Source organism: Falco punctatus, assembly GCF_963210335.1.
Source record: "Falco punctatus genome assembly, chromosome: 15".
NCBI lineage: Eukaryota > Metazoa > Chordata > Aves > Falconiformes > Falconidae > Falco > Falco punctatus.
In genome coordinates this window covers 23,437,762-23,572,815 of record NC_137595.1, presented here as the reverse complement: position 1 = coordinate 23,572,815, position 135,054 = coordinate 23,437,762, and the positions used below count along the sequence as shown (strand labels likewise).

Genomic DNA, 135,054 nt, shown 5'->3' with positions numbered 1-135,054 from the left:
TCCCTGTGCTTTACTTGAGTTTCATGTGAATTTCTCCCACCCTTGTGAAAGGGAGAGAACAGGATATGGCCGCAGGCGGGTGGAAGTGACTGAAATGTAGATAAAACTTGTGGTTGCGTACAAATTCCACTCTTGCAGAGTGGACTGAGCGCTTGGGCTCTTCCACTTGAATTCTCTGATTTCAGCTTCTTCCCTCACTACACAGACTGAATCCCAACACATCTTAACGTTTTTATGCCTCTAAAGTGAGCGTGTAGACTGCGCTCAAGAAGATGAGGCCTTGTCGCTGGCTTTCAAAGTTGTGACCCCACTGTTCTGAAGGTGCAGGGAGATCATGAACTGGGAGGTGCACTGGCTTAGCATGTGTAAAAGAATCAGCGGCAGACCCAAGATCCCTGCTGGGACAGTGCACATCAGCACTGTGTTAACACCTGTGGGCTGAGCTCTGCAGCAGAGGAGAACTTCTTAGCTCCAGAAAGAGGCTTTGCATTAGAAAACAAGTGTTTCTGGAAAGGAAAGCTTTATAGCTCGGAGATGGCTGCTTTTTGATACCCTGTGTGTCAGGCACGTTTGCCTCAGGAAATAAGACCTTTTCTGTATATTCCCCTTTAGTGTGTGTCACAGGCTCCGCTGTAGTTCAGAGTAAGCAAAGGTGAGCATCAACTCCCGGCTGGACCTGCAGCCCTCAGCGACAGCTGTAGCCAGCGCCTCTCTGTGACATGCCCATCTAGAGCACTCGGTATCTTCCTCTGGTTGTTTTGCTGATAGAGCACAACTTAGTGTGAAAGGCTGAGACTTCACAGACAGATCTGCTACATGTTTATTAAGTTTCCCTTGCCTTGCAAGACAGCCCTGTTTGTAGGTAAGCACCAGAGTGGGAAATGTTGTGAGCTCAGAACAGCTGATGGCTGTTGGTGGATGACAGATTGTCCTCTAACCCAGGGGTCCTCAAACTTTTTAACCAGGGGGCCGGCGCACAGATGAAGTGGCAGGCAGTCATCTGCGGCTGCTTGGTTTCCCTGCCCCCAACCCTCGAGGGGGGGGCGGGGCAGGGGGGTTCTGTAAATGCCAGGGCCTGGACTGAGGAACCTGGGGGGCTGTATCCGGCCCGCGGGCTGTAGTTTGAGGACCCCTGCTCTAGAACCTTGCTTTTGGACAGGAGGTCCTTTGGGTAATGTTGCAAGCCGGGATTGAGTACAAAATAAAACGAGGGACAGGGAGAGCCAGAGAAGCAGAACATCAGGTGGGGCAGGCAAATCAAAACTATTTCCATTGCCTTTCTGAGACATCGGGATCCCTTTTATATTTGCAGGTGCAAATGGTCCGTCTAGTTGGGATGATGTTGCTCATATTTGCTAAGAAGGATCAGCTGAGCAATATTAGAGATATCATGATGGAGTCTGTGGGCACAGGAATCATGGGAAAGATGGTGAGTTACCAAAGCCAATTTGTTGCTTCCATGTATCCATGCAAGGAGCAGCACAGTCTGGTTTTATTTACCTGTCTGCTGTCCCTGTCTTTTCCTGGGTGCCTCGCCTGCTGCCTTCACTAACGACCACCAATACCTGCTCTCCCCAGGGCAACAAGGGTGGTGTGGCAGTGAGGTTCGTGTTCCACAACACAACCTTCTGCATTGTCAATTCCCACCTCGCTGCTCATGTGGAGGACTTTGAGCGGCGAAATCAGGATTATAAGGATATCTGTGCTCGGATGGGTTTTGTAACCCCTGATGATAGTCTACCTCAGCTCAACATCATGAAACACGAGTAAGTTTATTTTGATGTTTTCCCTTTTGAAGTGGTAGTGAGTAATCCAAAGTGAGTCAGAATCACAGCAATGGGAGATTTCATGCAGATAAGTTTTCTGGCTTAAAAATATAACTGAAAGTGCCAAGGCCTTTCGTGTGCTAGAGCTCCTGCATTCAAACTACGTGGTCACCTCACTGCAGTGACTTGTGCAATTTGTCTGTAATGACCCTTTCCTTGCGTGTTGTGTTTAATACTTCCATTTCAGCAGGCACCATTCCTGAGTCGATGGCTGAATGTTACAGGGCGTGAAGAAACTGGGGGGGGGGGGGGGGGGGGTTTGTGATGGGGAAACAGGAGTATGAGTAGAAGAGAAGGGATAGTAGGTGAGCAGAGGCTATGCTGTTTAGGCTTTTTTGAATAACAAATGCTTGCAATTGCTGTTTCATTTTCTAATTCGTTGGATGATATACAGGCAATACTTTATTTATTTTTTTAATGAGGTGACAGTGGTGCTGAATAATCCAAATCAAACATGTACAACCAACCATATGAATTGTTTTCTTAAACAGATACAAATGATTAATGCTTTTGTAGTTAATATTTAACCCATTTAAAAACTGAAAGTAGAATGCAGAGTGGATTGGAACAGAAAAAACTTCAAATATTAGATTATCCTTGATAATCCACTAATGGAAATTTTGAGGTTTGACTATAAACAGGAAGAGCTTTTATACTAGAAGAGGGGGTTAGATCTTAATCTTTAAATGAAACCTTTATAGAGTAATGAGTGAATACCACAAGTGTTTCTTTAGCTGCTGGTAATAAGAAGGCTGTAGGTCTGTTTGAAGACCCAGAGAGGAACAGAGTAAGAGCAGGTGCTGATGAGTGAGATAGGACAGTAACTAACATTCTGGAGGTCATAAACTCAACAGGAACCTAACTCTACTTTTGCCAATTCTGCATCAGTCAGTCTTTGCTGGGTAGATAATACAGTAGTAGCCTGATCTGATTGAAAGAAAAGCAGTGGAAAACAAACCGGTAAAACCATGGTATCACACGAGGTCTGAGTACGCAGATAAATGCACATCAGCCTGCCTAACTGGCCAACAAGCAGGCTCTGCTTAGCAGGCTCTGCCACTGCCCTCTCCTGTGTATGCAAGAAGAGCCTGAATACTAAATGGATTTTGTGTAGGTTATGAAAGGTTATGAAGCTTGGTGAGATCCACTGGTTTCACTTCATTAGAGAGTTGGTGGTATTCTCAGGCTTTTTTCAGAATGAGCCAAACTCACATGTCTCCCGTTAAACTAAGTCTTCAACCCCACACAGGATGCCAAAGGAGATGGACTTAGTGCTGTAGTTACTGCTGCCACTAGGAGTTTCTGCTATCACACTCCCATCTTTCATGTTTCCTTTTGTCTTCCATGTGTCTTCCATTAAGGTCTCAGCCTTAATCACCAGCGACCAACCATCTATCCTCCTATGCCCCTTCTTCCCTGTGTCGCCTGCAATACTAACTACTGGCTCTCCTTTTCCGCATTTGTCTTTGTTTTCAGTGTTGTCATCTGGCTAGGAGACCTGAACTACAGGCTTTGTCTCCTTGATGCCAGTGAAGTGAAAAGTCTTATCAGTAAGAATGAGCTTCAGAAACTGCTGACATACGACCAGGTCAGTGAACTCTCCTGACATTTGCTTTGTACTTGTGAGGTCATCTTGGTTTAAGGTGTGCCTGTGCTTGGGAGGAGCTGGCAGACACCCAGCGATAAGTGTCTGTAGACATAGATGCTAGACCCTAGACAGCTCTGGGTGTCCTGGTGACATCAGCCCCCTAAACAAAAACAGATTGTACATTATACCGGGGTTAACTGGGTGACCCTGGCAATTACCATAGAGGTGTCTTTGCATCTCGTTGGCAGAGTTCTTTCTTACATACAAACTACAAGCTAGAATATAGGAATTTGTAACACCAACAAAAGCTGCGGTAATCAGTGTTCTGGAAGAGGTATTGACAAGACCAGCACTCGTAGCCAAGGCTCTCTGCTCAGCCAGTTTGACCTAAATTCTGTGCTCTAGTCTTCCCCGCTCAGCATTTCTTTGCAACACACTGAAAACTGAGACAGCACCAGATGTGCCTTTAAGATGAAGGGTTGTACCTGTGAAATATGAACAGAAATAGCATAATATCATCTCTGACACACAATTTAACAGTAAATCTGATTGATTCTGTTCTGTAGCTCATTTCTGTTGTACTGTGAAGCTTCATGCAGAAAAAACTATAGCTTAGATTTTTGTGAGGAAAACAATTAGGAAATTCTTCAGAAGAGGAAATGAGAAAAAGAAAGTAGTATCATGTTGTCAGCAGAGCAGCACTCCTGGAGGCCTTTGCTAAAATGATTGGCAGTGAAATATTAATGATGGTGATACTTAAGCCTGAAAACTAATGAAGGCATTTGGCACAAGCGGAGCAATTAATATTTCCCTTAACTATTGTTTTATGCTGTCTGTATGGTCTGGTAAGCAGTGCTGTGTCAATTTGTATTCAGTCTGTTTAGAAAACGTTGCACTGATGTGTTGAATTTTTACTTTTGTTAAAGCTATAAGGTCTGAGAGGCAATCTGGGGGATGCCTGGTGAATCCCATGGCCACAGGTTGCAATTCCTCTGCCTGCAGATCTGCTCTCTGACACTCTGTGTGTGAGGGGGTTTGGGGTGGTTTGTATTGTTTGGTTGGGTTTTTTTTTTTTAAGTGTTCTTTTTCTGGTTTAGCTGAATATTCAGCGCACTCAGAAGAAGGCATTTGCAGATTTCACCGAGGGAGAGATTAAATTCATCCCCACTTATAAATATGACTCTAAAACAGATCGCTGGGACTCCAGGTAAATCAGCTGCCAATGGACATGTTTACCTGTGACATAAAAAAGAATTTTCTTACAGAACTTGATTTCCTGCTTCCTAGAGCTGGAAATACGTCTGTTATGGTGATGGCCGGAGTGCACAGACACGTTTGTACTCCTTTGTTTTCCCTGTTTTCTGAAATAAGCAGACTCTCTATATGTTGACCAGGCACATGCCTTAAACTTTGGTTGCTGCTGATTTCAATAGATGAAGGTGGGTAAAGCCTGAACTCGCAAGTGGCCCTGCACCAGAGGGTTTTTTTCTGCTACCAGGGACAGACAAACAGTATAAAAAGAATTGGAGAGATAAGGAAATGCTCCCTCTGAGTCATCCTGTCCCCTGACATGCACACCCACAGGGGTGGCTACGCTGCGATAGCAGCAGTGGTTCCTGCTTGCTGATCTCTGCTTGGTGCTTCCCACAGACTTTTATGCATCTGCTGCAGAAGCTTGCTCTAAACAGAGAAACTCCCAAGAAGGAGTTTGAAACCACATAGCAGTTGGATTTTACTGTCTCTGTGGTTAGAATCAGCACAGTCGTTAATCTGGAGAAGGATAACCCAGGGTTCAGACTTCATAACATAATAGTAATAGCTGAGTAGACTTTCTGTAGTGGAAACAGTAAGCGATGGATCAGATAGTAGTGGGCAGAAAGATCTCGCAGCAAAAGAAACTGGTGCAGCTTGGGTCCCAGTACACATGGCTTTCAGCTGTGCAACGAGTCTTGTTTGAGGTTATTTTGTTTCCTGATGCTGGAAAAGACGGGAATTTTGTATAGGACAAGGCAAAGAGAGCAGAAGAAATGACGTAGTATTCAAGTTGAGGGAAGTGATAGGAATTCATCCCATCACTGCTGATGCAGTCACCAGTGGTGGGGGTGGAGGGAGCTGCCTGGCCAGGAAGAGGAACAGCTTGGATGTTTTACTGGGATTGTTGGATCTCCCTGGTAACCTGTTTTTCTTTGTAGTGGAAAGTGTCGTGTGCCAGCATGGTGTGATCGAATCCTTTGGAGAGGAGGGAACATAAATCAGCTCCGATATTGCAGTCATATGGACCTGAAGACTAGTGACCACAAGCCAGTCAGCGCACTTTTCCGCATCGGGGTAACTTTTTTTATATGCTAGAGTAAGATCACATTATTGTCATGCATTCCTTCGGGAGATGGATTATATAGTCAAGGCACTCCTGCTAGTGCTGCTGCAAGAGGGCAGAGTAAATAAAAATGTCTCCACTGTGTAGGTGTGCTGCTGTTTGGCAGCGGTGCCAGCCTCTGCTCAGCAAACAACTTGGCAGCTGTGGTCTTTACAGCAACAACTGTACAACAACTACACAGCACCTTAGCTGTGTAGCACCGGGACAGTAATGCTCACTCGTTTGCTCGATTGCTGGATGCTGGATGCACCCAAGCAGGTGCGGTCATGTAGTAAATAGAAGGGCATTCCCATTGACCACCTTAATGCTGCTGCTTAGCTTTTCAGGGTATAACCCCCAATGTCTAGTACTAGAACAGATGAGCTACTGTTTTCTCTTCACTCAGCAGAAACCTGTAAATAATTGTGCTTGCTGTTGCAGCGTTGCTTCTGATGTGTTAAGAGAGCAAGACATGGGTTCACATCTGAACTTCTTTGGTGGTGAATGGCTGTCAGCAGGTTTTAGTTTCCTAGCTTACTGTATAGAGACAGTCCGTGTCCATTTTTGCTACCTCCTGCTCCCTAGGTAGCTCAAGTCTCCTTAAAGGAGAGCCTTTCTCCTCCTGCTCCAGCAAATCGTGAATAATGCTGCGAGATGCCAATGCTGTTCCACAGAAATCACACCCAGTAATCTCCCAGTTGTGTGCGATCAGTGGCCAGAAAGACCCTTTTTGTCTAACATTTGTAGGGGTAAAACATGTGTAAAGTTGCATATGCAGCTTGGAGCAGATTCTCTTTGCCTTTCAGCTGCACATAGCAAGTGCTTGGAGAAATATTTAACTTCTGCGGTTTACTCATGATCAACAGAGTTCCTGTGAAGCTGGTCAGAAACTTTGCTGACTGTTTTCTTACCTTCCACAGGTAAAGGTTGTGGATGAGCAGAGGTATCGAAAGTTGTTTGAAGACATCGTTCGTATAATGGACAGAATGGAGAATGACTTTCTTCCTTCGCTGGAGCTAAGCAGGAGAGAAGTGAGGATGAAACCTGAATTGCTGTGCGCTTCCCAAGCCCAGCAGCATTAGAAGTGCTAGAACTACTTTTAAAGACTTTGGTTCAGTAAACTGGATTATAGGAAATTGAACTGTATCCATTATCTTATGATCAGGAATTGGATTAGAAGGGACATCTTGTCCTGGCTTCTTGGCAGGTCTTGTGTTAGGCGTTCTGCGTTCTGTGGGCACTTCTCAGTCATGGGCACTGCAGAGTCCGAGTACTAGCTGTGTCCCCCATCTTGGCCACTAACATGATTTGTGTTTTCTCTTTGCTCTGCAGTTTGAGTTTGAGAATGTGAAGTTCCGTCAGCTGCAGAAGCAGAAGTTCCAGATTACCAATAATGGGCAGGTCACCTGTCACTTCTCCTTCATCCCAAAGCTCAATGATAGCCACTACTGTAAGCCATGGCTTCGGGCCGAGCCTTGTGAAGGTTACTTGGAGCCAGGTGAGTTTTACCATAGTTTCTACAGCGGTAGTTCCTACCCCATCTCCACTCAGCCTTTCCTGTGTCTCGCCTTTCTCACCATCATGCTTGTCTGTCTTCTCAGTTTTGTGGCCTTTGTCACTGCCACTGTATGTTTGTCCTTGTCATACCTGTTGGAGAGTGTCTGTGTGTTCTTGAGAGCTCCTGTTTGTTGCAGATGAGAGCACAGACATCTCCCTGGATGTGTATGTCAGTAAGGACTCGGTAACCCTTCTGAACTCTGGTGAGGATAAAATCGAGGATATTCTTGTGCTTCACTTGGACCGAGGGAAGGACTATTTCCTTACCATCAGTGGGACCTACCTGCCCAGCTGCTTTGGCACCTCTCTGGAGGCCTTATGCCGAATGAGGCGACCGATCCGAGAAGTTCCAGTCACCAAACTCATTGACCTGGTGAGTGACAGCGTTCTGGAGCAGCTCTCTTAACAGGGAGAGAGCATATTCCCTTCTGTTTACTCTTAAAAGCAGGAGTAAAAGCAAGCCTTCAGCTGTGCTGGCTTTGAGCTGATTGACTTTTTCCAGAGCTTGAGGTGCTCTTATTTTTTCCTTCCACCACAACCAATGGCTTTTGACAGCCTGTACTTCATCCTCTGTTTCTGAGCAGGTTCTAAATATTGTTTGGTGGGACAAAAAGGTGATCCCAGCACCTTGTGTTTTGTTACTCTTGTGCTGGTGCTGGCAGGCTCAGCTGGGTGGCACTGGTGTGTCACAAGAGGAATGATTGAAATGCTTTCCTCGAGGTGCCTAAGCTTCTGCAGTGACAAGGACACCAGGATCTTTTTCCTTCTGGACACTTGTGGCATTTGTGCTTCTCCAGGGAAGGAACAAGCAGTAGCAGGAGGACCGAAGAAAGAACTTCAATGCTGTTAGGTGTACTGATGAGTACAGCTCAGCAAACGGCCAGTCTTGCAGCCTCTCTGGCCAGTTCCTCTCACACTGACGCAGTGAGCAATTTCTTCTGGCCTTGCTTCAGTGAGGTTCTGGAGGTTTAGTCTATTTACCTGTTCTGGTTTAGCTAGAAAAGCCATTTCTTTTTTTGTTCACTTGAAAGATTAGCCCAGTTCTTTTAGTCTCTCTGACATGTGATACCTTTCCTCTCTTCTCATATCTTGCAGTCTCATCCTAACATGCTTTTTTTTTTTTGTCCAGTGAGCTGCTGTTTTTTCACATCTGTAGATTTGACAGATTCCACTCCCATCTGCTTCCACTTCTTTGTCTTCCCTTTAGCAGTTGCACCACGCCTCTTGCTGCCTCTTCCAGTTCCCACCTTTTGTTTTGTCTACTTTTCTCACAGGCCCAACATTCAGAAAGGCCACTTTTATACCAGAAATTTGATTTTGTAATCATAAGATCAGGCTAAGCAGAATCCAGGTGGCAAGATACATGTTTGCCTCTTCAATTCAAGCAGCTAATCCAGGCCTCTGGCTCCTCGTACTTTTAAGGATTCAACTGAAAGTCAGCCTTGTTCTAGAAGTGTGTCGAACTTGGTCTGGAGCATTATGTCGGTCTTTGTGGTTTTTCCACCTGTGTTTTCCTGCTCAGTGCTCAGCACTGACTTCCTGCTTGATAGATAGGAACTTTTGTGCCTAGACTCTTAGCTTCTGCCCTCACAGACACACGCTATTATTTACTTTTCTAAGTGTACTTTGAGGCTTCTTCTGCTTCCTTTACCTGTGGGTTTCCTTCTTCTGTTATTCAGCGAAACGTATAGAAGCGCAGGAAGCAAAACAATTGGAGGAGTGCACCCTGTCCCAGTATCTGCAGCAAAGGAACAGTCTCATGTGTCGGTGAGGTCAGTGTGACAGCAGTACTTCAATGGGAACGTGTTACCAGAACTCAAGGAATCCAATGTGTTTAACGGCCCAAAGCAAAATTCAGTCACTTAGATTATAAAGCTATTTGAGGTCTTTTAGTTTTGATCATACCTGTGAGTTGAGAAATTCTTGGGAGGCAGGACAAGCTGAGTGCTTCCTGCAAGGGAGAGTGGTGCACATGGTGCCCTCTCTGCAGCCCAGAAGTGTTCTGGTCCAGTGACATGGCTTTAGCTGATGTTTAGACTGTGTGCAAGGAAGGCGCTATGTTTGTGTATTAAAAAACGTTTTCCCTCCTGCACTTATGCAGTGTTAGGGCTTGTCATTCACTTCATCAAGGATTTTTTTCAGCCTGGCTAGACTGTATCTGTGTTCAGCAGAGTGGGGTCTGGAAAATGCAGGTCGGTAAGGGTCTGAGAGGCCATTTGATGCAGGATAGCAAAGTGTAGGTGGGAGCTTCTTTGGAAATGGCTCTCCTAGTTCTCCTGGGAGAAGCTGCTGACACTTGAGCATCTCACCTTCGGGATTTCAGTATCAGTGTCTCATCCTGGTTTTTCTTGGAATCCTACTGTGGGCTTTAAAAAGCCTCTTGAAGAATCTCTGTCAGGAGCAGGTTAGTCTCATGGAGCTAATTGTGCCCAACGCTACAGGAAGAGAGGTGAACAGCAGGGCAAGCAGTCAGGTAGGTGGTAGTGAGACTGTTGAGATGACTCACCCAGTTATGAAACGAGCCTCTCTCCTGTGCAGCATGGCTATCTGGCATCCCAAACCTGTGACTGTGGTCCCTCCCCCTATGCCTTGGAAGAAGAACCTGCGCCATCTCATGTTTGAAGCAAGCTGTTCTCTGCAAAAGGCTGGTCTGTTGTGGCTGTGTTAAAACTCGGTGAGCCTCCAAAGGAAGCAGGCGCTGCAGAAGCCACAGGGGAGCCTGAGATGCTGCTCCCTCCCAGGCCTGCCCTGCGCAGTGGCAGCTGCAGCTATGTTTCCAGCTCAGTTCTTGAATGCTCCCACCCTTTAAAGGTCGATCTGCCAAAACTCAGCTTGAGCAACCTGCTTCTGTTTCCTCCTGCGGACTCCACTAAGCACTGTCTTGTGCTGCCAGCCTGTGCTGCGCTGAAAAACGGATGCTGTGGTTCAGGATCGCCTGAGGGACTGGACACGCAGCCTGGAGGGGGCTTTGGTATGCTCCTCCTTGCAGTGTGTTAATGCTATTAGGTTGAGACAGACGAGCAGCCTGGGGTTTTGAGCACAAACACTCATTTCCCTGACTATACACAAAGCTGCTTAGGGGGCCTGTTAGCTCCACAGCTGCCACACTCAGAAATACGGATTTAGCCTAGTGAATGTTTTATCTCTGCCCTGGTCACAAGGGAAGATGGCTGAAATAATACAGGGATATTTATTTCTGACCAGAAGGATTCAAGAAGGGAAAATTCTTCCTGGCAGACACCTCTGCCTATGGCCTAACTGTCTGCTGGATAGTGAACAGTGGTGCTGCAAGGCCCATTTGAGGAGTTTGCAGAAATCCTGACAAGGTTGTGCATCATGTGAGCAGGATTTTTGCTAATTGGCAGGCAAATCTCTCACCACAGGTTTAACTTTGGCCATGTCAGCAAAATGTGTGAGGGACCTAGCATTCAGTGGGTTCTTGTAATGCAAATTAGGTTTCTGCCTAATCTGAGAGTGCATTCTCTCTCTTAACGATACTTTTCCCTCTTCTCTCTTTCCCACTGCTCTCAGGGAGAAGACAGCTTCTTAGAAAAGGTAATGCAAGCAATTGCTGGGGAAGTCTGTTTCTTAGTGACTTGTGTGTAAAGAATGAGTTTTCCCCTTGTTTTCTGCTGAAGAGGGAAGGGGAGGTGGGTGCAGAGGGAGCGCTTGTTCCAGCAAAGCCTCTTAGCACAGCTGTGGGCTGGATGAGAACATGTAGGAGCACAAAAGTGACCCTGTAGCCAAGATGGGGCCAGCCCAACCGAGCTGCTTAAAGCTTACCAAATTCGCTTTGGGGAAAAAATACTCTCCCTGATCCTGGCAGCAATGATAGATATTTCCAGAAAAGATTGGCAGCCTTGAACGTATCTGAATTAGCTTTAACCATGCACATAAGGTGGGATTCACCATAGCACCCCATTCAGACACGTGGGGAGAAGGCTGAATTAGAAAACTGAAGTCTTGTGCTCTTTCCATGTTGTTATGTCCTGATGGAGGCTGAGGGAGGGCCACATAGAGGAGACAGACGTTTCTCCACTTCCTTGAGCAGCAGAGTTTGGGCTGCCGGCTCATGCAGCCACTGATGCCTGAGCAGGATTGCTGCTTTCCTTTGCATTTGTGCTCCGCACTGGGGGCCAAGCAAGTCATTGAAAGGGCAAGTGGGAGACGCTGGGGTGCGTGCGTGTGTGTGGCAGCATTTTTCCTGCTCTCCCTGCGCTTGGCTCAGACATCTGTTAACGCGTTTGAGTGGACTCTGTTCAGGCTTCCTGGGCTGGGTGACTTGTCCCCCTCCAGGCTGTCAGTGCAGGGTGAAACAGGAGAGGGAATGGATGTCCGCTCTCCAAGAGGAGCTTGAACTCGGATGCTGAACCAGATAAAGCTCTCTAGCCGAGGACAAGGGAGGAGTTTGGTGCTTGCCTTCTGGGAACATCCTTTTGCAGAGCATCTACCTCCCCGCAGAGGATGCAGACTTGCCTTCCCTTCCTGGCACATGGCAGGAGAGGGCGCTCGGGGCCCGGCCAATGCACAAGGAAAACCGAAGGCCCAGCGCCGCAGCCGCCGGCTCCTCATCCTCCTCCTCTGCCCTGAGGAGCCGGGACCCTCTTCCTCTGCTCTAAGCAGTCGGGCTCCCCTGCCTTGGGGGTCTCCCCAGCTCTCCAAGTTACGCCAAGGGCAGCCTGGCAGAGTGAAGCGCTGCTCTGGTGCTCAGCCCTGGTGCCGCGATGCCCTGGGGTGGGGAGTTTCTGTTGAAGAGCCCTTCCGCAGCTTTTATTTCGACCCTCTTAGAGGAAAGCCTTAACAGGCTTGGCTAACATGCTGCTTCCGAATCTTGCCTGTGTGCTTGGAGATGAGTAAGGCAGATGTGTAGCTGTGACCTAGCATCTGCTGGCTGGGTAAAATCTAGTAGTGTGTGGGGCAAAGCTGTGCTGTGTGGCAGACGTGGCTATTGCCTGTGCTGGCGGGGCTTGTGCCAACCTCAGGTGTCTGGGTGCGCAGCGGGATGCCGACCCCAGCCCTGGCTAGCTGTGAGTGATTCTGTGTGCTGCAGAGGGACAGCAATCGCAGTTGTTGTGTAAGCTGACAGCTGAAACGAAGTCCTTTACGCTTGGCTCGTGGTGCTCCTCTGCTGGTGTCCTCGGGTTTTGTTCCTGTTTATGCTGGTCTCTTCTGGGTACTTCTGCTGGATATGCTTCAGGAGAGCTGTGCATGGCTTCTTCCTTGGGAGCGCACAGGGTCATGAGCGATCATAAAATAAGAGTAAAATCAAGGAAAAAACATCAATCCCATTAAAGATTGGTGTGATGGAGATTTCTAAGCAGTTGAGCTCATCAGCTGCTTTGCACGAGTAAGTGGGAAAACTTGACCGTCTTCTGCAGTGTCATGGTGGAGCAGGCAGGTTGTTCTGTGGGGCAGTGGAAGGGAGTGGAGCTGGGACCTACAGAACGATGGCTCGCTGCTGTAAAAGCAAGTAAGGGCCAGAGGAGTCCTGGGTCCTGCTCCTTCCCCTCTCCAAGCTTTCTTTACCAACGCCCTTCCAGAGGGACTGAGGTTTCCCTGAAACCCCCTGTGCTCTTTGCCACCAGGAGAAATCCATTCTACAGATGGGCTCCCTGGACAGCGAGGACACAAGTGAGATGCCACTGCAGATCCCGAAGGAGATCTGGCTCTTGGTGGACCACTTGTTCAAGCATGCCTGCCACCAGGTGAGGGAGAGAGGGCCTGCGCCATGCCGGGGGGCTCTCGAGGGCTTGGTAACCCAATTCATCACTCACACTTGGAGATCAACTCCAGTTTGGTATTTACAGGGCAGGGGTTATCCCCTGTGCTTGAGACACTGGGCTGGGGGTACCAGCTTTCACCCCACTGTCACTATGTGCCTCAGCCTCTGTGAGGAAGATGACTTTGTCCATCCCTGTACTGGTTTTGGCAGGAGGACCTGTTCCAGACTCCGGGCATGCAAGAAGAGTTGGAACAGATTATTGACTGCCTGGACACCAATATCCCTGAGACAATCCGTATCCTTTCTGTGCCTGACTTTCCCAGGAGCCTGCTGGTTCTCAGCTCTGCAAGGAGAGCTCTGTGACCTCAAGGTGGCAGGGTCCCTACAGGGGGATTGCCTCCCCTCTGTCCCCCCGGAGACAACCTCTTGAAGCTTGACCTATGTTGGCTAAAGCAGCCAGGGGGCTGGGGCTCTGGAAGCCTCTTTGAGGCTGTGCCAAGCACAAGAGCTGGTGAGGCTGAGTGCTGAGGGGCATGATCTGGAGAAAGGGCTAATGGAGCTGAGGATTTCTGTGGGGCTAGAGCAGGGGTCCTCAAACTACGGCCTGTGGGCTGGATACAGCCTCCCAGGGTCCTCAATGCGGCCCCCGGTATTTACAGACAACCCCCCCCACCCCACCCCAGCAGTGGTTGGCGGGGGGGGAAACCAAGCAGCTGCAGATGACTGCCTGCCACTTCATCCGCGCACCGGCCCCCTGGTTCAAAAGTTTGAGGGCCCCTGGGTTAGAGCGTGGGCAAACATAGTGGAGGGTGGATGGGACAGGATTTTCCATGGATGGGGGACAATGGAGGAAGAGGAGGAGGGCTTTGATGTCAGGGAGCAGTTAAGCAAACAGGGAATTTCCAAGACCTGCAAGGAGGAAGCAGAGACTAGGCAGCTGGGAAGGAGGAGAGGTAGGTAGTAGTCTGGAGAGGGAGGTGGTCCATCTGCTCAGCATGTCCCTTGATTCCTACCGGTCCAGCGGGCAGTAACCACTCCGTGGCTGAAGCACTTCTCATCTTCCTGGAGGCTCTGCCAGAGCCAGTGATCTGCTACGAGCTGTACCAGCGGTGCCTTGACTGGTCATACAACAGCCGGCTATGCCGACAGGTGCGGCGCTGCCTCTGTGCTTGTCCGCTTGCTGCGGGGTCAGGGCAGCTCTCCCTGCGGTGAGCTCTGCCTTGGTCCTGCGGCTTGCTGAGTCCTGCTCCCTTCCCGTGAGCTGGTGAGGAGGCTTTGGGATCAGGCACTCGGAGGTTCTTTGCAGTGGGCAGGACGACCTGGGTACTGTGGCAGTGCTTTCCTGTCCTGAGGTTGGCACGGCATCGTCTCCTGGCTGTCGTGGTGGAGCACACAGGGAATAGCAGCCCTGGGGAGTGGAAGAGCCTCCGCAGGTCTTGGGGGCTTAAGCACTTGCCCAGAGCTGCAGTTCCTGTGCTTCCCATAAGGGCAATGAGCGGCTCTTAAAAATAGCCGGTGGGGCAGCAAGCAAGGCCAAGCATGTCCTTGGGCAGAGGAGGAAGTTTGGGGGCACGTTTTCAGTACTTGCATCAGAAACCTCTTGTCTTGGTCTCTTTGCTGCTGCTGTGCAGTTCATGGGGGTGAGAGCTGGGATCTGACTGGAGATGAGCGGGAAGCAGCCCCAGGGCAGCGGTAGTTACCAGGAGCCAAAGCCCATGAGTGCCATCGGTACTAGGCTACATAGGCTACAGCTGGTGGCTCATTGCTTGCTTTCTGGGTCTGTGGCTCATGCCAGTAGTGATGCAGTGGCTCAAGGTAGTGGAAGGGGGAAGGCTGCCCATCTGGAGTCCAGACTGCCACGGTGTGTCCAGGCTGCAGCGATGTGAGCTGGGAGAGCTTCCTGTTTCCTTTGCAGGTGATTTTTCAGCTGCCTCGTTGCCATCGTAGCGTGTTTCGGTACCTAATGTCATTCCTCCGAGAGCTGCTCAGATACTCTGAAGACAACAACGTCAGCGTCGCCATGATCGGTAAGTGTGTCATTTCTCTGCTGTGCTCCTGCTGCGCTCACTGAAACGTAATGCCTTCCTGGTCCCTTTCAAGGCCTCCATTCCTGACCAGTAACTTAATTTTTGTACCTCTGCAGCCGCCTTGTTCTCCAGCCTCCTCCTGCGCCCTCCACCCAATCTGGTGGCAAAGCAGACTCAGCAGGACCGCCAGCGTGCCATCAACTTCCTCTATAGCTTCCTGCTTGCCGGGGATGAGGAGTGACTCCTGCCTGTGTGCCAAAGCGGAGGCCTGTGCTGCCAGCCTTGCGCGGAGGCCAGGCCTCTGACAGCTCCAGAGGGTAAAAGGCTCTAAGCTACTCCAAGTGCTGTGTTTACAGTTGGAAGGGATGTGTTCCCCTCTCCTTCCCAACGCTGTACCCTACGCTGCAGAGGACCTGCACACTCATTGCACTGCCATCTTTGACAGGAGCCTCCTGCTTTCTCCTTGGGAGCTGGGTGGATCTGTTGATACCCAAGCACTGTGCCAGCAGCTTGATGTTCCCATGGCAGTGTCACCAGTTCCCCAAGTCATGCTTCTCCTTTGCACCCCCATCTGCCTGGAGTCACTGTGGGGAAGGGTGGAGACTGTCAGTGCTCTTGAAGGCCATGGCATGGCTGGCTGGCACTCAGCCCGTAGGCTGCGTCCCTGCAGGTGCAAAGTATGCGTGCTGGTGTGTGCTGACTGTACTGGTGAGAGCCCCGTGCTCTGCCCTGGGCTGGCGTTGGGCACCTTCAGCCATGCAGCAGACCTGGCCAACCCCTCACTGTGCTACGAAAGCGGGACCATGGCTGACCCAGGAAAGTTACCTGGACATTTGGCCTCTTCCCTTCAGCAGGGTATTGCCCTCTCCCCTCCCTCACGGGGTGCAGTGTCCGGCACGCAGCTCTCTCCCAGCGCTCCCAGCCTTCTGCCACTGCCACCTTGGCCTTGCTCTCCTCTCTCCCTTCCCCTGTGCCCCAGCTTCCTTCTGGGACACAGGATCTTGGGTGGCTTGGAGGGGCCTGGGTTAGGCAGTGAGCTTCTCCAGGGCTGTCCCTGGGCAAGGCATGGAGCAGGACACAGCCCCTGTCCCTCCCAGCCCTGCGTGCAGAGCCACAGGGGTAGGACTTGGGGTGGGGAACCGGGGTGGTGGTGGATACTGGCCTCCCCCTCGTCCAGAGGGTACAGGCTGGAGGCAGAAGGGGAGGGGGGAAAGGAGCCAGAAATCCACCTCGAGGTCCAGAGGAGCAGCTGGGGGCTATGCGTGGGTGCTGTAGTGCCAGGGTCACAGACAGCTGGGAAGGGGACACCCTGGGGCCTGGCAACTTGTGGGTGCAAGAGGGAGGCCTGTCCCAGTGAAACACTAAGCAGAGTCCTGCCTGCTTGGGCCGGGGACTGCGTGGCCTCGGCTGAGGGGGGCTGCTGCCGGAGGGGAGGGCTGCAGATCCCAGAGCCCCCGCCACTGCTGTTGCTCAGCCCACAGCTGTCCGTCTGGCTGTGTGGTCCCCATGCACTGGCTGAGCTGCTGGGGGCACCCCTACCTTGTGGCTCTTTTTCTTGTCTTTAAAATTTTTAAATTACATAATTTATTGGGAAACCGTTTGTTCCAAATAAAACTCCGTTGTGCAAGGTTTTTGCAGGGCTGCACTGGGTGCTCGCACCGAGCCTGCCATCCCTCACGTAGCTCTGCGCTGTGCGGCCTGGGGGTGGCTGCTGCCGGGCCACAGCATCCCATGACGCAGAGCTGCAGCTCGGCTCCGCCGCCCTCCCTGCCCAGGGCTCCGGGGCTCTCTGAGGGGCTGGAGCCTTCCAAAGGCAGCCAGCTCCTTCCTCAGGCTCTCCCACCGCCCCCTGGCAGAGTGCTGGGCAGAGTTGGGGGATGGCAGCAAAGGTTCCCGTTCCCCAAGTTCCTGCTGGTTCAGCTCCAGCTCCTGGGCAGCAGCTCGCAGGCTCCTGGCACGCAGGCAGCGTGCGGCCGCACGCCAGTTGCCTTTTTGGCAGAGTGGCCTGGCACACGCCGCAGCGGGGATGGTGCAGCCAGCACGCAGCGGGCCTGGGGAGGGTGGGCGCAGCAAGGCGCTGCTGCCGGCGTGTGGCACAGGGCTTTTGCAGGTCTGAGCAGGGATGCCCATGGAGTGCAGGTCCCTCTGGCCCCACTGGCTTGGCAACTGGAGCAACCGTGGAGAAAGCCAGCGCGTCCTGCTGCAGGAAACGGCTGCCGGTGTCATCTCCATCTGCTTCCTGCCGGCTCCTTGAGAGCAGGGCTGTGCCTGGGCAGCTGCTCCTCACACTGTCACAGAGGGGACCAGCGCAAGGTGCCGGCATTGTTCCCGCGGCCACCACATTCCTGCCACTGCCGGCGGAAATGCCAGAGCGAGTGCGAAGCCCTGCTGCTCCCCAGGGATGGGGTTGAAGCCTGGGCCTGCCCATCCTCCAGGCCTGACCAGGGCACAGGGGTCCTCGGGTGGCCTCAGAGGCTGTTGGCGCACTGCTCTGCACTCCGTATTGAGGTGGGGGTCTCACGCTCTCACCTGCGAGCCCAGCATGGGCATTAGGGGACTGATGGATGCTGACGGTGCCCAGATGGCAGGACCAACATAGCTGGTAGCATGCCAGCAGCATGTGCTCACTACCAGCAGCTGGGATTAGCCCACGATGTTGGCACAGCCAGTGTCCCACATCCACCCAGGATCTCCATCACCAGCCGCAGGTGGGGCAGTGAGCCCTGCCTGTCCCCCTGGCTGCAGCCAGAGATCCCCAAGGACTGGAGGCCTCCAGCGATTGCTCAGCCCACTCCCATCCCAGGGCACCCAGGATCCGTGATTGCCCACTCAGAGAGCCAGGACCCAGCAGAGCACCCTGTCCTTGCCATACTGGGACCAGCACCCGCACACCCACCCAGGGACAGCTGCCTGGGGTGGGGGGCTGCCTGTACACACTCACCATGTGCATTTGACTCTGGAGACCTTGCAGCCCTCGGGCTTCACACCCCCCAGCAGCACTCACAGCAGCCACCATTGCTGGAGATGCAGCTCCAGCAGTGCCTCTCCCTGCCTGCCCACCCCTGCCCACTCTGCCCATGCCCCTGGCACTGCCGTACTGCCCCACCGGCCCCGCTGCCAAAGCTCCCCACCACAGTGCAGGGGCTCTGGCACTGCAGGCAGTGTGCAAAGGAGCTGCCACAGCACGCAGTGCACGGGGAACGTGGCTGAGCCCAGCAGCCTCCCACCTGCCTGCGGGCAGCCAGCCAGGCCAGGAAAAGCCAGAGATTCCTTAGGTCTCCTGGCCCAGGAGCCTTTTCCTCCTACACCGGCTGGCCACAGCCCAACCGCGGGGTCCTCCCTGGCCTCCTCCTTCCAGGCTGGTGCAGGAGGGCTGGGGTCAAAGCTCAGCTGTGCATCCCCTGGCCGTGGCCCAAGCCCCCGCGCTCAGGGCTGGGTGATGCTTGGCAGGGCTGTGGGACACCACTGTCTACCCTGGCACGGGCCACGGCAATATGCTCTGGGGGCGGCTGCCAGGCCACCCCTAGCTGCCTGTCCTGCCTGCGCCCAGGCCAGCAGGCACTGGCCCTGCGGGTGTTCGTGGGCAGGGTGCTGGCTGCCTGCAGCCGGTGGCGGGGCGAACGGTGCTGAAGGGTGGTTTGAGATGCAAGGGGAGGGCCCTCCCCATTCAAAACAAGTAGCAGCGGCACTGTAGGGCAGCAATGGAGGAACGGTAGTCCCACCACCACCACCACCACCACCTGGGCCACGGTGGGCGTGGGCAGGCGGCATGGCGGGAGCGCGCTGGCGTGTGGCCGGGGAGCACATCCCTCCCCAGTCCCAGAGGATGAGCTAATGTAGGCCAGCTGGGCCCAGCCCCGCAGCTGCAGCCTTTCCGCTTCTCCATGGCCCCGTTAACCCCCTCCCCACCGGTGCTGCCACCCCCCTGCCCATGCCCCAGCAGCTGCCATACTCCCCTACCCACAGCCCCGCCATGATGCTGCAGCTGAGCTGCCCTCCACCCGGGATGCTGCTCATGGGAGGTCTCCTGCAAACAGTGTGGGGTCTGGGGGCCCTGCACAGGCACTGCCTCGCATAGGGGTCCCGGCTGGGGGTGTCCTGTCCCAGGAGGGGTGCCATCCCTTTGCAGGGCTCAGCCCCCACCCACCTGCCTGGTCCTACAGGGACCCTGTCTGCTGAGCCCTGACCCCTGCATGGGTCCTGCTCAGGCACAGCCCTGTGGGCATGGGGACACCAGGGAGGGGGATGCTAGGGACAGAAATGCCAGGTCCCAGGCACCCACGGCTGCTCCTGTGTGTGGGGCTGTGCAGACCGCTGCCCAGGGCCAGTGGGATCAGACTGCGGGGAAAAGGGGAGATCTGGCAGCTGCTGGGGCTGCCTGAAGCCAGCAGAGTCAAACGGAAGCAGTGAGAGAGCGGTGTCCCGCACTGGGCTGCCATCTGGCTGCCCTGGGGTGGCTGCCCGCCCTTCACCTGGGCTGGAGCACCCCAGCGAGGCACTCGGCAACTGGCAGAGACAGCTCCTGCAGCTGCCACTCTGTCCCTGCCTGTCCCACTGGCCTCCTCTCCTGCCGCGGCCAGGCCAGGGCCAAACCCTCCTCCCAGCCCCTCGCTGCCAGACATGGGTGCTGCACCCTCAGCTTCACCTAGCGCCTGTGGGTGCTGGTAACCACGGCAACAGCAGCATCGCTGGAGCAGGGCAGAAGCACCAAGCACATCAGCACCTCCCTGCAGAAACCACTTTACAAAAGCCGTTATCCCAGCAAAGGTTTTGGCTAACGAGCTGCTGGAGATCCCCACCCCAGCACTGTCGATATCTGGGGGCCAGTGAGCAGGATGAGCCAGGGCCATGTCCCCATCTCCAGGCACGAAGCATCCCTGCATGGCCCCACGGCAGCAGAGCCTGTCCCACCACCATGCTCCTAACGCAGTTGTTACCACTCAGCCCCTCGTCACACAGCTGATTCCCACTGCAGAGGGGAATTCAGGTGAGCAGAAAAATAAACTCCAGAAGGGGCTAAAGGCAAGGGGGTTCAGGGCAACATTTGTAGCCAGGGTCTTTCCTCCACAGCCTGAGGGTTCCCCAGCCCCTCACCCTGACTGGGACCAGCATCCCCAACTCCATCATCCAGCCCCTCTGCAAGCTTGGGGCATACTGGCCTCCTGGTTTACTGCCCTCCTCCCCAATTTTACAAACCAGTCAGTGCTGCAGCTTGGTTTTCCTCTTTGCTGGGTAGCTCCTCTGCCAGCACTGGGCTGGGGAAGGGGCTGCCTGGGCCCCCAGCAGGCAGCTCCAGCAGGGAGCAGAGGGCCCCTGGGAGCCCTCTGCACAGGCAGGTGAGCAGTCCCTACCCGCACCTCCAAAAATAAGGGTTTACTGGCATCATAACTCTTTATTATAAAGATGTATTTACACAGAATAAATCTTCACAGACATGAGAGACATGGTCAACAGGACCCAGCGGCACTCAGAGCAAGAGCCCCCCCCCTTTGGCATACATCAGTGTTTGACACAGAGACCCCAGTGCCCCCTCCCATTCTCCTGCTGTCGCCTGGCGTGGAGCAGGCAGAGGGACCCACAGCTCCAATGCTATGTCCTGGGTGGGTACCCCACATTATCAGGGGTCCCCAGGAGGTGGGTCTGCCGGTGGGAAGGCTCCCCACAACTTGTCAGGGAGGGCAGCTCACGCAGGGTGTGGGATTAGCATCATGGGAATAAACACCCCCCCCTCCGTACAGGCTGTGTGCTCACCCCAGCATGCAGCCAACTGGCAGGGATGGGGCAGAAGCCCCAGGGGAGCTCACAGACCCCTGAAGAGAAGCTCCTCTGCCTTACAAAGTGCTTTGCACAAATCCCACAGGTCCCAGCAAGCCAATGCCCAGGGAAGCCCCGCACCCACCGGGACAGGGGCATCGCAGCAGCACTCAGCCTCACCGCAACCTACACAGGTGACCCACTCCCAGCCAGCCCCAGGAGGTGGTGAGGGGAGGCAGGAGGCACCCACGGTGCCAGACATGGTGCCGGGACCACCAGGGATGGCTGCAGGGAAGAGGCGACGCCAGCTGAAGGCTCACAGCTAGAACCCCATGCTCGGGGTCAGGATTCGAGTGGAGCAGGCTAGGACACAGAGTGGGTGATGGCAGCCTTGACCCTGGAAGGCTGGTGGCAACCCTGCAACAAGAGCAAACGCGGGTAGGTGTGAGCGCTGGCAACATCACACTGTGTCCCCTTTTCGCCCCCATGCCCCGCTGCTCCTCACCTGCCTCAGAAGGGCATGGGGCCCTTGTGGGAAAGCCGGGGCCGGGGCCGCCGGTACCTCCGCCAGCCGCCCGGCCGGTGCCCAGCCCCACGCCGCGCACCCCGCGGCTGCACCAGGGTTTGGATGAGGCCATTCTCCGCATCCTTCCCATTCGGCACCTGGCCCAGTGGCCCTGGGGACAGCAGGAAGAGTGTTAGCAGGTCCCCCCGCTGCACGTGGGCCTGGGCTGGGGTACTGCAGGGGCCCAAGGCAGGCAGGCTGGGCAGCGCCACCCGTTTCCTGAATTGCCCGTGGCAGGAGCCATTCGCCCGCCGAGTGCTTCCTGCAGCCAGGCCACCTGCGTGGAGCACAGACACCTCGTGCGGCCACCATCACCGGCCTCATCGAGGGGCTCAGAGCAGCCTGGCCTCCCGCTTTGGCCCCCAGCCCTCCCCAAAGCCATCCTCCCATGCCAGTCTCCCTGTGAGCGATGGGTAGGGGCCACCGGGACCCTGGTCCCTCTGCCTGCAGCCTGCTCCCCCTGGCACAGATGCTCTGGTGCCATCGCTGCCGGTCCGTGCGCCGGTGGCCGGCTAAGCCGGGGCTGGGGTGGCAGCCGGTGCAGGGGCCGGGACCCGCCGCGGGCTGCACGGCAGAGCCGTGGCTCCCACCGCCCGCACCCCGGCGGTGCCCCGCGCTGTCACCCGCGGCGCCAGGCGTGTCGCGCCCTGGCAGCCGGTGGCAGGGACGGCTCGGCCGCCTGTTGTTCTGCCCGGGTGCACGGGGAGGGGGGGGGGGGGCGTGTTGGCACCATGAAAAGCGCTTTGTCCTCCCCAGCCGGGCGGCAGCGGCTCCCGGCCGGCACGGGCGGGGGGTGCCGGTGTCCCACCCCACCCCGGTCCCGCTCTGCCCACGGTCATGGTCCTCTCCATCCTCCCCGCTGCCAGCCCGGGCACCGGGCGCTGCCGGGCCGGGGGAAGGGGAAGGAAGAGCAGAGGGTCCCCAGCGCGGCGCGGAGGCGCGGCCGCGCCCCCGGCCCGGGGGTCCCGGCACTCACCCGCAGCGGCCAGGGCGAGCCAGAGCAGCAGCAGCGCCAGGAGCCAGCGCGGCGCGGCCATGCTGGGGGGCGGCGGGAGCGGCGGCCCCGCTGCGGGGGAGCCGCATTTGTAGGCGGTGAGAGCCCGGCCCGGCCCCGACGCCCGCCCGGTCATGTGGCCGCCGGGCTCCCGGGGGGGTCCGCCCCCGCCCGCCCCAGCGTCCGGGACACCCCCCGGCCCGACCGCCCCCCCGGGAATCCCACACACACCGCGCCGCAGCCCGGCCCCAGCCCCGGGGCTCGGGGACCACCCCCCAGCCTGGCCCTGGGAGCCTGTGTCTCCCGTCGTCCCCGTCCGCCCCCCCGCCCCACGCCAGCCTGGATCTGGGACACGCTCCCAGGCTGGTCCAGGACCCCACCTCTGATCCTTGCCCAGGACCTCCACCAAGCCTGGCCCAGAACCCCCCACCTAGGCTGGTTCTGGGACCCCTGCATGCAGCCTGGCCCCAGGACCCGCACACACATCCAGGCTCAACACCCCCCTCCCAACCTAATCCTGGGACCCTCCACCCTGCCTGCCCGAGACCCCCCTTTTCAGATTACCCCCCTTCCCCTGGCACCCAGCCTGTCCTGGCACCCCCATCCACCCACCACCCCTGACAGCCCACCTCCTCCCCAGCCAAGCAGGGCCTGCAGAGGAGTCTACCTGCAGCTCCCCCCAACCCTGCTGCCCCACAGGTCATCCAGCCACTGCCTGGGGGGCACAAAGCCCCCTCTGCCGGGGGGCACAGTGAGGGTGCCACTGCCTGTGAGGGGATGGGGAACAGACCACCGCTGCGAGACAGGCACCGCAGTCCCCAGCTCCGCACTGCATGGGAGCTAAAGCACCCCGAGTCCCACCCCATGCAAGAGGTGTGGGCTGTGGGTGCCAGTCCAGCATGGCCTGGATGCTGGCTGAGCACTGACGGAGCCCCTCATTGACCCAGGTGTCTGGTACAGCTGCTGGCACGGTGTTGTGGCAGGTGACAAAAGCAGAGCTGAAGTCTCCCACAGCCTAGGGACCGCTTGCTGGCAGCCAGGTTCTTCCAGGGAGGCCACAGGAACCACATGCTGTGCCAGAACATCACCCTTCAGCCCCTGCAGCTTTCTGGGGGTGAGGGCTGCTGGGACGCCCCCACGCTGCCCCTCAGGGATGTTGGGACAGAAGATGGCAGCTGGGGACGGGGCCGTTGGGGCACACTGTGAAACCACATGCACTGAGGACTAATGCGGTGACAGCCACAGCATGCCAAGGACACAAGCAGGGCGCTGAGAGACAGCAATAAGAAGGTGACACCTCCAGGTCCGGGCACAGGGGTCTCCTGAGCAGGTAGTGAAGGGTGGGGGGTAGGTGTGTATTGGGTTTGCTTGGCAAGGTTTTGGTAGTGGGGGGACTAAAGGGGTGGCTTCTGTGTGAAGCTGCTAGAAGCTTCCCCAATATCTGATGGAGCCAGCACCAGCCGGCTCCACACTGGACATGGATGCTCCTGCTGCTGGCCGACGCCAAGCCCATCAGCGATGGTGGTAGGGCCTCTGGGATAACATATGTAAGAAGGGGAAAAAACGTGCAGCACAGCAGCCAGAGAGAGGAGTGAGGCCATGCAAGAGCAGCAGCACTGCAAGCACCGGGGTCAGGGCAGAAGGAGGCAGGAGGGGCTTCAGGCACAGGGCAAGAGACCCCCCCGGCAGCCTGTGGGAAGCCCACGGCGGGGCAGGCTGTGCCCCCCAGCCCATGGAGCCCACAGGGCAACAGACCCCCACCCACAGCCCAGGGAGGGCCCCACGCTGGGGCAGGGGGCTGTGTCCCGTGGGCGGTGGCGCTGGGACAGCTCCTGGCAGGGCCAGTGGCCCCATGGGCAGAGGAGCCCCGGCTGGGGCAGGGCAGGGGCAGGGCTGGGGACCTCGCGGGGACCTCCCTGGGGCCAGCTGGGCCTGGGGGGCTGCACCAGTGGCAGAGACCCACGTTGGGGCAGGGGGGGAGAACTGCAGCCCGTGAGAAGGACTCACGCTGGAGGAAGTCATGGAGGGCTGTCTGCTGTGGGAAGGACCCACACTGGATCCAGGGAAGAGAGTGAGGAGGAAGGAGCAGCAGTGACAACGTGATGGACTGGCCACAGCCCCTGTTCTCTGTCCCCCTGTGCTGCTGGCAGGGGCAAAGCAGAGAAATCGGGAGTGAAGCTGAGCCTGGGAAGAAGGGAGGTGTGGAGGGATGATGTTTTACACTTTAGTTTTTATCTTTCATTATCCTGTTCTGATTTGATTAGTAATAAATTAATGTTTTCCCCAAGTCCAGCCTGTTTGCTGGGACGGTTCCTGCTGGGTGATTTCCCCATCCTTATCTCAAGCCAAGAGCCTTTCATTACATTTTCTCTCCCCTGCCCAGCTGAGGAGGGCAGTGACAGAGCAGCTGGGTGGGCACAGAGCATCCAGCCAGGGTCACCCCAGCACAAGGTGTCACCCCTGCAAAAAGTGGGTGACAAGGGCAACCACACCCTGGGATGGGGTGAGTGTCGGTGGCCCTGCCTTACCAGCACCCTACAGTGGGTACAGCAGGGGCTGGACAGGAGGGGCTGGACAAGGTGATTGTGTGTTGGGCTGTGAGGACAGGCTGGGGGGAGCTGTAAGAGGGGCTACAGAGGGTGTGTGGGGACCATGTTGCAACCCTACACATGCCCGTGGGACACCCTCCGCGTCTGTTCCAGCCCTGCTGGCTGTGCCCCCCTGCACTGCCACAGCTCTGGGCAGGCTCGCCTGCAGCCTCGTGCTGCCAGTGCCATGTGGGGTCACCGCTCCCCACCAGCATTTTGCACCCCCAAAATGAGGTGCTCCTTCAGTGTGTGTGGGGGGTGCCCAGCTCGTGCAATCCAGGAGCTGTAGCCCCATCCCAGTGGACCAGCTGCCAGGCTGTGGGGCACCCCACAGCCCACCTCCCTGGGCACACATCACCTTCTGGGCTTCAGGGCAGGCAGAGGCAGGCCGGCCCTGCCTTCACAGGGATTGTGGCAGCAGCATCCCCGTGCCACCTCTCGCTTCCGCATTCCTGCAGCCGTGCACACCCTCCCTCCCCGACCCGCGTCCTGTTTGCCGGGCGCGTCACCCCGGCCTGAGTCACCCCACGGCCTCTGCAGGTGACGGAAGGCCAACAATAGCCCACAAAGGGAGGATGTCCCCCCAAAGCCTTCCTCCGGCTCGTCTTCGAGGAAACCTCCCGCGGGAGGGAAGGGCCCCACCGGACGCACAGAGGCCGATGAGCTTCGTCCTGTTGACACTGGCTTGTTCGGAGTGGCATGAGGCCCTGGGGATGGTCGCAGGGATGGTCAGTGATGTCCTGCCATGCTGGGTGAGGAGGAGGAGGGATGTGCAGCCACAGGAGATGGGACAGGCCAGCCTCATCCCCGCCCCTTGGATGTGGAGTAGGGGGCTGGCATCGGGGATGGTACCACAGAGTTGAGCTCAGAGGCTGGTGATAAGGGGGTGGGGGTGACACTCTTGCCACTGTGGGGACCCTATGGCATGTGGCTGAGAGGTCAGGGGTAGCCAGCAGGGGACAGGGGACCCTGGGCATGCCATGGGTGCAGCCCCCACTCTGGCAATGGGCAGGGACCAGGCACAGAAGACGGAAGCATTATTAGCACATTTTACTAACTAGCAGGATGGCAGCAAACTGCTGCCTGAGTGTCACCACAGCAACTGCATCACACATCCTCGAGAAACTTTTGTTACCATAACAATTACAGGCAGCTTTGGTGTCACCCCGTGTCCCCCTCCCTCCTGTCCCTGTGCTGCCCGTGCTGGGGCTGCTGGGGCAGGAGATCCCCCACTGCCTCGCTCCTAGGGTCCTCCGAGCCGGGGGGTGGAGTGTGATGCCAGACACAGGCAGCCTGAGAGCATTCGTGACATGAGCGTGCCAGGTCTCAGCCCGCCCCACAGGCAGGGACAGGCTGGCAGCAGGACCACCAGGCTTCGCTGCTACCGGCCCCTGCGCTGCACCGGAGCTGTGGCAGGACTGGGCAGGTGGGCAGGGGACAGGGCAGAGGGACATGGGGACAGGGGTCTGTGCAGCTCCACAGCGCAGTCCGGGTGCCATCTCGTGGTGAGCAGGATCCTGGCGACACAGCTGGACAGTCGCTGCGGTGACAGCCGGAGAGTCACCGCATGGGTTAAAATGGGTTAAAAACTGGCTGTCCAACAGGCGACAAATGCCCTAGGGAAGGGACGGCAACCGGAGCGGGTTCACGGCCCCCACCCGGCGCGGCGGGATCAGGCCCCCCCGGCCGTGCCCTTGCTGGGGCAGCGGAGAGCTCGCCTGAGCTGGTGCCGGGACCCCGGGAGGAGGCTCCGGCCAGGCAGAGGGGCTGGGTGGGAGGGAAGGGGCAGCACAAGGGCGGCAGCCATCCTGCAGAGCCTAGGACCAGCCAGGCAGGGCTTCCTCCCTGCCCATCACGCTGTTGCAGCAATTTGCTGCCCAGAATTCCTGAAAGAGTTCACGTATTTTTCAAGGAGGTTTGTCCGTAAAACATCTATTTGTTCATTTGCCGCAGGACTACCAGATCTCTCGCAACTTGCATCCTGCTGTGCAAACCACCAAGCACAAGGTCCTGCCGTGATGGCGGTGACATCTTTCCACCCTTCTCCCAGGATCTGCTCTCAGCATGTCTCCATCCCTGCCCCACACCTCCCCTGCTCCCATCTCTCTTTTACCCTCCTCCAAACACGTGCCTGTGCCATGCCCCTCAGACAGAGCCCCAGGGCCGCCTGGCACTCAGCTGGCTGTGACAGTGATGCTGGGCCTGCCCTTGTGGTGCAGCAGGTCCATGAGACATCCCAGCCAGTTAAAAGGAGCTTCGTGATCTGCAATGAGCAATGGTCCAGCAGGGACCCCTCCTGGTACCCCTGTCCTCGGTGGGGATGCGCATCCTCCCCTGAAGATCCATGTCTGACCCATGGATGGACACCTCTGCTGCCTGCCAACAGCGGTCCTTCAGCCAGCCTTTCTCTTCAATAAGCACAGAGAAGTCATTAATGAGCAAAGAGGAAATACGGATGCAGTAAAAGTGACAGGCCTTGGGGTTAAGGCTCCTCATGACTAACATAATGAGTTTTTTAGCAAGGCAGGTGCCGTGGCGGTCCAGAGCTCACGGGCTTAGGCTCAGCAGGACAAAGGGCAGATCCCAGCGGGCTCCTCCCACAGAGCGCAGGTCCCAGCGCAGCCCTCGGAGGTGGCCGCTGGTCCCCGGGCCCAGTGCCCAGGGTGCGGGCAGGGGCTGGTACCTGGCCCGCACAGCATAGCTCAGTCTGTTCACCACCATCACGGTTCCCTCCCTCCACACGCTACCACCAAACGTGTTTCTGATCATGTAAGGCTGCTCGATGCTAAAATATTGCCTCAATATTGCCGCTGTCTCCCTTGCCAGCGTTGCCAACCCGGCTCACCAATACACTCCAAATTTATTTTTCCTATCATGCCATTACCAGGACAACGGGCTCTCGCTAGCGCTGAAGTTCCCTTTTGGTGTTGCAGCCCCTTTTTGCCTGCTTTGAACCCCAGGCAGCTGGAACGTGCCAGGCTGAGCTGGCGTGGCCCCACCTCTGCTCTGGGAGGATCTTTGGACTTCGTGCTGACTTTGCTGTTTGCTTTGATTTAGCAGCAGGATTTGCATAGGACAACAACCCCCCTCCCCATCTGCTCCAGGCCTTGACCTTCCCATCCAGTATCCCTCTGCCCCAGGGGCAAAGGCACAGGAGGAGGGACCTGTCACCCAAGGCACTGGGGAAACATTCCCTCCACTCCCTGTCCTGCTGGGCACCTCTGGGGGCAGCCATGCACCCCCCACAGTGGATCGCAGCCTGGGTGCTCCTGCTCCACGGTATGTTGGAGGGGCTGGACTGGGAGGTAGGGTGGGCTCTTCAGGGAATGACACATCCTGGGAACTCCCAGGAACCAGTTTGGTCCCAGCACAGAGGATGCAGGGGTGTTCTGCAGCAGTCCAAACCACTGCCTTGGGTGAATCAAGGGTGTGTTTGCCCTTAGGTAGCCAGGGCTGTGCTGCTGCTCCAGCCTCGATACCCTACGGCAGGGGGGCAGGCTATGGAGAGGGGCTAAGCCTGCCTGCCTGACCCCAGGGATGACCTCTGGGGAGGTGATGGGTAAGGAGCAGCTCCTGGGGTCAGAGAGACCAGGCACCCAAGGCCACACCATGCTAAGGGTGGCCCATTCCCCCATTGCACCATGGACCAGAGCTTGGTGCCCTTGGCCCAAGACAAGGAACCAGCTCCCAGCCCACCGACTGCAGCGGCAATGGTGATGGAGATCTTGGGGAAAGGCAGTGCCGGTGACGGCACCAGGTGCAGTGCAGTGCTGGGGAGAGGCCAGCCTCTGCCGGGGCTGCCAGCCAGCTCTTCCGTGGACCCAGCACTGGGGATGCGCAGGGCTGGCTCCTGCCAGCTGCCTCCCAGCTCCCAGACAGTGGGCACCAGCTGCACCTTGTGATGATTCCCCCGCCTGGCTGGGCTGGTCCCCAGGCATGCCGCAGGCACTGGCGTTTACTTCCTCTTGAGCTGGATGATGGCGTTGGTCTTTGCCCACTATTCCTGGGGCTAGAAACACTGTTTTTTGTAAAAAGCCCTAAAGCTGGTCTGGCTCGGTATTTGGGACTGGGGATGAGGGCCACAGCTGCCCTGGTGCTGGCTCTGGGCTGGAGCAAGGGGCCAGTGGGACCTCAGGCTGCAGCCTGAGGCTCCAGAGTGTCCCTGCACCCCCAGGCTGTGCCACAGGCTGGCCCCTGCAGGGCGCCTCCGCCAGGACCAGCGTCCGGGACTGCTCCGTGGACCCACCGGTGAGCCCCACTTGCCCTCCCAGTTCCTGGGACATCCCACACGGGATCAGCCCCCCAGCTCCACTGCTCACATCTTCCCTCATGCCACCAGTACCTGCCCCCTACGGCCACCAACACAACCGCGCGGCTTGCTGCTCTGCGGGGCACCATGCGAGCCCACAGCGTCCACGCCTACATCGTGCCCTCCACGGATGCCCACATGGTAAGGCAGCAGCCTGCCCGCACCCCTGAGACTGGTTCTCCCACCGGTGCCTGTGACCGCCTCTCGCGGCTCTGCTCCCGTCTCCAGAGTGAGTACATCGCTGAACGGGATTCCAGGCTGGGCTGGCTGACTGGCTTCACCGGCTCTGCAGGTGAGAGCATCCTCACCACCCCGCGGTCTCTGCTCCAGCGGGGACGGGGCAGCACCTGGCTGCCTCCTGGTCCTTATCCTTGGGGATCCGCAGGGCAGGGCATGGTGCCACTCCACATGGGAGGTTGGGCTGGCGATCCCTGAGGGTCAGCTGCCTGGAGTAGGGGGAGAGGTGGTGTCTGAGCCCCCACTCCTGTCACAGGCACTGTCGTGGTGACGCAGGACAAGGCTGCCCTGTGGACCGACAGCCGCTACTGGACCCAGGCAGAGCGGCAGCTGGACTGCAACTGGGAGCTGCAGTGGACACGTCAGTGAGGGGCAGGCCGGGGGACTTCTGTGTGCCCCCATGCCCAGGACCTTCCCAGCCCCAGCCATGGCCTCATCTGGGCTCACCGTGGGCCAGGAGATGGTTTGTCCTCTTGGTGCCACCCAGCTCTCTCCCACAGCCTGGATCGAGTCCATTGGGCTGTGGATCCTGGAGGCAGTCCCTGCTGAGGGGAACATCAGCTTGGACCCCTTCCTCTTCTCCATCGGTAGCCTTGGCCATCACATAGAGGGTGACCCTGCCTGACATGAGGGCAGCTCCCAGGTGTGGATTTACCAGGTGTCTCCAACTGCGGGCTGCTTCCCCCCACTCAGACACCTGGAACAGCTACAGCCAGGCTCTGCGTGGCTCTGGCAGGACCCTGCTCCCCATTGAGACCAACCTTGTGGATCAAGTGTGGGGTGACCAGAGACCCCCTCCAGCCTCTGGTGAGATCTACAGCCTCCCAGCAGCATTCACAGGTATGACCACCATCCTCCCCAAGGCTGTTGGGAGGATGCTTGCCAGTGGCAGACCCCAACCCAGGGGTCCATGGTGGTCCCTGAGCTGAGCTGGCTTCCTGCTCCCCTCCCAGGGAGCAGCTGGCAGGAGAAGGTGGCTGGGATTCGGCAGCAGATGAAGCAGCACATTCGACGTCCCACAGCTGTGCTGCTGTCAGGGTTGGAGGAGACAGCCTGTGAGTAGCTGTGGTGCCACGGTAGGTGCTGTGGTGGGTGTCACGGTGGGTGTTGTGGTGAGTGTCCTGGGATCCAAACCCTGGGGGTGGGAGGGGAGCTGGTGGGCACAAGCTTGGAGGTCTTGTTCCTGACAGGGCTCTTCAACCTCCGTGGAGACGACATCCCCTACAACCCTGTCTTCTATTCCTACACCCTGCTGACCAACTCTAGCATAAGGTGGGAGACATCTTCCTGCAGGCACAGGGCATGAATGGGGCTCAGCACCCACCCAGCTTCCCTTCCAGGGCCAGCACCCACAGGACCCTCCCCTCAGCCCAGTGGTCCTTTCCTCAGAGCCCACTATGTCCTGCAGTGCCCAATTCCACTGACTGTCCCCTCCAAGCCCCACATCTTTCCCATGTCTAGCCTGCACAGCACAGCCTGGGGTGCAGCTCCCCCACTCGCGGTCCACCCCAGGGTGTAGCACCCTCCTTCTCAGCCCACTTCGTGGTGCAGCACCTTCCCTTCCAGTACAGCCTGAAGCTGACCCCTGTTCCCAGCCCAGCATCCCCTCTGGACTCCCCAGCCCCCTCCCCTTCGCCGGCACACTCTGCATGGCCAGGCTCAGGGAGGGGGGACCAAAGGCAGCAGGCCAACCCCACGGCACTGCCTGCACCATCCTGCATCCTTCCACAGCCTGTTCGTGGACAAGAGGCGGCTGGCGGCAGCAGCACGGCAGTCCCTGCAGGCCAGCTGCCCCGGGCCTCTGTGCGTGGAGCTGTGGGAATACGGGCAGGCACGTGCCCAGCTCCAATACTATGCCCAGGGCAACGTCACCATCTGGTTGGGCACCGAGTACACCACCTATGGCCTCTACAGCATCATACCCCAGGTGGGGCACCACCGCGTGCTGGCACCAACACCCATGCCACTGAGCCCTGCCATGGGCAACATGGGTCCCGCCGGGCTTGGGGATGGCCCCGTGACACCAAGCTGTGGTGGTGTGGGATGTGCCGTCGCCACCCTTGAGGCATGATGGGTGGATGGCCATGCCCAGCCATGCCACCCCCAGACTGCCCTTGCAGGAGAAGCTGCTGGAGGACAGCTACTCCCCCGTCATGCTGGCCAAGGCTGTGAAAAATGCCAAGGAGCAGGAGCTGCTGCGGGCTGCTCACGTAAGGGTTGTCCCCATCCCTGCAGCCCTGAGCAGAAGTGGGGGGCAACCGGGAGAAAAGGGTGCTGGTGCCCTCCTCCTCTGATGCCTCTGGGCCACCCCCAGGTTAGGGATGCAGTGGCTGTCATCCAGTACCTGCTGTGGCTGGAGAAGATGGTCCCGCAGGGACAGGTGGACGAGTTTTCGGGGGCACAGTATATCGACGCACTCCGCCAGTCAGTGCTGCCACCACAACCCCCCCCCACCCGGTGTAGGGCAGATGGGGACTCCCAGCATCTCCCTCCCTGCTGTCTTCTAGGGCCCAGGAGCACAGCCACGGACCCAGCTTCCAGTCCATCTCAGCCAGTGGGCTCAACGCGGCACTGGCCCATTACAGGTACGGGTCAGCCCCAGTCAGAGCCGGGGCAGCCAGGGCCAGCAGCAGCAGTGGGGAGGCTGGGAGCAGGCTCTGACCCCCCCTCTCCCCACAGCCCCTCCAACCAGAGCAGTCGGAAGCTGTCTGTGGGTGAGATGTACCTTTCGGACACTGGAGGGCAATATCTGTGCGTAACCCCTTAATGTGGACCCTCAGCACTGCACAGTGCCCCCATCACCTCCCACGCCTCCAGCACTGGGCATTGGCAGGGAGCCCCAAAGCCAGTGCCAGGGCTGCATCACCCCCATTCATCCCCCCCCTCCCCCCCCTTTGCAGGGATGGGACGACAGACATCACACGGACAGTGCACTGGGGTGTGCCAACCCCACTCCAGAAGGTACCAGCCCCTCCATGCCAGCCAGCACCCCGCTGCAGCACTCAGCACCAAGGTCACTGCCAGGGCTGGATGTGCTGGGGCAGGCATCCAGCTACCACCACGCTCAGCCCCCTTCTACCATGCCCCTCCTAGGAAGCCTACACCCGCGTGCTGATGGGCAACATCGACCTGTCCCGCCTCATCTTCCCACCCAACACAGCAGGTGGGTGCTGAGCCAGGCATCAGGCAGCCCGGAGACCCCTGGGCATGGGGAGGAGGAATGCAGAGGGGGCCCTCACTGGCTTGCTGGCCCCCATCCCACCTCATCATTCCCCAGGGAGAGTGGTGGAGTCCTTTGCCCGCCGAGCACTCTGGGATGTGGGACTCAACTACGGCCACGGGACCGGCCATGGCATCGGCAACTTCCTCTCAGTCCATGAGTGTAGGTGCTGTGGCACTGTCACTGGTGCTGGGGACATGGGCTGAGCTGTGGGGCACAAAGATGAAGACAGGGGCTCATCCAGGACTTCTCATAGCCCAGCTGAGCCTCTCGCTGCGGGTGGGTGTCCCCTACCTGCAGGGTGCTGTGGTCCTTGCAAGGATAGCCCCATGGTCCTTGCCAGGGTAGCCCTGCAGTCCTGGCCAAGGTGGCTGCATGTTCCTTGACAGGGTGGCCACATGGTCCTTGCTGGGATGGCCCCACAGTCCTTGCCAAGGGTAGCTCCATGGTCCCTGCCAGGGTGGGCCTGCAGTCCTTGCCAAGGTGGTAGTCCCATGGCCCTTGTCAAGGTGGTCCCACGGTCCTTGCTGGGATGATATGATCTAATGGTCCCTGCACAAGTGGCCACCTGTCCTTGTTGTGGTGGCCACGTGGTTCTCGCCAGTGTGACACCTTCATCCTTGTTAGGGTGTCCCTGCAGCACGTGCTGTTCCCAGAAGCTGTAACACACACCATGTCCCCTGCAGGGCCTGTGGGCTTCCAGTCCAACAACGTGCCACTGACGGCCGGCATGTTCACCTCCATCGGTACGCACACTCACCGCTCGGGCTCTCTGGGGTGTCCCTGTGGTGCAGAGCCTGGCTGAGGAGGAGGTGTTCAGCTCTCAGCCCCACTCAGCGGCCGGATCTGGCCCCTCCAGGGTGGGATGGGCTGGGAGAGTTGCTGGGGCTTGGGACTCACTGAGCACCTTCCCGGCCCCCAGAGCCTGGGTACTACCGGGACGGCGAGTTCGGGATCCGCATCGAGGACGTTGCTCTCGTGGTGGAGGCACAGACTGAGGTAGCACAATGGGGCTGGGGTGGCACCACGCTGAAGGAGGCTGCATCGAGCCAGGGGTGGAGGCACCCCCTGGGTGCAGGTGCGGGGACCCAAGGCCACCTCTCTGTGGCAGCACCAGACTGGGGAGAAGCCCTTCCTGACCTTTGAGGTGGTGTCCCTGGTGCCCTACGACCGAAACCTCATTGACCTCAGCCTTCTGTCGCCGGAGCAGGTATGGGGTGCTGGGGGCAGGGAGGCAGAGCAGGGACATGGGGCCAGCACATGGGGCTGGAGTGTGAGGAGAGCAAAGGGGCTGGGAGGGGGATGTAGTGGGAAACCAGGACCATGGCACGAGGTCAGGGTGGGTAAACAGGGCCAGGGCAGGGAGGGACGTGTGGATGGAGAGGGGTGATGGGGTCTGGAGACAGGGTCCAGCGATTAGGGTGTGGGGTAGCTGGATGGGTAGCACCAAAGGGGGGGGGAGGGGGGGGCAGGCAGCCCCTCCATAGCCCCCCCCGGTGCCTGGCTGCAGATCCGGTACCTGAACGCCTACTATGAGACCATCCGGGCGCGCGTGGGGCCAGAGCTGCTGCGGCAGCAGCTGGAGGAGGCGTACGGCTGGCTGCAGAGGAGCACAGAGCCCTTCCCACTGGGCAGTGCCGCCACCACCGTCGCTGCTGCCACCACCACCCTGGGCATGCTGCCCCTCGCCTCCCTCCTCTCTGTGCTGCTCACCAGGCTGCAGGCCTGACCCTGCATCAACCAGCCCGGTGCCAGCCCTCTCCCTGCTGTGGCCGTTTGTTCTTCCTGCCGCTCAGTTCCTTTTTTTTTTGTTTTCTATTCGCTCATTTGATTAAACATGAGCAATGCTGGCAGGTGCCTGCATACTGCTGTGCCCTGCTGCAGCAGCCCAGTGTGCTCCCAGCCTGCCCACCACCTCACTCACTGGTGTGGGGCTGGGGTCCGGCCCCACATGGCCCCCAGCCCCACATGTAGGACCCTGCTCATGCCATCTGGCCTGCCCTGGGGGACCAAGGAGGTAGATTCAGGGCAGATTTTAATCACTGGGTCAAGAGATGGAAGAACTGGAGCAAGAGGGTGCAGGACAGCTGGCCCAGCCGTGGCGATCGCCACTGCCCTGCAGGTCTCAGCAGCAGTGTGCAGATGAGCACATCCCACCTGGGCTCAGTGCCCAGCCCGCCAGGAGGACCTGCAGATGTAGGGGACAAGTGGGACATCCCTGACCAAGCACAACGTGGAGTGCTTGGCCATCGTGTGCTGGCAGGGAGAATGAGCAGGCACAGAGAGGGGCACAATGGAGAAGTTGGAGACCTTCATCCTTTGTATGGGTAGGGGGGTGTGGTGCGGTGCCCACCAGCAGCATCACCAAGGGGTGGCAGGGTGCAGGCAGACACCCCTGCCCTGGGGGCCCTGGGCAGGGTAGCAACTTCGTGAAGGGTTTCCTTCCTCCTGCCCCAGCCCGCACACCCGTCAGCCACTCTGAGCAGCGCGGCTGCAAGCACCCCTCATGTGACCGCCAGCTTCCTGTGCGCTCCCTGGCCTTGGTGCCGGTGCTTTAGTACGTGCCGTGCCAGGCGCTGCCCCAGCATTGTACCCTTGCCGCTGGGCCCCAGCACCATGCTGCGCCGCAAGCCCTCCAACGCCAGTGAGAAGGAGCCAGGACACAAGAAGGTGAGTGCGGGCAGCGCCCAACCGCCCTTGGCACCCACCGTGTCTCCAGCAAGCCCAGCACCGGCTGAGCCTGGGCTGCTCGTGGGATGCTGAGCAGGGAGCACTGGTGTCAGTGGGCTGGGGAAGCCGTGGGACAGAGCCCCGTGGGGCCTGGGGGCAGCGCTGCCAGCACTCGGTCCCTGCCGCCACCAGCCACTACGGCCTCACTGGTGCGTGGTCCTGGCTTTGTCCCATGCCCCGCTCCCACCCTGGCTTGCAGCTCGGTGGGATGGTTGGCCAGGATGTGCAGACCCCTGGGGTAAGCATGGGTGCAAGCTGGGGTGCTGGTGGGACCCGTGGGGCTCTGCCAGGGGGGCAGTGGCTCCCCCTTTCCGTGGGCTCCCCACAGCGTGGGCGGCCGCCTGCCGTTTCCTGCCATGGTGGTGGGGCGGCCGGCTGCGGTGCTGAGCGCGCAGCTCCCAGCCCGACCCACAGAGCAAGGTGTCTGTGGTTGGGGCAGCGTGAGGCTGCGTTCGGTCACATGTGTTGGCCTCTTCCTCTGGCAGCACTGCACCAGGCGCTGGAGCCACCAGCAGTACCAGCTACCAGCACCTCCTGAGAGCCCTCAGCACAGCAGGGCTATATGCTGCCTGCCCAGAGGGCTGGAGCCACCCATGGGGGCCATGACCAGCCCCTCAGTTCCTGTCGGGTCTTGCACCAGCAAGCACTTCAGCTCTTGCCAGGACCCAGTGGGCTTTGCAGCCATGTGTCACCAAGGGGAGCAGGGGGACAGCTCCTGGTGCCGAGGCGCTGCCCACAGTGGGCAGACATCCCGGCAGAGATGCACCACGGCGGCTCCTCCCTGCTGGGAAGCTCCCAGGGGAAACGTGAGCAAAGCCCCAACTCCCTGTGCTGGGGGTGGCCCAGCGAGCCTGGCAGGCCCCAGCGGACATCCCCTGCCCTTGCCCAGCCACAGCCACGGCTCTCACTTCCCTCTTGCTGCCATGCTCCTGGGGGGGCCATCCACCCCAGCTCCACAGTCCCCCGCTGCCAGGCTTCCCACAGCTGCTGTTGCACCCCCAGCTCCTCCAGCCCCAGGGCAGCAGCTGTTGCCACAGCTTTCCTGGCTGCGGGTGGGCACAGAGCACAAAGTTGTTTTGCCTGAAGGGTGCAGGGAGAGAGACCTGAGGGGTTCAAGCCACCTGGGTCTAGTGGGTTCAGGGGTGCTGGCATGGGAGCAGGGCAAACCACCAGCATTTCCTCCCCATGGGTGCACCAGCTGAGCTGGTCCTAAGTTAAGCCACAGCAGAGATGGAGCCAGGCCTCCCTCATCGAAGCCAGCCCTCTACAAGAAAATGGCAAAAATAAGTAATAGAGGATGCTCAGTTGAGTTGAGGAAAAGGAGAAGGAGGAGGGGAAGGTGCAGGGCCATGTCTGAGCAGGACCAGGCTGTGCAGGGGCTGAGAAGGGCCTTGGCTGTTTCCGATGCAAGCAGGAGTCCAGGGCAGGCAGAGTGACTTGAGAAAGGAAATTGCTGCATTTGCAGTCACGGAAAGAGCGAGTGCTGCAGCGTGTGCTCCGAGTGTGCTGGCAGCCAAGCCTGCCCAGCCCTGCCATGCTAGCTGGCTCCCACGGTAGCACTGGTGCTGGGCATCCAGGGATGAAGGAGACCTGGGACCATGTGCTCGTACAGGGAACCTGGCTAGCCAGCACTAAGGATGCTTCTGGATGCCTTCCCACATGGAACTGACACCTGAGGACAGGGAGAAGGGGGAAGGAGAGCCAGGGAGGCAGGCAGGGGGCACAGGGAAGCCTGGAAGAGGCAGTGGTGGAGGGCTGCACCAGGACTGAGATTCAAAACCTGCTTCAGTGGCTTTGGTGCAAAGGCGGGACTGAGCTTCCTGGTGACGCTGGCAGGGGAGGTGCTCTCTGGGCTGTGGGATGATGCTTGCAGGCAGAAAACATGGGCAACTTTCAGGCCTGGAGCTCAATGTGAGGGCAGCAGCATGGGCATGGCAGCACTCATGCTCTCAGCCACTGAAAACAGCCTTTAGTTGTCAGACACTCGCAGAGGAGGAGGGACTGACCCAGGGTACAGCCACTGCAGGAGCCGGACTGAGTTCAAGGCAGGTCCCACTGCTCCCATTCACAGGAACCCTGGCTCAGGGGGCTGGGCTGGTACAGCATGCCCACGTTTGGGTGCTGAGCAGAGTGGCTGTGTTGTAGAGCCCATGTATTTCCCCAGCAAGCGCCCAGCCCACATGCTACGACAGCAGCATGGTGCAGACCTGGGCTGCTCTCAGCTTGGCAGCACCAGGCTCAGCGCCGGAGCACCCGCAGCGAGCGCTGGAGCAGAAGCTCTCGGTGCTGCTCAGCCCGCAGCAGCACCAAGCGGCACCACACAGCCCCTGCCCCTGGAACACTGCGCCCAGCAGCTGTGCACGCACCGAGAGCAACGCCAGGTCTCTGGACCCCAGGTCCTGGGGGGCTCACATCACATGGAGGTTCTTTAAGGGGTGCGGGGGGGGGGGGGGGGGGGGGGGCAGGAAGGGGGAGGCTGTGTAGCCAAAACACTCTTCAAGCACCGGCATTGCTCTGGGCAAGCCAAAGCAGCCCGAGGGGCATGGCTGCCAGAGGGGAGGGTGGGAGCTGGGGCGCAGGGAGAAGCCCTCACACATTTCTGTTCCCCCCAGCTCTCCCTCCAGCGCTCCAGCAGCTTCAAGGACTTTGCCAAGTCCAAAGTCAGCTCCCCTGTGCCGAGTGAGAAGGAGTTCAGCTTGGATGAGAATGTGAGTGCCTGGATCCCTGCAGACCACCTCCTGCCACGTCCTGCTCCCTTGGGACCACATCCCCACTGGGGACAGCCCTTTTCAGAGCCTGTTTCCCCAAACTCCTGGTCCTACTGGCGGCCCATGTGCAATGGAGCAGCCCCAGGGGTTCCAGCACCGGCAGGACTCAGGGTCTCGCCCCTCAAGGAGTCTTGCACCCCTGTGTGACCCAGCTGAGGTTTGCCTGGGGGCGGTGGGGAGCGTGGGGTCTGCCTTCACTCTCCATCCCTCTGCCAGATCCCCGAGGATGAGTCCAGCAGTGCCAGCCCTGACGATACTGCACGAAGCAGTGGGATGAGGTTGGGCAAGAAGTGGCGGGCCGTCATCTCCCGCACCATGAACCGGAAGATGGGCAGGATGGTGGTGAAAGCACTAGCAGAGGGGAAGGTGAGCAGGGGGCCCAAGCACGTGGGGGGCAGCTCTCCCTCCCTTGGCCTGACCCTGTCCCCCCTGGCAGGGAGACGTGGAGGAGGAGGGGTCCCTGTGCCCCCTGTCCCCAGCCAGCAGCACAGAGGAGACGAGCCACGAAAAGGTGCCCCCATCTTACCTGGAGATGGAGGAAGATGGGCACCCATCTATCGGCCGTCAGCTGTCCAGCGGTGAGCCTGGCCCCAGCAGGGTGCTGGCCCCTCACCTCCCAGCAGGTCACATCCTGACCTCCCTCCCCTCCGCAGGCAGTGAACTTTCCAGCCCCGGCCCCTCGGGCAGCAACCGGGACAGCTTGCAGCTGGAGGAGAGCAGCCCAGCCTACACTGGCCCCTTCTGCGGCCGTGCCCGTGTCCACACTGACTTCACACCCAGCCCTTACGACAAGGACTCACTGAAGCTGCGGGTGAGCCACACCACAGCCAGCCCAGGGCTGTGGAGAGCTGGGGCAAAGGGCAGGTCTGGGGAGGGAGAGTGGCTGGGGACCCCCCTGAAAGGGGATGCTCCCCAGCTGTCCCCAAGCCTGTGCCCACCTTTGTCCCTATCTCCCTTGTCCAGAAAGGGGACATCATTAGCATCATCGAGAAGCCGCCCATGGGCACCTGGATGGGGCTGCTCAACAACAGGGTGGGCTCCTTCAAGTTCATCTATGTGGATGTCATCCCTGAGGAGACAGCTCCTGCCCGCAAGAGCCGTGGCCCCAGCAAGAGCAAGCGCCTCAAGCCCAAGACCCTCCACGAGCTGCTGGAGCGCATCAACCTGCAGGTAAGGGCCAGGGGCCCATGGGGGGTCAGCGGCACCCAGTATGAGCCCAGGATGCCCGCAGCAGGACCACCCTCTCCTCTGCTCCCCAGCAGTCCTTCACCAGCCACCAGCCCCGTGGCTCCCTCCACCTCATGCCCAAGCACCACTGGGGCACAAAGGGGACACAATGGGGCTTTTCTGGGTGACGCCTGGGCAACTGCCTGCCGTGGACCTGCGCCACGCGGCTTGCACCAAGGGCCAGGCAGAGAGCTGGGGGAAGCTGTGCTGCACTCTGCTCAGCCCCCCGCTGCCCTCCCACCCCAGGAGCACACCTCCACCCTGCTGCTGAACGGCTACCAGACGCTGGAGGACTTCAAGGAGCTGCGGGAGACCCACCTCAACGAGCTGAACATCACGGACCCCCAGCACCGTGCCAAGCTGCTCACGGCTGCCGAGCTCCTCCTGGATTATGACAGTAAGAGTCAGGGGAGGTGGAGGGGAAACACTGCGTGCTGCCCACGGCCCCCACGCCAGGCAGCCTCCCTGCCCACTAACGCCACGTCCTGCCTCTCCCAGCAGCGAGCGAGCCAGAGGAAGGCGACAGCTCCGAAGCCCAGCCTTTGCCCTCAGAGCTCAAAGGGGACATTCCCCGGGACTCGGGCTGCTTCGAGGGATCAGAGACCCTAGACAGCAGCCGGGAAGATGCTGACTTGGGTGGTCCTGAGGGGCAGCTGCGGGCTCTCTCCCTGGCAGAGTCCTCCTGAGCCTGCCCTGCCTGCTGGCACTGCCTCGCAGATGGGCACAGCCCACAGCCGCTTCCCGGACTGGAGGGGACGGCTGCTCACAGGGGAAGCAGGTGAGCACCAGCAGCAGGACCCCACGGCCCTGGCATGGGACCTGGTGCTGCGTGGCTGCGGGCAGCTCAGCCACTGGCCCTCTGGGGCTACCCCCAGGACATTTTGCACTGTACTGCGCTGCGCTGCTGCCCCTACACGGGTGCTCCAGGCACCCTGGGGAACAGTGTTCCCTGCCAAGATGCTGCAGGCCTGGATTGCCTCTCCTGGGCTTGCCCCACTTCATCCACAGCTTTTAGAGCTCTTCCCAGAGCCCTTGCTAGCTGGGTTGCACACACAGGAGACTGCAAGGACGGGGAGGTCCATGGCAGGCAGGGACAGGAGGTCCAGTGCTGAGCAGCTGGGTGCGAGAGCACAGAGGTCCCACTGAGCCTGACTCCTTGCTGGCAAGGAGGACACCCACACTGCCTTCCTCCAGCATCTTCCTCACACAGCCAGGGCAGGCAGGGAAAGGTTTGCTGGAGAGTCTGCATTGTCTGTGTTGGTGGGGTGCGTAGGTGGGTGGGTGGGCAAAGGTTCAGCCAAGGTGAAAGTTGAGGTGAGCCCCCACTCTCAGCTCAAGGGGAGCCCCAAAGGCTGCCCGCAGCTTGCCACCGAGCCCGGTCCAGCAGGGCTATGAAAGGGAGCTGGAGCAACCACCCTGCTGCCCCACAGGTGGCTGGGGGAGGCTGTCACCCCGGACAGCCCCCACCATACTGCCAGATCCTCCCAGCCAGGGCCCCACAGCCTCTCTGCACGGGCAGGAGCTGAGGCAGGGGCACGCATCCACATGGGAGCATGGGGCAGCCTGCTCCCTGGCTTGGGGTACCTACTCCAGCTCCCTTCAGCCCAGCTCTTGCTGCTCACCACCACCTCCAGCTCCTGCACTGCAGCATTGGCCTTTGGGCACCCAGTTTGTTCCTTTGCGCTCAATCTCAATAAAAACATGCGAGTCCGTTTCACTTCGGCCTTCAGCCTGCTTCCTACCAGCCAGGAAGGCTTGGGGAGGGAGCTGGGGAAGGGAGCAGGGTCTGCAGGTAACCACACGTCTCCCAGGATGCTCCCCAGCTGCACCCACTGGGATGCATCTTGGCTCAGCTCAGGCTGCACAATCTGCACGCAAAGACACCCCCCCCCTTCAGCTGCTGTGGGGGGACAGGAGGACGCAATTAAGACAGCACAGATAAGACACGCTAGAAGCATGAGACGTAGAGGCTGGAAAGCCACGGGGAAAGGGAAAGAGGCAGCTGGCTTAGGGAGGCACAGAGAGAGGCAGAGGCTACAGGCTCAGCCATTTTTCAAACCAATTAAGTTTCCTTCATTGTTTTAAAATTAAAAAAGGAAAAAATAAAAGAAACGCCAACCCTCGCCCTACCCCGACTTCCTTCACGGAGACCTTGAACAGAGCAGACAGGAACCACAGGTGTGGGCAGCATCTGCGACGGCCCCAGCAGGCAGCACTCAACACACCGCATTAGAAAATAGATTAGTAAAACAAAAAAATACACTTTTTCACAACGAGTTTGAGATTTGGTCAGTAGCGTGTTGGAGTGGGTGTGAGAGGAGGGGCAGCTCCCACCACCAGCGGGGTGTGCATGGGGCCAGGCACAGCAGCCCAGGCCTGGTCTTGGGGGACCCCCTCCACCCCAGGGTGGGACAGGCCCAGCCTGGCTGCAGGGTGGCAGCGGCTGCAGGCCGGGCAGCTCTGGCCCCACGGGCAGTGGCAGGCCAGGGCTCCTTCCCCAGTATGCACCAGTGGGGAGCAGCTGAAGGCAGCTGCAGGGCAACCGTGAACCGGCGGCTGGAGGCCAGGGCAGCAGCTCTGCCCTCTCACCTAGGAGAGGAGACCCCGGCACCACAGGAGAGAGGGCAGCGCCGGTTGCCACATTAATACCGGTTCACCCGCTGCCAGGCACAGCCCAGGTCGACACTGTAAGGGGCCAGGGAACAGGAGCAAGTTGGGAGGCACACATCAGGCCCTGGAGGGACAACACTCCCCGCTGCGCTCTGCTCCATGGCACTGTTGAAAGCAGGATGGCATATGAGGCCAGGGAAGGAGCAGCAGCAACTTCATGCTGCCAGGCAGGAGCATCACGGAGAAACAAGCAGGACATTCTCCACCTGCCACTCGCTCACCTCATGTCTGCAGAGAGGCACAGGACCCAGCACTCATGGTACAGGATCAACAGCTGCCAGGACACAAAACAGCCTTCCCTCCATCACCGGCCTCTGCAGGGACCCGCAGACACAAGGCTCTTCTCAGCCTGGCTGCCAGATGCAGGACAGGGAGCGTCACAGCGGAAGAGGAGCCCTGCCACAGCACAGAGGTCTCCCACCACTGCCCAGCCCTGGCCTCTCCTCCCTCCTCTGCCAAGGCGATGCAGATGGCCAACACCAGACAGCCAGTCCCCGAACAGCTGCAAAACCCAGGGAAGATTCAGGCTCTGAAAGCCAGTCGAGGATGGCTGAGAAATGCAGGGTAAGGCAGGGAGGACACAGGAACATGATGACATGACACAGAATCGGGGCAGAGGTTCTGCAGAGCAGCAGCTGAGTGGCATGCCACAGCCTGGCAGGCAAGGGGAGGGCACGCCTGTGCTTGGCGCAGGCACCCATGAGCAAATGCAGCCCTGGCACTAGCTAGAAAGCCAACAGCACAGGCAGGCCCTCCCCTCTGCAGCTTGATACACCCCTTGCACAACTGCTCTGCAGCCAGCACGGGGTGGAGACAAGCAGCAGGAAGATGGGCTGCCCTGCTCCCCCCCTCAAGCCCCTGGGTCAGGCATGAGCCCCGGGAAAGGATGGGAAGGAGTGCCCCCCGCCACAACTGCTCTCGTGCAGGCCAAGTCACATGAAAAGAAGGAACATGGGAAGGAAGCTACTTTAAAAACCACTGCCAGCAGAACACACCTTCCCGGTTGTTTTGGCCCTTTTGGCACCGAAATGTCTCCCGACAACCCCTGCCACGTTAACCAATAAAACAATGCCACAGATTAGAGGAAGGAGGGAGGAGGGGAGAGAGGACACTACTGCCATAAATTGGCTTTCCTCTTCCCATCAGGATTCCTCAGCAGTAGAGAGCAGGCCGACCCTAACATCGCTCCTGAGCTGCTTGACCACAAGTCATCTTGTCAGAATTGGGGCCAGATGGAGGACAGCCCCAGCCACAGAGCCAGTACTTGGCATCCAGGACAACCTGCAGAGCAAGAGGTCCTGCCTCGGCCCACAGGCAGACCAGCCTCAGTAGTGGCGAGTGCCCCTGGGTGACCAAGGAGGGCCACTCACCCTCATTATCCTTTGACACCATGCAAGGCCAGTGCCAGCCTGCACTGCCTGTGCATCAAGGCGAATAATGACTAAAGCAAAATGGCCATGAGGAATCGTTTGCCTGCCATCCAGCCCATCTCCTCCTCTCCTCTATCACTTCCAGCTTTGATTAGACAAAACGAAAGTTCTCCCTTTCAAGCAGATGCTAGTGCTCTGCTTGCCCAGCATTCTGGGATGGGACCGGGAGCTCCCCAGATGTTAGCTGCTTCTGCTCCGGCATCTCAGCGTTGCTCAGGGATGGTGCAGGGACCTGAAGAAAGAAGACAGCAGTGACTTGCATGAATACACCCCAGTACAGAGCATGTTTGAGCACACAGACACTTGGCCCTGCTGCCCTGGTCCTGTCTTCAGCTCCACCAGACAGAGGTCTCAGCTGCGCTTGGGAGAAACCAGGGGCCACCAAACAGGCAAAACAGCAGCTCCATTAAGATCGGGAGCACTGGACTCTGGAGGCCTCCTGTCCAACCACATCCTTAATGCAGGGCTAATTTCAAAGGCAGAGTAGGCTGCTCAGGGCCATATCCAGTGGGCAATAGCTTTCTCCAGCAATGGAGATTCTACATCTGCAAGGGCCCTTCCCAGGGACAATCCTTTAGCTTGCACTCAGTGCCAAAACAAGATGCCTGCAATCTCCCACCCCTCCTCGACCCCTCCTAGCTTCCATAGGTGCCAGCTCCCGGGACTAAGATCTCCAAAAGCACAACCAGCTGTGACTTCCTTTGAGGAAATCAAAGGAAATCAAGAGATGCTCATTTCCAGGGCCAGAGCAGAATGAGCTTTTTATCAGCAGCCTCTCAACAAGGCCCCCCAAGCGTTGTTTTGTTCATGCTAAGTCACAGTATCAGCTTTCTCTCTGCTGACCCAAAGCACCAGCAACTCCAAGCAGATGCCGCCCACTCACCCCCCACATGGAGGGAATCACTCACAGCACTCAAGTGAGGAAGGCTGCCGTCCTTCTGTGGAGCTCTGCTCTCCTCTGCCTGCCCACCAGAGTCCTGAGCAGCAGTGGGCTCTTGAGTGCTGGGCCCCCGTGGGCATGACTCCTCCTGAGCTGTGCTCTCTTCTTGCTGCAAGATGCCCCGTCTGTCCAAGACACTACAAGAACAGAATCACACCATCAGAGACCCACACCTCCCCTGAAGCTAGTGAACTTTTCCTGGCAGGAAAAGTGCTGGTGGAAAACAAACGTCAGGTCAAGAGGTTCCACTCCAAAACAGGCTGTGCACAGCCAAACCTAGTTTACAGCGTCTACATTCCTCCTGTGAAAACCAAGCCCCTTGGAAAGCAGTTCAGAGCGTGGGATCCCACCAAAACGAGTGCCCTGGAAAGCACCTTCGCTCCATATATTGCCCCAGGTAAGGGGAGCCACTCCCCCACTGGCTTCCCAAGGACATGGTGATCAGCAGCACGTCACAAGCTAGAACCACTGAAGACAGGCAAGGAAGGCAACACAAGGCCTTCCACCCCAGAGCATCCAGCCCAACTGACCTCTGGAAGCCTCACACACACAGAGCGCTGGCAGAAAAGCAGCCAGGCCTTGTACCCAAGCAAGGGGAGCTACACACAGTCCTACACCAGGCTCTGGGGGAAAAAGTGGCAGGGTGGCCCCTTGAGAGCTTACCTGGGGGGCAGAGGCCCACAGAGCACCTCACAGCAGTTCTTCACTATGTTGCCATGGCTGTAGGGATTCTGCACGCGGTTCTTCCCAGTCCAGGACCCCTTAATCTGCAACAGTCAGGGCACAAGCTCAGGTCTGCTTCACCAATCACCAGCCCCAGCCCACAGAGCCCTGCCTTCAGGCCACAGGCCACGTCAGCAAGGTGGACACAACCGTGACATGCTGAGGAAGTGACGAAAAATGGAGATGGCTCAGAGGAACAAGAAGAGTCTACTTACATCTTCATTGGTTGTCTGATTCAGTGCCACCAGGAAGGTGTGGAACCCAGTCAACCCCACCACTGACCACAGGGTGAAGAAACAGATGAGCACTTCCAGTACAGTAAGGACAGTTAAGGACTGGGAACAGCCTGGCAACAGTCCCAGCCCAGCTGTGTCACTACCCCCAGGCACACTATCCTAACTCCTTTTCTTTTCCTAGACATGGTTTTCCATTTTACCTTCCTCCCCAAAGCCACAAAATCACTCCCCACCTTGTAGTCACAGGGGAAAACACCATGGAAGACTCCATGGAGAACCCTGAGCATCAAGACTCCAGTCCCCCCAGAATGCAGCTCAAACTTACACCCAGCTTTGGAGAAGCCAACCCCTCTGCATTGTGGAAGGATATGTCCCTGGGGTTTCCTTCAACGTGTTCAGAAACCCAATCTTCAAAGATTCTGGCAATACAAAGAGAGAGGTATTTTTTTTCTCTGGAACATCACACTAAATCCTGCTCCCTTTCCCATTCCATCACCTCTGGTTTGCAACACCATCTGTATCCCCCCCTCCAGCTCCTTAGCCAGCCCAGTCATCCCTCTCTCCAGAGCCAGACTCACTCAGTGCTACGTAGACTATGTTGAAGGTGAAGATGTAGATGGTGAGGAGTGAGAGCGAGAGGATAAAGAGGTAGAAATAGCGGTAGTTCCTCTTCCCCACGCAGTTGCCCACCCAGGGACAGTGATGGTCGAAGCGCTCTGTGAAAGGAAAAATGGAGATCAGCACTGCTCTAGTGCAGTCCTGCCTGCCTCCAGATGCTTTACTGCCGTGCCCTGAATTGAAATATTCCCAAGGCTGACAAGGACTCCCCGGGCCATCAAGTCCAACCCCTCTGCTAACTCAGGGCCCTGTATCACGGCCCCCTTCCAGAAGGGGAGGCCATGTAAGAAAGTGCAAAATCATTTTACTAATGAGTCGGTTTGCACATTCAGATAGAGTTTAAGAGCTTTTAGTAAAGCAGCACACAGGTTAGATGACAGCCTGGGCTCAGAAGTTCTTATCTAACCCATGTGCCCTTTACTCCTGTTGGAATAATTAGAAGAGGGTCCAAGGAACTGTATAAACACTCAAAGGACTGGGAACCTGCAGAGGAAAAAAGGGATCCAAAAGAATGGGATTTCTTCCTTGAGAAGGGATGCTGAACATGCGCCAATCATGATACGCAAAAGAGTTAAGTCTGCGATGCAGCAAGGGGAACAAAAAACAAGGGCACTCAACATAATGGCAGAATCCCTGTGCTGATGCAAGTTGCAGCTTTCATGCAAGACACAGCTCTCCACTGGAACCCTCTAGCCCAGCAAGGCCAGCAGCTCAGTGAAACTCAGAAATGGACTGCACATTTACAAGGACAAGTTACACTTACGTTACACTAGTTATTGCCAAAGAAGTACTGGCTAAGATGAACCATCTGGCTTTAGGTTCCAAGCAAATCTCAAGCTCCTTGAGCTTCAGATGAAGCAGACTGTCCCTGTCTGTTCACACACCACCATTCTGGACTCGCTCAGCACACACAGTGTGAAACCCAATACAGAGCGAGATGGGGTGCAGGTCTCCACCTGCCCTCTCCCAAAGGCTCTCATTTAACATCCAGGTGCTGGAGCAGGCACAAGCTCTTCTACTCACCCACACAGTTGTCACAGATGCTGCAATGAGAGGCACGGGGCGGACGGAAGATCTTACATGTGTAGCAATACTTCAGCTTCACTATCTGGTTGTTGATTTGAAAGTTTTTAATCCGTGGGGGTGGGCGCTGACCCTGCGGCACGGTACCGTTGGTGGCCTCTGAGTAAGAGAATCAAGGAGAGATTGGACCTGGTGCTACAACACAACAGGCCCAGAATGACAGCTCGCCTCCCTGCTTTTCCTGCTAGTGGGATCAGAGTCTGCTGGGTCCGGAGCCAGCGGCTGCAGCTCTGCTCACACAGTCCAGAGCCAACCTGAAGGCTTGGAGGCAAGAAAAGGGATGCCAGAGCTTTCATGGGCATATGGACAGGGGCTGTGGAGGGGGCATCACCCACATCCACCAAACTTCCTCTCTACCTGAAGGATCAAGGTGCCCACACCAAGCTTCCTGCACCCCTTCCCAAAAGCAAACCAAGTTTGTATGTACATGGCTACAAGACAGAAAACAGCATGTGAAAAGGTTCCCAGAAAGGGAATTCGGTACATCACACCAACTTTTTGAGACTCAGCCAAGCAGAAATAGCCAGCAGGTGGTAAGATGCCCCATTTGGGGCAATCCTCACTTTTGGAGGGCCAGCCGGGAAGAAAGGCTCTGCAGTAAGAGTAGCCTATAGATATGCCAGAAATGCAAAGGCTTTTCCAGCCAACTTGGCTGGCTCCGCACTCACCAATCTCCATCTCTATGAAGGCTGCCTCATCAGGCAGGGCTCTCGGGATCACCCCAGGATCACTGAAGCTCGTCCGCAGGAGCGTAGCCATGGCAAATAGGAAGAGAACTGCTGCAAACACGGGGATGGCTGGGGACAGCTGGACTGCCAGGTACCGACACCTGCAGAGAGATGTCAGGAGGCGATGAATCAGACCGCTGCACAGTCTGCCTGAGCCAGGGCCCGAAAGCCTGGCAAGATGTCAGAGTCCAGACTTTTCTGAACGCTGGTTACAGCTGGAGAAGAGAAGCTGTTCAGCACTTCCTTCTGACCCCACCACCACAGGGAAACACCCCTGGGGCAGCTCTAATGACCAGCCACAATCAAAACGTTCCCCCATGTTTTTAACCAGCCAGGCACAGAATACTTTCCAGCACTTTGTTTTGTTTCCAGCTCCCATTGCTCTGAGTCACGGGCAACGCCAGAAACACAACCAGCCAACGAGAGGGATCTTGCCTAGAGGACACCTGCTGCAGCCAGCTGCCAAGGGATGGACAGCACCTCTTGGAGAAGCACACAAAGCCTAGTCTGAAAGCCCACCAGCACATTGGAATGGTGGGAATCTCTAGCTGTCCCCTAAAAAGGCAGCAGCTTCCAGTACCACAGAAATTACTTTCCAGGGATTAACCATGTCCTGTGCTTCTCAGGAATGGATCCAAGACAACCCCAGCTCGAGAGACGAAACACAGCACAAGGTTTGTTTGCTTTATAAATACAGAAAGGTCCGATAAGGAATTATGTTGCTAATCCCGTTGACCGAGGTAGTGCAAAGGGAGCAAGGAGATTAATCTTGCCTGTGCCCCATGTCACTTCTAGACACCCACAAACATGTCTCCATGGGCAGTGCAAGCTGTGCAGAAGGCCTGTACAGAAGTCAAGGTTTAGAGATGTACTGGTCTTAAAGAAAACACATTTTTAGCCCGATTCCTTCAGAAAACCCCATTTATGGCAGCGTGAAATTTCTATGGAGTTTTTCCCTAAGGTTTGATGGAAACCCCACCCAATTCTCAACACTTGTGCAAAATCTCACCTCTCATTGCACGCCTTGTTTCCCCAGGTTCCTCTCAATGAAGCTGGGTACCCAGGCTTTCTGGTAAGCCCTGACTTCACGGGGTTGGATCCAACCCGGACTCCTGCTTTCCACAGTCGCTCTCCAAGAAAGTATAAGGCTACTGTGATGAAAGGCACGGGATTATCCTCCCCAGTGGATCTGTCATCCTAAGCAAGGTGACTTCCATGACATCCATAGCATTAACAATTTAATTCTGGATAGCTTTCCCACCCATAGCTTCTCCAAACACAATAAAGTTTCTAGCTCCGGCTGGTTGGTTTGCAGCACCAAATTCTGCAAGCCCACCATCCACTGCAGGAAGGCTCGCCAGGCTTCAATTTGCCATTGCTTGACTCCAGTGACTGACCTCTGTGTGCAACGAGGTACAGAAAGGGCTGTATACTGAAACTACGGTACGCTTTGGCCACAGCCACAACACAAAAACCTCTACAGCGATGCACAGGGCATGTCCCTAAACCAATGTTGTTAAACACTACAAACTCTGCAGTTACTCAAAATGACACAATCCTTAAGAGTTCTCCATGTGCAGAGTCCTGCCTACATTTGAAGTGCCAGGTCAAGCAGCCAGAGGGCTGAGTTTATCGTCTTTAGGCAGCCCAAGATAACTTTGCTTTCCCTTTGCAAGGGCAAAGTCTAGAAAGAGAGCTGCAAGTCATTTGGCAATTAAAGAGAAACCTTGGATCCCATTTTAGGAAGGAACACAGGTTCATTCTTCTAAAAGCTGGACATGGTCTGCCTCAAAGGGCTGCAGCTTGACCCTTGTCCAGCTGACATGACAGCTTTTCAACTGTTACAACAACACAAACATATTACGGGCTTAAAATATGCATTTGTGAACCACGTTAAATCTGAGCCGAACCCGTGCCAGAGCTTCCAGCCTCAGATATACACTAACACCTTTTAAGTTTTGTCAGTGTACTGTCAGCAAAGAGATTTATTGCCCGCAAGCACATGATCCGTGCCAGGTGTACTCTTCCAGGCACAGACCTGAAAGCTTTACACAGCGACACTCAAGAATAAATGGGATCAGACCCTGCAGCAACCAGTGCGGTCCCCATTCCATCTGCATTTGAGCCGGAGCATGGGATGTGACTCACTCCCTGCTGACCATTTCCTACGCATCTTTGTGCTGTGGCAAGGAAAGCAGCACCATTCAGCCAGTATCCAGCCCTTCCATCCAGCTCCCAGCGAGGCACAGGCACAGGGCAGGTTAGGTCCCCAATTCAGGGTGGGAGAGAAGCAATCCCCAGTAGCCTGCCTGTCTGCCCAGAGGTGTGCAGCCAGGGAGGACAGGGACAAAGCCCCTGAAAACACCAGATGCCTGCTCTCCTGTCTGCTGGGGAAAAGATACCTGGAAAGTCACACAATGAAGGATTAACACTAGCTCCTTCAGCTGCCATTCACCGAAGCGCACGAGATGTCTGCTCAACAAAGCCATTGTCCTGTTGCCATCTTCCCTCCAGCACAAAGCAAACACCCAGGCACTGTGCCAGCTGCCCAACCCCATTGCTCAGACGTGCTCTGGCACAGCAGGTGCTCAGCAGGGCCCTCCTGCTTCCCCAGGTAGCGGGGCTGGTGGTGCTTCTGCATCCCCTCCCCTAGGCACAAACGCAGCCTGGAGGCAAGGTCAGAGAGGCCTGAGTGAGACAAACCCCCACCGCACTGAAACTGTATCCTGAGACCCAACACTGAGCCTGCTGCATGTCTCCCATCCCTCCCTGTGCTGACAGGGCCTTGCTTTTAAGAAGGTGTCTTTCAGGGAATAACCCCAGACCATCTGCCATGGCAGAAAGAGCCAAGCTCCGTCCAGAACGGCTGAGCAACAGGTAAGACCACCATGCAACGTTTTGACTTGGTACTCACTAGCACCGGGGATTCTTCAGTCTATGCCTAGACTACAGCACCATCATGCTCAGCAATTCATTCACACTGCTAAGTAACAGACATTTTAAAGATCTTTTGTTTGGGAAAGCTGAGAGTCAACAGAGACATACTGGCATGTAAGGATATTGCTTCTCCTCCACTCCCCGTGCAATATCTGTGTTCTTGAGCATTTTGTCATCTAATAGCAGACAATAACCGCACTATCACAACCCATCATCATGGGCGGGCGGGCTGTGGGGTGAGAAAGGCTTAAACAAAGAGTTTGTTAGAATAGCGGGGGTAGGGGGGTGGGGGGGGCAGGCAGCAAGAATCAGAAGCTGGGAGGTGCCACAAGTTTACAGTGCAACGGCTGCTTGACCGATTATTTTGCGACTGCTTGGGAAGGTCTGTTGTAAGCAGCACATTCAGCAAAACTCTGGAGGAAGGGGAAAACAAACAGGCCAGCCACGATGGAAGTGGACTTCAGCCATGGCCATTGGGCAGCACATCTCATGGTTGGGTCCCTCCAGGGTTCAGCGCAAGCTCTGTTGTATAATTTATTTACATCTCACTTGCAAAACACCTATTTAACTTTCCTAAACTAATGCATAACCACACTGTGTACTTGTCCTGAATGCTAGCGAAGCAAAGTCGTATCTTTACCAAACATTTGACCCTCACCAGAGCACTTACAGTCGTCTGCATTTCCCAGACCTGGGATTTTTTGCAGAGGCTGATGTACCTGCAGGAAGCATGGAAACTGCTGCTCTGAAAACCTGGGTAACCGCTGCACTGCAGTGCTAGAAGTTCAGTGCCCTTTCCTAAGCAGGACTCGGGCAGAACTGAAGCCGTCTACAGAAACTCTCCCTGTCTGTCAACAGTGACACAGAAAATGCTCGCTAGAGACCCACTTCAAATGCGGTTCCACCGTGAGCACATGCCACGTGCTTCCAACCCAACTGATGCAACAACCGACTTTAAGCAGGAAACAGAAACCTTATGCCAATGTTACTGCTCTTTTCCCAGCTACACTCACATCTCCACACAGGCAGGAGAGCACCCCAAGACCTGTGTGGGAACGGTGGTGCTATAGAGGATGTGCACACAGCAGGGAGACCAAGGTTGTCTTCCGAAAAGGAGCCCACGTACAAGAAAAAGGGCATGCAATTAACAAACCCGGGAGCAGCTGCTTCACGCAGAAACACGTCTTCATGAGCAAAACTAGCTGAACTCTGGATACCAACAAGTTTACCTCTACCGAGAGAACCTGTAACTACTAAAAAGCACCAATCAACTTGTGTTTAAGTTTTGACAATGCTTGACATGGACCTAAGCAGAGGTAAAAGCCGTCTCAGGAGCATGTCTTTATCAGTGCCAAACCTTGGATCCTTGGGATTTGGAAAAAACAACATTTAAAAGTTAAGTCACATGAAGTGTCACCATGGGTTTTTTCAACTCATCAGAAAACAAAAAAATTTTAATCTCTACATAGTTAAAGAAAAAAAAAAGTAAAGAAAGTGATAAAGTTGCTTGGTTATTGGAAAAGCAAACAGCAGCTCTTTTCCGCACTCAGGAGCCTGGCATCGCTGGCACTATCTTGCCTGTAACACTTACAAACATCAACTGTTCGTGCTGAAAAACTGAAGACAATAGAAACCCCGTTCTCTTGCACACGCTTTGGAGAGCTAAATGGAGAACTCTCACTTCAGGAGGGCCATTACAGACACGCTGGCAAACTGCAGAGGAAACTACCAGCAGCCAGAGAGAAGACACTACATCCCATCATCTTAATTCTCAAATGGATTTTACAAGTGCTTTACCTGGGCTTCTCCTTGTGCTCAAATACCACAAGCAGAGTTGGACAACTAACCGCCCTATCACAAAAGCTGATGTTCTCATTAAGTGCCTGAAATAATGCCAAGAGGATATTAAACAGAATTTTATGTGACGCGTTACAGTCATAGAGTAGACCCAATTAAATATAGATCTCGGACCCTGCAGGGACCCACCACAGCCCTTAAGCAGCAGGAGCTGCTCTCTGCCAAGGTGGTGGCGAGAGAGGTGCCCTTGGGCAGAGGACTCCAGTCACTGCAGAGCACTTCCCCAGGAGCCAGCACAGCTCTACGGCCCTCTGCTTTATCTGGGAGGGAGGAGCCAGATCCCCAGGTAGAGCATTGATAACTTAGTCAGCCCTCTAGGTCCTGTTCGCTCAGCGATGGAAAGACTTACCCAATTCCAGACCACAGCTCTACAGCCTAGAGGATAAAAACATATAAATTCCCATGCATGGGGGCTGAGATGGCCTCAGACCATTCCACTAGAGGCACAGCAGATAAGCTAATGGCACTGGAGCTACTTGAAGGAAAAATAAAAACGCAAAAACAAAATAAAAAACCCCACCAGCAGCAGCCCAAACAGAGAGGCTGTCATTTCATGGCTGGGGACAACTCTTTCAGGGAGGAACGCAGCAGCTTATCTCATGACATGCGATGCCAGTCACCAACAGCTCTCCAGCAACAGCGTTTGTAATCAGAGCCCAGCCAGAGCAGCCTGGAGGGCGAGGATCAAACCCGCACTGGCTCAGATCGAGTAGCAAGACATTTTCTGGCTTCAGGCATCCCCAAGCCTTGTTTAGACAAGGTGTGACTGCGCAAGTGATTCAGCTGAATGAAATAAGCATTCACAACACAGGCAACCCTACAGCGAGTGTATAAGAATTAAAAGGACTCCTCTACCCACCACAGTCTGCTTCACTCCAAAACCAGATCCTAACAACCCAAGTTGTTCCTCTGTAGCACAGACTTTAAGGGGGAAACCATGAATTTCCACACAAACACCAAAGAATCTGCCAAAAGCCAAAAGAAATGGGTAACACAGCAAAAAGATCAAGGCTGAGACCCTTATGCAAAAGCACCCTAACACATGCAGAAGGCATACAGGGTAAGCAGGGCTCTTGAGCAGCCAAGCTGCTCATCTTCTCAGCTCGGTCGCTGAAACAGAGACGTTGCAGAGTGTTTCTGGCTGGGAAGGCAACATTTCATCCCCATCCCAAATGCAAAAATCCTCAAACAAATCAAAACAAAACCATCTCATTCAAACAGAAAGCATTAAGGTCCACACACTGAGACAATCTAATAGATACTTTGAATTTTCCCAAACTTTTCCCCATCTCCCCAGTTGAAACTACTCAGCCATTTTAACTAAAAATTCAAGAGATGATTCCTCTCCCAGCAAAACTTCCCCTGGGTCAGCAGCCCCTGCAAAGACCACCCTCCAGCTCCACGTAGAATGCACGTCTCTGAGCAAGCAAGGACATGAGCGACCCCTCTGCCTCCCAGAGCATGGGAAGAGGCTTCTCCAGGAATTTCCAGTCACGTACCTGCTGCACCCATGGCCAAACTAACCATCACACTGCCAGCTCCTCCAGCAGCTAGGACTGGAAAGGCAGCCTGGGTTCGCTCTGTCCTGCACAACCACGGCAGGCAGCTGGCAAAGGCAAACGTGGTAGAGCGGGATGTGGCTTCGCTCTTCTGTTAAGGACAGGCTCCGCAGGGAGCAAGAGCAATTATCCCTCACAATAAGTGTTTCTGGAGCAGTAACACTTACTAGCTCTTCCTGCAAGGCAGGAAGTCTTAACCCCATTTTTCAGATGGGAAAAAAAAAAACCCAAAACAAACAAACAACAAGACAAACAGTGGTGTCATTTCATACCTTTGAATTTGAATTCAGACTGAGTCAGGGATAATTTGGGCTTTCCACACTCAGGAACCCCAACACCCTGCATTACAGTTGTACAGCACCTGCCTCCAAAGCTACAGGACAAACCAGCCTCATACCTGACCAAGGCCTGACGTTAGCCACTCCATTGTTGCTGTTGGGATGTGGCAAGCCTCAGCAGAGTGTTCCAGAAAGCCCTTTCCAAGGCTGCCAGCGGCATCCACTAAACAAGAGGAGCTAGGGAGAGCAATGCCAGGCCGGGGGAAGTTGAGACAAGTTCCCTTGTCCAGGGAAGATGTCTAGGAGGCCAGCATCTGGGCTGAGTGCTTTACGTTATCTGGAGGAATAGCCAAGGCTTAACGAGGGAGCAGTTTCTTCCACTTGCTTTCCTGGCTTAAAGAGCTTTTGCATTACCCAACACCATTTAGAGTCCCTGCCTCCCTAAGAAACATGCTGAAGGAGACAGAGGAAGGAAAGTTTCACAGTTGTTTAGCTGATCCAAGCTTATCTTCAAACCAGGCAAGAGGGGCATTCTGCCCCCTCCCCACAACATCAGTACTTAGGTAAACACAGGCGCTTTTTTTTTCTTTTTGTTTGGTTTGTGGGGGTTTTTTTGGGGTTTTTTTTGTAGGATTAATCTAAGGCCAGATCAGTTCCCCAGCCCCTCACATGGGCAAGTGGTGGGGAAGGGGCAGGTCCTGCTCTTTTAGCAGTGTCCAAGACTTTGGCTGCAGGTCTTCAGGCTGCTGAGCTGATCTAAAAGGGCAGCCGGATCCTCTCCAAACACGAGGACTCCAGCTGGCAGGAGGGTCTGCTGTAGTGCAGCATTCTGCAACACCCAGCTAGCAGGCAGCTGCAGGGCAAGTTGGATCAGTGCTAAACCCCAGTGCCACCAAGCTCACTCCTTTTTTGTTAATTCTCCGGTTGGGTCACCTCCCTCATTGGCCTCAGCTGGGGGCTGCATGCACACCCAGCCGGTAGGGACACAGGCTCAGGCCACGCTGGCCTGGGCTGCTGCAGCAGCAGCGCCCTTGCACCCCGGCTACCCCTTGGCGACAAGCACATGCCCGAACCCCCGTCCCCTCTAGCTGTGTTCAGTGCAAGGGGATGCAAGTCCCAAACACAGGGAAGCCGAACCGGTCAGGACGAAGCGCTAGCCTCACCCCATGGGCAGAGCTGGGGGAAAGCTCCAGTGGGGCCCATCCTCCCCAAGAAGCTCCAGGGTCAATCTGTTGAGGGCAAAGAGGCAGATCCTGCCACAGCCAGCCGCAGCGTGCTGGGCTCCCCCCTCTCTCCCAAGGCCACCGGGCAGGCGAGCCCTGGGCAAGCTCAGTCCCTGGGCTGTGGGGTCACCGGGCCGCCGCGGGCAACTCACTCAAAGGCAAAGAAGAGGGCGCAGGTGCCGAGGATGAGGAAAAGCGTCAGGTAGAAGATGCCCTTCTGCCGGGCCATCATGATGCGGCCGTCGCAGCAGAAGGTGTTCCTGCCCGGCAGCTTCTCCCATTTCCGAACCACCTTCTTCCTCGCCACCATCACCGACATGGCGGGGCCGTCACTGGGGCGACAGCGGCCGCCACACGTCCAGGCGCTGCTGCTCCGCCACCCGCGCCCCTGGCATCATCGGGGGCCTCGCTGGGCTCGGCTGGTCTGGGGGCTGCGGGGAGAGGGAAAGCGCCTCAGCACCGGGGCGGCGGCCCGGGGCGGCGGGGGGCTCAGCGGCTGGGGGCGGCGGCCGCCGCCAAAGAAACCCCCGCGCCCCGGGAGGGGTGTCGCCATGGAAACCCACCGGGGAGGGGGGTGGGCAGGGCGCGGCCCGGGGGACCCAGGTGGGGGGGGAGCGACGGGGCGGGGCAGGGTAGCCCCCGCCCCGCCGGGCCGGGCCCCAGGCCCGGGAGGGGAAGGGAAGGGAGGGGAAGAGAAGGGAGGGGGCCCGCGCCGCCGCCGCTCACCCTGTGCCGGTGCGGGCAGCACCGGGCGGGCCGGGCCGGGCCGGGCGGGCCGCTCCGCTCCCTCAGCGCCGCGGGAGGGGCCGCCACGCCCCGCGCCGCCGCGGAGGCGGGGCCTTGCCGGCCATTGGCCCCGCCGCGCCCTCCGCCCCGCCCCGCCGCTCCCCGCCTTCTCATTGGCCGCGTGCGACGTCACTCTGCGGCTGCTCCCCCCGCCCCGGTGCGGACACGGGGAGGCGGGGCGAGGGCGGGGCCCTGCACGTGGCCGGGGGCGGGGCAGCCTCTGGGCGGTGGGCGGGGCCGGGGGAACCCCTCCTCCCCCGGTTTAGCCCGGCCCTGCTCCGGGGGTTCCTGCCAGACCCTGCCGGTGCTACCCTACCCAGACTCCACCCCGCCCCAGCGGCCCGGCCGCCGCCTCCCCGCTCCGCTCCCCTTTTTCCGTTATCTCGTAGCGGGCGCCCGCGACGCCACTTTCCCTCCGTCGAGCCCCAGTACGGCGGGGAGCGCCCCGGGTGCCCCGGGCCGGTCCCGCCGACGGGCTGTCCCCCTGTTCCAGCTGCCAGCCCTACGCCCGCATTTCGGGGCCGCGCACCCGTTGTCGCACCGTTTCCCAGGCCCGGACCCGGGGGTTCGGCGCAAGGAACCCCCACGGTGTCCCGCCCCACGCACACGCGGCGCTGTCCGTGGGTACGTGGCTGCCGGCGCTTCAAATGCGGAGGGAAAGCGGAACTTTTGCAGCGGTTGTTGCTATGGAGACTGAGGAAGATGGGGCACAGCCCGTCGCCTCCCTCCACAAACCGCCCCCTGCCCTGCAGCCCCTATTTTGCGCCCAACCCGGGCGCAGGCAGGGATGGAGGAGGAGGAGGACGGATGCGCAGGGGCCCGGCCGCCGGAGCAGCTCTGCGGGGCGCTGGCCTGCAGGTGACCCGGTGACACTCGCGCTCCCTGCCAGCGACCTGCTCCTCTGCCCCGGCCCCCACCGTGCCGCTGGCGGCCACCGGGCGCTGACACCCCTTCGCGCCCAGAACGGCTTCCACCGGCGAGGCATCAGGGCCCGGGAAACGCGCCAGCCTCGGGGGACGGGTCGCGCCGAGGAGGCTTCGGCTGCACGGGGTGCTGGGCGTCCCGGCGGCGCGGGTGGGAGGGCGGCCGGGGCCCGGGGAAGGCCAGACCCTCCCCCGCCGTCGCCGGTCGCTCGGTCGCGCCGGCCTTCAGGCGCGGGGGGGGGCTGCGGGCGGCCTCCGGGTCCGCGGCCCGATGGGAAGGACGCCCTGGGCAGCGCCTGCGGCCAGGCGGAGGCCGGTCCGCCCCGGGGTCCCCAACCGCGGTCGGGCCGCTGCCCCCACCCACCAGGCCCCGCTGCCACGGTAACCGTGACGTCAGGCAGGGCGGGCGGAAGCGCGGCGGGTGGTGGCAGCGCCGTGCTTTGCGGCAGGTCGCAGCGCGGTGCTTTCCGGCTCGCCCGGCGTGCGGCGCGATGGCGGAGGAGGACTGGCTGGGAGTGGAGGCGGCCCCGAGCGCTAGCGAAGGCGAGGATGAGGTGAGCGGGGCCGGGCTCGGCTCCCCAGGCAGCTGCCGCCGCTGTTGCATGCGGAGCTCCGGGCGCTCCCCCGCCCCGTGCGTCCCGGGGCGGCTGCGGGCATGGCCGGGGACGCCGAGGCCTGGGCGGGAGCAGGCTGGTACCCGGGGCGAGGCCGGGCGGTGGTGGGGCACCGGGCAGCAGGCGCCGCTGCCGGTAGCGCTGGCCGGGGCTGCCTCTGCGGCCGTGCTCCGCGGCTGCTTTGCTGGGCCTCTGCCGGGGCAAGGCCGGGCTCGATAACCGGGGTTGCTGTGTGCCAGGGGCAGGAGGACGGCGAGCGGCGGCACCGGCAGCTCCTGGAAGCGGTCAGTTCCCTCTCCGGACGGAAGCGGTGAGTGCAGGGTGTTTGAGGAGGTCCTGTGGCTCGGCCCTGCGGCTCTTGCAGCAGCCACACTGCAGTTCCTCCCCGTTGCCCCTGCGGGGCTGCGCAGGAGCGCTTTGGAAAAAGGGGCAGGTGGGAGGGCACTCGGTTCCCTGGGCTCAGCTCTTCTGCCTGTGCCGCAGCTGCAGGTGGGAGGAGAAGCACATGGTGGGGACGCGAGGAGACTTTTGGTTTATTTTCTTTCTTTTCATAGGCGGAAGCTGGCAGAGCGTACAGAGGCAAGCGTGCAGGTGTCAGAGTTCAACGTCAGCTGCAAAGGTAATATCCCTGGGAAGCTGGGCAGAGCTTCTGCTGTCAGACTGAGGCCACACAGCCCACCCAGAGCTAACAGCTTGAGATTTGCTGTGTCTGCCCTGGACCTCTGGGCTGAGCGCAGCTTCAGCCCCTTGGCGATGCCACACCTGTGTTAACACGTGGGACCTTGTGTAGGTGCTGGGGAGAAGCTGGTTCTGTCTGAGCTCCTGCAGACTATCCGTCCTAAATCCGCCCTGAGCAGCGTGAAGAACGAACTGACCAGAGTGAAGCAGAAAAAGGCAGTGGAGCTGCCACTCAGCAAAGAGGAGGCAAAGCGGGTGAGTGGGCCTGTGCAGGCAGCAGAGAGAAGTTCTGACCTTACAGGGCAGCACAGCTGAATTCCTGAGTGCCCCTCTACTCCTCTCTGATGCTGAAAGGCTTTCCTTGCTCTTTAAGTCAGCTTTTCTCTACTCACCCTTTTCCCTTCTCACCCGTGCCTACAGGTCGTGAGGGAAGCTGCCTACATCAGGACCTCTAAAGACGTGGGCAAATGGCAGCAGGTGGTTTTACAGAACCGACGGGCGGAGCAGCTGGTTTTCCCTTTGAAGCAGGAGATAGCTACAGTTGTACCCCTGGAGCAAGCGGTTTCAGCTTGGAAGGTGGGTGCTGTTGTGTGTCATGCAGCTCCCTGGATTTGGCTGGGGCAACTCAACATCTCCTGACTACACCGAGAGGGATGAGGTAGGCATGAGGAAAGCCCAGCCTGTAGCTGAGGCTCTAGGCAGGTGCGTGCTGAGCTTGGGAAGATTAAAAGGGAAGTCTTCAGTGTTCCTCCCTTGTAGCAGATGTGTAAATGCTGTCTGGGAGAAGCCAGGTAAGGCATGAGCAGAAGGCTTAGAGCCTGCTGTCTCCTACCTTCTTTTTAGACTCTCGGCCCTAGATACACAGGCTGAGTCTGCAGTTTCTCAGTCCTTGGGCTGAGCCAGGTGCCTGCTAGTAGCCCTCAGCCACTTGTGCTGAGGCCGAGGGGGGATTTGGTTTCCCAAAGCCTGCGCATTTGTAAATCTTCATTATGAAAGAAGGATGCTTTTGGTATTGAATGTGAGTTCCCCTGGGGGTTGTGGTGCTGGCAGGAGAGTCACTGTCATCCCTTTGAGTTCTCCCAGTTGTCTAGATGCTCAGGTGAGAGACAGCCCCTGCCAAGCCCCCAACATTCACAGCACTCGCTTTGATCTCCCCAAAGATCCCTTTCTGTTTTGGTGGGGCATGGGTGTCGTGTAACCTGGACCTACTGCTGCATGCTTCTTGTCAGTGCTATGCGGCCAGCACTGCCTGTCAACTGCAAGCCTATTTATCTCCCCTGGGAGGAATTCTGTCTGCCCTAACCTGGTGCAATGGCTGGGAGGGTGCTTCAGCAGGCCCACAGTGAGCCTCAGGCTGTTGCGTGGGATCTGTGAGCAGAATTGTGGCCCCAGCCCCCAGGAGGAGGGGGGCACACTTCTCCAGGCCCTCCCATGGAGCTGCTATGGGACACTTGGAGGGATGGGGACATCTGGAGAAGCATTGGCTCTCACAGTTCTCATCGTGCTCTTGCTGTGTTGGTTCTGTCCCAACAGGCCCGAACTCCCCTGGAGCAGGAGATCTTTGGACTGCTCCACAAGACGCAGCAGCCCATCACAGACCCACTCCTGACACCAGAGGAGACAGCCTCGCTGCAGGCAATGAGCTTGGAGGAGGTGAGCGCTCCCCCAGCCCCTGCCATGCCCTGGCTCTGGAGGCCTCTTCCTTGGTGTTTGCCCTCACTCTGAGTTCCCTGGCAGGCCCGGCAGCGGCGGGCTGAGCTGCAGAAGGCTCGGGTCATACAGTCCTACTATGAGGCTAAGGCTCGTCGAGAGAAGAAAATCAAGAGCAAGAAGTAAGGTTCTGTCATTGCTGGGCTTGGTGTGATGGAAGAGAGCTGGGTCTTGCCACTGGAGCTGGCCCTGCCCAGTGCGTGGGTATGGCCAAAACATGGAGGAAGACAGAGCCAGTCCTCTCCTTTCTGGGATCTGCAACGTATCAGGCAGCTTCCTGCCCAAAACAGTGCTGTGTTCCCAAAGGCCTCCCCAGAACCGTGAAGCCTTGCTCACCAGCTCTCCACCCTTGTGTTGCAGGTACCATCGTGTGCTGAAAAAAAGCAAGAGACGCAAGGCCTTGAAGGAGTTTGAGCTGCTGCATAAGTTGGACCCCGAGGCTGCCTTGGCAAAGCTGGAGGAGCTGGAGCAGCTCAGGATGCAGGTGCTGCTTTTGCACTTCTCCCACACCCCTTGGGAAGTTCCTGCCTGTGAAGGTGCTCTTTCTGATGCTTCTCTCTTCCTCCCAGGAACGCATGAGTCTTAAGCACCAGAACAAGGGAAAATGGGCCCGCTCCAGGGCCATTATGGCTAAGTATGACCTGGAGGTGAGATCACAGAAGAGTTTGGGTTGGGAGGGACCTTCAAAGACCATCCCATTTAACCCCCCTGCCATGGGCAGGGGCACTTCCTGCAAAACAAGGTTGCTCAGAGCTGTTTTCAGCCTGGCCTTGAACACTCCCATGGATGGGACATCCACAGCTTCTCTGGGCAACCTCTGTCAGTGCCTCACCACTCTCATCATGAAATATCTCTTCCTCATGTCCAAGCTAAATTGCCCTTCTTCAGTTTAAAGCAGTTGCCCCTTGTCCTGTCACTACAGACCGTAGTATAAAGTCTCTCTCCATCTTTCTTATAAGCGCCTTTTATATATTGAAAGACCCAATAAGGTCCCCAATGCTGGTTGGAGAAGGGGGAGACGGGGAGGGGGGGGGGGGGGGGGGGCAAGGAAGGTGGGCATGTTGTTTCTGGGCTGCGTTAGAAACATCTTGATCCCCTCCCAGGCCCGCAAGGCCATGCAGGAACAACTTGCCAAGAACAAGGAGTTGATGCAGAAGGTGCGAGTGGAGCTGCCTGAGGAGGAACCGGGTGATGTTCCTGAGGAGGACCTCACATCAGTGGCTGTCCCCACCATCCCTGCGGGTGCCAGCAGAACTAATCCCTGGATGCTGGGCAAGCCCAGTGGCCCAGCCGAGGAGCCCGAGGTACAGGAGGGTCTTGAAGACTTTGCGGTGCCTGGTGCTGCGGAGAGCAAGGGGGAGATGGAGGAGGAGGAGGATGAGGAGGTGTCAGAGGAGGAAGCTCTGTTACAAGACTTTGCGCAGAAACGGCACGTGCGGCAGCAGCAGGCAGGGAGCCCTGAGGGACAAGGTGAGGAGCTCACACCCTGCAAGTGCAGTTTGGTGTGCTGCAGGGTTGGGCAGGGGAGAGGGGGTCGTGGGACTGTTTTCTGCCGTGTTTCACACAGTTGTCCTGCTCCCTCCCTGCTTGTGGGTGACTTTCTCACCTGATGCCTCAATGCGCAGGTGCTGATGAGACTGATGCGGTTTCTGAACTGCTGAGGGACAGCCCTGTCCACCCTGTCTGTGCGGAGGAGCAGACAAGCGTCAGGATCGAGCAGCCTTCCCAGGCCCCGGCAGAGATCCTGCTGTTGGAGCAGCTGGGCCGGGTGCAGACGATGGAGGACGCTGAGGCTCTGGCCTCAGAGGAGCATGTGGAAGAGCTGGAGAAGCTGGGGGCTGCAGGAGCAGAGAAACAAGTGCAGCAGGAGGAGGAAGGCAGAGCTGAGGAGAGACGTGTCAAGAAACCACCAGCCAAGAAGAAGATCATTAGCCTGCAGGCTGTGCTGGCTGGGAAGTCCCAGGAGGTTCAGTGCCCCAGCCTGCCTGTGGTCATGGAGGAGGAGGTGATCAGGATGGGCCTACCCCCCTTGGTCCCTGGGCAGGGCTGGCTGCAGGGGACTGATTCGTCTCTCCACAGGAGGGTGGCATCGACCAAAGAGGGGTGATCACAGAGGCCTTTGCTGGGGATGACGTGGTCGCTGACTTCCGCCAGGAGAAGCGCAAGGCAGAGCAGGCTGCGAAGCCGCAGCCAGTGAACCTGGTGCTGCCGGGCTGGGGTGAGTGGGGAGGCACAGGACTGAAGCCCAGCACCAAGAAAAGAAAACGGTAAGTATGGAAGAGCTGCAGCAACATGCTTCAGCCCAGCACTGGGATCTGACATCTCACTTGCCTGGCAGATTCCTGCTCAAGCCGCCCCCAGCCCCTCCCAGGAAGGACCAGCACTTGCCCCATGTCATCATGAGCGAGCGGCGCAACATCCATGTGGCAGCACATCAGGTGGGTGATCCCCAGCCTCCGCAAGTGGTAGCAGCAAGTACTCCAGCACCCAGGCCCGCCCAGAACCTTCCTGTGACCCGTTCCCAAAACCTCCTGAATCCCTGCCGGTAATCCCTGCTCCACAGGGAGTTACCCCACTGCACTGTTTCCCTGCAGGTCAGTGAGCTGCCCTTCCCCTTTGAGAGGCACCAGCAGTTTGAGCAGAGCATCCGGACGCCTGTGGGCCCCACGTGGAACACGCAGCGTGCCTTCCAGAAGCTAACTACCCCCCGTGTCATTACCCGAGCGGGCCACGTCATCCAGCCCATCTCCGCTGAGGATGTCCCTGACATGGCCACCGAAGCTGGCAGTGGAGCCAAGCCAGTGCTAGAAATCGCGCCCAAGCAGCCAGAGCAGCCCTTTCGCCACCCGCGCAGGAGAGCACAGTAGCTCCATGCCCATGTGTGCTTGGACTGGAGCAGGCGGAGGAACCAGGGGAGGCTCCTTGTTCTGTCTGGTGCCTTCTACCCGTTCCCCCCACCCCAATAAAATCTCCTGGGCTGCCTTGTCTGAGCGGTGTGCGTGGCTGCCCTAGCAGTGCCCGGGGACAGGACAGCTGGTGCCCTCCTGCCTGTCCTTGGGGCCCCATGCAGCGCAGGGTGCTTTGGCCGGGTGTAACAAACAGCTCCTGGGCCAGGCCCGGGAGGTACGGCTCAGGCTTGCAACTGTGACAAGGGGATGGAGCAGCCGCCAGTGCTCAGTCGGGGCTGGTTTTTCACCTGGCCTGTGGTTTTGTCTTTCATACCCCCATTTTTTTAATATATAAATGGGGGTTTATTATTACTATTTTTTTTCTTTTTAATCATGGCTGAAGGGGCTTTTTCACAGCCCTGCTGCACAGAACAACTCCTTGGGCCTGCCGCAGTTTCAGGGTAACTTCTGCCCAGCTCTAACCAACCCAATTCCCTGGAAAACAGGTCCGTGAGGGGGTGCAGCTGTGCTGCAAACGCTGGGAGCTGGCTCTGCCCCCCCGGCGCAGCCACCCAGCCTACTGCTGCTGGGCTCGGTGTCCTGCCCACTACACCTCTCAGAGGGTGACAGCAGGGTGCTGGTGTGTCCAGCACTAACGGAGGGGTGTGCCAGAGCCTTGTGATGAAACCGGAGCTGGCAGGGATCCCTCCAGGTCTCTCCTCCCTTGTCCCACACATGGTGTGCTCATGCCAGCTGCAGAAACGCTCCCCAGCCAGAGCGAAGGAGCGCAGGCCCAGGGAGCTGCTGCTGTTCCTGGGAAACACGTGCCCTATGCCAGGGACGCGTCCTACCCTGCTGGCACCACAGCCTGCCCAGGAGAGCGGCCAGGCAGTGTCCTCGGGCAGCAGCTGGTCCCTCGGAGCCAGGGCAGGGCTGCCACAGTCACCCTGCTCCCCTACAGCCAGGTCATACCAGGGAAAGGGGGGGTTTGCAGTGGGGGTGCGGCACAGGCACCCACGGGGTTGGGAGCGGGTGTGCAGCCGCTCCCCAACTCCCACCCCAAGGCCACGCAGGGCTGTTCCGTGCTGGGTGTTGGCACTCTTGGGTGGAGGGGAGGTGGGGGCTGCCTGCACTGCTGCCCGCCAGGGACCAGATTGGGTGCGCTGGCCCAGCCGGCACCCTGGGGCAGGAAGATAGTGCTCACCTGTGGCCAGGCCACGGTTGTGTGTTATGAATTTACCCCAGGGTGGGGGAATAAAAAAAAAAAAAAGGAGAGGAAGCGGAGAGCCCCTCGCTGGCCTGGTGGCCCCAGCTCAGAGCCCAGCTTCCCTCTGCCCTGCCTGCCCCAAAAGGGGTGGGAAACCTTCACCACCACAGCCCCAGGGGATGGCGGGGAGGGGTGGGGGGTGGGGTGGGTGGCCGTGTAGGGGGTATTTCTTGTTTGTTTTAGTCAAAGCTGAAGTGTCCTGGAGCCAGGGGAAGGCAGAGCCCAGTGTGGGGTGCGTGCAGCCCTCTGCCTGCACCTCCACCTGCCCACAGGCAGCCCTGGGCTCACTGTAGCCCCACTTTGCTGGGGCTAGCTGCATCCCCACAGTGCCCCTGGCACCGACCTTCACGGGGACCCCTCGTTATGTGCCCTGACCCAGGGTGGTGCCCGGCTTGTCCCAGTACCCGGGCCACCTCACCTCCTCCAGCTCCCAGCCTTGGGATTCTCGTAAGAGTACCTGGGCTGGGAAGGGTCTTGGGAGGCCTCAAGGCTCAACGCCAGTGAGTGCGGAGCTGGCCTTGGGCTCGGAGCGGGGTCTTCAGAGTAGTGTCCTGCCATTTGGCTGTCTGCAAGGAGGGGAACCCCAAGCACCCCTCTGGTCTCTGTCCTCATATTGAACCCACCCTGTGGCAAAGAAGGACTGTCCTGCTGTACTCTGCACGGTGTCCCCTGCACCCCTGAGGAGTGGCTTACAGCCCAGTGGGGTCTGGCCCTGCCTTAAGCTGGGCACCTTAAGTTGGTACCTTCCTCAGCTGCCCCAGAGCGGGAGTGATGCTCCCCACTGGGCCTGGGGCGATGATAGCACCAGGGCAGCCCCCTCCTGGGGTGCAGATCCTGCAGAGGACCAAGGCCACTAGGTCTGAAACCAGCTCAGGCTTCAGTGGAGCAGATGAGTTTACTGTCACAAGCTGGGACCACCTGAAGCAGCAAGAGGGACCTGCTGACACATGGCCCCTCGATCCGGAGGCTGCCTCACACTGAACTTTGGCTGGTGAGTCCTGTGGCGTGAGCATGGCTGTTGCTCTGCCAGCGTTGAGAGGGGACAGCTTCAAGCCATGGATCTGGATGTGCCTCATCTTGCGCAGAAGGGCAACACTGGGCTGGACTGGGCTTGAACTGGGGCTTCCAGTATACAGAGGTGCTTCAAAAATAAATGTGGAAAGCATCAGCGTGAGCTGCTGGGAATGAGTTAGAGGAGGCACCTAGATAGAGTTGGGTCACTGGCACTGCCGTGCTGGCCCCTCTGGGCTGCTGGGCCAGCTTGTCTGTCCCAGCACAGGCTCCTCCAAAGCTGCAGCACTCCTGCATCAAGGGCAACAGTTGTCCCTCTGACTTCCCTGCAGAAATAAATTTCCTCAGTGCAGGAAAGCCAGCACTTGGGTGGTTTTTTTTTTAATTAAAAACCAATTCTAGGTCTGCAGACTGCTGCAGGAAAGGGGGATGTTGGGGATGCCGGGGATGCCCGCCGGCAGCGGGGAGAAGGGGGAGAGAGGAGCCGTGGCTGGGGGAGCCTATTGTAGGGGGAGTGTTGCTTGCTGGGTGGGAGCGGGCAGGGGCCTGGCATGAAGCGGGGCTAATGCAGGCTGGGGGGCGGCTCCCCCCGGGGACTTTCCCGGCCTGATCCTCGCCCTTCCCGCGGCACGCTGCAGCCTGGCTCCCCTCCCGGGGCGGCGGCGGGGCCGTCCTCCGGCTGCCACACGAGGTGTCAGTCGGTGGGTACCAGCAGCCCCAGTGCCGGGAGACACCCCCCCAGCCCGGGCCGCCCCCTCGGCCGCGCAGCAGCCCACAGGCAGCGGGGGGTGGGGCGCACGCCTTCCCGCGGCCGTGCGAGCGCCGTGTCCCTCGGGAGAGCTGCGGGCGGCCGCAGCTGGCCCTCGCTGCCCTACTTTCCGGGCTGCGCCGGGCCGGGGCTGCGGCCGCTCCCGGGGCCGGCGGGAGCGGGGGCTCGTCCCGGCCGGGCCCGCGCCGCCCCGGGAGCGGGCAGGGGACGGGCAGCGTGCGGCGGGGCTCTGTCTCTCCCATCGCGGCGTGCCCGAGCTCGGCGCCGTGCCAAGGAGGCGGCACGGCCACCGCCGGTGTGTGTGTGTGTGTGTCCCCGTAGGGACCCGGCCGGGGGGCGAGCCCGAGCCCATGGGCCGCTCTGGCTGCCCGGGAGCTGCTGCTGTGGCCGGGCTCCTGCACCCGCTATCCCGGGAGACCAGCAGGAGCTGAATGAAAGCTAAAAGACACATTTAAAATCAACAAATAAAAGGCTTTTGGTAGCTCGTTTTTTGTTGTTGTTTTGTGATGTCTTCGGTTTTTTTAAATACAGGCTATAAATAACCTGCAAAATATTTTGTCTGGGCTATTTCTGAGGGTGAAATCTCGGCCCTCTGGCTTCCCATGCTGTGGGACATGAGTGCAAGCACTGGGTCCATCATGGTCCCATCCCAGCTGTTGAGGAGGGTCCTGCACCCTTGCTTACAGGGATTAGGGTATTTCCACGTCCCTGAATGCCTCCAGCCCCCATGGCATAGGAAATGGTCTTCCCTAGAATGGGTCTGATGGAGCCGCAGGGTAGGAGAGGGGGTAAGCCCCCCCCAAAAAAAAACCGACAGAGGCAGGAGTCTCTGCTTGGCATGGTGAGGAGAGAACGGGGCAAGGGAGGCAGATTTTATGTCGGTATTACAGGTGCAGGAGTTGCTCCCCCTATTTTCCCTGTCCTTCCTGCCCCCATGCCGGGACCAGGGGTGGCCTGTGCACCACCCCCTGCTCCCCCAGGCTTCCTTCAGCCTCGGAGGGGGGTCTGGCTCTCCTCCATCACCTCACAGTCATGGGCACCCTGGGCACCCCCAGTCCTCCTGCGGTGGGCACCCGGTGCCCGGCCAGCACATCCCGGCCTGCACAGCCACCACAGCCGCGTTTCCGTGGAGATGGCATCTCCCGAGCCCGCACAGCCTGAGCGGGAGGGTTTCCATGGAGATGCTGTATCCAGCACGGCACAACCTGAGCCAGAGATTTCCGACGAGATGCTGTAGCCGGGACCCTTGCACCCGCAGCAGCGGCAGCTCCCTGGGCACCCAGCCACTCCTCAGCCCGAGCCCGGTGATGTGCACTGGGACATGGGCAGTCACCACCTTCAAAGAGTTGCTGGGGCTGGAGCAGTCACCGGCCTTATCACCCATCCAGGGTGGGGGCCCTGTCACTTGGGTCGTGCTGTAATGTCACATTCTGGGTTTCCCGGAGGTAACGGGTCCCTGTCTGTCCCCAGCTGGCTGGGGAGGAGATGGGAAAAGCCCCCATAAACCCCCGATGGCTTTGTCCCAGCTGGCACCCTGCAAGTCCCACAGTGATAATGCTGGGCACATCGGGGGGCCAGGGAAGGATGCTGGGGCTGCCGGGCAGGGTGTGGGGCACTGCGCTGGACTCCCACACCTGGGGAAACAGGGGAGCCAAGCCCCGAGCCAGCAGCGGCCCGGAGCTGGGGGTTGCCGGGCAGGGCTCCAGCAGAGCCGCGGCACCAAAAACCTCCTGGGAGGGAAATGAGGATCGCCGAAGGGGCAGGCTGGAGGCAAAGCTCGGGCGGGCGGGGGGGGGGGCGGGGCGGGGGGCGAGGGGAGGTTGTTCAGACAGATGTCCTCACGGCAGGCGGCGGCACGGTACGTGTACCCTGGCCGGTGCTACAAAAGCAGCCTTCGTTTAAACGCAGCTACCGCAGAGGTCACAGTCATGCGTTTTGCACAGAGTGAAACCCTGGTAAAAGGCGAGCCCCAGCCGCAAAGACAAGAAGCAAGAAGCGCGGAAGCGCCGCTGGGACACACGCGTGTCTGCCGGACACGCGGGGCCGCCCCCGCCCGCCTCAGCCCCTCTGCGCTCCCCGCTCCGCCGCCTCCACGTCCTGCCGGACCTTTCCCGGCTGCCTGCCCCCTGCCCGACCTTCCCCGGCTGCCCGCACCCTGCCCGCCCCCTGCTCGAACTTCCCCCGCTGCCCGCCCTTCCCCCGCTGCCCGCTCCCTGCCCGCTCCCTGCCCGCGCCCTGCCCGCACCGAGGACGGCCCCGAGCCTCCGCCGTGGTTCCCTGCTGGCAGGAGCGGCCGCGGCCGGGTCCCCCCGCGTCCCCGTGCGGAGCGTGGCAGCCCCCATCCCCGCGGCGGACAGCTGCAGGCGGCAGCCGGGGAGGCGATCCCCGGGGCTGCTGGCACTGCGCTCGGCGCCTCGGGCACGGCGTGTGTTGCGGCCAGCGGCCGGCTCTTTGTCTCTGGTTATGATGAGGAGCCCTCGGCAGCTCCCGAAGCCGGACCTGGGGGGCTCGGGGCTGGAGGACGGAGAGTACAGGAGCCGGGGTGCGGTGCTGCAGCCCCGGGGCCGCAGGGCCGCAGGCCCAGCTCTGCCCGCAGAGAGCTGCCCTCCTCCTGCTGCACGGTCCTCGGGAAGGGGCTGGAGCAGAGCCGGGGCTCCCTGCGGACGCCAATCCCACTCCATTGGGCTCCTTGCCTGTTTTCTGGGGCTCCCCAGGCACCCTCAGCTCTGCTCACCCACTGTGTCCTCCCCTTCATCACTTCCCCCTGCCTGCTCTTGCCCAAGCTGCCAGCTCTTCCCTTGTCTCCCAGGCACAGCACGGTTCCTCCCCGCCTCATTCCTGGAGCCCCAAACTCTCACCCGCCAGCATCCTCTCAGCCCAGGACTTCTCCTGGGGATGCTGTGGAGGAGGGCAGCAGAGGCAGCGCTGCCCCACTCACTGGAGGCAATGCCTCATTTCCCCATGCTTTTCCAGCCAGCACGGAGGCCAGCCCATGGAGCACGTGGGGAGGAAGAGGCCAGCCCCGAGCATCTTGTGGTGCCCGTGGAAGGTCCAAGGTGAAGCAACACAGAGTCTCAAACCATGAAACCCCCTCCCCAATGCAGAAGCAGCATTGCTTTGGCCCCAGTGGCTGGGTTCAAAATGTCAGCATCCGAGCTCATAAGAGATGCAGTTTCTCACGCCAGAGGTGGGACTCCATCACACGTCCCTCTGTAGTCCCTGCTGCAAGCCCCTTCGGGGAGCTGGGGGAAGAGAGGCCGCACAGCACAGCGGCAGGCAGCAGCCTGGCCCGTCACTTCCCCCACAGTGCTTGCAGCCTTCCTGCCTGCTCTGCCATGTCCTCTAGGCATGAGCAGGCAGGAGTAGAAGGCAGCGCTCTGATGAAATTGTCATCTTTTAGCTGCACCTTCAAACACACTGCAAAAGTGTTTGTTATTGAGTGGGGATGGTTGTGGAAAGCAGGAGGACAAGGTCTGTGGTTAGAGCTGATGCCTCTCATTGGTGTTACTACACCAGTAAAACCCAAGTGAGCTGCCTGCTCACTGCAGATGGAGCAGCACAGAGGCTCCTTCTTTGGAGCAGAAGGAAAAGCTCCAGGAAACCCAAAGAGAGACCACCAGAGCCCGGGGCGATGGGCTGCCCTGACAGGAAACCCCCTCCCTGGCCACATGGCTGGTTCCTCAGCCACAGCTCCATCTTCCCAGTGATGCCCAAGCTTTGAGGCTGGGATGTCCAGTGCAGTACCAGCCTGGTGACAAGACGCTCATGGGATATACAGCTGGGCATGGCATCACAGCAAGCAGGAGGTATCACCCCCATCATCCTCCTCATGGCGCTGGGAGCTGCAAGCCATCCTGGCCCACAGCAGCTGCCACCACCCTTGCAGGAGAAGACTCTGTGATGCCCCACTGAACTGGAGCCATTCGTTTGCATCTCCTGGCCTGCCAGCCCAGCTGGAGAGGCAGAGAGCTGCTCAGGGACAGGCAGAGAGACCAAAATAGTCCTGAAAAGGGTTTGAGGTCTCCCCACCCATGGCCTGGCAGTGAGTGGAGTGTGCCATGTGCCAGTGGCGTTGCTGCAGCCGGTGCATGGCTGGGTGCATTTGCCAATGTGTTTCTGTTTCTAGCTTGGTGGAAGAGGGAGTAGTGTGGATCCTGCCCAAAAACCAGAGTGAAGGGGTGAAATATATAGAGAAGAAAAAAAAAATGAAACAGTAATAACAAAAGCAGCAGCAACATTGGCTGCAGGCCAGGTCAGCGCCGAGCATTTGAGCCCCCACAGTTCCAGGGACTGCAGTGAGCAGAGGATGCACAGCCCCTTAGGTCCAGAGATCACTCCAAGCTCTTGGAGACCACTTGGGTCCCACTGGACCTGTGGAGCGCAGCAGAAGTCCTGCTGCCCAGGCAGGCAGTGCGGAGGAATTGCCGAGGCATGGCAGCAGCCCAGGGCTGCCTGCCACTTCCCGCGTTGCCCGTGGCCCAGTGGGCTCGTGGGAGTTGTGTCCCTGAGATGGGGGCGAGCTAAAAAGAGCCTCCAGCTCCACCCGCAGCAGGCAGCCTGGCTTCCTTCTGTTGAGAAATTACTGGCGAGTGCTCCCAATCGTATTTTTGCAGTGTGTATCGACAGATGATTCATGTTGGCCTTTCTGCAAGTTAGTCCATGACCAGTGTCCGATTAACCACGCTCCCCAGTGAGGGATGCTCCTGATTCCCCAGACTTTTCCGTTTCCTTGGAACACTACCATGAGAGCCACGGAATTTTTCAGCACCACCTTTTAAGGCCCCTGGGTGCAAATTATCCCATCCTGAGGATGTCAAAGTGTTAGTAGTTTCTAATTAAACCAGGGAGGAACAGAACGGTGTTAGAGTATGCAATGGTGGGATGCGGAGCCCTCCCGGCTGGCTCCACGTGTCCCTGAGTGCAATTCCCACAGGGATGGGGTGAGGTCAGCTGCAGGATAAGGCCATTACTCGAACTGTCTGTTTTTAGTTGCACTGGGATGCAGATAAGGTAGGTCCTTGTAAATCCATAGCCGGTTGCATGCCTGTTGCAGGATGTGCCTGCCCGGCTCCCTAACCACCTGCCCAGCCTCCAAAATGCCTGTTTGAGCATCTTCTCTGCCCACAGCCTGGCTGGAGGCAACAGGTAGGAGAAGGCATGGATACCACAGAGGAGAAACTGAGTAATTCCCCTCTGCAGGAAGAGTTTGCTCCCTCCTGGCCTTCCTCGGCTTAGCCCTTGCTTTCTGCTTTCCCCTGGTGCTGCTGGTCCCTCACGTTCCCCCTGCTACCCCTTGCAGTGCTGCCTGCAGTTACCAAACCTCGCCCCAACCCACATGCCCTGTATGCTCAGCACCGTCCTGCCCACGGACCTGTGGCCCGAACCGCTCCCAGAGCACGCCTGCATCCCCACAGGGGCAACATGCATCGTCTCCTGCCTGAGGCTGTTGTGGCCTTTCCAGCAAAAAAAAGAAGAAGAGCTCGATCCCTTTCTGTAAGATATTTTTCCCTCCCTGAGGCAGAGGAAAGGCTTGGTGCTGAGGCTGTGGAGGATGCTCCCGGCAGCAGCAGGTGCCACCCCAGATGTGCCAGTTGGGGGGACACCGCAGCCGCCTGCGGGATAAGCCCACCTCTTGGGAAGCCCACATCACACGGGCCGAGCTGGGAAGAGATTTTGCCATCCAACAGGCCAGGTCCTGGGCAGAAGAACGGCGCTGGAGCAGAGCGGCAGGTCCCAAATGCACTCCCCGGGGCAGCACCACACCGCAGGGGCTCAGAGCAGCACGGACCCCACGGCGGCAGGGAGGGGACCCCGCCAGCCCCTCTGGCACCCACGAGGGGCCCAGGGAGCCGCGGTGCAGGCGCAGCACCGTCCCCCTCCAGACCCACCCTGACGCCGTCCCGCGGCGCTCCTGCGTCCCCTGCCCCGGGGCCGCCCCCCCCACCCCGGGGCGGTGACACCGCGACCCTTCTACCCCGCTGTCCGCTCGCTCCCGGCAGGACGGGCCCCGCCTTCCCCCTGTGCGCCCGCGGGACCAGTCCGTGCTGCACGTCCCTCCGCAGAGCCCCGCGCCGTGGACGCGGGGGGCCGCAGGGAGCCCTGCCCTCCCCCCTGCCCGCCCGCGGCAACGGCGGGGCATGGCGGTGCGCGGAGGCCGGGGAGGGAGCCGGGCCGGAGGCGTCGGATGGGGCGGCGGGGCCGGAGCGGGGGGAAGGCCGGGCCGCGGGGCCGGGGGCGAGGCCGGGCGCAGGCAGCGCAGCCCGTGTCAGGCGGCGGGGCAGAGGCGAGCGCGGCGGGGCGGTGCCTGCGCAGGGCCCGGGCAGCCGGGACACGGCCCAGGGCGGCGTGGCGGGGCCGGGCAGCGAGTGCCCACCCAGCGGGGCCGTGCCGGGGCGCTGCGGGGCCGCCGGTCCCCGAGGCCCGTGCGGGGGCCGGGGGGCGGCGCGGCCGCGGGCCGGGCGAGGCTGTCAGTTACCGGTGCGGTGCGGGCCCGGCGAGGCGGCCGGGCCGGAGCAGGCCGGGGGCGCGCCCGAGGTCGCTCCGCTCCGGGCACCGCGGCGGGGGGCGGGGGGGTGGGTATGCGGCGGCCGCCGGGCCTGCGGGCCCCGGTGCTGCGGGCGAGGGCCGGTGAGAAACTTCCAGCCGCCGCGCCGTGCCGCGCCGTTCAGTGCCCCGCATGGCGCGGGGGAGGCGCCTCGACCCCCGCCCGGGGCCGCGCCAGCCCCGCAGCGCTGCCCGCCCGGCGAGGCACCGGGCCCGGGGCGGGGACGGGGGGAGCACCCAGCGCAATCGCCGCTGGCGCGGGGGTCCCGCGCCCACCTCGGCCGGGCAGGCGGCTCCGCGGCCGCTCTGCCGGGCCGGACCGGCGGGGCTGCGCCCGGGGACACCCCCCGCGGCGGGCACCGGGGACTGCGGGCGCCGCGCTTGCTGCCTGCGCTGCCCGTCCAGCGCTGCCCGCTGCCGGGCTCCCAGCCGCTGCCCGGGCGTGGAGAGAGCGCCCGCCCTCGCCGCCTCCTCCACCTCCATCCTCCTCCCCGCGGTGCGGAGCGAGCGCCGCTCCCCGGTGCGGGCTCCGGTGCCCCGGCGCGGGGTCGGGCGTGTGTGTGCGTATGTGTGTGTGTGCGTGGGGCTCCCACCGCGCCGCGCCGGGCCGTCCGCGGAGCGCGGAGCGTTGCGGCCCCTCCCCGGGCGGGAGCGGCCTCCTCCCGCGCCCCCTCCCGCGGGCTGTGCCGGGCGCGGAGCCCCCTCCCTCCCCGCCCGTTCCCTCTCCGGACTCGGCTGGCTCCGCACAGCCCCCCCGCGCGGGCAGGGCTGGCCGCACGGCACGCCGGGAGCCGCAGTCCTCGGGGCGGCGCGGCGGCCGGTCGGCCGGCGGCTACCGGACTACAGCTCCCGTCAGCCCCCGCGGCGGCGGCTCGCTCTCGCCCTCACACTCCGGCTGCCGCTGCCAGTGTCTCCGCCGCCGCCGCCGAACCGCCGCTCGCAGCGCCCAGTGTCCGACCCACCGCCTCGGGCAGGGGCCCGCCTCGGCCCGCCGCCCCCCGCTGCCCGCCCGGCTCGGGAAGCAGGTGCGTGCCCGCCTCCAGCCGCCCCGCCGCCCCGCGCCGGACGCCCGGCCCCCGCTGCCCGGGCACCCCGGGCCCGCGCGGCCCCGCACCCACCGCCGGGGGGGGGGAAGGCGGACGGCAGCGGGCGTCCCGAGCCCCCCGCCCGGCCGGACCGGGTCGCCATGGAAACGGTCCCGGGACACCACCGGGGGTGGCGGCGGGGGGGGCTGGTGGTGGCGCCGGGTGGGGAGGGGGGCGGGCGGTGGCGGCGGCGGCGGCGGCGGCGGCGGCGGTGGGTGGGCGGGTGGGCAGCGTCCTGCGGCGGGACAGCGGGCGGGGACGGCGGGCACTGACAGCGCCGGTCCGGGGGCAACGGACGGGCGGCGGGCTCCGCTCCCTGCCCCGCGACGGCGCGGCGTGCCTCTGCCCTGCCTCGCGCGGCGGCTCCGGCACCGGCACCGGCGGCACCTGCCGCTCCCGCGGCGGCGCGGGGGGTCCCGGGGCGGCGGGGCGGGGCGGCCGCCAGCGGCGGGACGGCGGCGCCGGGCGCTCGCGGAGTTTGGCGGCGTGGCCCGAGCCTGCCCCGGCAACCGCCGTGCTCGGGGCCGGCCGCGTCGGTAGCGGCTTCGGGGGCCGGGCGGGCGGGCGCCGGGCGATGGCGGAAGAGCCCTCCCCGGGGACAGAGCGGCCGCCGCCGTCGCAACCTCCATGATCGGGGCTGCCCCGGTGCGGCGGCGCGGGGGCCCGGCCGCGGCCGCCGGGGCTGCGGGATGAGTGGCGGCAGCTCCGCGCGCCGCTGGGGAGCGGCCCCGGGGGCAACTGTTGAACCGGGGCGGGCACCGTGGCCGGGGGCTGCGGGAGTCGGTGCGGGGAGCAGCGCCGCGGGGCCTGGCCGTCGGCGGAGTTTGGGGGGGGGTGTGTGCGGGGCGGAGCCGCCGTGTACCGGGCTGGGGCGAGGGGGGGTCCCTGTGCGCCTCGCGGGGCGCCGGTGGCGGCGTGGGGCCGTGGGCCGTGCCGCGGCCTCCCGGGGCTCAGGGAGTGGGACGTGCCGCGGCAGGGAAGCCCCCCTGGCCGTCCCAGCCCCGGGGGCGTCAGGGTGCGTTCGGGCCTGACCGGTGCCACTCCTGCGCCGCCGCCGTCCCCCGAGCCGGTGCGACGGGAGCGGCCGGGCCCCCCGCCTGTGCCCAAGGTGAGGGTCGGGCAGCGGCAGGACCGGGCGGGAGGAGGAGGTGCTTCCTGCCGCCCTCACCGGAGAGGAAACCAAAACTCCTTCGGTGGAGTGTCGGTACTCGGGAGGCTTATTGCTGGCGTCTCGGTGAGCGGCATCGGTACCTCCATCCGAGCATGGGTGAAGCCGGTTCAGGAGGGCACCGTCGAGAAGGTCTTTCAGGCTGAAATAAAGATGAGGCAAGTTTCTCCTCTCAGAGCATCTGCTCTCCAGCACCCTCATGCTTGCCTGCCACCACCGGAGTTGGGGGGGATCCTTGTGAGCGAGGGGCCGACACGTCCTGTGCCCTTCGCAGCATGCCCACCTCTTTCTTTCGCCATGTCTTTTTTTCGCCTTCCCTTCCCCACCCTCCCTTTTTCATCATCCTCGTCAGCCTTTGGGTTTAGCCAGTCCCAGTGCCAGCGCAGTGCTGGAGGCTGCATGGTGCCCATCGAGGGCACCAGCTCTGTCACTGTCACCTGTGTCTGGAGATGCCTTTCTGGGGGGGTGTCGGAGACCCAGTGCTGGTGCAGCTTGGCCTTCAGAACAAAACCGCCCTTGGGACCTCTGGGCTCTGGCATGCCAGCTTGTCTCGTGGGGACAGGAGGCTGTATTTTGTGACAGCAGGAAATACTGCTCTGGATGCAGTATTTCGGATGGTCTGCACCTTGTCAGATACTACGTTTTTTAACGCTAGCCTCCTCAGTGTCTCTTTTATTCCAGTTCTTAAAAATTTGTGAGACTGGGCTTTCATGGGGACAGCCTTGCTGTCTCGAGTGAGCAAGTGTTTAGTGACACCCATTGCACCACATCTGGGACTTATTATGAACGGACTACTGAACATGCAGCAAACTTTTATTTATTTTTTTCAAATGGGGATGGATTTTTTCTTTTTTATTTCCAATTCATCGTGCCAAGTATCTATAATTACTTGCGGTGTTACTGTGTCTTTAAATCAGCTTAAGCAAATGCATGTAGGCAAAGCCTGGCTCAGCTCCGCATCAGTCGGGGCTGCTGTACAGCCAGTGGGAAACCAAAACCGAGCTTGGGGCTGCCGCGCGGGCCACAGGCCGGACCCTGCGTCTGGCACTGTCTCCCACCACAACGGGCAGTGAAGGTGGCATGTCCTGTCCGTGCTGCGTTTTGTTCCACCCCAGTTGGTGGAGGTCAATTCTGCTACGGTTTCTGACCTCTGCATGAGTGGTAACGTAATATAAGATAAACTGTTTCCTTTTTTTCGGTTTTCTTTTTAAAATTTTTCCCTTGCTATGTATCACACCTGTAGTGAGTCCTGCGAGAGGACTGTCAGGATTTTTTTGATTTGATTGTGTAATTTATTTTTTTTTTTTTTTCAAGCAGTTGGCTTTAAAGGGTTTTCTGAAGCAATGCTCAGAGTTAAGGCATCTCAGGCACCTCTCAGGATTGGTGCTCACTCTGTACCTCTGTACCTCAAATGGATGCCCAATAATCACATAAAAAAACAAATATAATTTCTTGCCTGTGTTACTAATGGCAACAAAGATTGCCAAAGTGAACAAACTATTGCAAGTGAAGGAGACCATTCCCCTCGATGCAGACCGTTTCCTTCTGGCCCATTTGAGCCTCTCTGAATTGCTGCAGGGGCATGTGCTGCCTTATTCCACTTCTTTTACTCCCATCAAAGTAGCCGTCTCGTGGGCAATGCACTCTTGAGTGGCAAGTCCTGCTTGAGTTTCCAGCAGCCTGCCTAGTTTTGTATTTGGTAGCCATCTGGGGGAAGGAAACCCTGCCTGCGAGGTTTCGGTCCTCTCTGGGAATGAACCTTACAAAGGTGTCTTGTGCGGGTGTGTTTCCAGGGTCAAAGTGCGTCCCTCCCGGCCTTCTGCAGTGCCCCCTGGGCAAAGGAGCCGTACAGCACCTCGGAGAGGTGAGCTGCCGCATCCTCCCGATCTCTTGCTGCAGAGGGATGTGTTGGGCTTTCCTCTTTTTGATACCGTAGGGCTGGAAAGTCTTCCTTTCCTTCTCTGTGCCACTGGCCCACTTAATGCAGCAGCCGAGAGCGCTGCTGGCGCGAAAGGAGGCACCGCTGACGGGCAGCGTTTTACTGTGTCTGTAAAGGTCCTGCAGCCCAGCCGAGCGCATTGCTTTATTTGTCAAGCTGCACTGAGTTCCTACCGATGTGATCCACTATGAGATCTCTGGAGCTGGCTCTTGGCCTCGTGAGGCTTGCGCCATGGCTGCTGCTCATGCAGCAGGGAAAGGCGAAGCTGCTGTTCGTCCTGGGGAGCTTGTGCCGTCGTCTGAACCCTGGCTGCTTGGCAATGGTGCATATTGCCACTTGTCAGGCCCTTGCTGGAACGCTGTCGTGCGGTGCTCTCCAACCTGTGTTGGGGAATAATGTGCCTGCCCATAGCCCAGATGCAGGGAAGCCTTGCACTGGGGGATTTTGGGAGTCTGGCTGCTGGCGTTTTGGTAACTGTCATCTTGTGCCTGCGTAGTCAGCGTGCAGCTGAGACAGTGGTGATCTGTTGGCATGTAGCTCACGTGTTGGTGCTGGGATGGGGGAGAGGAAAGGTAAGTGTCTTGAAATCCAAGTCATTTTAGTATTTGGAAATTCACAGAGCAGGAAAATGCATGAAAAACTTCTTGTGGGGGGGGGTCAGGGAAGCACAGTCCTAAAGTGGAATGTGTTTGCACTGTGGAGAAGTGGGTTGGTATAAGCTGTACCTGTGAGGAACGTGGGAAAGCCTCCCTTTCTGTACCCCTGGGTCTTGGTCCACCCAAATTGCCATAGAGTTGAATGACTAGAAGATCATGGCTCTGGTTGACCTGACCAAAGCAGTACAAAAGTGAGTTAGATTAGGTGGCAATGTAGATGTGACATCTGTTTGGGCAAATGCCAATGGTACAAAACGCTCCAGTAAAAAAACAAACTGCTATCCATGGCTGGAAGTTAGGTGTCGGCTCAGAGAAGTTGCTGTATGTATTTGCCAACATAAGCGCTTGAGAAGCTGAGTGTTGAGTCAGGTCAGAGAACGGATCTGGCTGAGTTGTCACTGTTATTTGCAAGGTAGGGAGGAGACTGGATTTCAGTGGGGTAGCTTGCAAATCTGTTGTGCAAATCCTGTACCCCTCTTCCCCATTAACACTGGGGTGGGAGGTGTGTGAGGTGCAGTGTTGCAGTGGAAAACTTGATTAGGAAGCCTTACCTTGGGCAACTCAAGTTAGCATCCCTGAGAGCTAGGGAGCAGGCAGGATTTTAAGAGGGGTCATCTTGGAGATTATGTGGGCTTAATTATCTTCAGCTATGAGGGAGCTGGTAGGTGAAGGCAACAGCAGCCTGTCCTGCCACCCTCAGCTTGACCTGTGTTGAAATGACAGTTGTCTCGGTGCTGTTGTGATTTTAGTGCAAGGAAGATTTGTCTAGAGATAATTATTAGAAAATACCCATTCCCGAAGAACTTAATCTCAGGAAACTTGTTTCCATCAGCTGGACAGTGGTATTACATAACAGAGAGTAATTTCTTGACTTAATCCAAGGGAACTTCCACCTGTAGCTGAGCCATCACTAACCTGAGTAAAAGCATGCTTTTACTACAAGGAAAACATCTTCTGCTTTGCTTTTTCTGGAGCCTGGAAGAGAGACTGGTTTGCAGAGTAGCATCCTCTCCTTTTGCAAAATGATGAGAGGTTTTGCCTTAATGAACAAAAAATACCCCCGTTCTTTTAATTCACCACGTTAGTTTGATTAAAAGCCTCTCCAAGGGCTTGTTGTTGGTGGTGAATGTGTTCGGCACCTTGTTCACAATTCTTAGAGCACATTTTGTTTTGAGAGGTGAAGGAGCTTTAATACCACATGACGAGACTCTCCACACAAAGTGTTGTGTTTATGTTCTTATTTCATTCTAAACTAGTTTTCTTTGGCATTACTTAGAATTGGCTGGGCACCTATTTAGCTAAATCAAAATAAGACTGTGGTTTCATATATACTTCCTTTGGCAGACGTGGTGATTAAGCAGATTCTGTGCCAGTCTGTGCCCTCTCTCCTTCTTGGTGAACCTGACCGAGGAGCTAGTATGGGTTAAAACCAGTCCAGCCACAGGGGAAAAGGGGCGGGGGGAAGAAAAGGTTTTAAACAGAGATCAACTCCCTGATCAAGTTTACCAGGACCCTGCACATTTTCAGTGACATGATTGAAGTGGCGAAGGGAAAGAAGGGCTTCAAAAATTTCTTCAACAGCTTCTTCTACTCGAAGGCAGGCATGTGAAGCCATGCCCTAGTTGTGTTCTCCAAGGGGTTCCTGCTAGTTTAATTACATCTGATTAAAGTCATTTTAAGCTGCACCAAGTGAAGACAAAAATTTTGCTCGGTTTCCTTGTGTCGACTCGACTAAAAGTGTGTTTGACCCAGGAAGGCTGCAGTTGCTCTTTCTGGTTTGGCATTGCATCGGGAAGCTGCTCATCCTTGCATTTCTCAATAAACTTCCTGGGCTGCCTTCTTAAGGGTGCTGCTCTTTTGCTGTTCGTGCTGGTTTGCACTGGAGACCACGTCTGTTGTTTTGCCCCCAGTTTATTCCTTCTCTGAGTTAAAATATTGATGCTTTTTCTCTTCTGTTCTTCTTCATTCCCTGTGAAATGCCTGTCTTTGGCACGTGTCCCACATGGTCTGTGGAGGATAGAGGCCAAGAATTCATGAAACAGTGTCTATCTCTGTTACTATGTCCTGCTGGCTGTCTTCTCGTGGCCGTTGTGCCTCCTCTGTTGACCGGTTCTCACTCAAGTACTCAAAATGTGCTGTTTCTCCCAGCTCCTTGTACCACGCCACTATCATTTTTCCCTTGCCAAGCCCGTTCTCGGGTCATGCCTGATCTGTGCTTAGTTGAGGCTTCAGCTCATCTCCAACTCCTTCCTGTTCTACATCGTGCAGCCGTGTGCATCCCCTTCCCCCATTGCACAGAAGGTCCCTTTTGATATCTTCTGAAGCATCTGTCCTGCCACTGTGCTCAGGGGCAGAACTTTTCTCTTTCCCTTCTTTCAGTTTAGCCTAAGATGGTGAAATCCCCGCAGATTGTTTGTTCCCCTATTTCCTTTATGTTGCATTTCTCTCCAAGCATCGAAAGACTCCTCCCCTTCCTGCTCCAAGCCACCTCTCATTCTCTTTGGGTATGACCCTGCTCTCTGTCTTAGCGTCTGCCTGAGTCTCCCTCCATTATACAGTATTTCTTCCATCTTAAGGTATGTATCTTTTAGCAGGTTTCCCCCTCTTCTCGTAACCTCTGATTTCCCTAGTTTGTTTGCTCACTTGTGCCCTCATATGTGCAGATGGGTCAGTTGCTTCTTTTTCGCAAACAAGTTACCTTGCCCCGATTTCTCCTGGGTGCCTGACCCTTCTTTCCTGTCTGGAGGATCCTCACTGGCATGTTTGGGCTGGGGTGAGGATATCTGGCAGCAGCTGTGTTCAGAGGTGTCATTCAGTTCCACATCTTGATCCCTTGAGCTGCTGGCTGGTAGATCCCTGCGTGGCTCGTTTCAGCATAAACGGATGGTGCAAGCTGCTTCTTGTCCTGTTCAGTCCTTCTGTCACCAGGAGGTTTTTCAGGGAAAAGACAACCGAGGGAGATTTGGGATCATGTGTCACTTTCAGCTTCTTCCCACTCTCACCCGCTGCACCAAGAGCATTGCTGTGGCTCTATGCCTGCTTTACCTTCGTGTGTTTAGTATTTCTCTGAAGCGAGAACCTCTTTGACAGCATCTCTCTCTGCCTTTTGGCATCAGTCCTACTTGGTTCGACCAAGTCCACTTGTTAGCACAGTAGAGCCACTCTTCCTTCGTTGCTTTTTCCCTGATACGACTTGAGCAGCAAAGCTGCCTTAATGCTTGAACACCCAGTGCTGCACGATTGGCTGCAACGTTCTCCCTCAAAAGCTCCTCCAGCGGACAGTGAATCTTGGATGCTCGTGGATCTCTGGATTTCCTCATGTTTTCCACCCGTAATCCCACTGAATACCAGCACCTTCCTGACAGAGGGAGGGGATAATCACTTGATGGCACTGTCTGCGGCCCTGTTGGCAAACCTCTGCTCCCCTGCAGGGCACCCCAGCTGCCTTCTTGTTTGAGGCTTTCCCCCTTGAACCCGCTGTGTGCCAGTTTATGAAAGTTATATGAAGCTATGGGGATGCCAGCATTGTAACAGACCATCATGAAGAAGCTTGGTCTTGCGGCTCACTACCGGGGTCTGGAGGCTCCTCTGGAAGGGGGAGAAGAAGAGTGGAGGACTCTTTTGAGGGGTGCATATGTGTGCAAAGGCACCTGTGTGAAACTCTCAGGGTAGCTAGAGGTTTTTGGCAATAACATTGTTTAATATGAGGATGAACGTACCATGGATTCTGTCCCAAGGCGCTACTGGTGTCTTCTAGCCATCTTCCAGGCACAGGTGTAGCATTTTGGGTATTGTACCAAACCTGCCTGACAGCGAAGCTGTGGATGGCTCTTTTTCAAGCAAGGTTGAATGCGAGCATCCCAGGGAGAGTTACTAATCCTCTGTTTTTCTTTTGTAGGCAGAGTGGCCCCGTGAGCCCCAGCAAGTCTCGGTTGGTGACGAGCAGCTGTCATGATCTCTACAGCACCTCTTTACAGTGGGGTGCACAACTGGACCAGCACAGACCGGATTCGCATGTGTGGCCTCAACGAGGAGAGGTGAGGTGCGTGGGCGGCATGGTAGGGGAAGGAGGAAGAGAGTGGAGAAAGTGCGTTAGGGATCGGGAAAGGCTCCGGGAAGGGAGCTGGTGCTGGCTTAACCTGTTCTTACTATGGTGTAAAATGGACTGAGGTGCAAAAGAGCTGCAGGGAGGGGATGGGTGTGTGGTTAAACAGTGGCATTCTGTGCTGGTCCCCACATCCCGTGCTCCAACAAGGAAGGCCCACAAGCAGAGCATGCTGGAGTTCTCTGCAGAGGAACTGCTGGCTGCGTGTAGCTGTAGTGCATCCATGACGTTGGTGGGTGACAAGGCTGAGTTGTCTGCATGTGCTCTTGGCTTCAGCAGACGTGTGCTCTTAACTGCCAGAGAGGGGAAGAGCTTGACCCGCTGCGAGCCAAGCAGCTAAGACCTGTCGGCGGTGACCCAGGAGGGTTAGTACAGACCAAATGATTAGAAGGGAGAGTTGTGACATGCCACCAAATAGGAGATTAGGGAGGATTAGTGGCTGGGAGGCAGAATCGATCAAGACGAGTTCTTGGGCTGCCCCGTGGCTTTGCATCACCTTTTTATTCCACAGCTCTTGGGGGAGTTCTCAAAACTGATCAGTTTGTGGCTTCCTTGAGGCTACTACGTGCGTTCATTGCATTTGCCAGAGCCAGAAAAGTTTGACGGGCTTGAAGGCAGCACGTACCTGTCGTTCCTCACTGTGGGTGTTGAGGCTTTTGGCGGCGAGTCCTCCGAGGGCCGGTCAGAAGAGCGGTGGGACAGGGAAGAGTTCAGACTGTTGCTTGAGGCAGACATGCGGGCAGAGATCATCTTCAGCCCTCAGCAGCCGCTTGGCCTGCTGTGTGTCCCTCAGATAAGAGCTGGGGATGGCGTTGCCCTCTGCCTCTCCTAAACCACTTGGAGCTACTCCTAGTTGACAGCAAACATCAAAGCTCGGGGTGCGAGTGAGACGGGCACAGCGGGCCGGCTGCAGCCGAGCGCTGTCCCTTGGCTGCCTGCCCCGCTTGGGGCCAGGTGGGAGGCAGCTGGCACCGGCTGGCCGTGCTGTCCCCGTGCCCTGCAGCCGGGTGTGGTGGGCTCCCCACGCCGCGGCACGGGCCGGCCTGTGGAGGAGCCGCGGTCGGCGGCATTCGGGGCCGGAGGCGGGGCAGGCCGCAGCACCGGGGCCGGGGCTGCCGTCGGGGCCGTCCCGGCAGCTGGCAGGGCCTGGGCCCGGCACGGGGCAGAGCCGGCCCCGCCGCCCTGGCAAGTAGCCGGTGGCGGGAGGAGGCGGTGCCGGTGGCGGGGAAGGGCCGGGCCCCGCTGTCCAGCTCCCGGCCGCTCGCCCGCCGTGCCGCGGGCAGCCGGCTGCGCTCGGGCGCCCCCTGGCGTCTCACCGCCGCGTCGCCCGCCTGTGTGTGGCGGGCCCCGGCCCCGCTCCGCCCGCCCGCCCGCCCGCCCGCCTGAGGGCTCCTCGGGGACCGGGCTGCGGCGGCGGGCTGGCTCCGGGACCCCCGCTCCCCGCCCCGCAAAGGTCCCTCTCGCTCCGGCGGGGCCGGGTCTGCCCTAGCGCGGGGCTGGGCCCCGGGGCCTGGCCACGTCCGGGCCCCCTTGTGCGGCAGCCCGAGCCCCGCCGGCTGTGCTGAGGCGGCCTGGGCCCTGCCAACCCGGCCGCCGCGCCACAGCCCGGCCCGGCCCCCCATCTCCCCTCGCTAGTGACAGGCCTCTCCGGCCTGCTGTGGCCAGGCTGGGCTGGAGGGGCCCTGCCAAACTGCTGCCGAGGGGGCAGGAGCCGCTCGAAGGGACCAGGCTGTCACGGGGGTTGTGAGGCAGCCCGGAGCGGGGTGCCTGTGCTGGGGATGCGGGAGCCTGAGGAGAAAGCTGGCTCCTGTAGCTTGTGTCCATTACTTTGTGGTGAAAGCCTGGGGGTTAGGGGAGCAAATCCAGAAAAATCACGTCAGCAGCAGAAGCTGAGCTGGAGGTTGGTTCCTTCAAGAGTAGAGAATCCCTGTGGGGTAAATACTGCTGGGGCAGGAGTGTCCCAGGCCAGGGCACTGAAGACACAAGCGCTGTCTCCTGTGCAGGGTTCTCGCAGATGCCAAGAACAACTGTCTCCTCGGTGTGCTCCATTTCCACAGAGCTCACAGTCCGTACCCCAAATTCAGGCTTTCCGCTCAGAAACTGTCTTCCAAAGAGAAAGGGTCAGACGCGCAGGCCAGCAGGGCACTGCACACCGAGGCGGCTGCCCGCACCTGCTGCTTCTGTTACGGACGGCTTGAGCCCAGATAGCTTTGGCGCTGGGGGGAGATGTCCACCTGTGGCTGGCGGGGAGCAGCAGGGCTGGGCTGGGGAGTCCCAGGGCAGGGAGTGAGCGTGGCTGGGAGACAGAGGAATGGGGAGTGCGGAGGTGCCTGTGGAAGAAGAGACGGGCAGGATGGGGCTCGGGGGAGGATGGGACTGGAAACGTGTGGTGGGGCAGAACAGGAAGCGGAGGGGTTGGGAGTGGATGTGTGGAGCCGGACTGTGGTGCAGTGCAGCGCAGCCAGGGAGGGCTGGGCTGGCCCATGGTGACACCAGGGGGTGTGTGCCAAAATGGCCATGGGTAAGGAGGGTGCACAGAGCTGCTGTGCCACAGAGAAGGTCTTGTCAGGCCCGTAGGTGGTGTAGGGTAAGCATTTCTGTGTGAGGAGGTGCTATCCAGCGGGCAGAGCTCTGGGAGAGGGAGGCCGCAGTGGACAGCAGTGTTCCTCATCCCCTCAGCCTGCAGTGGCCACATAACATGTGTTGATGAGGAGCTAGCTACCTGGAGCAGGCATGCTGCTTCAGGCTGCCAGCTGATCTGCTGTCCCATGCGGGGACAGGGAGGGGTAGGATCCTGGGAGGGTGTCTTGGGCTTTCGTAATGCTGTGTCTTGTTCCTCGACTAGGAGAGCCCCCCTTTCTGATGAGGAGTCTAAAACGAGCAGCTCCCAGCACTTGGGGTCTCAAGAGTTTTGCGTCAGCAGCAGCCTTTCCGAGGTGAGCTCCTCGTGTGCACATCTGGGTTCAAGAAGGCTTTCCCTGGTGGAACAAGCTAAACAAAAGCATCTACCCTAATGGGTCTCGCAGGCTCCTTCTTGAAGGTGGTGCACTTAGGTGCAGTAAGGCAAAGCAGCGCTCTAGTTTGTCAAGAACTGTTTGCCATTTCTGCCTCTGTGTCCTGAGCGGGGCATAGAGAGGAGGTCCTGCCTGTTGTGCTAGGAGCCACTTTCACAGCTCTCAGGAACACCTTCTTCTCCCTTCTTGTTGCAGGTGGAGCTCACAGCAGTCAGCAGTGGTGGCAGCAGTGCCCAGGGGCTGGATGCTGATGGCAAGGTGGAGGAAAAGCTGGGGCCCAAACTGGAAGAGCAGCCACCTGATCCCAACCCAAACCCTGAGCGTGTGGGAAAGACTGTGAAAGATGATGCCCTGGGCCCTCTGGTGAGCCAGGGGGATGGCAGAGGGCAGGAGCCTCCAGTCCCCAGAGCTGCTGAGCAGGAGAGCGGTGGTGCTGATCCTGCCTGGACACTTGCAGAGCCTCACAGTGACAAGCAGGCTGATGCTCCTCCAGCCTGCTCTGTGGCTCCAGAGAGCGAGCCTGCTGGGAAGGAGAAAACCACCCCAAGCACTGGAGCACAGGGGCCAGGCACACTGGCAGAAGGGACGTTGTCTGTGGTTGTCTCCAGCTGCAACACCTCTGCCTCCACTCCTGCTACTTTTACTTTGAACAGAGTGTGCTTTCCCACATCTCAGGCCCCTGCTATGCAAAAACTACCCCTGACCTTTCAGGCTGGGGCAGTTCTGAGCCCGAGCCAGTCACTGGTGTACATCCCACCACCCAGCTGCGGGCAGCCACTCAGTGTGGCTACGCTGCCAGCCACCTTGGGGGTCTCCTCCACCCTCACCCTCCCTGTCCTGCCTTCCTACATACACGAGCGTTGCCTGCCAGGCATTATCGCTTCCCCAGAGTTGCGCTCCTACCCCTACCCCTTCTCTGTCACCAGACCCTTGGCTTCAGACGCCAAAGTGGTGTCTGTGGAGGTGAATCAGTTTAGCTGCCCCTCGCCCTCAGGTGGAAGCAGTGCCCAGGCTGCTGCTGAGGGCGCTCCCTCATGCACCGCTGGCCCTTCCCTCTCATCCAGCCAGGCTGTGCTGGCAGCATCGTGCGGGAGTGCTGCTCCGTCTGCTGGCACTGGTGCGCACGCCAGAGCCCCGGCAGCTCCCGAGCCGCAAGTACCGGGGGCTGCCACTTCACTCTCTCCTCTGAAGTCGCCTCCACAGCTAGAGCGTGAGATGGTCTCCTCTCCAGAGTGCAGCGAGATGCCTCTCGATCTCTCCTCCAAGTCCAATCGTCAGAAACTGCCTCCACCCAGTCAACGCAAAACACCTCCTATGCCCATCCTCACACCCGTGCACACCAGTGGCAAAGCTCTCCTCACCACAGTCCTGTCCAAGTCCCAGCGTGCAGCCCAGACTACGGGCAGCAGCGTCACCTCGTGTCTTGGCACCACCCCTCCCTTAGTCATCTTCCCTGAATTCCTGCGCAATGGCGAGCAGGGTTCCTGGGTGAAGAACACCACGCTCATCAGCACCATTCCAGGCACCTATGTCGGCGTCGCCAACCCGGTGCCTGCCTCGCTGCTGCTCAGCAAGGACCCTGGCATGAGCTTCAGCAGAGATCCGCGCCACCTTCCCAAGCAGGAGCCTATTTCCATCATTGACCAGGGAGAGCCTCGCAGTGCTGGGGTTCCCTGTGGGAAGAAATCCAACCAGGTCAGCACAGAAGGACAGCAGGATCCCGCCAGGAGACTTCATGGTAGAGTTGCTCCAGGAGCTCCTTTGTGTCAGTCCAAGGACATGTCCACCTGGAATCCTGGCCAGGGAAGTGTGTACCCACGATGCCCTGTGAATGGAAAACCTTCCAATCCTCAGCTTCTGCCTCTTGGCTGGTCTCCTTATCATCAAACCCCCCTGCTTTCGATCGGCATCTCTACAGCAGGGCAGCTGCCCCCAAACCAGAACAGCTCCTGTAAGCCAGCTGGTGCAGGTGAGCTCCCAACATTCCCAAGCGTGCAGCCCACAGAGTCCAGCACAGCTGCCCAGAGCCTGCCAGAGGGGCTGCCCAGGCTCCCACCTGAGGAACGGGAAGCTGCAGCCAAGAGCAAGAGCTGCCGGGCCTTGCCCAAGCTCTATGAGGAGCCAGCCAATCCAGTCCCACTGGTTGCTGGTCCATCTCTTCAGACCAATGCTGTGGATGTGAAAGGGGGGAAGGGGAAGCTGGACATTCCACAGAAGAGTCAAGACTGTGATCAGCCAGAGGCTGACTCCAGTAAGGAGGGTAATGTACAGACTGAGGCTCCTCAGGGGAGCTGTAGCCACAAACAGTTGGACGCAAAGCCTAAAAACCAAGTGTTAGCAGCATATTTGTCGCATGATCTGCCTGCAGCTGGGCAGCAGAGCCTGCGAATGATTTCAGAGGTGCCCACAGAGAGTCAGCGCAAGGAGCTAGGCTGCGAAGGCTCCCAGGAGCCACCAGCAGTAGAGCCCCTCCAGTGCGTGCGTCAGGTGGATCTGTGCAGGGTCAAGAAGGAGCGAGTGGAGTGTGACATGTCATTTACCTCTGTGACTTGTCTACGAGCTGGGACTGCTCCCCAGGCCTTTGGTGAGGTCAAACTCAAAGGAGCAGGCCAAATCAAGCAAGAGGGCAGCATGCACTGCAAGTCCAAGCGGCAGCATGATGGGGACGCCAGGCAGGCCCACAAGAGACTGAAGTGTCAAACCCAGGATGGTGAGGAGCCCCCAAGCAAATCGGGGAGCCGGAGTGCGCATGGCCGGAAGGTAGGTGGTATAGGCTGGGCCTCTTGGGTTATAGCAAAGGTTAGCAGGCGAGGTTGGAGGCGAGGAGGGAGCTCTTCACAGAGGAGGGCACAGCTGAGTGCACAGGGCTTTCCACCCATGCTCTTTGGCATTACCTGGCAGTGGATTAATGTACCCGTGTCTGCAGGTTATCTAGAGCAAAAATGGATCTGGGGTGTCAAAAGTGCTGGAGGGCACCAGCATGATGAGTAGGGGACAGCGTTTTGTCCCTTCTTTTTTGCTACTCCAGCTCAGTCATTTGGCAGCTCAGGCTTCAGTCCGTGTCCTCCATTCACAGTGGCGAAAACACCATGACGATCTGCATGACCTTGGCAAGCGAGAAGGCCGAACCGGCCTGGGATCAGTGAAAGATCACAACAGTCTCAGGGTAAAGCGTAAGCGCAGGAGGCCAGCAAAGACGGAGTTCCCATCGCCAGCACACCGTGGGGACAGCCACGAGGAAGGTACCCTTGTGAATGGCAATGTATTATTGCGGGGTCGGGCTGCAGCGGTTCCCGTCACCCTAATGCCCGTGTGGCCAAACTGTTGCTACTCTGAAGCTGAACAGCCTCTGGAGCTAGTGGCTTCCCGTAGTGGGTTGGGATCCAAAACAGAGCTGCGATGTGATGCTGAACTGCCCTTCCCAGGCCAGCAGACTTGCGTGGACAGATGTGTAGCATGTTTTCTCAAGGCGCAGTTTTCCCCACAGGTTACCTTGAGAAGAAGCCCAAGAACAACTTTCGGGATTTCATTCCGGTGGTGCTGAGCAGTCGGACACGCAGTCAGTCGGGTGAGTTGGTGCTAGGAGACCCAGCTGGGAGTCCTGGGTGGGCTGTGAGCCTTTCCCTTTTTACATGGCCTTGTCCCTGCCTTCTGTCCTGCCTTGCAGGGGTTTTCTTGTAGATACTCTTGGCTTTTTTGTCAGCTAGAGATCTCACTTTCTTGCAGGAAGCATCGCTGGCTCTTCTGCTGGTGTGACAGGAGAGTGTGATGTGAGCGGTCAGGAGATTTTACCATTGTTGGAGGAGGATCAGGAAGAAGAGGAGGAGGAAGAGGAGGAGGAGACATCCTTGAAACGTCGCAGGCTGCGAAAATCCCACAGGACATCACACTATCACAGTCGCAGGGCCAGGGACAGGTCTCTGTCTGAGAGGAGCAGCTGTTACACGAGGAGGAATCGGGAGCTGCCCTGGAGAGTGGAATCACCCAGGCAGCTGTGGGAGCCCAACGAGGAGGAGGAAGATGACAGCCACATCAAAAGGAAGAAAAGGAGACGACAGAAAAGTCGGAAATACCAGACGGGGGAATATTTGACCGAGAGAGAGGAGGAGCGAGTGGGCTACCCCCACAGGAGGCGAAAATCCAAAGCAGGTACAATCTGGGAAGGGGATTCCAGTATCAAGCTGTGGCCCAGCACGGGGTATTGTTTTATTGCTTTTTTTTGTTACATGTGGGAATTTGGTGGGGATTTTGTGGGTTTTTTTTTTTGGTAATGATGAAACTCCATCATTATTAATGGCTTGATGTCCACAGCGTGGTCTGCTTCAATTGATCAGCTCTTTCAAAAATATTGCAGTAAATTTTGGAGTAGGAAACAGCAGCTTGTGTGCCTAATTAGATACTGATCTTACTCTCAGATTAAGAGAGAGGGCATGGGAAAATGAGAATAGGATGAGGTAGCACAGTGAAATATTTCTGGACAAGAATGGGCCCCTGGGAGTAGTCAGCATTCCTGGCTGAAGTGGAGGGACATGGAGCCATCACAATTCAGCTGGGCTTCTTTACATTTTGTCTTGCTTTATTAAGGCAACTTGCAAGCTTGCACCAAGGAGCACAAGGATGAGAGGATTAACAAAGCTAGAGTGTCTGCAAGTGATGGAAAAATCCCCCACCATGGTTTGTATTTGCAGCTTTGCTAGGAGGAGAATGCTGTGCCACCTGCCTGCATCCCACTCACTGCTCTACCTCTGCTCTTGTGTTTTCTCACATAACTGCCCAGACCATGTGGTCAAAACCAAATCTGTGATCTGTGTTTCCCTGAGGTTTAGCAGTCTCCATGGTCCCTTCTCTCAGCCTGTGTGGGGCAAGTTTGAGGCTGTTGGGAGTAAGGCTGGGATTCATCCAGCAGCGTACTGGTGTCTTGGTGTGTGTGCTGACAGCTGGCTGGTAGCTTGTAGCTGTGTCCGAGCATCCCACAGGTAACTTCTGCCAGGGCTGCAGAAGAACATGTCTGAGCTGTGGTGTTGGGGGAAGTGCTTCTGCCAGCCCTCCATATGCTTGGGCCCTTCTTTTGGAGGTGATGTGGGTACAGAGCTGTTGCCTTTTGCCACAGGACTCCGATCGCCAGTCTTCAGGAGAGGCTGAGATGCTGCTGAGGCGCTGTGAGAAGTAGTAGAGGTGGCTGCTGTCCCCCCACCAGCTGATCTCCCAAGCTATGTTTCTTCTCTGGCACAGTTTTACTCTATTGCTGCATTGTCTGGGTGCTTCTGTGAGACCAGGAGTAAAGTTTCTGATGGGCTTCCTGGCATCTTTTCAGTTAGTTCAAGGGTGCTCTCAGACTGTCTACTGCTGCTGCTGGTTCCAAACAGAGCCTGAGGAGGAAGTCTGAGTGCAGCAGCATTCAGGAGGGTTTTCTCCAGGAGCTTTACCACACATCTTAAGAGTGTCTGTCTTCTGTCCAGATTTTAGAGGTGCAGAAAAGATCACCGGAAGACACTGAGACAGGTTTATGCAGGTAGGAAGGGCATTCACCATTAATTTTTGCTGTAATTGTGAAACAAGGGTAGCAAAATGCCTAGGCCAAATACAGATTAGAATCTTCTTAGCTAGAAATGCAGCTAAGGAGGGTGTAGGAGTTGGGTCCTCAGGGACTGCTTGCTTGGCCCTCAGATAGGTGAGCTTCTGTATTTTGGATTCAGAAGTTGTGACCTAGAACCATGGCTGGCTTTAGAGATGAGGACTTGGGCATCACTGTGGCACTGTAAGCTGGCTGGCAGCCAGAGGAGGGACAGGGGGCCAGCTCACGTGTTTGGAGAAAGCAGACCACTGTGTCCTGTGCTAGCTAAAAAATCTGTGTCATCACTGGGTAATGAGCTGCAGAGATCCACTGACAGATGCCTGGCTCACAGGGACTGAATCGTCTCCAGGAGAGGGATCAACACAAGCAATCTTGGTTGCTAATGTCACCTCATCATCAAGCGCACCTAAGAAACAAGCAAGGCCCCTAGGCTTTGGGACGAGCACTTAGATAAAGGGCACTTTTTTATTCCTTTGATGGTGAAGATAATGCTTGAATCCATTGGCTGTGTCTCCTCTCTGGCTGATACCGCCTTGCTTTCGGGAAGACCGCTTTGCTCAATCAGCTGGACTGGCTGTTCCTCACCTAGGAGTGCACACCCTGGAGTGTCAGTGCTGCTCAGCTATAGCTGAGGTGCACACATTGATGAAAGCATTAAGCCAGTGGTGTTCCTCTGTCTCCTTTGGCTATTGAAGAGAGTGAAAATAGATGCAGATCCCTGCCAGAACCACATCTTGGACCTCTGGACTAGAGGAACCCACTGTCCACCTCCCTTCTGTGCTTGGAGGAGCGATGGAGTTGCTGTGTTTTCCTTCTGCTGTGTGTGCAGGGGCTGCTGGAGCACACCACTTGCAAGCACACACCGTCCCGTTCACTATGTGTTGTTTGATGTGTCAGCATTTTACCCCTTTCTCTTCACATACCAGTCAAGAGACTTGGCTCTTCCTTGCCATGTTCTCGACTCTTCTTAGGTTCATGCCATTTGCTACCTGACTCCTCCACAGCCCAAGGGTGCTGTTCATTGCTGGGAAGGTGTTCCCTGACATGGATAGGCAACCTGCCAAGTGAGGAGTATTTAACCTACACTGATGGGCTACTTTAAAAGCTTTGCTGTAGAATACAGAGCCACTGCACACTGGCAGAAGGAATCAGATACCGGAGAAGGAGCATCTCAAGTCCTTGTATATTGCCCTGGGTTAGTTGTGAAGTGTTGCAGTGCTGTAAAAGAGGAGGACAGTGTTACAGACAGCCCAGCAGAAATCTCCGTCCAGTGATTACTTCCGAAACAGCAAGCAGGCTAGTGATTGCTGCGTGCTGCATTCTTTGCTAAAATTTTGCTTAGTTGTAGCCTGAGAGTTGTGCTTAAGCTTGAAAACAAATGCCGTGTTTTGTGTGGTGGAAGTCAGAACTTCTGCCCCAGACCACATCTCATGGGTGCGCTCCACTTTGTTCAGAGCAAGGAGATGTCTCCTGTTCCTTGCCTAAGTACATCCTGCATGCTGCATTGTGTTGGGGTCTGTCTAGCCTGCAGTTTTCTTCTGACCATGGCAAGCACAGAGGCTGTGCAGGGCCAGGACTTGAGCGCGGTTGCTTCCTGGACTTCGGCTGCCTAGGCTTCCCCAGTATGCAGAACAGCTAAACTAGGGTTGTCCCTGCTCAGGCCTTCTACAGCTCATTGATGGGTCTGTTGTCCATGAATTTGCCTAAGTCCTTTTTTGTCCTGCAGATAACATCTGCCTCCATCGCCTCCAGTGGCAATGAAGCCCTGAAGTTCTCTCTGTGCTGTGCAAAGTCCTTTCTTCTGTCTGTTTTTTTAACTGACCCCTTACTCATTTCATGGAGTGCTCATTAGTCTTGTGCTGCAGGATTGGGTGAACAGGATTCCTCCACGCAGCTGATCCACCTTTGAGTGATTCTTTCAGATTTTGGTCACATCCTCCTCTTCCTTCTCCTCTCCAGCTTGAGGAATCCCAGTCTTTCCTGTAGGGCAGCTTTTCCACTCCTCCGTTGTTTTGGTTGCCTTTCTCCACTTCCACTCTATTCTTCCTGAGATGTGGAGACAGAACAGCACAGCAGTACTTGAGATGTGCTTGCTTTGAGATTTATTTGTGGTTCTACCTTGGTATTTTGGCCAAACCCATTTCTTTGTGCAAGATCTGTGGCCCATGCTTCCTAGCAGTAACAAAACATAAATGGAAGTTATATTGCGGTGCTTGACATGGAGAATCTAGAGTCTCGGCGTACCTTGGAAGCTGAAGATGCTGCTACTGGAGTGCTGCAAAACCTGCCTTGGCACTGAAGGCAGCAGTGTCCCTAACAGACGTAAAATTTTGTTCCTGGAGTTTATCCTTTCGATTCCTTGAACTGATCCACTGGGGCATCTCCTAGCTCTTCACCTAGAAATGAAGCAAAGTCTTTGTTCCCAAACAAAGTGCCCAAAGCTGCGGGGAGAGCCAGGCTTGAGAGACACTGCAGAGCTGTGTATAGATGCCTCCTCTGTCCTTTGGTCTGTGCAGGGCTCTTCCTTTGTAACCTTTTTTATTCCAGCACTGATCGTCTGCACAGAGGGAGGTGTATGGCATCATACAAGTCTGGGTGGTTATTTGTTCACAGGGCTTTGCTTTCTTATTCCATACTTTGTTTTCCTGCTGCTGTCATGCCCTTGCTACGGGATGTTGCTATTTCAGGGAAGCAGAGCGCTTGTCCTTGCACGATGCATGGGACTCTGTAATGAGCAACCCTGCAACTCTGTATAACACAAGGGAGAAAAGACTGGATTTCCCTTGAGGCCTCATGGTACTTCCTACCTGCATGCATACTAGTTGAAATTGCAGTGTGCTACTAAGTTAAGGGGAAGATGTGAGAGGGCAAGGCAAGGTCTGGTTTTGCAGGTAGCAACACAATGACTGTTTGCAGGCAGCTTAAAGGGGATGCCTCCAGCATTTTCTGTCGCTCAAAGGGGTATCCCATGTGAGTCCTGCTCGGCCTCACAGGTAGGGGAACACACCATAGAGCAGCATGCGATTATCAAACTACTGGGAAGCGTGCTGACGAGCTGGATTGTTTTGTACTGGGCTCCCTGTTAGACCCAAGGAAAAGCCTTAGTCAGTTGTGTGCAAGCCCCAGCTCTCATTAAGCTTGGCCTTTTTGGACCAGGACCACTTGTGTCTTGTGTCCATGCTGAGTCCATCCCTGGTGGGGAGAATCTGTGCACTCACTCTCTTCTACTTACTGCAGTGCCTCCGCCATGGATCTGCAGCCATCAAAGATTGGCAGTTTGTTTTGCCTGGGGGCAGAGATCTGGGTTGCTGGCCTTCCGTGCCATACCTAGAGAAGCTTCTCATTCCCATTTCTCCTTTAGACTTTAGGTACCGGAAGCAGAAGGAGTCTGCGAAGGGTAAAGGCACAGAGCTACGATTGAGGAGCAGGCTTTCCCCACCCCCCCGAAAATCTCAAGGACGCCCAGACTTTCGGAATGGCTTCTTCCTGGAGCCCTCCAATAGTTCTCCTGTCCAAGAAGAGCTGGAGAAACCATCAGGAAAACGCAAATGTAAAACCAAACACCTGGCAGGGATCTGTGATGAGGGGAAGGTATGGCTTGGACAGATGAGGGGAACACGTGTGGGGAGAAGAGAGAGAAGGGGACTCCTGTTAGTAAGACAGGGCCACATGTGCCAAGGAGTTGTATTCCATTATTTTTCAGGGGAAGGGCTGCTGGAACCAGCCCAAAATGCGCTCTCTGAAGAAGCCCCAAGACTTGTGGACGCTTTGTAAGTCCCGTCGGGTCTCAGGGAGTTCCCCTGAATTGCCCATGGCCCAGAACATTCCTCCTGGAGCTCGGCGGCTGATTGTGAACAAAAATGCAGGGGAGACCCTTCTGCAGCGAGCAGCTCGATTGGGCTATAAGGTGAGTTTTAGTGCCCTTTTCTGCTCTGTGTCTTGGGCTGCCTTGTCTGGGTTTGTGTGTAACCAGGCCTGCAATGCTTTTGTCCATGTAGGACGTAGTGCTGTATTGCCTGCAGAAAAAGAGCAGTGATGTGAACCATCGTGACAATGCTGGCTACACAGCTCTGCATGAAGCCTGTGCGCGAGGCTGGATCGACATCCTGCACATTCTGCTAGAGCACGGTGCCAACGTGAACTGCAGTGCACAGGATGGCACAAGGCAAGCCAGTGAGAGGGGAACATCTGGGGAAGCCCTGAGAAGCGTAGGGGCAGGGAGCAGGGCGTGTTTTTCAGGATGAGCTGTTGGTCATTGCTAGGTTTGTTTTAACTCAAAACAGAGCGTTTGCTTTGCGGACCCGTCCAGTCTCTTTTTCTGCTAATGCTTCTGTCCTTGCAGGCCTGTCCACGATGCAGTAGCAAATGACAACCTGGAAACCATGTGGCTTCTACTCTCCTATGGTGCTGATCCCACTCTGGCCACTTACTCTGGGCAGACAGCTGTGAAGCTTGCCACCAGTGAAGTGATGAAGCGCTTCCTCTGTGGTAGGTGCCAAGCCTGGGAGCAGCAGTGCTTCCATCCGTCCTGTCTGGCAGCATACGGGACCAAATCTAGGTATCAGATGTTTTAGAAGTACTTGAGCAGCAGGTGACTGAATAATTTTAGTTCTATCCTGTCATGTGTATGTGGTTTTACCACCCCAACCTTGATTATAGAATTGTATATGGTTTTCCAAATAAGATGCAAGTCACTTTTCAGTCTTTAACGTGCAAGGAGGTGGCAGTGACCTCTCGTGGTCACACAACTGAAGACAGTACTGTGTATGAGGCTTGGAGACAGTGTTCCACAGTTCCCAGTTACACTGCACTGCATAACCTGAGTGAGCATATTTTTGCTGCCAAGTGATGATGCCTTCTACTTGAAAACAGCTCTGCCCAAATGCTGCCTGCCTGCTGTTGTTAGAAAGGACCATTTTGGCTCCCTATGGCCGGGAATGAAGTGTACCCGCTTTCTGTGCTGTTTGTGTAGAAGCAAGATGAGTGTTGTGGCTTCTACATCCCAGCAAGGAAGAGACAGCTAGAGTAGCAGTGGTTCCCAGAAAGATACAAGGCAGAAAGTCTCCCGTGTTGAAAAAAACTTGTTTGCCACTGTCTGTCTGAGCTCCTCCAGGCTTAACTATACATGCAGGTGTCGGAGATGTAATTTTGAACTCAAATCCACCCTAAGAACCTTTCTTTCCAACCCACTTAGTGTTGTCCATTTTCTCTTTTCAACTTCTGTTTCATGTTCTCAGGCACAGGGTCGCGTTGTCCTCTCCTGAGGTACCCTTCTTGCAAGTCAGGTTTCAGCTTTTCCCATAATGCCTAACTGCAAAGTGGCGAAAAGCAGCAGAGGTGAACTGGCTCACCCCAGATCAATGGATATGCATGCCAGGGTCATGCTTTGACCAGTAGCTAAATGTTAATCCTCTCCATTTTTTCTCTTTAGATTACCTTTTGGATCTCCAGGGGCGCACTGATGGGGATCCTCGAACAGCGTGGGACTTCTACAGCAGCTCTGTACTAGGTGAGCTCATTCTATGCCCTTTCATGTACTGTACATATATACATTACTAAAGGGGCTAAAACTTTGAAGCCTCGTCTTGTTTGATCCTATATTGCTTTACATGGGTAGTGGGGTGGCGGGGTGGGGAAAAGCTAATACCCAAAGTCCAGAGCAGAGAGAAGTAATGCTAGGTAATGACACATCGCTCACTCAGGTCTGTCCGTGTCCTTCCCAGCTCATGTCTTAGAGACCTTGCTGTCATGTTGCATGCTGGTAGTTGCTCCTGAAAAGGACATTTTCTTTGGGAAGCTGCATGTATAGATCCCTCCAAATAGGCTGAACACGGTGTGCAAGGCTAGAACCCACATGCTGCTGTGCCTCCTGAGGGTCTTTGGGTATCGATCCAGGAGCATGTTATTCTTGTAGCAGTTCTTGCTACTCCCCAGCTAACCAGTCATCAAGATAAACCCAAGGAAGGCAGAGGACATACTTATTCCTTCGAGGTGTAGAAGTCTTGAACTTCCAGGTTCCCAGAGCTGCCCATCGCTCTCCTCCGCTTTGGAGGGGGGGCACTCATCCAGGTGAGGTCCTCTTCTTACAGTGCTGGGCATTTCCCAGTGAAGGCATGATTTGTACCTTTTACTGTCACTTTCTGAAATAGTGGTTACCATTTTAGAAGTTTTCTTGAAATGATACAGGCACAAGGTCCACAAATTGTTCCCTGTGTTGCTCCATTCCCCAGGGGTCCATGAGTGAAGATGTTCTGGATCTAGCTGGGGGACTGGGCAGACTGCAGTGTCCCTCCCAACCACTTCTGAGATAGGAGATCAGCACTGTCAAGCCCTTCATAAAGACTTGGGTTACGTATGCTGGCAAGCTAGAAGGCTGTTGATTTTAGTTGCTCACATAGTCATTTCCAACATCCTCCTAGAAATGAAAAAAATCAGATACATATGGAAGGGTACTCTTGGTAGAGGACTTATCCTTGGAGGACCGTGGTGTCTCTTCATTTCAGAATAAAAGAAATTCTTTACTCCTAAGAACACTTTATTTGTACTCCTAAGAACACTTTATTTGTAGGCTTTTGCACCTCAGGCGCACCAAGAAGACTGTTCAAACCACAGCCTCCTTCCTCTGAATTTCTCACTCCTGAAACTTATCGCAGTCCTTTAAGAAGAAGCCTCTTTACCACAAGAAAAATAGTTATTCTTTGACTTGAATATTTTAAAAGTAAAGATATTACCTCTTTTGATTTATCACTGTTTCCCACTTGGATTCCTCTTGATAAACAAGGAAGGAAAATTGTGTGTGGTTTTGTGGGTAGGAGAGTTTGGCTTGCTTTGATTACTACAGCATGCTGAGTTCTTGGTTGCCCAGAGAGCTGATGTGCTTGAGTTCTGGTATCTGCTTGTGTCCTGTTCATCAGCGTCCTTTCCTCTTGAGGATCCTGGCATGAGATTTAGACTGCCAATTGTCATACCCTCTCTAGGAGGCCCACTGCCACATGCAAGTAATTTAGAAATGTGCCGTCTTGTTTTTCATATACCCTAATGCCTGAAATGGAACGAGTGGATCTTGGAAAAGCAAGCCAATTGTGTTTTGTTCAAATTAGCTGCTTGTCTCAGTTCTTTCATTTCCCTAGCCCTTGTCTTGTCTTGAAATATCTTGTCTTGCATCATGTCTTCCCACTTTTCTGTCCTCCACCCCATAGGTAAAAAAAAAAAAAAAAGCCTTTTTTTTTTTTCAATAAGCAAACCACCATTGAGTCTTTGGTGTTTCTTGGAGGAATGCAGGAGTGCTGGGATGCCATCGGTAGTGGCAGTTTACCACTCAGAAAGGCCTTGCTGAGACACTTGGCTAATACATGGAAAATCTCCCCAGGGAGCGCTGGGCACTGCACTTCCTTTCCTTCCCCTGGACCTTAGTCGAGATTTTCAGAGTATTTCTTCAGAGTATTTCTTCAATTGAGGGTGGAAAAAGACTACTTTCCCTGTCAGGCGTGTCCTACCTCTTGCATTGGGACTTCACACTAAATCCTGGCCACGGTGGGTACGTCTCTGCTGGGTCTCTGTCATTCATGTGGTGCCATCTGTCAGGTTTTGTCTTCCATCTCTCCTGCGCTACCTGAAGCTGGTTAACAAGCCAGACAAATCCCACATTATCTGCCTGTACCCTTCCCTAGAAATGTAATTTCATCCTTGTTGCAGTAAAGATCCTTCCAGTGTGGACTGGCCTGATGCTTGCATCTCAGGTGCTTCAAACTTTAACAGTTACCTCTGCACAGCTCTTGGGAGAACATAGGTTCCTCCCAGACATCAGCAAATATCCCTGCAGAAATGTCAGTGACGCAAAACGTTCTGAAACCCTGTGGCTTTGGTGATGATGTGGGATATTTCTGTCTCTGGCTTGGCGAGAGGATGACAGATCCCAAGCCAAATCACCACCACGCTGCAGTGAGAGGCTCAGTCACACTGCCCCTTCTTTTGCCCCTCAGCAGGGAGTGTTCCCAGTGCTGCCCTTGCCACTGCCTTTGGGAGGCTGTGTGGCAAGTTGTGGCAAGGAACTAACTCAGTTGGGAAGTAATCCTTTATCCTGCCAGGTCTGTTTTCAGCGGGCACAGAAAGGGACCTTCCTTTCCATCCACACCTAGATCAGCTTACAGCAGTAGTGAAATGGCAGCATTAGACCACTGTCACCTGTGCTTTGCCAGGACACTGTGTGAGTTGGCAAGGAAGGGCAAGATGCCTGAGCCTGTGAGAAGGGGTTGGTTTCTTTACAGTGGCGTTTACTGAGTGTTTTGAAATGGGTCCTTTTGGCTTGGTTACCTTCAGCAGCCACCTCGGGTCACCAGGAGCAAATACTGCCCAGGGCAGGGGATTACCTCATTCAGCTCTGGAGTAACTGAGCTGCTCCCAGCTGTCATAGGCAGCAAACCAGCTCAGCAGAAAAAAGTCCTCCTCCTTCAGTGGTTCAGTCCTTCAAAATTTGCCTTCCATCAGGTCCACTAACTGAAGCACAAAGCATTGCATGTCCCTCAGGGTGGAGGAGAAATCCCAGGCCCCTGCTTGATCTGTTTTTATTCTTTGAGGCAAGAATGTTGTCCACATTTTCCTTTAGGTCTGCACATCTCTGGGAGCCAAAAGATAATGAGGGAAGCCAGGGTGTGGGATCTCTGAGGTCTGAGTCTGGTAAAGTCATCAGCATCTTGGACTTCACACTACTGTAGTTCCAGATACAAAGTCCCACGCCAGGGTTTTGTTCTACACCTGGGAGTAGCATTGTTGTGTCTGATTGTCTCCCTGTTACTCTGCGGTGGTACAGAATGTTCCTGTTCTTGTCGCAGCTTTCACTTGGGCTAACAGACAGGACTGAGTATGAAGAGTTTTCAGGACAGACATTGGACTGTGTTGTTGCCGCATTAAATGCATTTAATTCTTTTTTTCCTGGGTTGCTCAAGAAATTGGAATTTTTTTGGTGATGGCATCTGAGCTTTGCCTAGCAGTGATATCAGACCAATACCCATGTCACTTATTTTTGTCCTATTCTACAATGAGTTTTGAAGATTTAAGTACTCTGTTTTTCTGTTTCTTAGGGATTTTTTTTTCCCTTGGCAGGACTAAGAAATTACTTCTTTTTTTTTTTTCCTGAGACCCTGTTTGAGCCTGTATCTCCTGTCATCTGCTGTTGTTTCTTTATTAAAATAACATTCTCACTGGGTGCTGGATTTATTCGTAGAGCAGTATGGTGCGTGGAGCTTTCTCATGCAGCACACCATAAGATTTATTTTTTTCCCCAGCCTTTTCTCTTGCACGTGGTATTGAACTTTTGCGTGATTGGTTTATTTGCTCACTAGCACATTTGGTCTGACTTGTTTCTGTAGAATCTGAACTCTATTTTCTGGAAGTTTTTGGAGTTACTCTATTTTATCTCAGCGGGACAAAAACCACTCTGCAAACCTAAGACTATTGATACTTCTTAACAATGAAATCCAGACAGCAAGCCGTTTTTCAACAGATGGTTTTTCAATTCAGATTAGTGAATGGTAAATTTAACTGCTTTTAAATGGCTGATGGATCAAGTGCGCTATTTGCCATCTCTTATGGACACAAATCCTGCTGAAGCTCAGGTACCTCCTGGAACAGCCAGCTTCAAGCCAGAAATCTGCAGGGCTGATTCTCTGAAGTCATGCTTGGTGTTGTTTGGTTGTATTAGTCTTTAGATCTGCTCAGTTTGGTGGCACAGCCTTGCAGTCCTTACTTAGACATGGTTGCTGGCACACACCTCTAGATAACCTGCTGACAGTTGTCAAGAGTGGAATCCGGATGGAGAAGTACTCAACAAGCAGAGCGCAGTGCCTTCCTTTATAGGATCTGTGCAGAAAAAGCACCTCATACATCCACCTCCTGCTCTGGCGCAGGCTCTGAGGACACCTGTGCTGGCAAAGCAGAGGGGACTGAGGCTGTTTCAGGGAGAGCCTGGGGGCCAGCACGTGTTTGGCCCAAGAAAAGACTACCAGTCAAAGTGGCTTGTCTTGTGTGCGGGATCAGTGTAAACCTAAAGGTTGCTGCTATGACATAAGATGTTCTTTCTACCTGATGCGGTCACCAAGTGGAGTCTTGCTGTGCAGAGCAGCCAGCGCTCACACAGTTCCTCTGAGATGAGGGGCTCGAAGGAGAGCAGGAAGAGCCCCCGGGACTTGGCTCTTACAGCTGCTGTGATGTTGTGGGAAGGTTCATGTGAAATTGCAGTGGTAGCCGGTTCAGCTGGGCAGAGCTGTTCCCCAGGGAGTGATGAGCACTGTCTGGTGTGAAACTGTGAGTGATGCCAATGTCTCTTTTGCTTGTTGCAGAGGGGAAAGATAGCATTGGATGTGATCTTCTGCTCAACCCTCCAGGAAGTTCAGACCAGGAGGAAGAGGAGCAAGAAGCAGACAACTTCATGTTTGAGTTCTCAGACAAGCCACTGCTTCCCAGCTATAACCTCCAAGTGTCAGTGTCTCGGGGGTGAGTATCTTTTCCCAGAGCAGAGAGCATTTGGGTGACATTAGTGCTGGGCTGGAGAGCGAGCTCACAGAACAGAGCCCTTGAGCTTATGAGGCTAGCAACAGTACAAGAAAGCCTTAGGCTGCTCTCCAGGTGAGAGATAACATGAAATATAAAATTCATACCCGCCTGGGAAACTTTGAGAGCCCAAGCTGACTGTGTGCTAAGGAGACAGGCCATACAGAGTTGCACTTGTGTCCTGTAGACCAGAAAGCACTCCTCCAAAGGAGATGATACCTTTATCCCTGTTCTGCAGGTAGAGACTGAGGAATGGTGCTATTGTAGCTTCCCCAGAAGGAGCAAATTGCTGCTGCTGCAGCAGTAACCCTCTTGTGGCACACTCCCTGTCATGAGCCATCTCATAATGAAGCATTGGACAGACTCTTACTTAGAATAATGTGAAGGTAGAAACGACACTTTGTGAGCCCCAAGTCAGAGAAGCAGGTAGAAGATATAGGGTAAGATGGAATTTGTTTGACTGATTGTGTGATCCTCCCCCTCTACTCTGCCCTGGTGAGGCCGCATCTGGAGTGCTGTGTCCAGTTCTGGGCCCCTCAGTTTGAGAGGGAGGGAACTGCTGGAGGGGCTCCAGCGGAGGGCTGCCAAGATGATGAGGGGACTGGAACATCTCCCTGATGAGGAAAGGCTGAGAGAGCTGGGTCTGTTTAGCCTGGAGAAGAGAAGACTGAGAGGGGATCTCATCAATGTCTACAAACACCTTAAGGGCAAGTGTCAGGAGGATGGGACCGGCTCTTTTCAGTGGTGCCCAGTGACAGGACAAGGGGCAACGGGCACAAACTGCAGCACAGGGAGCTCCATCTGAGTACGAGGGAAGAACTTCTTTATCTTGGGGGTGACAGAGCACTGGCTCAGGCTGCCCAGAGAGGCTGTGGAGCCTCCTCTGGAGACATTCACAACCCGCCTGAACGTGACTCTGTGCAACCTGCTCTAGGAGAACCTGCTTTAGCAGGAGATTGGACTGGGTGATCTCTAGAGGTCCCTTCCAACCCCAGCCATTCTGTGATGCTGTCATTCTGTGATTCTCAGAGGTCCACCTCTGAGGTGGTCACCTTGGCTTCTTGTTGCAGTCAGCAAAGACTTGACGGCAGGATTTATCCAAATGAGGGCAGGAGTAAACATCGGGCTGGTCCTTGGTCCTCTCCCCCAGAGTTAATGAAAAGAGGAGAAAGAATGAGGGACTACAGGTGAGGGAGACCTATACATGGGGGAATCAAGCAAGGAAAGACCCCTTTGGTTTCGGAAAAGACGGGTTTAAGGGACGACTTGTTTAACACAAAACTGAGAAGCAGCACAGGTAAAGCCAAAAGGAATAGCTGTTTTTGTGTCATCTGTCTGATGCCTGCTGTTCTGTACCACAGGTGGTCACAGGCTTGGTGTCCCCTTCACAGACAGCAGCATATCAGTCATTTCAGCTCCTTGAGGTTAAGAGCAGCTTGCGTACCTTAGGTGGTGCTTTTCCTTCAGATTCAGGTTAGAGACACTGGGTTGGAGGCAGGGCCTTGTAGGAATGCAGTCAGCGTCTGGCAATGTGCATCTCTTGGGGTCCTGCTGCTCATGTTCCTGCAGAGTTCTGGCTGTGCGGCAGCATGGCAACCTGCATTGCTTGGGACAGACCTGGCCGCCCTCAATGAGCAGGCGGGGGTAGTACAGGATCTCCCCGTGCAAACCTGCTGCAAGCCTCCCTCTCTCCTCCTTCTGATGCTGCTCCTAGCCCTCTTTTTCTCCAGCAATGAGCAGCAGTGGCTTGCATTGATGGGTCCCAGTAGACTTGTTTCCCCTCCATCGTGGGGAAGGCTACATCAGGGCACAGCGCTGGAGCGGTCCTCCCTTCTCCACCCCTTCTGACACCATGTCTCTTGGATTTGCCGGGATTGCAGCGGGGCGAAAGGCGACTTGGAAGAGGCAGCAACAAAAGTGCTACTTTTCTGTTTAGTGAGTTTCTGTGCCTGCCAATTTCTGTCCATCCAGAGGGACACATACGGCACCCAGAAGAAATGGCCGGGTGGGAAACGGAGCCTCTGGTGTGGCATTGCTGGGTGGGGATGCTGCCGGGACACCTTTGGTGGCATACCTTCCACACCGATGTTCCTGTCCTGAGTGCTTTAAAAAGCTGTGACCCGCAAAATAGTGATCAAAGCGAGGTGCATCTCTGAGCCTGGGTCCTGTACGTGTGGTCTGCCCAGGCCCCGCAGAGGAGGACCCCACGGAGAATAGTGCCTGGGCCTCATCAGCGGCGCTGCGTTTCAGGGAGGCAGTGAGGTGGGCATACTCCTCCACCCCTAACCCACCATCCCCTTACTGTCCTTGCAGGCCCTGCAATTGGTTCCTCTTCTCCGATGTGCTCAAGCGGCTGAAGCTGTCCTCCCGCATATTCCAGGCCCGCTTCCCACACTTTGAGATCGCCACACTGCCCAAGGCGGAGTTCCAGCGTCAGGTCTCTCTCAGCCAGGTGCTGGCACAGGAGGAGGTACAGGAGAGTCCCGAGCCGGCACAGGGTGCTGCAGAGACAGTGGAGCTGGTGCACTACGAACCCGAGCTGCTGCAGTTGCTGGGTTCGGCGGTGGAGTACCAGGCCTGGAGCAGCTGACGGGGACAGATCACTCCCTGCATCATGAGGCAATAATAAGGACCAACGGGAAGTAGCCCTCTCAGCGCCAGCAGCAGGGACCCGAGTCTTTGGCCAGCCAATCCTCCTCTCCTCAGGGTCTCCTCTGGCTGGGGAGAGAGGACCCTTGCCTCCAATGACTTCCCAGGGTCCCTTCAAAACGAGCAGCGGCGGTTGTGGCCATCGGCCCCATCCAGCTACAGTGGGCAATGAACCCCCCCTCCACGGGCTGTGTGAGCCAGAGCTCATGGGGCAGTGACAGCTCCGGCTCCACCGAAGCGAGGGGTGGTGGGTGCCGCTGCCTCTCCCCACCTAACCCCACAGAACTGCGCCTCTCTGTTTGCTCCCCCCCCCCCCCCCCCCCCGCAACGTCTTCCATAGTATTTATTTAATTAGTATTTAATTTGTAATGTTTCCTTTGTTTTTGCTGAGTCTGTATCACTGTGATGGTGAGCTCTGGGCTAGGGGATGAGGGCTCCCTCCAGCCCCTCTCCAACGCTCCCCGAGGCTGGTGCTCCCCCTGGACCAGCTGGCCCCTGAGCTGTGAACCTGGGGGGGCCACAGCCCTTGAGAGCCAGGCTCTCACACCTCAGCTGAGAGCCTGGGGGCAGTTGCTTCCCTTCGCTTTGGAGCCGACTTCTGCTGAAGGTGCTCACCTGCCAGCTGAGAGCCAGCCCCCTGCTCCACCCTCATGTCGGGCTCCTTCCTGCATCTCATTCGTGCTGCTGCTCCCACTCCCCAGTGGCTGTTGCACGGGCAGGCACAGCCCATGGTCCCCCAAGCGCACCCCACACTTCTCGGCAGCTTGTCCCCCCCACCCCGGGGTCTCTTGTCACTGCAGAAGCCCCTTCCTTGCCCTGCGTGGTGTCTGCTTGGCCTCGCCCCGCTCCCCATGCCCCTCCTGTGTCACCAGGAGCAGTTCTCTGGGAGAGAGCGGGCATGGTGCCTGCTGCCTGGGCATGGGGCAGGGCTGCTCTGCTCCCGGGAGATGGTACAGTTTTATTGTACAGGTGCTAACAGGACTGAGGACGGGACAATCTTGGCTTTTCTGGCTCTCGCCTGCTCTGCAGTGGGAGCGTTGGGTGGGGTTTTCTTTTTGTTGGTTTGTTTTTTTCTTTGTGTTGTGTTTCTTCCCAGCCAGGGCAGGCATTACTCCTTCCCCTTGGACTCCCAGCTGCCAGCCTCCCCTCCCAGGGGCCAGGCAGCACCTTGTCTAAGCCGAGGGTTTTTTGCCTTTGGGTGTGTATTCTGGTTGCTCTTTCTGATTTCTGTTTTATTATAAGCAGCAACACGCTGTGGTGTCAAAAACACTGATGTACAGAAAAAACCTGCATCAGGCCGCCCGTCTCCTGCCTTTTCTTCCTTTTCCCATGTCTGATGCCCACTGCAGGCAGGTTTCCTTGCGTGATGGCCCGAGCCTGTGGCTCCGCCAGGGGAGGCAGTGAGGCTGCCTGCCCACAGCAGCGGTGTGGCTGGAGACTGGGGCAGGCACCAGTGCGGTGCCTAAGCAGGCAGCTGTGTTCTTTTTGCACTCTGCAACCATGGAGCAGGGGGACATCACCGAGCCAGACAAGCTGTTGGGGAGACTCTGCTGCTCCTCTCAGCGCACAGACACCTGCTTCTGCACTGGTGCTGGTAGTGGAAGCTCTGCAGCTCAGCCCAGCTGTGCCCAAACCCCACTGCTGGTGGCCAGTGAGCTGTGTCCAGCTTTAGTGCCTGGCAACCCTGGCTGTGGGGCAGCCATTTTCTGTCTGGCTTCACCCTTGGGAGCAGAGTGTGCATAATATTTGTTATTTGTTTCTTTTGGAAAGACCCATTTTACACCTGCTTCCCTACGCCCCAGCCCAGGTGCGCTCCAAGGCACAGGGATGGCTTAGCCTCTGTGCGTGCCCAGGATGTACCTGTATCCTGAAACTGCTCCTGAAAAGATGCAGAGAGGCTTTAAAGAAGGGAACAGGGAATGAGATGGGAAGCTGGAGTGCAAGAAATAAGCCGTGGATTTATAACTAGGTCCATGTGGGTACTGGTGCCGATCAAAGCCACTTCAGAAGACTGGAAGTCCAAAGGTCACAACAGGAGGCTAAAGGAAAAGGCAAAGGCAAAACTGAATAGAAAATGGCCCAACTGTGTTGGCTGGTGAGAGCAGAAAGCCCCAAACCAAAACTAGATATCCAGGTCAGCAGCAGACATTTAGCAATGAGAAGTAACATGGCTGAGCAACTCGGTTGTTACCTACCACTGCCTTGACCATAGCAGTGCGCAGGATGCCAGCTCAGCTTTTTGATATACTGCAGGCAAAGTGGTGCTGATACGAGGAGCCCGAGAGCCACACAGCAGAGCCAGCAAGATTCCTGAGAGCCTCGTAGCACAGCACCAGGCCGGTACCTGAATGTACTCCAGCCTGACGAAAAGAGCTGCTGGTCCAGGGATACAAAACCTGTTTTGATCCCTGCAAGCAAAGCATTGCCTGGGTATGACTTTCAGAATGAGAGGCACAAGGCCTGTGATTGCTCCTGGCAGGTCATTCACATGGCTGTAGAAGAGACCAAGGGCAGCAGGAGTGCCCTGGCAGTGGGAGTAGAAGGAAAGTCTTGATCACGCACCACTTGGGGGGGGACGGGGACGGGACTTGACCACAGATGGGGTGCAGCACTGCACTTGCTGCCATTGACAGGGGAGGAGGGTCTTATGAATGGAGGGGCAACTGGCTAATGTACATGCTCCCACCCCCCCCTACAATGGGGAGGTTCCCTGTGATACCAAGGTGATGAGGCATGGTGCAAGCATTAGGTAAAACAGACTTAAGATTATGATACAAATGAAATGCTCAGTCCTTGGCTTGAATAGCAGAGAGGTGAGTGGGAAGGCAGCTTGAGGTAGTCAAGCCAGACAGCCGGCTTGCTGCCAGCACCAGGCCAGGGCTTGCCCCAGCCAGTGCTGGGACACCCTGCTAACACGTTGACTCAAAAAACGGATCCCAAGGAGCGAGGCCAGCGGAGGCCCCATCTGGCTGGGAGCTGGAATGCCAGAGGCATGGGCAGAGGCCGAGGGCACAGGCTCTGCTCAGCGTGGAGAAGAGGGAGCACAGGGGCTCTCCAGCTCTGCCTGCTGGCGTGGGCCTTGCCTGCACGGGTCTTTCTGCCAGGGTGGAGCAGGCACACATGAGCCGTGGGGGAAAATGGACAGCTTTTATTGGCCTCAGAAAGCACGCAGGGCCCAGCAGAGGCTGGCACCACGATGTCCTCAGGGCAGCTGAATGCGTGGGGCGCAGTCCCGGCAGCCATCCCTCCAGTGCCTCCCTGCGCTGCTCCTTCCGCATGCAGCACGGGCTCAGGGGCAGCCGGCACCTTCATGGGCCCCGCTGGCAGCAGGGCGCTGCTGCTCTCGCTGTGCCGTGATGCAGGTACAGCAGAAAGCCCTGCGCAGAGCCCTGAGCACCCTGCGCAAGAGGGAGGGCCGTCGCCGTCGAGCTGGGGTGTGCGGCAGGGCGGCGATGCCTGTGGAAGAAGGAGAGCTGTAGGCAAGGGGCTGGGCAGGTAATGGGCAAGGTCCTGCCTGCTCCCCACCACCGAGGGCTTTCCCCAGGGAGGGGTGTGCAGGGAACGGCCAGCCCCTCTGCACGCAGTCCTGCCGCCCTGGCCTGGGCGCAGGTCGCCGGGACAGCCGGACCGGGCCTGCCCTTGCCGAGGCAGCGCTCGACTCGGACGTACCTGGGTCATCCTCGGGCTCATCCCTGGAGCCGGAGCAGGGCGATGTGTTACCACTCTGCTCGGAGGCTGCCTGGCCCTCCTGGGGATCAGCGTGGGGGTCCTGGAAGAGCTCCAGGCTGATGTCTTCCCACTTGTCGTCCTCCTTGGCCAAGACCCCTGGCGCCTCCTATAAAAACATGAACAACAAAGGGAGAGCTAAGCATCCGCCACTGGATGCGGGGAGAAACAGGCGCTTGGGGATGGGGTTTCGTGGTAGGCTTGGCAGTGTTAGGTGTCGGGTTGGCTGGGCTTACGGTCCTGCAGCCAGAGGAGGGCTGCGTGTCGCCTCTGTGCTGGGAGGTCGCCTGCATGGGGAGAGCAAGACTAAAGGCGCGGGCGAGAGGGTGGTGGTGGTGGTGGGGAGGAGATGGAGAGGATGTCCACCAGCCATGTCCCTGCCACACATGCCCTGGGCGCGGCGCCTGCCTCCGGTACCTGGGGATGCTCGGTGCTGGCCACGCGCCCCTGGCTCACCTGGTGACAAGGCTCCCAAGGCAGGGGACAAGTTGTCTCATTGTCTCCGTTCTCTGCTGCTGGGGCAAGGTGTGGTGTGGCGGTGTCGTCCACAGCATTTTCAGGCAACGAAAAAGCCCCTTCATGATCGTGTGCTGCCGGGGAGACGATGGCTGCACTAGCCTCTCCTGGATGTTCTCCAGACATGGGAGAAGCCATGTGTTCTCCATCCTGGCGTTCGTCTGGGACAGGAGAGGCTGTGCTGGGCTCTCCCTGAGGCTCTGCAGCCAATGTAGACTTGCTCTCCTCAGTTGCTGCAGGTGGTTTTAGTGCCATCGCCGCATCCATGCTTTGTGCCGAGTGCTGCTGTTCCACCGGCTGCTGGCTGGGTTCCTGTGTCCCAGCCCCAGTCTCGTGCAGGAGATTGCTCATGTCCCATTGGGCTGCGTCCTGCAGAGCCACGGTGTGGGCTGTGGGGCTGTGTGGGGCAGGTGCCTGGCTCCCTGCCTGTGATGCTGTGCCCTGCTTGCCGAAGAGAGAAGCCGGTGCCTTCGCCGCCTCCTGTTCTGTGGGAGCAAGAGGTGTGTGGCACTCCCTCCGAGAGTGGGAGCTGCAGTGATTCGTGGGCCTCTGGGGCCGTGTTGCCCCACTTGGTGTATGAGGGGATGGCTTTGGATGTTTCCACCTAGACTTCAGTAAAGCCTTTGGCACTATTTCCTTCAGCATTCTCCTGGAGAAACTGGCTGCTCATGGCTGTGGATCTATCTCCCTGTCCCATGGATTCCCTGCCCCATCCTGGGGTGAAGGATTCAGGGTACAGGGGAGCTCCCCCATTTCTGGGGGGACATACAAGTGGGGACCGAGGCATTTAGGTGTCCCCCCTCCCCAAATAATTAAGGGTGTTTCCCAAGGGACCCAGGCGTTTGAGTGCGCTCCCCTGCCTTTGCCCCAGTTGCTTGCAACAACTTTCCCCCCCGCCAAGGGATCGGGGTTGGGTAATGGGGGGAGGGGAGTGCACTGGGGCAACCCCCCCCCACATCCTGCCAGGCCCATCTGTCATGCTTGAGAGACCTAGGCATCTGGCTAGAGCAGCCTCCCAACACCCCTTCTCCCCTCGCAGGGATGGGTTAAGGGGTTTAGGGGTTGCCTCATCCCAACAGCACCCCCATGTATGAGCCTGCCCAACCCCCACAAAGTGGTTTTGGAGTACAAGCCCCTCCGCCCACCCCCCTTCCCCCGTTGATTTGAGGTGCCCGCCTGCCTCATCGTGGGGGAACGTGGGCATCTGGGCCCTCCAAATTAGCCCTCCACCATCTAGATTGATCAAGAGGTTCACGGGTCACCCCATCCCAATAGCGCGCCTGCACGTGAGCCCCTGCACTCCCCGTGGGATGAGTTGAAGGCACATACATTCTTGCCGCACAAGCCGGCACAGCCAGCTGTGACTTTTCTCCACCCTTCTAGGGTCCTGTGCCCTATTCCTCGGTTTTGGCAGCTTCCACCTCTGCTCACCGCCCCAGGAGCCAGACGGCGGACTGCCCGTTCCCTGTCGGACTGAGTGTGGCTCCGGGGACGGATGCCGAGGTGTCTTGGGAGCAGAGGAAGGGGAAGAGTTGGGGCCTGAACCCCAGAGCAGGCTTCTCCCGGCACTCACTCAGTACGTGTGCAACTGAACAAGCACCAGCCTTCTCCGTAGCCTTCCCGGCTGTGGTCGCGCTCCCTCTGCACCAGGTGAGGGGCTCCGAGGGAGCGCAGGGCCCACTGCGGGGGTCAGGCAATGGCCCCCCGTCCCCCCCGGGCTCCAGCTGAGGGCCGGGGCGGGGGGAGGCTGGTGCCGGCGGCCCCTGCCTGTAGCGGCGCTGCCGTGTCACGAGTGGCCACCGTGGGGCTGGCGTGAGCCAAGGGAGGAGCAGGGCGGCCGCGGGGCCGGCAGGTGCGCTGGGGAACGCCAGCCGGTGCTCGGGCGCTCGGCGGCGGGTGGGACGGTGGGGGCTCAGGGCCGGGGGCGCGGGGGCTCCTGCCTGCCGCCTGCACGGCGGGGGCTGCAAGGGGAGCTTCCGGGCCTGTTGAGGTGGGCTCCTGGCCCTCGGGTGGTGGCGAGCTGGCTCAGGCTGGCCCGGGGGTCCTGCGGGCGGAGGCGGGCACCCCCAGAGCCCGCCTGAGCCTCCCCCGCCCCACTCGCCCCCCGCGGCTGAGCCCAGGCGCTCCCCTGCAGCCGGGCCCGCAGCCCCCAGCTGCCCCGGGCCCCAGGTGCGTCTGCGGAGCCCCGCTGGAGGAGGGCCCCGGCCGGACCGAGCTGTGCTGGCTGCAAGCGGCCGCTGCTGCTCTCCCGGCCCGGCGCCGTGCCGCTGCCAGTCCCTGCCCTGGGGGCACCGGGGGCTGCCCCTGCCCGGCCCGGCACCCCCGCGCCGTGGGGCGGGAGGGGGCGGCCGGGCGCTGCCCGCTGTGGGCAGGGGCAGCCGCAGCTGCCCTCGGACGACCGGGGCTGCAGCCACCGCCGGCTTCCCCTGCGCGGCTCTCGGCCCCTCCCATGTCCCTGCCCGCTCTGTCCCTGGCTTCTCTCATGCCACACCTCTGTCACTCTCTTGCTCCCGTTTGCTCTCTCCTGAGTGCCTTGCTCCCTGTCCCTCTCTCTTTCGCAGTATCCCACCTTCTGGCTCCCCTGCCCTCACCCATTTTCTACATCCCTCAGTCCTTCTACCCCAGTTTTGTCGTTATTACTCTCTCTCTGGCTCCCTGATTTTTATTTCCAATGTCTCTCCCCTTTAGCTGATCAAGGTTTTTTGTTGTTTCTCAGTCTCTGTCCAGCTCACTCTCCCCTTTCTTTATTCCTCCCTCTCTGCCCTGTGGCCCTTCGCTGTTTTTAGTTTTTCTCCATCTCTTTCAGTCTGGTTCCCTGTCCCTTCCCCCTCTCTGGCCTGTAGCCCATAATTATTTTTTTTCCCCCTCTGCCTCTTTCAGTAGCTCCCTTTCCCTATTTGCAATCCCTGCTCTGTGCCCTGTAGCTGGTGGCTGTTGTATTGGGTTTACGTGGCAGGGGGTTGTTAGCTGGGCTGGGGAGGGGTAGGGGCTGCAGGGTGGTTTACTGTGAGGAGACACCAGGAGTTGCCCCCAGGCTGGGCACAGCTGGCTCCAGCTCCAAGACAGATCTGCTGCTGGTCAGAGCTGAGCCCATCAGCAGTGCTGGCAGCACCTCTGTGATATATTTAAGAAGGGCTGAAAAAAATGCTGCGTAGAAGCTGTGACAGAGAAAAATCTGAGCATGAAACAGCCTTGCGGGCACCGGGGTCAGTGAAGAAGGAGGGGGAGGAGGTGCTCTGTGTGCTGGAGTGGAGATTCAGCAGCCCATAGGGAAGAGCGTGGTGAGGCGGGTTGTTCCCTTGCAGCTGGTGGAGGTGAATGGTGGAGCAGATACCCACCTGCAGCCCATGGAGGACCCCACGCTAGAGCAGGTAAATGTGCCCGAGGGAAGCTGTGAGCCCATGCTGGAGCAGGTTCTCCGGCAGGACCTGTGGGAGGGACCCACACAGAAGCAGAAGAGCATGAGGAGGAAGGAGCAGCAGAAACGTGATGAACTGGCCACAACCCCCACTCCCTGTCCCCCTCTGCTGCTTAGGGGGAGGAGGTAGAGAAGTCAGGAGTGAAGTTGAGCCAAGGAAAAAGAAAGAGGCAGGGGAAAGGTGTTTTGTAGAGTTGCTTTTATTTCTCATTGTCCTTCTCCAATTTTGATTGACAATAAATTATATTAATTTCTCCAAGCTGAGTCTGTTTTGCCTGTGACAATAAATGGCGAGTGATCTTTTTGTCCTTATTTTGATCCACAAGCTTTTTTGTTGGATTTTCTCCTCCTCCTCCCCATCTTGTTGATCGGGGGAGCAATAGAGAGGCTTGGTGGGCACCTGGCAGCCAGATAAGGTCAACCCATCAGTTTTCTTCCATCAGGCTCCCTGTCCCTGTCTTAATTCTTGCCTATGTTTCTTACATCTTTTTGCTTTTGAAACTTTTCTTCTGCTTCTCCATCCCTATTTTTTTCATTCTTGCCTGTTTCTTGAGCCCAGTCGCTTTTCAGATTTCCTTCTTACATCTTCCTCTGTGCAGCTCCGTTACCTATTTTTTAATTCTTGTCTGATTCCTGCATTCTCTCGCTTTCAGAATTGTCTTTCTCCATCTCCCTCTGTCTTGTCTCCCTAGAATACTTAATTCTTCCCTCTCAGTCATGCACCCCCGTCACTTTTTACATTTTCTTTCTACTTCTCACTCTTCCTGCCTCCCTGTCCCTATTCATTAGGTCTTGCCTGTGTTTCTTGTACCCTGTTGCTCTTCAAAATTTTCTTTCTGCATCTACCCCTATCCAGCTCCCCATTCCTATTTTATATTTCTTGACTATGTTTTTTTTCCCTTTCACTTTAGAATTGTTCCTGATCCCTTGTCTTGTCTCTTGTCCTGCTGGTCCTTTTCACCTCTCCATCTCTTATTTATTCCTCTCTCTGTGTTTATTTGCTCAGTATCTCCACTCTCCTCTCTTGACAACCTTGTCCTACTCCCTGTCCCCTTCCTGTTTGCAGCATCCCATTTTCCAGCTCCCTCTGTCCTTCCTCCTGCTTTTCTTTTATCTTTTCTCCCTGTGCTGCTGCATTTGGGCACTTGTGGCCAACTCACTGCCAGTATCTCATGTCCATTAATTAATAAATACTTCCTGCCTCCTCTGTGCCCCTGGATGTGCTTGCTGTCCCTGGGCATAGAGCAGGGGGTGATGTGCTGTGGAGCTTTGGCAGTGGCCCCTGATCCCAATGGGTCCCCCAGTTCCCCTAAAACCCAGCCCTCTATGCCTGTGTCCCCCCCTCGCTGTGCTGTGGGGCTGGGGCAATGGCCTCTGTTCCCCACAGGCTCCAGCTGGGGCTGGGGCAGCCCCAGGTGCACCCAGTGAGGCTGAGGCCAGCCCCACTGTGTGAAGGGCTCCAGTTGCAGAGGGGCTGCCTGGGCACCCCTGCCCAAAGCAGCTGGCAAAGGGGAACTGGCTGAGGGAGGGACTCCAAGGGGGTCATGCAGGCAGGTGCCTCCAGCAAGGAACAGCCAGGCCCTGCAGTGAGCCACTTCTGCCAGCTGCACACGTGAGCTGCTGGGAAGCCTCACAGCAGAGGAACATCAAGGTGGAGAGACAAGCACTGGGGCAGTGAACATCCCCTGCCGGTGCCAGGACTGTGGTGAGTCTCGCCTTCTCTCATGCGTGGCTGGATCCACCTCTGCTGCCCTTGCCTATCGCTCGCCGCCTCTGTCTCCCTCTCTGCCAGCCTACCTACCTTTCTGGCTCCCCAAAACTTGTGACTTTTCTGCCAGCTCTGCCCTGTACCACTTTGTCTATTAATCATATTTCAATGCTTTTCTGTGTTTCTTGTACCCGGCTGCTTTTAAAATTTTCTTCTTATGGTTCTTCCTAGCCATTTCCCTGCCCCTATGTGTAAATGTCTGTGCTATAGAAGGGTTTTAAAATGCAACAAAACTCTAGTCATAGAAGATTTAAAAACTCAAGCCCCCTCTAAATATCTCTCTATTGGAGGCAGAAAAGCACTTCCAGAAGTGCCCCCTCTCCTTTTCACCCTTATGCCACCCTGATTTGGTGGCCAGTTTCCCTGAATGGGGACTTCCCCTTGCAGGGATGCACACACAGAGCGGGAGCCAGTTCCACGGCACAAAAATATTCCAACCCCCCTGATTCTGGGTCTGCAATGGGGAAAACAATTTGGAGCTCCCAGGAAAGCCAGATCTCCCTGGATTTGTGTAGATGGAAAGCATTTTCAGGCAAAAAAAACCCCAAACCAAAACTCCCTATTTTTATGGTGCCCCTATCCATGCTTCTTTCTACACACACAACACCCTCCCTCCCTCAGCAGCGTCCATCTCACCCACCACCCTCCCCCTGTGCCTTCCCCCTGTCCATGTCCCCCGTCACCCTGGGCCTTCGGGTTCTGCTGCTCGGGATCATCCCAGCCGGCGTTCCTGCAGCCCGGCTGTGGCCCGAGGCCTGAGGTGAGGGAGGTACGTGGGAGGCCTGAAGCCCAGCAGCGGCATGGCAGGAGGCAGGTACGTCAGGGGCCTGGACCGTGGCGAAGGGCCAAAGTGAGGCAGGTACGGAGGCCTGAAGCCCAGCGGTGGCCCGAGGGGAGGCAGGTTTGTCAGAGGCCTGAAGCCTGGCCAAGTCCCCAGATGAGGCATGTACGCTGGAGCCTGAAGCCCGGCAATGGCCTGATGGTAGGTTAGGAGACTGGTTGACTGCATCTCTTGGGAGATAGTTCTGAAGGGCCAAGGCGTCCAGGGAGGCTGGACATTATTCAGAAGAAAGTCTTACAGGCATAGGAGTGGGCTGTGCTAATGCGCCAAAAGACAAGCCGGTGGGGAAAAAAACCCAGCCTGGCTGAACAGAGAGCTGTGGCTGGAACTCAGGGGGAAAGGAGAGTTTGCCACCTTTGGAAGAAGGGGCAGGCAACTCTGGAGGACCATAAGGATGTCATGAGGTTATGCAGGATGAAGATTAGAGAGGCCAAAGCCCAGCTAGAACTCAGGCTGGCCACTGCCATAAAAGATAACAAAAAATATTTTTAAAAATACATTAGAAACAAAAGGAGGGCCAAGGATAATTTGCATCCTTTATTGGATGCAGCAGGAAACACTGCCGCAAAGGATGGGGAAAAGGCTGAGGTGTTTAATGCTTTCTTTGCCTCGTTTTTAACAGCAAGACCAGCTTCCCTCTGGGTACCGAGCCCCTTGCGCTGGAAGGCAGGGATGAGGAGGAGCAGAATGAAGTCTCCACGGTCCAGGAGGAAATGGTTAATGACCTGCTGCTCCATTTAGATGTGCACAGGTTTATGGGGCTGGATGGGATCCACCTGAGGGTACTGAGGGAACTGGCAGAGGAGCGCACCAAGCCACTCTCCATCATGTATCAGCACTCCTGGCTAACTGGGGAGGTCCCAGAAGACTGGAGGTTAGTCAGCGTGATGTCCATCTACAAGAAGGGCAGGAAGGAGGATCTGGGGAATTACAGGTTTGTCAACCTGACCCGGGTGCCAGGGAAGTTTATGGAGCAGATCATCCTGAGCACCATCACGCGTCATATATAGGACAACCAGGGGATCAGGCCCAGGCAGCATGGGTTTATGAAATCCAGGTCCTGCTTGATGAACTCGATCTCCTTCTATGACAAGATGACCCACTTAGTGGATGCGGGAAAGGCTGTGAATCTTGTTTACCTGGGCCTTAGTAAAGCCTTTGACGCGATCTCCCCCAGCTTTCTCCTGGAGAAACTGGCTGCTCATGGCTTGGATGGGTGTACTCTGTGCTGGGTTAAAGGAATGGTAGTAAATGGAGGTACATTGAATTGGCAGCTGGTCACAAACTCTGTTCCCCGTGGCTTAGTACTGGGGCCAGTCCTGTTTAATATCTTTATTGACAATCTGGATGAGGGGATTGAGTGCACACTCAGTAGGTTTGCAGGTGACACCAAGGTGGGAGGGAGTGTTGATCAGGTGACACCAAGGTGGGAGGGAGTGTTGATCAGGTGACACCAAGGTGGGAAGGAGTGTTGATCTGCTTGAGGGTAGGAAGGCTCTGCAGAAGGAGCTGGGCAGGCTGGACTAGATGGTCTGAGGCCCATTGCATGATGTTCCAGGAGAAGTTCCAGGTCCAGCACTTGGGTCACAGCAGTCCCACGCAACGTTACAGGCTGGGGGAAGAGCAGCTGGAGAGCTGCCTGGAAGAAAAGGACTTGGGGGTGCTGTTTGACAGCTGGCTGAACATGAGCCAGCAGTGTGCCAAGGTGGCCAACAGCATCCTGGCTTGTATCCAAAACAGTGTGGCCAGCAGGACCAGGGCAGTGATCATTCCCCTGTACTTGGCACTGATGAGGCCACACCTGGGATCCTGTGTTCAGTTTTGGCCCCTCACTGCAAGAGGGATGTAGAGGTGCTGGAACTTGTCCAGAGAAGGGCAATGAAGCTGGTAAAGGGTCTGGAGCACAAGTCTTATGAGGAGCAGCTGAGGGAACTGGGGTTGTTAGCCTGGAGAGAAGGGAACTCAGGGGAGACATTATTGCTCTCTGCAGCTCCCTGAAAGGAGGCTGTAGGCAGGTGGGGGCACGTCTCTTCTCCCAGATAAGTGGTGACAGGACAAGAGTCAATGGCCTCAGGTTGCACCGGGGGAGGTTTAGGTTGGATTTTGGGAAAAATGTCTTCCCTGAAAAGGTGTTCAAGCATTGGAAGAGGCTGCCCAGGGAGGCAGTGAAATCACCACCCTGGAGGTGTTTAAAAAACATGTAGATGTGGTGCTTAGTGACATGGTTTAGTGGTGGGCTTGGCAGTCCTGGGTTAATGGTTGGATGATCTTAATGATCTCAGAGGTCTTTTTCCAACCTAAGTGAATCTGTGATTCTATGAGATACTGTCTAGCCTGTCCTGTTGAACAGGTTTTTTCATCCCAAATGCAAGGACTTTGCATTTCCCTTTATTAAGCTTCATTTATGCTGTGCATGAATGTGTGCAGCATGGAAAACTCACAGGAGGAATGGCAAGTTGATGCACAGTTGCAAAGCTATGATCTCATTGGAATCAGTGCTGGCAGCATAGATTACATCATTAGTGTGCTGCTTTGGACAGATACGCACTATTTAGGAAGGATCAGGAAGGTGAAGACCAGATGTGCTTTGTCCAGTGAGGAGCCTGGCACTGTGTTTCAGAACAGATGATGAGCCATTTGGGAACTTAAGACTGAGGACCAGATCAGCATGTGTGAAATTTTGGTGGGCATCTTCTAAAGACAGTCTGATCCAGAAGAAAAACTAGATGAAGCCTTTTTTTGGAGAACTGGAGAAAGCGTCATGATCATAAGCACTCATCCTTACTGTCAGCTTGAACATCTGCTGGAAAAGCCACTATTACAGTCCAAATCTCATGTGAGCATTGGGAACAACTCTTGATACAGCAGATAAGGAAGCTGACCAGGGAGGACGTTCTATTAGACCTGCAAGTGCTGATTAAGAAAGAAGTGGTCAGACTCATGAAGTCTGATGGGAGCAGCAACCATGAAATTGTGGGTGTTAAGTGACTGTAACTTTCAACATGCTTGAATTGTGTGACAGTCAAGATGTGGTGACACCAAGAGAATGAATGTTATAATGTTGTAGGTTACTGCTATGACGTTGCAGTGGGAGCTTGATGATATTGGAGGTTGGTGTTGGAGATCTAAGTAGTGTGTGTTCAGGCAGAATCTTGATTACCACTAACCTTTTTTTCTTTACTAAAAGATTAAAAGATACAGGATAAATGAGAACAGAAGTATTTCAGGAAGGCTAGCCCCAAATAACTAACCTTGAAATGTTCTCACAAATTGCTTTGGAACCTCCATTAGGGCTGAAGGAAAAAAAAATCTACAACACCCCCCCCCCCCCCCCCTCCCAAACCATTAAGGGAGTATTTCAGGCAAAAAAATCCTGTACTTGCTGCAAAATGGATGATCAACATGCACCTATTACATTTTATTAATTCTTTGTGAACAAACAGAGGACAGAATTGTGAGGATTTAAAAATTATTTTCCAGAGAAACCAACAGCAGAAAGACAGCATAGGAAACAGGAACAAATTACAGAGAGAATGATTAAAAAAATAATATGTAAAAATTTGGGTTTGGGTAGTAGTAGTGAGAGGTTATTTTCATTCATTGGACTCTATACTAAATATTTGGCAATTTTGAAATAAAACTGAACTTCTTTACTCAATGACCTGAAAAACAATTGGCTAGGCAAAAGTGGACTGATAAAATATTGTAGCATGGACTTCATAATGGCAAAGTATTGGAAAAGGATCACAGACTGTTTTCCATTGTAATGAAATGAAGGGCAAAGACGAATCACCAGCTGATAAACGGATTAGTGTTACTTCTAATGATGTACATTATATTCAGTTCTGTGTGGTTTGTGATTTCTATGGTATTTGGCTTTCAAGCAATTATTTCATTCATGTTCAGGTCCTAGCACAGGGAATTTATACGAGCTGCCAAAATAAGACTTGCATTAAGGTGCACAGGGTTTTAAGTACCTTCTGTCATGTGAGTGTAGAAAAAAACCCTCTTATTTCAGGACTTGTGGTTTCTTCTGGAAGTGTACTGATGAGGAAATGCTTGGAGAACAGTGAAAGTAAACAGAAAGCAAACCAATGAAGATACTCAGTGGTAACAGAAGTTTGGCTTCTGATACTCAAAGTGCCTAGTCCTTTTCACCATCGCTGGCATTTATGAAACAAACATAAAAAACAGAAAACAAAAACAAAAGTCCTGTTCACCTTGGCAGAGAAATTCCAGTAGAATCACACTGGGAGTTCATGGTATCCATATATTTGCAGTCATTTTCCACATTATATGGTATGTAACACATTGGGAAAAAAGGAAACAGGCTTCTCTACAGCCCAGAAACTATGATTCATGGTAGTGGCAAAGCTAAGTCATATTACAGGCTAAAAAGAGAGACAGCACCAGGTGTGTTGGAATAAATAGATTCCAGGTGGTATAATCTCCAAATATTGGATGCAACACAGAAGATAAATTTTTCATGAACTGCATCCTAGCATACAAGATAATCTACGAGATGAAACATTTGCACCACAGTTACAAATACTGAAAAATAAGTGAAATGTCAAGTATGTTTCTAGCTGTTATTTCAGTTAGCAAAAGCCATTTCAAAATCTCTTGACAAACGTAAAGGAGAACATGCGTACATGAATTCCAAACACATCCCCTCTCCCCTGATTCCATTTTTAAATCCTGAGAACTGCTGATTATGAATGGATTTGAGTAACACATAAAGTGTGGGTCACAGTTCAGATGGAATCTTGAGATTAATGCAAGAAAACAAAAACATTACTAGGTATAAAGCCCACAAATGTCTTCACTGATTTGTGATTACATATGCACATTTTTTATCACAGAAGACATGTATCAGCACTCAACATGCATTTTTATTGATTCCCCCAATCCCCATCCCAGTCTCCTGGAAATGTTTTGGTACACAGTGGCTGTTCAAAGCTACAACTTGCAACAAATGAATAGTTTTTAATGTTTTTTTCTGTAAGTTTGGGCTTAGATTCTGTTCTAAGTTGGCAATAACCCTACTGAGTGGAAACTACTGTGGGATCATATTCCATTCTCTCAACCTTCTTGCTAAGCCATATGGAATTTGGGTTCCCTACAGCTCTGGAAAGTGTCTTTCTGTCACCACTGTGGTTTTGCTTGTAGAAATGTATTTTGAACTTTCAGTAAATCCCACAACAATATGTTGAGACTTTTGTGGTTCTTTGGTTTAAAGCATCACAAGAAACTGGGATGTGGTCATTCTACCAGTCTCTCATTGTTTCTGGTTGTAGCAGCAGGTGCCATGCATCAGGGAGACAACAGCAGACATAATTTCTCCTGCTGCTATGTGTAAATGTTGCAGCAGTACAGATGCCAATTACTACTGTGATCTTAGGAACCATAGAGAAAAACATTTCTCCTACTTTCCTAAAGATGAGTTTAGTTATTTTTTTCAGGTCAAGTTTACTGGTGGCACAGAAGTAATCACAATATCATCTGTTGTCCTGGCACCATTGTTAAAAAAAACATGCTGAAGAAAGAAACAGGCTGCTGAGGGGGTGGAAGCACCCATCTGGAGACCGGGTCTTGTAAGGAGGCACCATGCTGGGCAGGAACAGCCTTGAAAGACTGCAGCCCATGGATGACCCATGCTGCAGTAAGGACACTACGAGACAGAGCTGCAGGAAAACCTGAAGAGGCAAAGACCATCTGCAAAAAAGGGCAAGAAGCAAAGTGTGGGAGAGGAAACCAGGAAAAAGCAAAGGGCATTTGAGAGAAGCCATTATGCACATGATCCTGACATCCTGTACTGCCTATCACCTCCCTGTGGAACTGGGATGGATTCAATAACCTACAGCGTAAACAAAGCAAGCTTACACTAGGAAGCAGGGAGGAGCCCTGTTTGAGTTAAGGTGACCCTGGGGAAGGGAGACGAAGAGTGTTAAGTGCTTGATTGATTGTGGGTTTTTTCCCCTGTACCTGACTTGGTGATCAAAAATCAGTGTTAATTAGCAGTAAATTAAATCAAGTAAAAATTCTCCAAGTTGAGACTGTTTGTCACATATACACATAATGGTGAAAAAGTAGATTGCATATGTAGCACTAAAAAAACCACAACAGCGACTGAAAGCCTGTACAGCTTAATTTCTGAAACTAAGACTGATATTAGGCACCAGCTGTCTTAGAACATCTGTATTTTAGCTTGTCAGCCTGAGAAAGCTAATATTTGCAAACAGCCACATTTATAATGAAGTGTTAGATTGTTTCCACCACCTACCTCATACAGGGATAAATACTTTAAGTAACAGGATTTTTTTGTAAAGGAACACCAGGACGTAGTGTTTACACTACTCTGTTTTGATTTCATTTAGTCCTTAGCATTTGCTTCGTTTGAAAGTAATTAGAAGTTACAAAATACTTTTCCAAAAGCATATAGAAGTGGTTTTACTACAGTTTTATTGTCCAGACGCATTTAAATAAAACACACTTCTCCCATATACAGAATCTGTAGGAACACCCTTATGAGTTCGCACCCTCTGCACCACAAACTTCTCTTCCTCCCTAACTTTTATATTTAGAGGTAGGACCACTGGTTTTAACAGTGCGCACAAATGCAGTTACATGCATATGTATTTAGAGGCTTGTGGCACTAGGGGTTTTTTTCTTTGTTGAGTTGAGTGATCATAGATCACTTAAGTAAAACCATTTTCTGAATGTTCTTGAGGAGAGTAATCTGCTGCTATGCCTCCAAATATCAAAGGAAAGACACACCCCCCCACCCCATTCTGCAAAGAAGTTTGAAGATTCACATTCTTCCTTCAATGTGGTTTAAGAGCTGTGAGATCAGCCTCCAGGAAAGATACAAATTGGTAATGACTTTCTTTTTCCAAATGAGCATATTCTGTAGAAATGCCCTGTGAATGAAGTGATAACAAAAACATCATTGTAGCCATCTTAAAAAAGAAAACAACACCTTAAGAAGCAAACAGGAGCACATATGTGGAATCAGGCAGTTTATGGAGTCACCAAGCTAAAATATTATGTCTTTCTTTTGTATATTCTGTGGTAGTGTTAATTTTCCTAACACCTTGACAGATTACAAATGCTGAAATAGGCATTTTTTTCCTCTCCCTTAGCCTATTTTCTATGGCTTTTAACCAAAATTATAAGCCAGAGTCCATATTTCAGACTCAAACCTTGTCTTTTCTTTGAAAAATGCATACCACTTTGTGTTTTCCTGTGTTGGCTTTAAATTTTCAGTTCCTCTATGTAATTGCACACAATTTATCACTTTATCTCAGATTTTCTTTATGCTTTTAGTGTAGGACATCAAATATGAGGCTGAAGCAGTGAAGATCTTACTGCCTCCTATGCTGTTGCTACTGTTTTTACTACCAACTTCCTTGACAACTCAGGAACAATCATCTGCATGATGGTAGAAGTGATTAAAGCATCTAGTAGGCAGAAGTCATGCATGTTCCTAACCCTAAGTACAAAAGTTACCCCTCCACAGGCACCAGTCTGACTCACAAGCACAAGACACATGTGGAAAAGTAACATCTAGATTGACCTTCAGTTCAGCTCCCCTTGATTTGTCAACGTACAATTCCAGATGAACCTAGGTACAAAGGAAAAACAGAAGAGCCCCGTTTCACTGAGAAGCAAATCCAAAGGCCTCTTCCCCTCGGCTGCTCCGGCCCAGGAGCTGACTGTCATGACACAGGATCAGCCAGACACCTGAGCTGCTGCCTCCCAACCCTCCCCGGCAGTTAAACGCTTGCCCTTTGCAGAGAAATCTGCAGACAAGGGCGAGGGGTGGGGATTCCGCCGCCGGCTTGCTTCTCCTTCCCTTGCCCGCTCGCAGGGGCTGAAGAGGCCCCTGAGCCACCCCCCTGCGACAGCGTTACCGCAGGCCCCAAGGCAGCCTCTGCGGCCCGCGGGGGCCGGCAGCCCCAGCCCGCTGCCACGGCCCGGCCAGCGGCTGGGGGAAAGACAAAGCCCCGCGCAGAGCTGCGGCGGCTGCAGCGGCTGCCCGGGCAGCCCAGAGGCGACGGGAGGGGCGGCAGGGCGCCGCGGGCCGCCCCCCCTCCCGGGCCCCGCCGCCACGAGGGAGCACCGGGGCCGCCCCGCCGCCGCTCCTCACCTAGGTAACGGCACAGCTCCGAGAAAAAAAAAAGGCAGCACCGCGAGCAGCCCGCTGACCACCGCCACTGCCGGGGAGACAAGAACCGCCGGCAGCCCCGCCGGTCCCGGGCCGGGCCGCCCGCCTCAGCCCGCCCGCCGCCAGCACCAGGCGCTCCCTGCCGCGACCGAGCGCCGGCCCGCCACGTCCCCCCCAGCCGGCCGCTACCCGACGGCCGCGCCCGGGCTCGCCCACCAGTCCCCGGCCGCCCTCAGCCCGACCGCTCACCCAGCGCGCCGCCACACGTCCCGTACCGAAACTCTTCCAGGCTCCCGGCGAACAGCCCGCACCGCCACAGCCGCCCCAGAGTGCCGCGCGGGCCGGAAATGAACCCACCTTCCGGGGCCGGCCCGCCCCGCCCGCCGGCCTGCCCCCGCCCGACGGCCCCGCCCCCAACCCCGCCCGCCGGCCTCGCCCCCGCCCCGCCGGGCAGCGCGGCCCGGAGCCGGCCGAGGAGGGGCTGCGGCTGCCGTTCCGCGCCGGGGCGGGCAGGGGCTCGGTGCCGCCGCGGGCTCCTCTCGGCCTGCCGGCCCCCGGGGCTCTGCGGAGGCCGCCTGCGGGGCGCGGGCTGTGCCCACAGCGGCTGCCTGGGGGAGGGGGGGGCGGGGAGAGGCAGGCGGAGGAAAGACCCCGCTCCCTTCTCTCACCTTCCAGCCCTGCCGCGTACTCTGCACCCCTTCATTCCGGTAACACTTCACTTTTCCCTCACAGGGAACGGCTATGGGCTCAAGAGGTTAAACCGTGCAGCAGCTCCTAATGGCTTACTTGTGCCGGGGAAAACTTGTATGAGCTTTTCTCAAGCCACACATTCACACCAGTCGCTTTGTCCTACTCAAAAAGTGCACTCCTGCAAAATCGCTTCTATTTCAATAAAATATATTTAAAATTGCTGTTACTAACGTGCTTCCAAGTGCAAACAGAGCAAATGCACCCCTATTTCCCACAGCAAAATGGGATGCGTCATGCAGAAAGCATTTAACAGCTTGAGCCACGTGGGTGCTTTTGCATACGGAGGCCATAAGTATTAATGCCCGGGCTGCGAGTGGGCAAAGGGCAGAGCGCAGGGAACCCCGCAGCCGCAGCGAGCGCTCCCGGGGTCCGGTGGTGTAAACTGGGCTGAGACCCCGCCCAGTGCTCGCCCGGCCAGTGCTCAGCACAGGGTTGGTGGGGCGCTGCTGCCATCTAGCGACAGACATTGGGTACTGCAGAAGGGTTTAGGGTTGGTTAGAGTTAGGGTCAGGGTCAGGGTCAGGGTCAGGGTTAGGGCTGGGGTTAGGTTAGGGTTAGGTTAGGGTTAGAGTCAGGGTTAGGGTTAGGTTAGGGTCAGGGTCAGGGTTAGGGTTAGGTTAGGGTTAGGGTTAGGGTCAGGGTTAGGGTCAGGGTTAGGGTCAGGGTTAGGGTCAGAGTCAGGGTTAGGGTCAGGGTGTTAGGGTTAGGGTTAGGGTGTTAGGGTTAGGGTTAGGGTGTTAGGGTTAGGGTTAGGGTCAGGGTTTGGGTTAGGGCCGGGTTTAGGTTAGGGTTAGGTTAGGGTTAGGGTCAGGGTTAGGGTTAGGTTAGGGTTAGGGTTAGGTTAAGGTTAGGGCTAGGGTTAGGTTAGGGTTAGGGTTAGGGTCGAGTGGGGGAGATGGGTCGAGTGGGGGGGAGGGGTCGTGTTGGGGGGGTGGGGTCGAATGGGGGGGTGGGGTCAAGTAGGGGTCCGGGTCGAGTGGGGATGTGGGGTCGAGTGGGGGGGTGGATTTGAGAGGGAGGGTGGGATCGAGTGGGGGCTGGGGTCGAGTGGGCACGTGGGGTCGAATGGGGGCGGTTAGGGTCGATTCGGGGGGTGGGGTCGAGTGGGGGGGTGGGTTCGAATGGAGGGGAGGGGTCAAGTCGGGGGTGTGGTGGAGTCGGGGGGTGGGTTCGAGTGGGGATGTGGGGTCGAGTCGTGGAGTGGGGTTGAGTCGGGGGTGGTGTCGAGTGAGGGGTGGGGTCGAGTCGGTGGGTTGGGTCGATTCGAGGGGTGGGGTCGAGTGTGGGGTGGGGTCGATTTGGTGATTGAGGTCGAGTGTGGGGTGGTGTCAAGTGTAGGGGAGGGGTCGAGTAGGGAGCTGGAGTCGGTTGGGGTTGTGGGGTCGAGTCGGGGTGTGGGGTCGATTGGGGGGTGGGGTCGAGTGGGGGGGTAGCACGTAATTTATTAGGTGTCCCTAAGCAGTTAGGGGTTTGTTCTCAATGTTGAAACAGAGCAAGGTCTTAAAAAGATTAGTCAGGGTGGGTTTGGTACAATGCTCTGGGTGATGCTCTGTTTGTGTTGAGATAAGATGAAAAACTTTGTGTTGAGATAAGACGAAGACGGCATGGCTGGCCTGTTCCGTTCCACTGACGGTGTTAAAGTTAAGGAATGTAGTCTGAACAATTAGATAAGGTGGGCACCTGAAGGAGATAAGGAGACCCTGAGTCAAGAGATCGTTGAACAAAGAAAATTGAAAGGTTTACTCCACCTAGATCCCACCTATTATGAATAGAATGATTAGATGTAGAAATCAAATGAATATATATGTAAAGATGTTGTAACCTCTCATGAAAACTATATAAATTACCTGACTTTCCACTCAAAACTTTGGGGCTAGTTTGTCCGGTGTGAACTGGCTGCCACTTACAGACAAAATTTGTCTCGGAGCCGTTACTTTGTGCCATTTTGGCATCAGTGTTTAAAAAGGTGCAACTGAATGTTATGGGATTTTCCCCGATGTTTTGAAGGAGTGCTCCGAAGTACTTTGTTTGTCTCCTTCCTGCAATGGCACATTTCCCTCGCAGATCAGCAGCATCTCTCTTGGGCAGCACAATTGGCCAGATGTCACTCCCAATTATGTAACAAACCCCCCACCCTAGTAAAATTATAACTGTATTTTGGAGATGGGTAATTTAATAGTACCAGTTCACAGCTATGCAAGTTCCAATAATGCAAAACAAAAATCAAACACTTCCACACTGTAAGTATTTTTATTGGATGCACATAAACATACCCACACTTTTTTTAGTAGAAAGTGAATTACCGAGATTTGTTCTTTATTTTTCATTTTGCTCTTTGAAGTTTTACACTTTTGGCTTCATTGACCAAGCGAGCAAGACGTGCAGCAGCAGCACAAGGGCTGTGGCTGTTACGGTGGATCCGTAAGCCTGGATTCTGATGATGGCACAGCCTCGTCCTGCGGCCTCATGGGGTTATCTCCCTGAGCGGTGCTGCAAGGGCGGTGGTGTGGTTGAACCCGACAAGCAGCCAAATACCACAGAGGTGGCACTTTGGCTCATTTTGTCCTGCTCCATGCCCCCCCACCCCAGCGGGTTGGGGGATAGAACTGGGGTGGTGGCGGCGGGGTGTTGTTGGTGTCAGATCTGTGGGTTGAGATAAAGACAGTTTAAAAGGACAGAAAAGGAAGTGGAATAAGAAAAGAATTAGAGTATACAAGTGATGCACAACGCAGTTGCTCGCCCCCCACTAACTGCTGCCCAGCCGGCTCCCGAGCACTGCCCCCTGGCCAGCTTTCCGCCGGTTTATACACTGAGCATGAAATAAGGTATGGCACAGCCCTTTGGCCAGTGGGTCAGCTGTCCCGGCCGTGTCCCCTCCCAGCCTCCGGTGCCCCCAGCCCTCTCGCTAGTTGCGAGAAGCTGGAGCCCCCGGCGCTGCCGGGCAGCACACACCGACTGCAACGGCGTGTTACCAGCCTGGCGCTCATCCCACAGCAAATCACAGGGCTGTGCCAGCTACCAGGGGGAAATTAACTCTGTCCCAGGCGGAACCGGTACGGAAGGGATGAGACATTTTCCAGCACCAGCCGGAGCGTTTGCTTTTGTGCCAGGCACGTGTGCAAACCCGCAACGAGCAGCCGTAACAGCGGCGTTCAGAGTCCAGCCCGCTCGGGCTGCGAGAGGACGCGCCGCGTTCCGAGCTGCCCCGCTCGCCCAGCGCCCCCTTCAGCTCAGCTGCCCCCTGCCCCGCACCGGCCCCGCACCCGCCCCAGCCCCTCCGCGCCCCGCTGGGGTCTCCTTCATGTGCCCACATGCCGGGGGGGGGGGCGGGTCTGGGGCCGGGGGCGTCCGTGCCCTGGGAAGCCCGTCCCGGCGCGGGCACGGACGGGAGCGTCGCCGAGCCCCCCGGAACGGCGAGCGCGGCTCGGGGAACGACGGCCGAGGCGTCCCGGGGCAGGGGGGGCGCGGGGGCCCCCAGCCCTGCAGCAGGCTCGCTCCCGGGGCTCGCTCCCCGCCGCCGCCCCCGGCTGCGTCCGCGCCCCCTCGGCGCCGGGCGAGGGGCTGCGAGGGAGCCCGGGGGAGGGGTCGGGCCAGGGCCCCTTTCCCCGCGGGGCTCCGGCTGAGGGCCGGGGCGGGGGGACTCCGGGGCGAGGGGACCCCGGGGCGGGCAGCGTGGCCGGCGGCGGCGGCGGCCCCTCCCTGTAGCGGGGCGGCTGCCGGCGGCGGGGCCGGGGCGGGGAGCGGAGCGGCCGCTGAGCGCCGCCGGGCCGCGCCCGCGCCGGGGCAGGTGAGCGGGGGCCGGGGCGGCGAGCGGCGGGCGCGGGGGAGAGCGCCGGGGGGCGGCGGGGCCCGGGCCGGGGCGGGGAGCGGGGCCGGGGGGGCCGGAGCCGCGCTGGGGGGCGCGGGGCTGCGCGGGGGGCCGGGGGCAGCGCTGCCGGGGGGCGGCCGCGCCGTGTCGGGAGCGCCGGGCGGTGCCGGCTGCCGGCACTCGGCTGCGGCCGCGCTCCCCGGGCCGTGCCGGGGGCTGGCGGCGCTGCGGGCCGGAGCGGCGCGGAGGGCGCTTTGCTGCGGGGGGGCGAGCCCGGCGGGGGCGGCGAGCGGGCCCGAGGGGGGGCTCCTTCCGCTGCGGCCCCGGGGGGGGCGGCCCGGGGGCCCCGAGAGCCGGGGGGGGCGGCGGCGGCTGGCGCCTCCCCAGAGCCCCCCCGAGCCTGCCGCTGCCCCGCTCGTCCCGCGCAGCTGCCCCCCGCCCCAGCCCCTCCCCCGCAGCCGGGCCGCAGCCCGCCCGCCCCCGGCCCTGCCGTGATGGCTCAGCCGGGCCCGGTGCGCCGGGCGCTGCCTTGGCGCGGGTGCCGGTAGCCCCGGTGCGGGCAGGGAGCGGCGCCTGCGGAGCCCCCGCGGCAGGGGGTGGGTCGGCCGGGCACGGGGGGAAACTGCTCCGGGGGGGATTAGAGAGAACGGGCCCCTCACGGGAGCGCACATGCTGCAGGAGGCTTCTTTCGGGTAAAATGCAGCTGCCGCTGTCAGGGTGGCGGCCAGGCAGGGCATCGACGGTTCAAGGGTTTTGCTGTTCTGGGCTTTTTCAGACGAGCTCGTTCGGTGGTGGAACTTGACAGTCAGTGAATAACCCACATTGGGCAGAGGAGTTGTCCCAGGTTCGGCAGCTGCAGAATGAGCCCTCTGATCCTGCTGGAAACGCTGAGCAGAAGCCTGAGGAGGGGAGATGAAATAGCAGTAAGTTCTCACTGGAGCAAAAGCATGGAGTTTTGTCCTTGAAGTATGCCTTACCTCCTCAGATTTTTTGCGATAGGATCACAAATTTTCATCCATTTGCCGTTTTCATCTCTCGAGTGCCTCTGGTTTTCTCCTGTGTTGCACAGCTGCACACAGCTGGCTGGGGAGAGCTGGCTGGCCTCGTGTGCAGAGAGCAGCACGTGTCCCTCCAGCTCAGCCAGCCCCGTCCGCAGGCGGCTGGTGCTGCATTCCGTCTTTTTCTGAATGCTGGATGTTCAGCTGCCACAATTCGTTTTCTCCCTTGTGAGTCAGGAAAGTGACATTGTACTCCTCTGGGAGTACATGGTGTCTTTGAAGGCATTATGCTTACTGCTTTATACTATATGTTGTGTGCCATCCCGCACTGATTCTTGGTGAGTAAAACATGAAGGAACTAAAGTTTGACAAGAAAGTGGCTTGGGGTTTTATTTTTGATAGATGCATTTGACATTCCTTCTTGTAGTTTGTCTTCATCTGTGAGGTCCTTGTTTAATTAAAAGTCAAATTCCCGAAGGGAAACTGAAACTAATTTTTTGTCAGGGACATGCTGATCTGGGGAGAGATTAGAAGTACTGGAACAGTTGTGCGTATGTACCATAAGAAAAGTGTTGTCCAGAGGTTGCTATAGTAGTAGTATGAAGCCAAGAGGATGAGTGGCAATTAAGTTATTCCTGTGAGCTCACAGTGTGCCACAGGCAAATCTCAAAATGTTCCCTGCTTTGGAGTTTGTTCCTCTCTCTGTTGGTGGTGATTAGTTGGAAAGCAAGCCTATAGAAAAGCCTCTGTCCTGTCCTTTCACCCACATTTTGGGCATGTAATGCACAAAGATGAAAGATTTGGAAGGGGCAAAATAACTAGTTAACAATTATTAACTAATACACAGAATACACATGATACTGAGGCAAACAACTCAGGGGAAGGGTATGTGAGGGTGAGAATAAGTTAAAGAACTAACAAATAAAAAAAATAATTTGCAGTTGCATTAGCTAGGACCCTTCTTCTAGGTGATTCATGTCTTTGCTGTGCCCAATTATACCATATATACCAATAATCAAATATCCTGGCTGCCAAAGTCTTCTAAAATTATTCTCATAATTTTTTTGTTTATGAGGCTTAGAAGTTCCTCTAGGAGGCCACACATCCATGGGTCCTCCTCTAGTACGAGTCAGGAATGGCCATTCCTCCTGGCACAAAATAATGAATTTTCATTTCAGCAAAGCCTGTGCCAGGGGTATCTTTTCCCAGTTCTCTAAAACCTCAGCAAGGGGTGCCCCCCTTCCAACGCCGGGTCTATTTTCCATTCTTATCAAATTGATTACCTTCCTCACCAGTCTGCGATTTTTAAGATGTGAACGCAAGAGCACTTTCAGGTCTGTGTCTGGAATTACCCATGTCAAAGTCTCATCAGGTGATTTCACCTAGTTGCCGGCAGCTTTGGTTTGGTGTAATCACAACTTTGTTAAATTTGGTTTGCTTTAATCACAGCTCAGGGCTGGGCTACCACCCCAGGGAGTGGCAGAGCAAAGGGATACAGCACGGCTTATATACACTTACCAAATCATTAATCAGTGTCTGAAGGTTTTAGAAGTTTCCTTTGGTCGTGTCAGTTCTGCAAATCCCTCACCTGACCCTGTCCCAGCTGATTGATCTATTCGGTTCCAGTCTCTGCCTGGGTTCCAGGCTCCTCCTCGGATCGTGATCTCTGCCAGCTTTAACTCACACACTCCTTCAAGCACACTTAGTTTTTGAACAAGCAATTCCTAGTCACATCTACTAATTTTTCTAGACATTGTGCACCTGTGTGCACAAATGGATGATCTGTTGTTTCTCTGTTCTCCCACTGATTAACTGGACTGGGTGTTAAACCAGGCTTGGATTAGGGCTATACTGGGGACGAGGCCTGGTTCTGCCACTTTAGCTGCTTCAGCACTTTAAATTTCCTAATTCAAAACACATTTTCTTTAACAAGCAATAACAGAACAATGGAGAACAATTAACAATGGTTTGGCCACTGCTGATGACAATTGCTGTTTCTAGTGTATATTGCTATATGCCATGTTTATGAAACCTGGATCTGCGGGAATAAAAATGTTCTGTTTCATGCCCACAGATGAGCTCCCTGAGATGAGCATCCACATTTTAACAAGCCTTTACATCAAAGGCTGTAAATGAGAGTCAGTCTGCACAGCCAGCTGGGAATCTTCTGTTGTTCCAGGCCCATCTTTTTGTCCCATTCAATACCTTGTCTGTGTGATTTGCCTTTTTGTCTGTCTTGTGCTCTCCTGCTAAAGACTTCATAGGCCTCAGTCTCCTGATACTGCTCCAGCTCCCGCATCTAATGCGCCTTATCTCTATCTGCTCTCCAGGAGTTTCAGGGAGTTGCCTCCCCTTCAGGAGGAAGGGAAGAAAAACAACTTGGCAGATGAAGTGCTGATCCATTTCACCTGTGCAAACAGGAAAGGAGTGAAGAAACAATGAGAATGTACGTGAGATGCAAAGACACAGGATTTCTGGGTAATACTACTGTATTCTGGTGTGTGTCCGTTCCTTGTTTTTTTCAAATTCAAATCACTATTCTGTTCACTCTTTTTTGTTAGATCTAGAAGTAGCCTGCTGCTAAGCTACTCAACTGAACTGAGTATCACCTACGCAGGGACTTCAGAATTCCCTTTCTGTGCCAGGATTAAATGCTGCCAAGCAGGAATGCCTGAACAGATCAAGCTTTAACGTTCAGAGCTGTAACCGTGGGGTTCCAATACGCCCTTGTTTTTTTGCCCCACAGACAAAAATGCACTACCATTCTACAACCACACACTTTTCCCATCTGAGAGGCGAACAAAACATCATGGCTATTGGAAAAGAGTAGTGTAAAGATAAAAGAGCCTAGGTGATATCAATTTAAGCTATCTACATTTAGGTTAAAAGAAAACTTCAGGCTAGGAAGAAAAAAAGTATTTCACACGTGCATAATAGAATGAGGTTAACTGGAGAATTCTTTAGGGGAACCGATGAACTGAAAACCATTTAAGGAATGGTCACAACACTTGCTAAAGGGATCCTTTCCAGGAAAAAAAAAAAGTTGAGCAAGTTTTTTACCCAATGAGTTTAAAATTCAATGGAAATAAGTATTCAATCAGAGTGAACATTAGTCACTGGGTATGCCTTTTATTTTCATTATGTCATCGCAATAATACATGCAATAGTTATAAATTTCATGCATTTGCAAACCTGTTTTGATGCTGCTGAGGACACAGTTAACATTCTGGATTGGGGTGCAGATTTAGTGATGCTGGGTTTGCATTTCTTTAGGACACTGTATTCTTCCAGAAGACATTAATTCTCCTCTTCTGTCTCCAGCAATGTGCTGCTGCCAGAGTACAGTAATCGACTCAAAAACAGAAGAAGTTTTTCCTCAGCTTGTGTCTTGGATGGATTGTTTTGAATCAGTAAGAAGGAGTTCTACTGAACTACCTGTAAGTAGATGTCCTAGGTTTTCTAGCACAGATCTATACAGTTCTATAAATATTTCTTTATATTTTTATATATATATATATATTTCTTACAAAACTTAAACAAGAAGAATGATTTTTAGGGTGTTTGCTCTATGACTATAGTAATGGTCTTTTTCTAGGGGAGACTCACCTAGAAAAAAGTTTGGTCAGCTCGACCAGTCCTTATTTCAGCCAATTCCAGTCAGCTCAGTGGTCCTTATGCTCACCACGCACAACAAGAAGTAGCAGGACTACAAGGCTGGAACAGGGGAAGCGCCAGACTTTCCCTTCAACTGTTGTATCGGACAACTAGTTTGCTAGCTGCTGCAGTTCAGACACTTTTCCCCTGGGTTGTGGGACGCTAACCCACACATGGTAGTATACTATGACTCCACCACTTGCTTCAGGAGAACGACTTCATATTCGTTAGCTAACCAAAACCAAGCTTACTCAGCTTCAACAAGAATGTTGGGCTGTTGTATTAGGGATGGGGGCTCCCAAGCAGCAGTGGCCTTCAGTGCCACAGTCAAAAAGGGCAGGAGAAAACGAAGGGAAGGAAGTACTCAGCAGCCTTTCCCTGGCCTGCTACAGGCTAGACTCACCATTTACTCCAAAAAGGACAGATGCCCTGGGGTTTTAAAAAGCAGCACACAGAATAGAGATTTGAACTCAATCTCCTTCTTCCTAGATTAAAAAAAAATAAATCTGTCTCAAGCATGATAAGAATATGTTAAGGGCAAGGGGTAGAGGGGCAGAATGTCTTACTCTCTTCCCCCCCTCTCCCAGCAGACAGCAACATCATTCTCACTACAGATGTGTTACCAAATCAACGGCTTTACCTTTGACACACATCCTCAGTTATGGTTAACATGTTGTGCCTATGCACCATTTTATAGTATCTCTGTATAAGTTACATTCTGCAAGCTTAGTGAAAAGTGACAAAAGGAACCCTTGTTTTTTGCATCATCCCACTTTTTGTCCAGCCATCGTAAAAACTTCTAAGCATTTTGTCCTTGAAGTATTTTCAAAAGCTTAAATGTCCTGATAAATTCATGTGATGCCATCAAATTGCACTGTGACTTAACTACTGCTTTGCTGTAATTCAGAATTCCGGGCTTCCCTTGAATTTGGAAGGGCTTTGCAACATTGCCATATAACCTCTGTATTTCACCCCAAGAGAAACAATTCTGACTGGGAGTGTTCATGTCTTTGTCACATAAATGCCAAGGTAAAAACCCTAAAATGTTCAGTAGCATCAGAAGTGCCCCACAAACTGACTCATTTTGTTGGGCAGTTCTTTCTATTGTGGCCAGGGTTTCCACAACGAAAACAAATGTTCGATGGTGGATGTGGATCCCAGGGGTCTTTCATGTAACTAGAAGTTTTTTGTAAAAGAGAAAAAAAAAAAAAGGAAAATGTATGCATGTATCTATCTTCTTAAAACAAACATCTCTACAATGTTCCCATAACCTTCAAAGAACATACCTGACAGTTACTTGACTGGGTTGTATTCACAGCAAGACTGTATCATCATAGCCTGTACTTTATCCTCTTTGGTAGCATTGTCTTCAGCCAGGTTGTCAGTCTGTTGATCAGGTAATTATTATTTGACGCTCACGTTAGGCTACAAATAGGCTTTGTTTCTACCTTGCCTCAAGACTTGTGTAGCCAATCCCATTTTCTTCCAAGCGGACTGAAGCTATGTTTAGAAAAAAGTACACCAGCCAGCATTTTGAAGCTGACCTTTAAGCTCCAGACTAGTTGAAGAAGCTAGCCACGGTACATTTAACTGAGATGCATGCAAGTAGCATTATTTATGTTTTGCAGCATTAAAAGGACACACAACTTAAGAGTTGTCGCAGATGCTTTTGCTTGCTGAAATTCAGCTTCAGACCCAGAAGCACTAAACGGAGTCAAGCTTTTGATAATTCCTCAGCAAGGGATTTAAGAATTTTCTGTTGGTTCTGGATTTTCTGTTGGTTTTTGTCTGCCCACAAACTCTGCTCCAGGAAAAGGAGTCCTTAACAGCAGCTCTTGCCAAGTGCAATGGAACTGCAGGCCCAACACGTACTCAGAAGCTACTCTTTGTTGATCTTAAATGATTCCAAAGCCATCCTCAGCACTCCTTTTCTAAGCAATCACCCTTTGACACCCAAAAGGAAACCTTTGGGATCAATGTGTCCCCAGGGAGGGCTTGACACAAAACCTCTGCTCAGACCTGCTGTCCTGTGATGCCTGCCAGCAGAGCTGGTGACATGAGTGCTCCTTCCCTGTCTCCGCTGAGGATAATAAGGATAGCAAAGCCCTCCCGTTTGTCTTGTTGACGGGATTGGGGCTTACGCAGCTTGAAAGGCAGTGAGGGAGTGCTAACAGGCAGCCCTGCCAGCCAGCCTGAAGGGCAGGGGGGATGTGAAAAGCAGCTTGGGGCTGCCTGAGAACTAGCACAGGCATTTACGGAGGGAACGCGTGGGAGCAGGGTGTTCTCTCACTTTCACTCTCTGGGAATGTGCAATCCATTCCTTCCCTCAGAATCTCTCATCTCTAAGTGAGAGACAGTCAACGTTTTAACTAATGTTTTACAAAATGCCTCTTTGTAAATACCTGCACCTACACATACACATTCTATTAAAGTAGCAAAGAGTATGCTTCCCATAAAGAAGTACCTGAAGTTTGAGAAATTTTGCAGACTCTTTGATGACCATCTGAATTGTGGACCTGATCACATGATTGGTGGATCCCATTTTAAACTCTCTTTAAAGAAATGGAGATTTAGGAATGATACCACTATGGAAATAGGCAGCTAGGCATTTCACAGGAATTAGAAAAGACTGCGTCAGCTACAGCTGGTGGCTATCAGCTCCAATATTTTGAAGATTAGTGGCAAACTATTTCAAAAACTTGTTGACAGCTCTTTTCTAGAAATGTAATGCTTATTTTAAGAAATCATTTGTGCAGTGCATTGCAGAAGTTGAAAAACCCCCACCATTCTTCTTCCTTGTAAAAGAAAGAAAAAAACGGTTTACAGTTCTCTTCCTCTTCATTGTACTCCTCATTCTCATCTTCACCACTGAGGTGTATAATCAGTGTAGAGCGTGTTGGTCTTAAAATACTCTCTTGAGTTCTGTGTGATTCTTTATGATGGGCTGGATGCAGAATCCCTTCCTGGAGACCCTGTTGCAATGCGGCAGCTACAGAAAAGAACGTTATATTTATTTTGTTGGGGGGAACTAGAACATGAAATCCAGGTTCAGACCAGCAGGCGCAGTTTTGAAATCATTATCATGCTGAAGGAATACTTAAATGGACCAATTTTGCCTTTTAGGAAAACTCGTCTGCAGTGGCTGGCAAAAAAGCTTCTTCCAGCTACAGAGAATCTGAAAAAAGATGGACACAACCTCCTCTCAATGGACAGGGGAGGCACTGCTGAATAAAGCCTTTAGACAGCGTAAAAAGCATGACTAACCCCCGATTTCTCATTTCTACATAAAACATACAAATCTAAAGAGTTCTATAAAAATGAAAGAAGTGCTGTATTTTATTTGGTTTTAAGCTTTTTGTAAGCTTTCCCAACTTAAAGACGTTTAGTTAGAGCTCCCAAAACAGAAGCCACATTTCGTAGCTGTATCCTAAGCCCTCTGTACTGCTGGCTTGTGCCGAAGCAGCAAAGGTATGAAGAAAAACCCCAAAACACCATTGGTGAGGGGTGCGTGTGCTTGTTTGACACAACAGTTTTATTGTCCAAGGAGCTGCATTTTAAAGATGGATCTTCAATTTTTGAAAATCGCAGGCCAAGTTTACACTGCAGCACAGTGAAGGTGTCACAGAGGTACCTTGGTGCCAAGAACCCAGCTCAGCAGAGTTGTGAGCTTCTCCTTTGCCTCATTTAACCTGCTTCCTAATAGACCGAGTGCTGGCCAAGTTCTGTGGTT

At 56.1% G+C, this 135,054-nt stretch overlaps 7 protein-coding genes and 1 long non-coding RNA gene across 17 annotated transcripts in view; 5 read left to right on the top strand and 3 right to left on the bottom strand.

Annotated features, from left to right (window-relative positions):
• OCRL (OCRL inositol polyphosphate-5-phosphatase) overlaps positions 1–16,703 on the top strand; it is a 22,324-nt gene extending 5,621 nt beyond the window's left edge. For 2 of the 6 annotated variants that reach the window (XM_080365285.1, XM_080365284.1), the window contains exons 11-24: positions 1,313–1,429; positions 1,579–1,766; positions 3,303–3,414; positions 4,512–4,621; positions 5,607–5,742; positions 6,691–6,801; positions 7,103–7,268; positions 7,465–7,700; positions 10,859–10,882; positions 12,913–13,032; positions 13,260–13,344; positions 14,071–14,198; positions 14,965–15,076; positions 15,193–15,518. In XM_080365285.1, coding sequence (XP_080221411.1) covers positions 1,313–1,429; positions 1,579–1,766; positions 3,303–3,414; positions 4,512–4,621; positions 5,607–5,742; positions 6,691–6,801; positions 7,103–7,268; positions 7,465–7,700; positions 10,859–10,882; positions 12,913–13,032; positions 13,260–13,344; positions 14,071–14,198; positions 14,965–15,076; positions 15,193–15,317 — 1,770 coding nt within the window. In that variant the 3' untranslated portion in view covers positions 15,318–15,518. The other 4 variants (XR_013923770.1, XM_080365286.1, XR_013923771.1 and 1 more) reach the window with 4 other exon arrangements.
• Positions 16,704–17,186: 483 nt separating this feature from the next.
• APLN (apelin) lies at positions 17,187–22,525 on the bottom strand (the record flags this gene model as incomplete). Its single annotated transcript, XM_080365207.1, is given in 4 exon segments — positions 17,187–21,247; positions 21,336–21,691; positions 22,249–22,509; positions 22,511–22,525. Coding segments are annotated over 3 exon segments (627 nt in total). The 3' UTR covers positions 17,187–21,247; positions 21,336–21,340.
• A 14-nt stretch (positions 22,526–22,539) lies between these two features.
• Positions 22,540–35,084, top strand: XPNPEP2 (X-prolyl aminopeptidase 2). The gene is made up of 21 exons (XM_080365293.1): positions 22,540–28,256; positions 29,152–29,225; positions 29,317–29,427; positions 29,515–29,578; positions 29,780–29,884; positions 30,024–30,110; positions 30,217–30,363; positions 30,477–30,578; positions 30,714–30,795; positions 31,255–31,450; positions 31,644–31,733; positions 31,838–31,947; positions 32,031–32,108; positions 32,203–32,274; positions 32,424–32,484; positions 32,617–32,686; positions 32,801–32,905; positions 33,430–33,489; positions 33,666–33,742; positions 33,855–33,953; positions 34,254–35,084. The coding sequence occupies exons 1-21, from the start codon at positions 28,211–28,213 to the stop codon at positions 34,470–34,472; spliced, it is 2,055 nt and encodes a 684-aa protein (XP_080221419.1). The 5' UTR covers positions 22,540–28,210; the 3' UTR covers positions 34,473–35,084.
• Positions 35,085–35,221: 137 nt separating this feature from the next.
• Positions 35,222–41,185, top strand: SASH3 (SAM and SH3 domain containing 3). 2 transcript variants are annotated; one of them, XM_080365358.1, is made up of 8 exons: positions 35,222–35,413; positions 38,086–38,181; positions 38,458–38,607; positions 38,678–38,819; positions 38,895–39,052; positions 39,205–39,411; positions 39,715–39,865; positions 39,970–41,185. In XM_080365358.1, the coding sequence occupies exons 1-8, from the start codon at positions 35,360–35,362 to the stop codon at positions 40,152–40,154; spliced, it is 1,143 nt and encodes a 380-aa protein (XP_080221484.1). In that variant the 5' UTR covers positions 35,222–35,359; the 3' UTR covers positions 40,155–41,185. The 2 variants fall into 2 exon arrangements, with proteins under 2 accessions (XP_080221484.1, XP_080221485.1); XM_080365359.1 differs by having other exon boundaries at positions 35,224–35,413; positions 39,967–41,185.
• Positions 41,186–43,088: 1,903 nt separating this feature from the next.
• Positions 43,089–56,592, bottom strand: ZDHHC9 (zDHHC palmitoyltransferase 9). The gene is made up of 10 exons (XM_080365396.1): positions 56,477–56,592; positions 55,903–56,181; positions 47,837–47,997; positions 47,109–47,267; positions 46,046–46,183; positions 45,834–45,886; positions 45,447–45,545; positions 45,172–45,275; positions 44,477–44,645; positions 43,089–43,800 (listed from the first exon to the last, which is right to left on the bottom strand). The coding sequence occupies exons 2-10, from the start codon at positions 56,067–56,069 to the stop codon at positions 43,696–43,698; spliced, it is 1,155 nt and encodes a 384-aa protein (XP_080221522.1). The 5' UTR covers positions 56,070–56,181; positions 56,477–56,592; the 3' UTR covers positions 43,089–43,695.
• Positions 56,593–56,739: 147 nt separating this feature from the next.
• Positions 56,740–63,451, top strand: UTP14A (UTP14A small subunit processome component). 2 transcript variants are annotated; one of them, XM_080365291.1, is made up of 15 exons: positions 56,740–57,394; positions 57,909–58,013; positions 58,313–58,383; positions 58,628–58,692; positions 58,864–59,006; positions 59,172–59,327; positions 60,285–60,404; positions 60,489–60,583; positions 60,822–60,945; positions 61,031–61,108; positions 61,565–61,931; positions 62,087–62,466; positions 62,541–62,728; positions 62,800–62,899; positions 63,056–63,451. In XM_080365291.1, the coding sequence occupies exons 1-15, from the start codon at positions 57,239–57,241 to the stop codon at positions 63,326–63,328; spliced, it is 2,421 nt and encodes an 806-aa protein (XP_080221417.1). In that variant the 5' UTR covers positions 56,740–57,238; the 3' UTR covers positions 63,329–63,451. The 2 variants fall into 2 exon arrangements, with proteins under 2 accessions (XP_080221417.1, XP_080221418.1); XM_080365292.1 differs by having other exon boundaries at positions 62,541–62,679; positions 63,056–63,193.
• A 4,808-nt stretch (positions 63,452–68,259) lies between these two features.
• Positions 68,260–104,976, top strand: LOC308053690 (BCL-6 corepressor-like protein 1). 3 transcript variants are annotated; one of them, XM_080365244.1, is made up of 14 exons: positions 68,555–73,964; positions 81,686–81,829; positions 84,738–84,828; positions 85,102–87,666; positions 87,983–88,148; positions 88,394–88,474; positions 88,633–89,055; positions 93,843–94,072; positions 94,185–94,388; positions 94,480–94,646; positions 94,824–94,969; positions 95,913–95,990; positions 100,819–100,972; positions 103,343–104,976. In XM_080365244.1, the coding sequence occupies exons 1-14, from the start codon at positions 71,818–71,820 to the stop codon at positions 103,617–103,619; spliced, it is 6,873 nt and encodes a 2,290-aa protein (XP_080221370.1). In that variant the 5' UTR covers positions 68,555–71,817; the 3' UTR covers positions 103,620–104,976. The 3 variants fall into 3 exon arrangements, with proteins under 3 accessions (XP_080221371.1, XP_080221370.1, XP_080221372.1); XM_080365246.1 differs by having other exon boundaries at positions 73,831–73,964; positions 81,686–81,824; XM_080365245.1 differs by lacking the exons at positions 93,843–94,072; positions 94,185–94,388; positions 94,480–94,646; positions 94,824–94,969 and having other exon boundaries at positions 68,260–73,964; positions 87,935–88,148.
• A 15,410-nt stretch (positions 104,977–120,386) lies between these two features.
• LOC308053738 lies at positions 120,387–122,357 on the bottom strand. Its single transcript, XR_013923777.1, has 2 exons — positions 121,439–122,357; positions 120,387–120,867 (listed from the first exon to the last, which is right to left on the bottom strand). It is a non-coding gene; the product is annotated as an uncharacterized lncRNA (long non-coding RNA).
• Positions 122,358–135,054: the final 12,697 nt, after the last annotated feature.

Excerpts from the sequence above, each read along its gene's own strand:
- UTP14A (XM_080365291.1), top strand. The coding sequence starts at position 57,239 with ATGGGGCACAGCCCGTCGCCTCCCTCCACAAACCGCCCCCTGCCCTGC. Across the intron at positions 59,328-60,284 it reads AAGCGGTTTCAGCTTGGAAG|GCCCGAACTCCCCTGGAGCA; the intron begins GTGGGTGCTGTT and ends CTGTCCCAACAG. Across the intron at positions 60,405-60,488 it reads AGGCAATGAGCTTGGAGGAG|GCCCGGCAGCGGCGGGCTGA; the intron begins GTGAGCGCTCCC and ends GTTCCCTGGCAG.
- SASH3 (XM_080365359.1), top strand. The coding sequence starts at position 35,360 with ATGCTGCGCCGCAAGCCCTCCAACGCCAGTGAGAAGGAGCCAGGACAC. Across the intron at positions 38,608-38,677 it reads AAGCACTAGCAGAGGGGAAG|GGAGACGTGGAGGAGGAGGG; the intron begins GTGAGCAGGGGG and ends CCCCCCTGGCAG. Across the intron at positions 39,866-39,966 it reads GCTCCTCCTGGATTATGACA|CAGCGAGCGAGCCAGAGGAA; the intron begins GTAAGAGTCAGG and ends TGCCTCTCCCAG.
- XPNPEP2 (XM_080365293.1), top strand. The coding sequence starts at position 28,211 with ATGCACCCCCCACAGTGGATCGCAGCCTGGGTGCTCCTGCTCCACG. Across the intron at positions 31,734-31,837 it reads AGCTGCTGCGGGCTGCTCAC|GTTAGGGATGCAGTGGCTGT; the intron begins GTAAGGGTTGTC and ends GGCCACCCCCAG. Across the intron at positions 32,687-32,800 it reads CTTCCCACCCAACACAGCAG|GGAGAGTGGTGGAGTCCTTT; the intron begins GTGGGTGCTGAG and ends ATCATTCCCCAG.
- ZDHHC9 (XM_080365396.1), bottom strand. The coding sequence starts at position 56,069 with ATGTCGGTGATGGTGGCGAGGAAGAAGGTGGTTCGGAAATGGGAGAAG. Across the intron at positions 47,998-55,902 it reads GCCCTCTTCTTTGCCTTTGA|GTGTCGGTACCTGGCAGTCC; the intron begins GTGAGTTGCCCG and ends ATCTCTCTGCAG. Across the intron at positions 44,646-45,171 it reads TGTGGGCCTCTGCCCCCCAG|TGTCTTGGACAGACGGGGCA; the intron begins GTAAGCTCTCAA and ends CTGTTCTTGTAG.
- LOC308053690 (XM_080365244.1), top strand. The coding sequence starts at position 71,818 with ATGCATCGTCTCCTGCCTGAGGCTGTTGTGGCCTTTCCAGCAAAAAAA. Across the intron at positions 81,830-84,737 it reads CCTCAACGAGGAGAGGTGAG|GAGAGCCCCCCTTTCTGATG; the intron begins GTGCGTGGGCGG and ends TTCCTCGACTAG. Across the intron at positions 95,991-100,818 it reads CTACAGCAGCTCTGTACTAG|AGGGGAAAGATAGCATTGGA; the intron begins GTGAGCTCATTC and ends TGCTTGTTGCAG.